General features: G+C 32.2%; 5 protein-coding genes across 7 annotated transcripts; 3 read left to right on the plus strand and 2 right to left on the minus strand.

Annotated features, from left to right (window-relative positions):
• Nucleotides 1-23,923: 23,923 nt before the first annotated feature.
• On the minus strand, nucleotides 23,924-26,826 carry LOC111705877 (octapeptide-repeat protein T2-like). The gene is given in 4 exon segments (XM_023478575.1): nucleotides 23,924-23,932; nucleotides 24,298-24,477; nucleotides 24,640-25,082; nucleotides 26,766-26,826. Coding segments are annotated over 4 exon segments (693 nt in total).
• A 12,431-nt stretch (nucleotides 26,827-39,257) lies between these two features.
• Nucleotides 39,258-82,590, plus strand: LOC111705878 (small conductance calcium-activated potassium channel protein). Of its 2 annotated transcripts, none has more exons than XM_023478576.1 (19): nucleotides 39,258-39,366; nucleotides 45,442-45,535; nucleotides 47,975-48,034; nucleotides 52,349-52,449; nucleotides 55,479-55,620; nucleotides 58,551-58,646; nucleotides 59,666-59,731; nucleotides 63,241-63,345; nucleotides 65,706-65,767; nucleotides 69,877-69,942; nucleotides 70,702-70,824; nucleotides 71,870-72,005; nucleotides 73,180-73,290; nucleotides 73,596-73,655; nucleotides 76,687-76,754; nucleotides 78,477-78,546; nucleotides 79,340-79,476; nucleotides 81,515-81,613; nucleotides 81,888-82,590. In XM_023478576.1, the coding sequence occupies exons 2-19, from the start codon at nucleotides 45,497-45,499 to the stop codon at nucleotides 82,273-82,275; spliced, it is 1,929 nt and encodes a 642-aa protein (XP_023334344.1). In that variant the 5' UTR covers nucleotides 39,258-39,366; nucleotides 45,442-45,496; the 3' UTR covers nucleotides 82,276-82,590. The 2 variants fall into 2 exon arrangements, with proteins under 2 accessions (XP_023334344.1, XP_023334345.1); XM_023478577.1 differs by having other exon boundaries at nucleotides 45,446-45,535.
• A 5,469-nt stretch (nucleotides 82,591-88,059) lies between these two features.
• Nucleotides 88,060-100,417, minus strand: LOC111705880 (uncharacterized). The gene is made up of 8 exons (XM_023478578.1): nucleotides 100,163-100,417; nucleotides 98,858-98,945; nucleotides 97,503-97,763; nucleotides 93,309-93,501; nucleotides 91,582-91,704; nucleotides 89,672-89,886; nucleotides 88,657-89,463; nucleotides 88,060-88,361 (listed from the first exon to the last, which is right to left on the minus strand). Exons 2-8 carry the CDS (start codon nucleotides 98,897-98,899, stop codon nucleotides 88,098-88,100), a joined length of 1,905 nt encoding a protein of 634 aa, XP_023334346.1. The 5' UTR covers nucleotides 98,900-98,945; nucleotides 100,163-100,417; the 3' UTR covers nucleotides 88,060-88,097.
• A 3,426-nt stretch (nucleotides 100,418-103,843) lies between these two features.
• On the plus strand, nucleotides 103,844-121,470 carry LOC111705883 (uncharacterized). Of its 2 annotated transcripts, none has more exons than XM_023478583.1 (16): nucleotides 103,844-104,555; nucleotides 108,349-108,423; nucleotides 109,173-109,241; nucleotides 110,826-110,895; nucleotides 113,384-113,429; nucleotides 113,981-114,071; nucleotides 114,930-115,004; nucleotides 115,074-115,143; nucleotides 115,208-115,305; nucleotides 116,652-116,760; nucleotides 117,085-117,131; nucleotides 118,332-118,414; nucleotides 119,040-119,178; nucleotides 119,646-119,932; nucleotides 120,112-120,145; nucleotides 120,574-120,643. In XM_023478583.1, the coding sequence occupies exons 1-16, from the start codon at nucleotides 104,439-104,441 to the stop codon at nucleotides 120,634-120,636; spliced, it is 1,473 nt and encodes a 490-aa protein (XP_023334351.1). In that variant the 5' UTR covers nucleotides 103,844-104,438; the 3' UTR covers nucleotides 120,637-120,643. The 2 variants fall into 2 exon arrangements, with proteins under 2 accessions (XP_023334351.1, XP_023334350.1); XM_023478582.1 differs by lacking the exon at nucleotides 120,574-120,643 and adding an exon at nucleotides 121,186-121,470 and having other exon boundaries at nucleotides 103,845-104,555.
• Nucleotides 121,471-131,916: 10,446 nt separating this feature from the next.
• On the plus strand, nucleotides 131,917-132,636 carry LOC111705881 (protein lin-32). The gene has a single exon (XM_023478579.1). It carries the CDS (start codon nucleotides 131,919-131,921, stop codon nucleotides 132,549-132,551), a length of 633 nt encoding a protein of 210 aa, XP_023334347.1. The 5' UTR covers nucleotides 131,917-131,918; the 3' UTR covers nucleotides 132,552-132,636.
• Nucleotides 132,637-133,544: the final 908 nt, after the last annotated feature.

The raw sequence follows: 133,544 nt of genomic DNA on the forward strand, positions 1-133,544 counted from the left end.
GTTCAATATTTAGAATAATATTTCTATGCTGTAGTTCATAGATATCGATATATTAATATCTGGTTCAATATTTAGAATAACAATTCTATTCTGTATTGTCATGATTTCAATATTTACTATAATATTTCTATCCTTACAGTTGTAAATATCAATTTTTAGAATAGTCTATGCTGTAGTTCATAGATATCAATATTTCGAATCAATATTCAGAATAGTATTTCTATCCTGTAGTTCATGATATCAATATTTAGAATAATATTTCTATCACTTAGTTCATGATTTCAATATTTAGAATAGTATTTCTATCCTGTAGTTCATTGATATCAATATTTAGAATAAAATTTCTATTCTGTAGTTCATGATATCAATATTTGGAATAGTATTTCTATCCTGTAGTTCATGATTTCAATATTTAGAATAGTATTTCTATCCTGTAGTTCTTTGATATCAATATTTAGAGTAAAATTTCAATTCTGTAGTTTGATATCAATATTTCGAATAATATTTCTATCTTCTAGTACATAGAAATCAATGTTTAGAATAATACTTCTCTTCTACAGCGCATGATTTTAATATTTAGAATAATATATATCTATTCTGTAGTTCAAGATTCCAATATTTAGAATAATATGTTCGAATTTATGGTCATCACAATTAGATCCTGTGAGGGTTAAATTAAAAAAATATCAGATGCTTTGCAACCATCTCTTTTATGTTTCGTAATAACAAATATGTGTATTTGATATTCCTAACGTTAAAAAATCACAAAAATTTTATTTCCCGACAATTGCGTAATTTTCTAGCAATGAATGAAATTAATTTGAATTTCTGGTTCCCTGTGAGACTCTTGCATTGTTACTGAATACTCTACGAAGTGAAAGGATTAAAGAACAATGGAGCCAGGTTCTCAAACAATTAAAACCATTTGTTTTCCCTAAGTCCTTGTTTTTCTCCCCAGGTGGCTCCACCGCTCCACTGGGTTTCAACATAGGAACTGCACTCTTATACTTTATTATAAACAATAAGGGAGTGCAAGTGTGATTTCTGTGTTGATATTGGGAAGGAAAGATCTATGGGAGGAGATATTGAGTTCAGGGGCGTATGAAGAGGGGTTTCTCTCCTTTAAAACTAAAAACTAATGTTTAATTATAAATCCTTGCCAATGAGTTTACACAAAACGTCATGAAACATATCATGACAAACATCCTAGTTACCTAGAACTGTGGATCAGCTGATAATTCGAGGAAATGAAACAAAAGTTTATTTTTGACATACTTTTGGTTTAGATAATCTTTTTATTTCTAATCCTTGCAGCAGCAGACTGTCTTCCGTTGATTAAAATATTCTGGGTCGAGTTGATTTTTTGTACGTAGCTATTTCGTATTTTAAGTTCAATCTGTTAAAAGAATCGATAATTTTCCACAAACTCTGATTTTCTAATATCAATATCTTTGCAACCCAATGTTATAAACATATTCATAGGTCAACATTTTATTTCTGTTTGATAAAATAATTAAAGTTTCAAATATCAAAGGTTCACATCATCAAGTTGTAAAGATATAGGGATCAGAAAATTTGAGTCTGTGGCAAACCTTTTAAATTCCTTTAAAATTAAAGAAATGACAAACTTATTTCAAATGTGACAATAAGGCAATTTATAGCAAGCATTGCTTATGGCAAAAGGAATATTGCCAGTGTAATTTACATGTTCAGTGCAATTATGGAAAATGTAATTATTGAACACGTATTATGGCAAATGTAATTATGATAAGTTAAATTATGGCAAATGTAATTATGATAAGTTAAATTATGGCAAATGTAATTATAGACAACGTATTTAAGCAAATGAAACCTGAGACAAGTAAAGAAGGTTAGGAAGTCAGATTACAATGAATCCATTTCTCCGCATATTTTTCCAGAAAACCTCACAATTTAGCTGGGGTGCGAAAATACCATAAAAATGAAAATGTATTTATTTAAGTTCATAAATCTTATATTTTTTTGAAAAATGTAAAATTCACATATTTCCTTAAAGTTTCAATAAAAAATCTATTCGAAAGATTATTAAATTTTTCAATCAGAAAATTTCATCTGAAAAAGTATTCGTATTTGTTTGTAACAATGCATACAATAAATTCTGAAGGAAATGGGAAAATTGTTTTTATTTAGTAGAAAATTCTTTACAATCGTTGTTAAACTATAAATTTTAATTTAATCTAGAATTTAAATGCCAGTTTAAAAATTTAAACAATTGGGATATTTTGACATTATCCCAAACTCGAGATCACAAATTTGTTTTGCGACCCTGAACTTTTAAACAAGTAGTTTCTACGAAACATTACAGAAATTACGCAGTTTGTGTCTTGTAGATTTAGGTAGAAATAAAAAATTTAATATTCTGACAATTCAAATTAATTTACTAATGGAAGGACGGATAAGACATTAAAATGAAAGATTATCTTGCTCTTACATTCATTTAATTAGTTACCACTGCCACTCACATTAAGAATGATAAATATAAAAGTAACTATGTAGAATGGGAGAGTAGTGGTAGAGCAATTTTAACTATAGGGGGGTTAATAGGGTTTCCATTTGCAAAAATTTTGCGCAATTTTTGCGAAAGAAAGTGAAAATTTTTGCTTTCGTTGCGTTAAATTTTTTCGCTAAAAATAGCACTTTGCGTAATCATTCGCACACTTCAATTCGCGCAAAATTGCTCTTTTCCGTCTTTATTCCGTTCTGCGCAATTTTGCGGAACATATTCTCATTAAAAGGTTATTTATTAGAATACACTTTTTGGCATATAATTGCAATGCTTATAAAGGGAACTGATTACTTGCCTAAAACTCTACTTTGCAACCTGATGCATGATGGCACACTGAAAATCAAGATGTGCACGCTCGCACACTAAAATCGAACAGTATTTTGCCAACTACTCCTTTTAAACGTACGCTAGAAACAGACGCGTAGTATTTTTAAATGTATATGTCCCTGCCTAGGAAAAAAGGATAAATGATTTGTGAGGTAAAACCAAATCTCAGTAGGCAATAACCCTTTGATATTTCAATCATTTGCATTCGACTAGAAGTATATATTCGACTAGAAGTATATATTCGACTAGAAGTATATATTCGAATTCGACTAGAAGTATATATTCGACTAGAAGTATATATTCGACTAGAAGTATATATTCGATTAGAAGTAGGCAACATTTGAAATATTATTAAATGTTGCCACCACACAAAGATTCAGACATCTAAAGAAAATATGCATAAATTTTCAATTTTCGATTTTCAATTTTCTAATTTCTATTTGATTAATTTATTTCCCTTATTTTGAAGTTGTTGTGACTAAAAGTAATCAATTCGGAGTAGCATAGTCATGAATTTTGCTCTTAAGTAAATTTTTGAATAAACCTGTAGTAGTTTTATTCTGTGCTGACACTAGACTGAAACTCTTAATTTTGGTCAAGTTGCTTAAAAATATTATTTTTTCCGTAAAAATTTACGTTTCGCGAAATACTTCCGGCTTTGTGGAAATTACGCCAAAAAATTGCGCAAAAACGCGCAAAACATCGCAAAAAATGTGCGCGAAATGTAGCAAATGTTGCACCAAAAATATGGTCATTCCGTGGAAACCCTAGTTTTAAAAAACCTTAGTCTTCATTATTTAAAATTTTTCTACCCCCTTGCAAATCATCAATGATTGCCAGTTTAAGAATATAGATATAAAAGTAGAAAAAATTTCCCATACGCACTAATATTTTACGCTTTGGAATCCCAATCATTAATTCTTTGTATCCTTTGATCTTTTTAGGAGCAGAACACATTTATATTTTATACCCCTTAAAGAGACATAATCAAGTTTAATTATTTTATTGGGCTTTACATCATTGTTATATTATTCCCCCAATAAACCCAAGATAAATAAAATAGATGGATAGATAGATAAATATATAACATAGATAAAAAGATATATATATATATATATATATATATATATATATATATATAACATAGACAAATAGATAGATAGAGAAATAGATTTCTAGAAACTTTATTCAACCCTAAAGTATTTTAGAAATTATATTTAAAAGTAATCAAGAAACTATATTAAGTCCTGAGGAATTCTATAAACGATATTGAACCCTGAAGAATTCTAGAAACTGTATTTAACCTTCTGGAAATCTAGAAACTATGTTAAAAATTGAACTCTTTAAGAAACTATATTTACCTCTTAAAAATTTTAGAACCTATGTTTTACCTTAAAGTTTTCTAGAGAGAATATTTATCCCTAAATTATTCTAGAGACTATATTAAGACTTGAAGTATTCTAGAAACCATGTGTAACCTTGAAGTATTCTAGAAACTATGTTTAACCTTGAAGTATTCTAAAAACTATATTTAACTCTGAAGTATTCTAGTAAGTTTGTTTAACCTTAAAGTATTCAAGAAAGAATATTTATCCCTGAAGTATTCTAGAAAGAATATTTATCCCTGAAGTATTCTAGAAAGTCTATTTAACCTTGAAGTATTCTAGAAAGAATATTTACCCTGAAGTATTCTAGAAGCTATGTTTAACCTTGAAGTATTCTAGAAAGAATATTTATCCCTGAAGTATTCTAGAAAGAATATTTAACCTTGAAGTATTCTAGAAAGAATATTTAACCCTGAAGAATTCTAGAAATGTTGACAAGTTGACCATGTTGAGTATAAGAATGGTTTCTAACAGGTTGTTTCAATGTCAGACTTATCCTGGAGAATTCGCTTGGGGTGGACACGTATTTGGGGCAAGGTAGGAGGAGTGAAGAGGTCAAGTATTTCTATAGAAGTAGATTTAGGTAACATGAAGAAACCAATTCATCTTGGAGAAATAAGGATGGAGGCAAAGTAAAGGATATTTTAAAGATAAATATGTAGAAACTGCTCTTAACCACAAACAAAAAGTTGCAAATATGTATATATTTCAAACCTACAAAATAAAGTTTTATTAATAATAAGTATTTATAATATAATTTATGTTGTTAATAGAATTGAGTAATTTACTAGTAGAGTGTGTCTTGGGTGATCAAGGAATGATCTGATCTCAGAGATAGATGATCGGGTCAGTTTAAAACATTTAGTTGTTACTTCTGAAATAAAAACCCTGGTTGTTTAAGTGGAATTGCTACGGATTGCAGAATTATTCACAGATTGTATGTTATGTATTCACCAGCTAAACATTTTACTATGCAATATGTGTGCTATGTTGATCTTTGTGTGAGACGGAGATGTGCCGAAAACATTCTCTGTTTTTAAATCTGACCCGAAACAAAGCTGAAGGGAAGGAGGTTGAGCATACCTTTGGAGACAATGGCATGCACCTGTATGTTCAACAACCGGGTGTTTTTTAATTCTGTAATTTATGATTCTGGTACAGCACAGGTTAAATCATTATGGATTACATTTATTAAATCTTTAAGGTTGTCTACACATATGGACGTTTGGACATAAAGCCAAAAAATTATTTAGATTTTTTCGTTAAATGATCAAAAATGCCTTTGTTCTTTTTGGCATACAAATTGGTTCAGGAGGGGAAGCTGTCTGATACTTTGACATTATCGAGATAGGGTGCGACAGGGTTTTTAACACTGCGGCCTCATTTTATGACTGATCGAGCTGTAAGCCTGGATCATATACAAATTTCAGAAATATCGGGGCATTATTTCTGGTCCGGCCCTCCAGAAAGCACAAGATTTTTGTGGGACAGAAAACATGAAATTGCAGATTTAAATGTTTTTATTTCCCGGATTTACTTTACGGATTATAAAACGTCCATTTATGAGCTAATCAGATTTTTTTAAATCAAAAAGATTTTTCAAAATGGCTGAGATATAAGCTTTTCAAAAATTACAGAATTAACACCCTGTAGTATAAAATGAAGTTAAATGAAAGTAATGTATTTCCATGGATTGAAAGGATCGCAACGTGTAAGAATTTAGTTCGATTGTTTTGTTAGTTCTATATGAAGAACAAACTGTTAGTGTTTTATTCTAACATTAGAAACATTGTTGATCCATGTATTTTTATTATCTATTCTGCAATGACCACAGAATAAAGATGAAAGTGAAGATATATTAAAAAAAAAGATTTATTCATTAAAAAACATAAAAGTGAAAATCAATCCTTTTAAATCTAAAACTGTTCTCATCATAATCTGAGATGGCTTATCCTTGCTTTACTTCTTCTTGGTCAAATGAGTACAAAATTAGATTTTAAACAATTAATTTAAGTAAGAAAATTAATAAACATCATTTAAGTTTTAAGCGTTTGATTTTAACTTATATTGATAGAAAGAGCTTTAAAAGCTGTACTAAATGTAGGTTTTAAATTGATTAATTTGAAAAACTTAATCTGATCTTTCTGAAGCTTCCAAAAAATTATTATTCCCTTAACATTTTCTACATTAGACATTTGGTATTTTAACATTTTTTTTATAGTTTTTCTCTGATGTTTTGCGCTTTGTATTTTGTATCATTTAATTAATCTTAAGGAATTAAAGATTATAAATATCATGGTTTTACGAACATTCGAACACAGATTATTTTTAAAAATGGCAAAAGAGCTCGCAGGGAAACACTGTGACATAAAAAAATTGCAAAACATACGAGATAGCGGAAAATATGCGAAATTAAGGCTTCGGGCAAACAAGTCCAAGTATGGACTCGCAGATTAAGCGCGCAGGGAGAGTTTGCCACGAGTTTGCGCACTGGGCACCCGGTTCAAGTTTCTCCGCTCAGCAGAGGCTAGCTTTACACGTTCTAACACAAGTTTTACTACTGCCACTCAATGCAAAAAATCTGCAATCAGGAACATTAAATCTTCTTCAAAATATATTTTCTAAACCTAAAAATAAATCACTGAAGTTTAAAAATCATGATATAATATTGTTAATTCAAGCGATACATGCAGAAAAATAACGAATTGTAATAGTGTTTTCATATTTTTGAGACAAGAGGGATAGATTATATTTTGAATTGGTCTCGGATTGGGCGAACTTTATGTAGGTACATCTGATTTGGTCTCGGATTTGGCGAACCTTATGTAAGTACATCTGATTTGGTCTCGGATTGGGCGAACCTTATGTTGGTACATCTGATTTGGTCTCGGATTGGGCGAACCTTATGTTGGTACATCTGATTTGGTCTTGGATTTGGCGAACCTTATGTTGGTACATCTGATTTGGTCTTGGATTTGGCGAACCTTTATGTAAGTACATCTGATTTGGTCTCAGGTTGGGCGAGCTTTATGTAGGTACATCTGATTTGGTCTCGGATTGGGCGAACTTTATGTTGGTACATCTGATTTGGTCTCGGAATGGGCGAACTTTATGTTGGTACATCTGATTTGGTCTCAGGTTGTGCGAGCTTTATGTAAGTACATCTGATTTGGTCTCGGAATGGGCGAACTTTATGTTGGTACATCTGATTTGCTCTCGGATTGGGCGAACTTTATGTAGGTACATCTGATTTGGTCTCGGAATGGGCGAACTTTATGTTGGTACATCTGATTTGGTCTCGGATTGGGCGAAATTTATGTAGGTTCATTTGATTGGTCTCAGATATAGCGAACTTTATGTAGGTACATCTGATTTGGTCTCGGAATTGGCGAACTTTATGTGGTACATCTGATTTGGAGCTTTATGTAAGTACATCTGTTTTGGTCCCAGATTAGGCGAACTTTATGTAGGTACATCTGATTTGGTCTCAGATTGGGCGAACTTTATGTAGGTACATCTGATTTGGTCTCAGATATAGCGAACTTTATGTAGGTACATCTGATTTTGTCTCAGATTGGGCGAACCTTATGTAGGTACATCTTAATTGGTCTCAGATTGGGCGAACCTTATGTAGGTACATCTGATTTGGTCTCGGAATTGGCGAACTTTATGTGGTACATCTGTTTTGGTCTCAGATTGGGCGAACTTTATGTAATTACATCTGAATTGGTCTAGGATTGGGCGAACTTTATGTAGGTACATCTAATTTGGTCTCGGATTGGACGAACTTTATGTAGGTACATCTGATTTGGTCTCGGATTGGGCGAACTTTATGTAGGTACATCTGAATTGGTCTCGGATTGGGCGAACCTTGTGTAGGTAGATCTGATTTGGTCTCAGATTGGGCGCACCTTATGTTGGCACATCTGATTTGGTCTCAGATTGGGCGCACCTTATGTTGGTACATCTGATTTGGTCTCAGATTGGGCGCACCTTATGTAGGTACATCTGATTTGGTCTCGGATTGGGCGAACTTTATGTAGGTACATCTGATTTGGTCTCAGATTGGGCGAACCTTATGTAGGTACATCTGATTTGGTCTCGGATTGGGCGAACTTTATGTAGGTGAATCTGATTTGGTCTCGGATTTAGCGAACCTTATGTAGGTACATCTGAATTGTAATTTATAAGGCTAATAGTTTCGCAAGGTTCTTTTCTCCTGTAAAAAGAAAGATATTTAAAATAATTTTGAAGTCTTTTAATTTCCTGCACGTGGCGTGCTAACGGTGTAAAGGATTGCTTTAAGCTTGAATGTATTATTATGTTTTGATGTACTGTTCAGTATTCAGTGTGTATACATTTATATATATAAATATGTTTTAAAATATGATATTTTCTATGTTTTTGGCTTGGGACAAATATATATATTTGATTTGATTTGATTTGATATACATTTTAAAATATGTGAGCTTTAAAATGAGTCTTTGTACAGTATATATGTACAGTATATATGTACAGTATATATGTACAGTATATATGTACAGTATATATGTACAGTATATATGTACATTGTGTAAGCATGTCATCTACAGGGCTATATATGAATCTAAGTAAAGTATTTATTAAGTGTGTACTTTTTTGTGCACAGTGCACATTGTACTGTGCAGTACGTCATGTGTGCACAATTTACAGTTTACACAATGTTTAATTTGTACAATGTTCAGTTTTCACAATTTACAGTTTGTACAATGTACAGTTTGCACAATGTACAGTTTGCACAATGTACAGTTTACACAATGTACAGTTTGCACAATGTAGAGTTTGCACAATGTACAGTTTGCATAATGTACAGTTTGCACAATCTACAGTTTGTACAATGTACAGTTTGCAAATGTACAGTTTGCACAATGTACAGTATGCACAATGTACAGTTTTCACAGTGTTAAGTTTACACAATGTAAAGTTTGCACGATGTACAGTTTGCACAATGTACAGTTTGCACAATGATCTGTTTGCACAATGATTTGTTTGCACAATGTACAGTTTGCACAATGTACAGTTTGCACACTGTAGAGTTTTCACAATGTACAGTGTGCACACTGTACAGTTTGCACAATGATCTGTTTGCACAATGTACAGTGTGCACAATGTACAGTTTGAACAATGTACAGTTTGCACAATGATCTGTTTGCACAATGATCTGTTTGCACAATGTACAGTTTGCACAATGTACAGTTTGCACAATGTACAGTTTGCACAATGATCTCTTTGCACAATGATCATTATTTAATAAGTTGTGCAAAATATTATTTAATATAGAAAGCTAGGCTAAACGTTTTCCAGACCGTTTCATTCTTGAAATGTCATTTTTTCATTATTTGCTTTGAAATAAATTTATGAAGTTGAATTGTTTTGAGGTGTGATAACGTATCTATCTAATGTATCTGCAATTATGAAGTGTGCATGGGTTCGATTCATCCGTGATGATTTACTAATACATACGATTTTACAGTGTTTTTACTCTTACTGATTCTGTGATTACTGGGACGTAGCTGATCAAACACTTGTTTAATATTTAAGTAAAAACCATGATTGTGTCCATTGTTTCCAATGATATATTGTTATTAAGTATTGTCTTTTAGATCCTTAATCTTTAAAATTTTAAATCTTCAAAAAACCTTTTGTTGGCATTAGAGATAATGACATTAAAATTTAAAGTTTCCAAAAACTTATATTAAATAATGTATAAAACATACAACAATATTCAATTCAAATTGTAAGAAAAACGAAAATAGGTTATCTTATCACCTTTATAGTGTTTTTGAACTGACCTTAAGAAAAAATAAAAAGTACGTAACGCTTAGTTCGAGAACTGATTCATGACAAAACAAAATTATTGCTGACATGGTTTAGATATGTTTAATAGTTAAGCTGTATTTGCTCAAACGTGTAAACAACTTGAAGTTTTCTATGCTTTGCACAATGTACAATGTACAAGTCTTGATCTACACAATTCCCTTTTATGAATTCTTTAGATATTAAAGATAACATCTTAAGATGTGTGATGACAAACTCTGAAAAATCTGGCTGAAAATATGAATTATCTATTCTCTTTTTTCCATTCTTTTGATGTAGAAACCCCATACAAATATAATATTTCAAGAGTTGGAAACTGTTAGATGAAACAGATTGAGTTAAACTTATTCTAAATTCACTTCTTCGAGGGATCGGGATTATCAGGCCTTTTATGGGCCAAATCTTACAAGTTATTGAGAGAGGTCGCCTTCAAAGGAATTGAATCTTTGCCAGAATCTCAAATTTGCTAAACCTTTTATCTTTTTAAACTAATGGTGTAAACCTTTGCTTTTTCAAACTTAGATGAAAATTCATAAAATTCATAGTTTGAAATATCTCAGGTCTACGACACTGAGTTACAAAGGATAAGGATTAGAAAATCAGAGTCTTGGGCCTAAATTCAATTTCTTTAAACAAAAGACAAACCAGAAAATAATTGTTAATATTGACATCAGCGAACCAAAGCTAGCCAGAAAAGAAAAGTTTAAATTCTTGTGAAATTGTGAAACATACTTGATCCCTACGGCTAATCTATATTAGCATGGTTACGAGTAAACTGTGTAGTAGGTCGGATCAGATTCATGTTTTTAGAAATTATATATACATGGTTTATGGGATAAGGGATTGAGGGGGGGGGGAGGATCAGCATATATAAATAATATATTGAAGGATTTCTTCTTCCAAGGTGCAGTGGTGAAAGGGTGGGCGGGTCTTACACAAAATGTGGAGGAGGAAGGATTTTAGAGGGTTATTTAGTTTAAGATTTTGATTTAATCGGGTTTTTTTTAGCTTTTTTAACCCACAACTTAAATTTAAATACTATCCATGCCATGCTCATGAATGCAAGAATACGTTTAACAAATGGTATGTCTTGAGCTGGGGACTCGATCTTTTTGTAATCTTCAGATCAACCTAATCTTTACTCGACTTAATCTTTTTTCAATGGCTCAAAAAATATCGAATTCGTTCGTTCGCGAAATTATCGCTGATTTCCCATATATTTCATTCGTTTTCTCATTGAACGATCGTTTGGTAAAATCGTTCGTTCAGTAAAATAGTTCGTTCAATGAAATCGTTCGTTCAGTAAAAAAACTATTGTTTTTAAAAAATTTGTTTAAAAAATAAGTCATTTAGGAAATAAACTGTCTTTTTAAAAATTTGTTCGTTCATGTAAAAAAGCAATTTTTTTCAAGATCGTCGAACGATTTAAAATCGTTCATTTTTGGGATTTTTTTCGATGGTTTTTCATATCTCTGAATGATTCAAGTCTTTCGTCCATCGTTTTTTTTTTCTGAACGGCACCAATTTTTTAACGAAATATTTCGTTCGTTCACAAAAACGATGCACATCTCTACGTTGGATTGTACCCTGAAGAGAATACTGAAATGGAGAGATTTAGCATTAATCCTCAAATTAAAAGTGCTCATTAATGTGGATATCGGGATAAAGCAATCCGTATTAAGAGTATCAAAGCTCTATAGATACTTCTCTTCTATCCAATGATTTGTATACAAGGATACGTTGTATAAAAAATGCTGGAAATCTGTTTTACATAGATACTGTAAATCCTATGCTGGTTACGTTACTGCAAATCTGATTATATTTACGATAATTAATACTGTACATTTTATGATATTTACGTTCATTCATACTTTAAATCCAATAGCTATTTAGCTTCATGAATACTGTAAATCTTGTGTTAAGTTCATGAATACATTAAATCTTGCCCATTTAAGTTTATGAATACTGTAAATCCTATGCTGGTTACGTTACTGTAAATCTTGTTATATATACGTTAATTAATACTGTACATTTTATAATATTTACGTTCATTCATACTTTAAATCCTATAGCTATTTAACTTAATGAGTACTGTAAATCTTATGCATGAATACAGTAAATCTTACCCATTTTAGTTCGTGAATACAGTAAATCCTATGCTGGTTACGTTACTGTAAATCTGATTATATTTACGTTAATTAATACTATACATTATATGATATTTACGTTAATTCATACTTTAAATCCTATAGCTATTTAACTTCATGAATACTGTAAATCTTATGCATTTAAGTTCATGAATACAGTAAATCTTACCCATTTTAGTTCGTGAATACTGTAAATCCTATGCTGGTTACGTTACTGTAAATCTTATTATATTTACGTTAATTAATACTGTAAATCTTATGATATTTACGCAAAAAGAGTACTGTAAATCTTATGATATTTATGTTCATTAACACTGTAAATCTTATGATATTTACGCAAAAATAATACTGTAAAACCTATTATGTTTACGTTCTTGGATCCTGTAAATCCTGTTAACCTTATGCTTCTTAAAAATTAGAAATATGTCTGTGCAATGCATTGAAACATAATTAGTTCACATTGTTTAGTTTTATACTATCCGTGTCTTTATCTATCATGTACATGAAAACTATAAATCAAATGATCTTGTTTATAAAATGTACATAAATATAAAGTAATCTGAATTTGAAAATGTATTTGAATATCATAAATTGTGTAGCATGTTAAGATTTAGTATAAATTCCATGCTATATACTGGAATACTTTACGGAGCGCGTGACAATCATTTTTCAAGGTAATTTCTTCTAAATATTTTACAATTCACAGAAACAGAGAAATTCAAGGATATCTTCAGTCCAGTCCCCCTTTCCTAGCCTCTCCCTGCCAATTTTCAAGCCATTCCTCCCCCAACCCTGCTCCTATCCCAACCCTACTCCGACCCTACCCCAAACCCTCCCCTCGATCCAATTCATGGTTCCCGCTCCTAGATCACGATCTACCTAAAACTACTTTAATTCTACATAATCCTCCTTCAACCATTCTTCCTTCTCTCCTACCACCTTCATTATTCATCTTTATCCTTGATCCTGATCCCAGGGCTTCTCATTTTGTTTCAAACCTCTCCCACACTTTATCGTCTTTCAATTCTTATCTTCTTAATTGTCTCATTTTTTCTCCCCATTTTGCATCTTTCTCTTATACTCTCAATGGTTCTATTTCTTTTTCCTCTTAAATTCAGTTCTTTAAAAAAAATTCTTTAAAGAAGCTAAGAAACTAAGAAGCTTAATATCTTAATCAAAGCACTCCAAAAATATTAATTTAAAGACACAGTGCACCATAGAATTTTAATAAATAATACGGAAGAAAGTCAAGTTCACTTTCCCCTCTCTGTTTTTATGTTTATACACTTCTGATCATCTTTACGTCCTCAAAAGAGCTGAGTCTTTGCCACAAACTCTGATTTAATTATCCCTATATCTTTGCAACCCAATGACGTAGACTTTAGATATTTCGAACTATGAATATTGTTAGATCAAATAATCAAAGTTTGATTTTTCAATGCTTTACACCTTCAAGTTGTATTCAAATAAAAGAATTAGAAAATTTGAATTTGGGGCAAAAACTCATTTCCTTCAGCCGGTTTACAAACATGTTTTAAACAATATTGTGATCGAGTCCCTCCAAAGAACTAACCATATCAAGATTGAATCCCTTCTGGGAAATAACCATATCCTTAATGAATTGTGGGGGACAAGGAACTAACCATATCAAGATTGAATCCATTCTATGGGATCTAACCATTATCCTTACTGAAAGGAACTAACCATATTCTGACTGAGTCCCCCCCAAGGAAACAACCATATCATGACTGAATCTTTTCCTTGCTGAATCTCTCCCAGAAACTAAACTTATTTTTACTGAATTCCTCTAATGGGTTGAAACATATCATTATCCTGACTGAATCCCTCCTTGGTCCCCTGTATCCCGGCATACCTGAGATTCCTCTGATTGCCTTGAGACAAGAGAAAGGATGACTATCTAACTTAGTACACTAGATACTTGTCAGATACATCTACCATGTAAAGGATCATAAACCAGCAAACCTGTAGGGTCATGCTCACTGTTTATCTGAGTAAACAGACCATGTCCCAGAACCCATTTTAGTAAACTTCGGTACACATCCCAGTACACATTTTAGTACACTTCGAGACATATCCAGAACACATTTTAGTATACTTCGGTACACATCTCAGGACACATTTTAGTACACTTCGGTACATATCCGGAGCACATCTTAGTACACTTCGGTACACATCTCAGGACACGTTTTAGTACACTTCGAGACATATCCAGAACACATCTTAGTACACTTCGGTACACATTTCAGGACACATTTTAGTACACTTCGAGACTTATCCAGAACACATCTTAGTACACTTCGGTACACATCTCAGGACACATTTTAGTACACTTCGGTACACATCTCAGGACACATTTTAGTACACTTCGACACATATCCGGAGTACATCTTAGTACACTTCAGTACACATCTCAGTACACATTTTAGTACACTTCGACACATATCCAGAACACGTCTTAGTACACTTCGGTACACATCTCAGGACACATTTTAGTACACTTCGAGACATATCCAGAGCACATCTTAGTACACTTCGGTACATATCTCAGGACACATTTTAGTACACTTCGGTACACTTCCAGAACAATTTTAGTACACTTCACATCCAGAGTACACAACTCTTAGTTAGGATTTCAGAAAAGTTGTAGACTATGTGTGGTACTCAAATTGTTTTATTTCTACGTTTTGCACCAGAGATATTTATTTATAACTCAATACACAATATTTAGTATTACCCAATCTTTATCAGTGTTCACATTTCAGTCTAGATATATCTTAGAACATAACATATCCAAAAACTTTAATCTAATCAATAATATTTTTAAACTGTTTTATAACATTTTAGTTACACATGATTTCTGAATCTTTATGTCTACTATTTCGTAAATTCTCAAAGTCAAAATAGTACTTGTTTTGAGGAATAATTCAAATTTTAGAATTCATATTCCAAAGGCATAAAATTGAGAGACCTTTAAAGATGAGTCTAGAATTGAAAGAAAATTTATTCTACTTTCAATCCTAGGAAAATTAGTGTTGACAGGAAAATGGCGCCGCTGGAACTCAGTATAAGTATTATGTATTAAGCAGTATATTAAAGTACGTAACTATAATACCAACATCCACCAATATCAACCCTGGGAACACATCGTGCTCGTTTCCTAAATTCCAACTACTTCTTTCAAAAAACTCTTCCCTACTTCTCCAAATTCCTCCTCTGCTCCTCCTCTGAACCCTTATCTTTTCCTCCACTAAACCCCTCTTCTGCTCCTCCTCTGAACCCCCCTTTACTAGTCCCCTGAACCCCACCTCTGCTCCTCCTCTGAACCCTAATCTTCTCCTCCACTAAACCCCTCTTCTGCTCCTCCTCTGAACCCTAATCTTCTCCTCCACTGAACCCCTCCTCTGCTCCTCCTCTGAACCTCCCTTTACTAATCCCCTGAACCCCGCCTCTGCTCCTCCTCTGAACCCTAATCTTCTCCTCCACTAAACCCCTCTTCTGCTCCTCCTCTGAACCTCCCTTTACTAATCCCCTGAATCCCGCCTCTGCTCCTCTTCTAAACCTTTATTTTTTCCTCCACTAAACCCTCTCCTCTGCTCCTCCACAAAACCCTCCTTTGCTCCTCCCCTGAACCCTCCTTTGCTCCTCCCCTGAACCCTCCTCTGCTCCTCCCCTGAACCCTTCTCTACTCCTCCCCTGAACCGTCCTATGCTCCTCCCCTGAATCCTCCTCTACCCTGAACCCTCCTATGCTCCTCCCCTGAATCCTCCTCTACCCTGAACCCTCCTATGCTCCTCCCCTGAATCCTCCTTATTCTTGTGGTTTAGAGGAAATGAACACTAGAATACCCGGACCTTGTGTAATATCAACATACACCGCCTTTGCATAATCATTATAATTCATCCATTCTCCCCTAGATTCAAATTCATTTCTTTAGTTTCTGGTTTCCCGTCCCGTTCTAGCCTCATATATTCCTCTTTCAATTAGGATTTCCTTTTGGTTATTTGAATTCATCCATTTCTGGTTATATCCTGATATCTTTTTGTTTCCCTGATTCTCCTGGTTCCTGACTCTATAAGAGATGATTCCGTTGGTTTTTCAGATTTATTATAAGTTCCCTAAAGTTCTACCGGTTCTAGTTCTCCGTGGTTTAAAATCTATTTTACAATTGAATTGATCCATTATCATTTAGGATTACATTACATCAGTTTACCAGGTTTTGCCAGACATTTCCAGTATTCTTAAAGTCTAATCTTTCTAAACATATTGCGCTATAAACTTGAATGATCAACCAGCCAACAAATAAGTTATCTCATTTATAACTTATTAAGAAATAAGACAATAAGATTAAAAGTGAAAACAAAAGAACCAGTGTCTGAATTTAATGAATTTAAGCCGCGTCTCAAATCCCCCCAAAACCGGTATCAATTGAGCGCCGGCTTAAATCTTGAAAAAATTATAAGTGGAACCAACCATATTTGAGCCGCAGCTTAAATTTAAATCGCGGCTCATAATTCTTCAAATTTGGCCTCTGGTCTATTTTTCAGAATTCAATGGACCAAAGTTTTCTATCAAGCGTGTTTTTGAACGAGTTATATCTCACTACTGACCGTTTAAAATTTCATCTGTCTCGTTTCCCAACAATAAATATTTATTAATATAATATATTTATTTAATAAGTATCGAGTATATTGTAATTGTTTCAAATCATTGCGGATTAATATCTGCATATCTATTTGCACCCCTGCACCTTGATCAATACATACATCAGTCGCATGCATATATACAGTGAGATTCATAAAACTCTGGAATATGAAGACGACATTTCAGCATTCGTATGTGTATTTAATGCTGTCATAAAGCAAATAGTTTTACTTGTATATCCATAAAATCAACTGATTAAGTCAAATGGGCCTGTATACACTACACAATTGCTATATTTCATGTTCATTGGCCAATTAGAATATAAGAACTTGGGTCTAAAAGTCGTCTTTCTATTTCACAGTTTTAAGGTCTCACCGTACATATATTTATACATGTAAAGTATATACATCCGAATCCTCGTCTTATAGTCGTCAATACATAGTTGCAGCAACAAACTGCGACAATTGTGTGTACTTAAATTATGTATGTCACACTTGTGTGCACCCTCAATAGTGCGTTCCCAACATACGTGCATCCTCAATTTGTCCGCACAATTAAGTATGTTCTCTTTTCGAACAGAGAATATTGATAAACGTTGCTAGCTAATATGAAGAGCAGGGACTTAAAGATATGTTTCTTTGAACTTTTCTGTCTGGACATTTATAAGCATCTGCACACCTAACCTTATCCATTATCCATCAGGGTGTATATACAATATAAAGACATATATGCATGAATATTATTCATGATAATATTACTAATTTTACAGTGGTCGGTGTTTATATCAATTTAATAAAGACGACTTTTGTATTAAAGGTTTGATTTTTAACAAGCTTTTTTCAAATAACAAGATTCCAAGTTAAAAAAGAGAAGCTATTAAATGAGAGCTTCTCTTTGATTCCATACTGTTATAAATCTCGATAGAAATAAAAAAATTAAATCGGAAAGCGTATTCATTGTATTGATATATACGACGACAATTGTACAATGTACAGGGTGAGAAAAGACCGGGAATGGCGTTGTTTGAATTTTTTTAAATCACTAAATTGTTCAGTTATTTTTACTCACCTTGCATATCTCATAAATATTTTGAATTGTCCTTCTTACGGAGATATTTTTGAACAAATATTCGCCAAGGGAAAAGAGAAAGCCGAGAAAGTCGCTGATATTTCAGTTTAAAACTTAATACAGATATTACGGCCAAATATAAGTATATGTATGTGTATAAGCTCAGAAAATATAAAACATCTGTGAAAATACTAGTTGTCTAGGAAGCCTAGTGTGAACAGGGTAAAAATGTCATGGAGAGCAGAAAGAACACTTAGCTTTAGGTAAATAGATCCTAGAAATAAAATCAGAGTACTAAAAAATACTAAGCTTGTTGATACAAAAAAATCCCGGGGGGGGGGGGGGAGATACAGAACTTCGTTTCTTTTTTAATTTTAATTTATTTAACAAACATACATAAAGTGATTAGAAACCACGTACTTTAACTTTCTTTTCCTTATATCTTTGCACCCTGATATCGTAGACCTTTGATTTTTCAAACCATGAATTATACTAGATCAAATATTTAAAGGTTGCAAAGAGTTTGAGACAGGAGTTCATTAAGAAGTGTAAATAACTGATAAACCTACCGAAATGATTCAATCAAAAATCATACTTTCATAAGACGAAGCGTTACTGAATATAATGTGACCACTTACCGGGGTCTCTAACAAAAAAAAATACCAAGTGGAAGTCGAGATTGCGCCTTCATTTTTGAACAGTGTATATTTGAGGTTTCAAACATCTTTGGGGTAATCGTGTTTTTCTATTTCCATTACTTTTTTAAAATATTCATTTTGTTTAACCCTAGCCCTACTGTGATAACCAAAAAACAATGGAATAGGAAGACGACATTATAGCAATACTTTAGCGTACATCATGTTGGTACAAAGCTAATAGTTTTACTAGACACTTATTCAATCACTTATTTAGTGAAATGGGTCTGTTTACCTTGCACAATTACGTTGTCTAATGCTCTTTGGACATTTTAAGTTGCAACTTAAGTCTAAAAGTCGTCTTCCTATTCCAGAGTTTTGTGGTTCTCACTGTATATTAGTTTGTTTATCAACAGCAAGGGATCTTTGGCACGAAGCAAATTAAATATTTTGTTGTGTAAGTATCTGAAGTCGGGAATGGTTTTGTGTACAGATGGTTTCAAAATATCAACCCTTAACTAATTATCACGTTCTATTATTGGCAGAATTTAGAATTTAAAATGATTACTTTATATTTTAACCAATTATATTTTGAAGGCTATGAACAGGATTTCGTCAGAAAAATCAAGTTCTGTGTATATAACACCGCGGGTATTTAAAGATATGAACAAACACCCCATAAAATGTCAGATTTAAACATCCTACCCCCCCCCCTCCTCCAAATCCCTCCTTACTCACAACTCTTCAATAAAATGATGCGTCCTTGGCATCCAAACCGTTTTGAATTGAGTCTAGGCACGATCTTTCAGTATATTTGCTGAAGATATCTACGTATACATTATACAGACATACATTGCTCAGCTCACATAGATTCACCCTGCTTATATACAGTCTCATTTTTAAGACAGGGTCGACTTTAAAGTGTCGCTACGCCTTAGGCATAGATTTAACTGCTATAACCTCTTATGCTTATTTTAGGACTATATATCGCACTTGTTAGTTTTTGATTTTTTAGAAGTAATTGGCAAAATCTCATCCAGTTTTCCAGTTTGCTTGTGAGCACCGTGAAACCACTGTACTGTACTGTACTGTACTGTACTGTACTGTACTTGTGAGCACCGTGAAACCACTGTACTATAAGGACAAAAGCCTCTTTCATCTACTCACAATTTAGTTATAAACTTTATTATTTTAGTTTTATAGTTATTTCTATACAAACATTCACGGCCAAAAATTGCAGGATTTAAAAATGTGGTCTAAGATACAGGGGTACCCACAAAAGATGAGACTACAGTACAGAATTTACACTGTCTGTTTCCTTAAATTAAAAATTCCCTGCAACGGTAAAATTAGTTTTTCTTTGCTAAAACATTTTAAAAGATATTAATAGACTTTATTCAAGAAAGAAAACTTGAAATTGTCATATTTAAGGGTTTTATGTCGTCTTTACAGTCTTATCCTTTGTGGATAACATTTTCATACTTTCGATTTTTTTGATAATCCAAATTGTCACTGTTCCTTTTGATGAAAGAAAACAAAATAAAAATCCAACATATAGATGATAACAAAGTTATTTATACTATTTGGATTTAGGCTTTGTACTTTTCAGTTCTTTGATAAGATTTAGGAAACATTGTTTCTGATACCGGATATTATTGTTTAATAATCACTTTATTTCCTGCAGGATGTTTTCATTACTTAGTAATTACAAGGTTTTAAGTCTATACAAATAATATGTTTTTCTAGCGTGATATATTTAGTTTTGATAAGATATTTGCTGTAATTTCCGATCTATTCATGTCACGTGATATTGTGACATAAAATGGTTAACATGATTAGATTTTCAGAATTTAAACTAAAAAGAAAATACAGCTTTGGAAAAAAATGTAGTCTTTGACATTAATTTTACATACTAGAACTAGTATAATTGCGTTGATATGAAAATATGGAATTTAATGTTTCAATAATCCTGAAACTTTAGAAACTGTAGAAAAAAATCTGTTCTAGATAGACAAAGGAGTTGAATTTTTGCCACAAACTCATATTTTTTCATTCTTATTTCTTTGAAACCTGTCCGTGTAAACCTTTGATAATTCAAAATTAGATTAGTTTATCGAAAAGAAATCATAGTTTAAATTGTAAAAGGTCTACGACATTGGGTTGCATAGATATAGGAATTAAAAAATCTTAGTTTGTAGCAAAAACTCAATTCCATAATATGATATTAGATAGTGAGTTAATTGCAACATAAATAAATTAAACAATACATCTTCTGAGTGTGACAAATTTGTCCTTCGTTCTGCATTTTGATCTAACTGTCGTGCCTTCCAGGGTATTCCAAATTCGTTTAAACAGAAGGCAATGCAGATGTATCAGGATAGTTTTATTGAGAATACAGCTATCCTGAATTCGATGGTTTTGTTGTTGACAGTGCAGTACGTATTCTTTGGTAAATAAATAATTTAAAAAGTAGGTATTTTTTGGTAAACAAATAATTAAAATATTTAAATTTGTTTGTACCTGGCCTCGATAAAACCTCGATAGATCACATGGTAATGTTTAATTGTAAACAGGGAATTTGAACCCCTCTACTGATTTCTATCCAAGGGGTCACTCATTACGGTAATTATTTACATGCAGTACGTAGGGTATGTTTATTTAAATTCCGAATTTAAAATATCTTGGAATATATTTCTGATAAAACGTACCTATTCCCTTGTCTTTAGTGCACATTTAAAAATTCACTTCACTTGAAATAAGGGGACAGTAGTACACATATTATCTGGCAGTACAGTACACATATTATCTGGCAGTACAGTACACATATTATCTGGCAGTACAGTACACATATTATCTGGCAGTACAGTACACATATTATCTGGCAGAAAATATTCTGTGGCGCACTATAATGATAAGGTACTATAGCATGGGATGAACATAAAAACTCTAAGAGAAAGTATTTTGAGGATAAACATTGCACATTGAGGACGCAAAATTGTATTATTAAATATGCAACTTGTGGGCGCACAAAAGTGTGGAAGACTTACATACAGAGTTACCCACAAAGGACAAGACGGTAAAGACAACCTGAAACTCAAATAATATGATAATTTCTCGATTAAATCAAGTCTTTTGCCTAACAAATTATCTTTTCATGGCTAATTTAATGATTTGGCGAAGAAAGAAACAAGTTTACAGTTGAATGAAATCGTGAATATGAGGAGACAGACGGTGATAATTCCGTACAGTCGTCTCTGAAGTGTCATCCATAATATATATATATATAATATATATATATACATAGCAGCTCTATAATATATATAAGAGGCGTGAGCTCACCACTATACCGACACTAAATAGGTCGGAGCTGTGTCTGCTAAGAAAATTCTAAATCGATTCATTGACATGCGTTAAATGTCTCGAGCTCCCCCCCTTCCCAGCCTTCTCACCTTCCCCCCGGGATAACTTTTCATTTTCACCACTCAAATATGCAATGCACACATTCCAAGATTTTAGTGGACTTGTACACTCAGAGGAAAGTACAGTTTTGGGTACATTATATGCCAGTACCTTACAGGGGTACCCACAAACAATGAGAATTTAAGGATATAACGGTTCTTTAAATCTTACGATCTAAAAGAACAAACATTGGCTTTTGCCTTAAATTAAATTATTTAAATCATTTGGCAAAGAAAGAAACCAGTTTACAGATGTAGGGAACTTAATTTTAGAAAACACATTGAACAAATTCTGCACAGTCGTCTTTAGAGTCTCATCTTTTGGGTATAAGTTATAACCCTGTATCTGGTTTAGAATGTTGAAGATAACATATAGGGTAATGGTGAAACAGTAAGGACAGAGAATTATAAGAATGTCAAATATTTATTATTGATATGGAATAGTTCAGATATGATACAGGGTGTCCCACATCATATTAGACCGTCAACAGGTCTAAATTGCGATTTTCGGGACTAATAAGAAAATTTAATTAGAATAAATCAATTTGAAAAATAACATAAGGCTTATATAATAATTTTCTTGCGGAAAATGATAAGTTTTTCGAGTATTAAGGGTTTATTTTGTCGTTAAAGATTAGAGATAATCTAATATGATATGGGACGCTCTGTATGTGTAAAGTATTAAGAATAGAACAAGGCAATTATAAGAGTCAACCTATTCAATTACACTTTAAACCAAGCTAAGAACATTCCGTAGTTCTACCGAGTTCCTAGATAACAAATTTGAGGCAAATCGGTTAAGCGTATTTCGAGTTATGATCGGACAAACAAACAGAAATTACAACTTTATACAAAGAATAAATATATTATTGATATGTAATAGTTCAGTTGCATATGATATGTGTAGTGTTAAGAAAAGTATACAAGGGAATTATATGCAAAAAGTAACAAAATACTGTAGAAAAAAGAACATGGTTTTAACAATAATACAGAGTAAAAATGTTAAAAATTAGTAAATTAAAAAGATTTATAGTAAATTACAGGGTGAGGATAGTATATAAAAAGAAAATAATACAGGTTAAATCTTCAAACTTTAAAATCTTCAAACTTTTAATGCTGGAACCTGTTTAAAAAACGTTGTAGCAATAGAAAAAGTCCAGGATGAAAACCCAACAGGACTTTAAACTCCATTCTGAAACTTGGAATCTCCACATTTCTGATTTGTTTTGATAACAAAAAAATAGGCAAGGAGTCCAGTGTAAGACATAGTACAGAGTAAGGACATGATATTGAGAGTAGAGTGGAATAAGTCAATACATTGATAAATTATCCTGCCCCCCCCCCCCCCCTCCTCCTTCTCCTCCTCCATACGCCCTGGTAATGTGTAAATCGTAAACTGTCCCCAGGATATTATATGTCTATGGTGTGAATATTGCTCCATGTATGCAGATATATAAACCTGAACCAGGTGGAAAGTCTGGATAAATATTGCAAAATATTTGTCCAGTATGTTTCCAATCAACACAATTATGAGAAATAACCTTGCTTCTACTCCCACAGTAGAAAATGTATTTATTATATATTTAATAAGTCTAAGATAAAATATTCACGCGATTTTAGATATCAGTGTTTTTCTTTCATTGAAATTAACTGACTTTAGTTCTTTTTTAACTACTACCTAGGTTTTCTTGTTAATTTTCTATGATTTCATATGGTTTTCTTGATCGTCGTTTTATTCATTTTCTTTTATTTCTTTCCGATTCTTGAACTTTAAATAGGGAGTTTATCCAGCCTTCAAGTATTGTGGTTTCTCAAGCAGAAGTTTTCCAACCAGAAACCATTACTTGTCCTTCAGGTGATATTATCAATTAGAATCCAAGACTCTCAGCTAAACCCTTCCTGTCTTTCTTCTTCCTGGCTTCCTGTCTTTCTTCTTACTACCTTCCTTTCTTTCTTCTTCCTACCTTCCTTTCTTTCTTCTTCCTACCTTCCTTTCTTTCTGCTCTATACCTTTCTGTCTTTCTTCTTCCTACCTTTATGTCTTTCTTCTTCCTACCTTCCTGTCCTTCTTCCTACCCTCATTTCTTTCTTATTCCTACCTTCCTGTCTTTCTTCTTCATAGCTTCCTGTCTTTCTTCTTCCTACCATCCTTTTATTCTTCTTCCTACCTTTATGTCTTTCTTCTTCCTACCTTCTTGTCTTTCTCCATCTTACCTTCCTGTCTTTCTTATTCCCACCTTCCTGCCTTTCTTCTTCCTAGCTTCCTGTCTTACTTCTTCTTACCATCCTGTTATTTTTCTTCCTACTCTTATGTCGTTCTTCTTCCTGCCTTCCTGTCTTTCTTCTTCCTACCTTCCTGTTTTTCTTCTTCCTACCTTCCTTTCTTTCTGCTCTCTACCTTTCTGTCTTTCTTCTTCCTACCTTCCTGTCTTTCTTCTTCCTACCTTCCTGTCCTTCTTCCTACCCTCATTTCTTTCTTATTCCTACCATCCTGTCTTTCTTCTTCCTAGCTTCCTGTCTTTCTTCTTCCTACCATCCTTTTATTCTTCTTCCTACCTTTATGTCTTTCTTCTGCCCACCTTTCTGTCTTTCTTCCATTTTAACCTTCCTGTCTTTCTTATTCCTACCTTCCTGCCTTTCTTCTTCCTAGCTTCCTGTCTTACTTCTTCTTACCATCCTGTTATTTTTCTTCCTACTCTTATGTCGTTCTTCTTCCTGCCCTGTCTTTCTTCTTCCTACCTGCCCATCTTTTTTCTTCCTACCTTCCTGTCTTTCTTCTTCCTAGCTTCCTGTCTTACTTCTTCTTACCATCCTGTTATTTTTCTTCCTACTCTTATGTCGTTCTTCTTCCTGCCTTCCTGTCTTTCTTCTTCCTACCTGCCCATCTTTTTTCTTCCTACCTTCCTGTCTTTCTCCATCTACTTTCCTGTTTTTCTTCTTCCTATCTTCCTGTCTTTCTCCATCTACTTTCCTGTTTTTCTTATTCCTACCATCATGTCCTTTTGCTTAGATTATCGTATTCGGAAACTCTTTGAATACAGGGTCACAAAAAATCATATATAATCCCTTTTACATAATATTTTTGTCATTTTATGTTTTGGTGTGGGTCTGTTTGTTTGATGTTAAAAGTAAAGTATCGAATGTAAAGAGAAGGATAAGAAGGATTGATGGCAGGAACTATACAGGAAACAGGAAACTACGTTTCCATCAAGGAAACAGTGGAAAAAAATATCTTTTTATTATTCAGGCTAATCCAAAAAATTTTATTACAAAGAGAGAAATGTATAAAGTAAACTAGAATTGAAAAATAAGTTAATAACAGGAAGTTCCTGAAATTTTGATATTTTTCATCTTTTTTGACGAATATACATTTCTTGGGACACCCTCTTAATATTCATGTAGAAATTTGGAGACTTTTGAAGGCTAAGCGAAAATGTTTTTGTCTTTAGTTTGTCATGATATGAAATATAATTATGTTTAATTTTACAAATATTTGTGTATGTAATAATTATAATATTGATAATTTTGTTAAAATTAATGCATTTCAATAAGAACAGAATTGATCGTTTCTTTGTTTATTTGTGTGATGAAAAATGAAGTTAACATTTGTTGAATAAACGAAATCAGAAAAGTAGGTAAAAAATGTTTAACTCCCATAGGATTGTAAGTAAAAGTTTGATGAAAAACTGGATTGTGTTTGTCCTTTTTTTTAACTTGTTCAATATCAACAATACCGCCATGCATAACATCTTTGAAAGCATTTATTTTTCTAGAAACGTTGGTCGAATTAGATGTTCAGATTGGTAGAGCCTTAGCATCCAAAACCAAGTTGATAAAGGAAATATTCAGAAGTGAAACAAAAGCATTCCAACACGACGAAAGTTTGCTCAAGACTGTTGAGTTTGCTCTTCTACTAGGTAACCTTAAACTAGAGTTTGCTCTTCTACTGGTTAACCAACCATAAACTAGAGTTTGCTCTTCCACTAGGTAACCATAAACTAAAGTTAGCTCTTCTACTGGTTAACCATAAACTATTGTTTGTTCTTCCACTAGGTAACCATAAACTAGAGTTTGCTCTTCTACTGATTAACCATAAACTATAGTTTGCTCTTCTAGTGGTTAACCATAAACTATAGTTTGCTCTTCTAGTGGTTAACCATAAACTATAGTTTGCTCTTCTAGTGGTTAATCATAAACTATAGTTTGCTCTTCTACTGGTTAACCAACCATTAACTGGAGTTTGCTCTTCCACTGGGTAACCATAAACTAGAGTTTGCTCTTCTTCTAGGTAATCATAAACTAGAGTTTGCTCTTCCACTAGGTAACCATAAACTAGAGTTTGCTCTTCTACTGGTTAACCAACCATAAACTAGAGTTTGCTCTTCCACTAGGTAACCATAAACTAAAGTTTGCTCTTCTACTGGTTAACCATAAACTAGAGTTTGCTCTTCCACTAGGTAACCATAAACTAGAGTTTGCGCTTCCACTAGGTAACCATAAACTAGAGTTTGCTCTTCTACTGGTTAACCATAAACTAAAGTTTGCTCGTCTTCTGCAGTACCATAAACTAGAGCTTTCTCTTCTACTGGAAGCCCTTCTTGTTGATATATTTTAAATAAATGAAAAAAATTTCATTTTTATAATTCTAAGGAGATGAGTTGAGAAGAGTAATAAGCAATTGCCTAACTGTATCAAGACCTTCTTTTCCTCCTGGTTCAAGTTCCAGTTCTGGTTCCAGCTCATTCAGACAACAATCAATGTTAGTAAATAAGTTTTATAACTTTTTTGGACCTAAGTTCTTTAAGTTGAATTCAAACATGTTTCACAGAATGAAAAAGAGACTGCAGTAATCTACGATTCTGAAAAAATGTGGATAAATAATTGGAACCAATTCCTTTTATTAAAAATTGTTTTAAATTTTCATCAGCTTTTGACAAAACAGTTTAAAACCGGCGAACATTTGTTATCTATTTATCAAAATTAATAATTAACTTTTCTTCATACGGATATGTCATGTGATTAGTATTAAAAAATAAATAAAACACAGACTCTCTAAAAAGTATGGAGTTTTTAAAAGATGTTTAATTAAGTTTTAAAAATAACATGAATGAATTTATTATAAGCGATACCAGACGAAATAAATTGATTGTAATTCGACACAGAAGAATTCTCATAAATATAGACATACAGAAACAGGAAAGATCTGCAGGTCTGAAGGACTCTTTTTCTTCAAGGTTCTAAGTTTCAAGTAAGGTTTACACGATATTTGTCGAATAAGTTGTGTATAAGTTTCCTGATGATTTATGGGGTGTCACAAAAATGTAGTAACTGTAACAAATCATGCAACAAATCAAAGGACAGGCCAAAATATGTATGTGTATCAAAAAATATGTTTGAACTGTTTTTTTCGGCGACACCCTGTCTAACCTTGTAAACGATAAGCTTGAAATATCTTTGACCCTAACAAATATCAACTTTAAATTCTCACAATTTTACATATGTACTATCACATCTTTTTATGACACACAGTTGTAAACACTGGAGCCTAGAGTAGATGTAGGGATGGGACTAAAAGCGTTTATGACGATATGACGATCTGAAGGTTAAAGGATTTGAGTCTTTACTACAAGCTCAAATTTTCTAATTTATAGTCGTGGACCTAGGATATTTCCAGCTATGATTTCTAGTAGTTCAAATAATCTAAACTTTAAAAATCAAAGGTTTACACCATCTGAGGCCAAATTTAAAGAATTTGAGCCGCGGTTTAATTCCAAGCCACGGCTCAAATTTGGTTGGTTTTCAAGATTTAAGCCGGCGCTCAATTGAAACCGGTTTTTGGGGGATTTGAGACGCAGCTTAAATTCATTAAATTCGAACACTGGTTGCACAGATATAGGGATTAGAAAATTTGAATTTATGGCAAAAACTCAATTCTCTTGGAATTCTATACCTTACAAAATCTTTTAAATGTAAGTTTAATAATTTAAAAAAAAATTAGTACAGATGACGGGAATAATAAAGATAGAATATACTTCATTAATTACCTTCAGTGCAGTGCAGTGCAGTGCAGTGCAGTGCAGTGTAGTGCAGTGAAGTGCAGTGCAGTGCAGTGCAGCGCAGTGCAGTGCAGTGAAGTGCAGTGCAGTACAGTGCAGTGCAGTGAAGTGCAGTGCAGTGCAGTGCAGTGGCCCCAAAACTTTATAAATCTCATATTTTGTGGGCAACCCTGTATACTTCAGAGAGTTGGATATGTGATAATAAAAAGAATGATGAAATATCTATGTAAATTCCACATAATTGATGAGTTTTTAATATTATGTTGAAAATATGTCGAAGAAAAATTAATGGTTTTGTAAATTGTACGGATCCAAATATACAGATCACAATTCAGAAATACACAATAAACCATCTTCAAAACAATGGTATTTTTTGTTTGTCTTAAACTCGTAAATATATATAAACAATGTAAAATTAAAGTACTGTGAAAAGAGCTTGAATTTTCTGTTTATTTCATCATGTAAAAATTAATAGTTGTAAAAGAAAGTGAAATTGTTGCAATCATGAATAGGATATTCAAACTTGTTTTTAAACTTAAAATATTCCATTTAAAAGCTAGGGTGTTTTTATAATTTCTCTTCTCTACTTAACATTTTCTATTAATTTCTGAAAATCAGGATTGAGACAAAAGATAGATAAATAATACTTCCATCCAGTGAATCCAGTACTCTGGATTCATAAATTCAGTCTGAATTCATTCTTAAAATAAATTAGCGATTATTAAAAAAATAAACATTCTGTTTATTTATAAAAGTTAAATCGATTTTTCTAAATTCCCAAAAACCTCGAATCTAGATATTTAAAATCCAAAAGGCAACACAGTTAAATAAAGTGAATAAGAAATGATTATCAGCATTATAAACTTGTATCAATTACTAGTCGCTAAAAATTGTAATTTGTAAAAAACATGAAAATTAAAAAATACGAATTTGTTAAAAACATAATCCAAAAGGCCTATATACCAATGTTTTGCCCCCCCCCCCCCCGCCTCGTTACTACGTATCACTCGGTGATCCTGGGCCCGTACTCTTTGCACCCCCTTGGGAAAATCCTGGTTACGGGCTTGTAAGTGTGTACAGCTACACTCTCTCATATATTTATCCTTTGTTAATAATTAACATTTTTAGAAATGAAGCGGAGAGGAGGAGTTTTTTAAAGCTCGTTCATCTAAACCAATTAGCTGTTAAACTTCTAGCTCAACTTAATCATATACTAGTAAGTGTAATTCTAGACCTGATACCTGTCTCCTGTGTTTCTTTCTAATAGTTAAAAGAAAGTTTGCAGCAAAAAAGAAAAAACGTTTCGCGTAAAAAAATTTTTTTTTCGTGAAATTTCGCTTTTATCTGTTACGCGGAAAAATGCGAAATTTTCGCGAAACAGAAAACGTCAAAATTTTGCGAAATAATTCGAAAATTTCGCGAAACAAATATGCAAAAATTTTGCGAAAAAATAATGCGAAAATTTCTTGTAATTGGCTGGCTCATAGTCATGTGTGAACGTATGTGGACGGATACTTAAAAAGATCATAATTCTCTTCATCAAACATTTATTAAAGTAAAGGAAGAGAAATTATTAATATGACATAATAAAACTTCAAATATTGAGTTATCAGAGCAGAGAATTCCACTTATAGTTGTTTTGCACAATTAATTGTTGCAGCTAAAACACGTACGGTTGTCGTGGAATTTTATTTCCACAAAAAATATTTTCAAGAAATTTTCACATTTAGCTTTTTTTCGCTTCATTAATTTTCGCGAAAATATATGAAAAATTTCGCGAAAAATTTTGCAAAATGCGAACAAAAATTTTAGCGAAACGCTTCGTTCGTTGCAAACCCTACTGTAGACGAAATTTTAGTAACCCTCTATTAATAATGTTGATTCGTAAAATGGTAAGCATTAAACCAAGGATCAAGGATGACTTAGAGATATCCTAAATTTTTATCTGAAAATAAATTATATTGAGCCAGTTTGAAACCAATGTACCTTTTATAGCGGTTTTCTGGCAACGGGAATACATACTTTTTAATGAAAAGAAATAACATTATTTTCATAAGTTATGCATTTGTTATTTTTCCGGATGGATGGTTTCAAACGTTGATATTTCTCCCCTCTCCCTCTCTTTAATATTATATACCTACATCATCCTGAATTTAATTTCTGCATGAATTGCGTTTAATTGATTCAATTTTCTACGTATTTTGTTGAATCGTGAATTCTTTTTATATTTTGAGGAAAATATACAATTTACAAAATGAATAGAGCCGGCCGAGAAAGAGGAGGGTTTATACAGATTAAAACTGCAAATATGAATATTTACATAAAAACGTAAAAGTGAAAAGTCTTTTAAAGATACACCATTCAGTCGGGTAGGGTACAATAAAATGGCACGAAACCATTAATTTTCAACCATTAGTTTTCTTAGATTTTCATATCCAAGGTTCCAAGGTGCACTTATACGATTTAAAAATTCGGAAAATTAATAAGTTCCTTGGTTAATGTTTCACTGGGTTACTAGATTACAGAATAACTTAGTTCCTGGATTAATGGGTTACTCAGTTACTGGGTTGCTTCATTGCATAAATGTTAGGTTATTACGTTTATTTGGTTATTTAGTTACAACTTACTTAGGTACTTGGTTACCTGGATACTGGGCTACTGGGTTACTGGGTTACTAACTGAGTTACTGGGATATTTGGTTACTTGGTTACGTTGTTACTTGTTTTCTTATTTGGTTACTTGGTCACTGGGTTGGTTTATTATTTGATTTTTCAATTACTTGGTTAATCAGCTATTTCATAAATATTATGGTAGTTTGTTAATTTGGTTATTTGGTCACAAATTTTGGGTAACAGGATTACTTGGTTCCTGAGTTACTTGGTTACTTGGTTACTTGGTTTCATAATTACTTCTTGTTGGTTTCTTGGTTGCTTGGTTACTTGGTTAATTGGTTACTAGGTTACTTTGTTACCTGGTTACTTGGTTGTTTAGTCACTTGATTACTTGGTTACATGGTTACTTGGTTACTTGGCTTCTTGGTTTCTAAGTTATTAGGTTACTGAGTTACTAGGTCACTGAGTTACTAGGTTACTGAGTTACTAGGTCACTGAGTTACTAGGTTACTGAGTTACTAGGTTACTAAGTTACTAGGTTACTGAATTACTAGGTTACTGAGTTAATAGGTTACTGAGTTACTAGGTTACTGAGTTACTAGGTTACTGAGTTAATAGGTTACTGAATTATCATGGGTTACTTTGTTACCGAGTTTCAGGTTACTGGGTTATTCGGTTACAGGGTTTACCGATTTATGGTTACTTTTTTAAAAAACTTTTTTACTTGGCTTTTAGTGACGTACTTAGATACTCTGTTAATTAATCACTTGGTTCAAGGGTTACTCGGTTACTTGGTTAACGAGTTACTAGGTTAACGAGTTACTAGGTTATTCTGTTACCAAGTTACTAGGTTACTGGGTTACTCGGTTACTTTGTTACTGGATTACTCGGTTACTGGGTTATTTTGTTACTTGGTATTTGAGTAACTGTGTTACTTGGTTATTGAGTTATTGGGCTATTGACTTACTTCGTTACTTGGTTACTGAATTACTTTGGTTACTTAGTTACTTGTTTTCTTGGTTACTTAGTTATTGGGCAACTGGGTTACTTAGTTATTGGGTAACTGGGTTACTGGGTTATTTGGTTACTTTAGTTTCTGAGTTAATTGATTTTTGATTGCTTAAATATTAGGTTGATCAGCTATTAGGTTTTTTTAGTTAGATTTCTTTGTTACTTGTTTTTAGACAATTTGCTACTTGGCTTTAAGTTATGCATGGTTACTTAGTTATTTAGCCACTTTGTTACATGCCAATGTAGTAACTTAGTTATTTGCCAGTTATTTTAGTTACGTTTAAGTTATGACTTAGTTACTTGCTACTTTGATTCTATATTGGTAACGGTGACAAAATAACAAAAGTTTTCGAAATCACTTGCATTGTATATTAGAAATTTAAATCTGTTTAATTTCAATTCAATCGCTCTTTTAGAAGAGAAATTATTATTTGATTAAAAAATGTAAAATTCCAATCTTATGTGAAACTTAATTAAAGTTTACGTGCAAAGTTAAATTTAATGTTTTATTGAATCGGGCTCTATATCATGTTAAAATGCTATTGAACATATTAATAATGTTTGGGAACCATTCATGGTGATATACTACATTTAAAATTGCCAAAAATAATATGAAAATTGAATTTGCAACTATATTGTTTTTCGGTAAAAAGGCCCTTCATGGGGATTAAAAAAAGTAAGCTTTTACTTTCGAACCTATTATTTAAAATATTTATTTTCAGATGTGTTTTCTATAGTATTATTAGATTCAGATATGATCATTTTTTCCTTTATCTTACATTACAGCTAGGATATTAGTCAAAGAATATTATGTTTCCTGAGTTAATAATATCATATCTTAATTTCCGAAAATATCAATATTGAATTTTCATTTGGTCTTTTTTCTAATAAAACTTTTCAGATGAATCAATAAGTAAAATTTATCCATTAAACGGGATCTATGTTTATAGTATTAAAATCTTGCCTTGCCAATTTTAAATAAAAGTATGCAGACGGGTTTATTTTTTACCTTTATTTGAAAAATATAAGCAGGCTGGGATATAGTTATTGCATTTCGACGCACTTATGAATAAATTAAAAAAAGTTGATTGAGGAAGGAAAAACGCAAAGGTCAAAATAAGTGGGTCATGACGAGTGCTTTCATCCAGAGGGGGTTATAAATGTAAAGATATCATAACTTTTTAACTTCAAGATTTCATTTTTTCGGGAAACATTTCGTCTTGATTCCAATAATAACCTTTCAAACTATGAATTCTGTTGACTCAAATAATCTAAGTTTAAATTAAATATCAAGGTTTACACCATCAAGTTGAAAAAATAAATATAAATATTGAATCTTTAAGTTTGTGGCAACGAATCAAATTATTTAGATTTTATTTGATTTATCGGAATCCTTGTCATAATAAAGCGTATTTTTATTTCAGGCAACACTGCAGAAGTAAATCTAGAAAATTAATAAAAACTGAGAAGAGTATGGAGAGAGAGATTGTGAATTGTAAAATTGTGATATTTTAGAGATAAATCAAACACAGAAAAATAGAGTTATATTAATTCAAAAATTAAACATTCGGAGCGCTTTGCATCCATTCTTTTAGTATTTAGCTTCACATTGTGTTACAGTGGTCGGCGTTTATATTAATACAATAAAGACGACTTTTCTATCAAATTTTTTATCTCTAACAAGCTTGCTTCAAATTACAAGTTTATAAGTAAACAAAAAGAAGCTGTTAATTGACAGCTTCCCTTTGTTTCCTTTTTTATGTGTATCAACTGCTGTTTGAAATATTGTTTAAAAATTAAAATAAAAATAAAAAGTCGTCTTCATTGTGTTTATGTACACGACGACGAGTGTGTTTAATTTCACTCATTCTTTTGTTTTGCGTTGCTGGGGATCAATTCAGACAAAAATCAATCAGGATGCTGCCTGTAATAAATCCTATAAAAATAGAGCTCGAGATACTAACGCGATTTAGTTCTGAAATGTCCTTGTTTAGGGTGGTGAAGCACACCAAGGGTTGAGACCCGGTCTTACAAATTGATGTTAAAAAATTAAGCCACTTAGGACATGAATTATTGATTTGTTCTTTAAAACTATATTTAAAATGATCCTTACTCTTTGGTTTGTTATATAACGAGTAGATAAATTTTCACTGCTCATGTAAAAATCAAAAAAGGTTTTGCATTTAAGAGATAATTGAAGATTACTTATGATCGTGAAATTAATATTTTTGCTTAAACATTATTAATAAGATTCCCATATTTTAGGGGTAGTCCCAGCGAAAATAGTGATCAAAGTACAAAAACTAATTGAAAAATGCAAGACCCCCCAATGACCATTGTTTGTTACCCAATTTCTATAAAATGTATTGCAAATGTCGTCGTTGTAATAATCATTCTTTCTCAGCGAAAATTTAAATTCCAGCCCTCACCGGGGTACGATATGCTAATTTTCTTTTCTTATTTCAATGAATAATACAACTTTTATATGTGCGTCTAACCCTGAATATATTGATAGCCCTGGGAGGGGAGAGGTCCTAGAAAAAAGCCTCACAAAGAGCAATGGTACAGGGGTGGATATACATTTTATTGATAGCAAGGGTGTAATGCAAGGAAAGTTAATTGCGGTCGTGTATACTCTGCGTACAAATTGAAACCAGTTCTCTTTGGGCGGAATTTGTAAACAAGAATAGATGCATCAGTGTTCGTTTAGTATCCGAGGAGGTTAAAAGCTTTAAATTTAGCTAATTTTGCTAATTTACATAATAGTTTCCTATGACCAGAATATTTCATTGATTTTTTTTATGTCTAAGATGGATCCCATGCCTGGCTTTAACATCCGTCTTGTGTTTACATTAGCTCCCAGAGACAGTACACTTCAGTACAAAAGATGTGTACACTTCTGAAATAACTTTCCTTGCATTACATCCTAGCTTGATTGATAGCACAATGCAACTGCTCAAGACTAGTTGAATAAAAATACTTTGATAGTGTTAGTGAATGGGGGTTAAACAAATAAAAAAGGTTCGAAAATTTTAGAAATATATTTTTTGTTTTTTGACAAATAATAGGATATGACAAATGTTTTTACAAATTTATTTTTATACAAAATTCTTTAAAAGTGCTCTTTATTAAAAATGCAGAAATTTCAAGGTAATACTGATAAAAATTAAAGTGCTAGAGCAAACAATTTGAGCCTGTGTAAGTTTTAAAAATGTTAAAATATTCCTTTAATGTGCGGTTATACTGTGAAAACGCTTAATTAGTTCTTTATGAACTTTTCGACGTAGAATGGCGACTTAGATATAATTGTGACTTAAAAAGTGTCTTAGACATAAGCATGTCTCCAAAGTAAGAATTTTTCATAGAATTGTGACTTAGATAGTGTCTTTGACATAATTTGGTCTTAAAAGTATGACGTTGATGTAACGTGACTTAGAACTGTGATTTGAAATATGTCTTAATGATATTTTCAAGATTTCCGCAGCTTGGGTTATGTTAACATGTCATATATAGATATACATTATTAGAAAACTAAATCTAACTTAAATGTCAATTGTTCCGAGATTCCAGGGTTCCGATATTCCGGGATACCAGTTTTCCTGTGCGTAGTGGTATGTTTCAGGGTTCCAGGGGGTTAGATAAAAACATCGAAATACAATTGATAATACAAGAATAACGATCGTCACAAGAAATCCGAAATCTATCTATCTATCTATCAATCTATTATTTAAGAAATATCAATTATCCACCCTTAAAAGATTTAACGCTTAATGTACTGCAGACTGTGTATATATTTAATCAATTAATCAGTTTATTGCAGTGTAAGTGCAATATTGCTATAAACAATAAATATTCCAATATACCTTTAGTTCCAGTGTTCCAGGGTTAGCAAATACAGGTTTGTATGCAATAGAAAATCTACAAAATGATTAATACAAAAAAAACGTTTGTTGTCTGGGCTGACTAAAAGGCTAAAATATTACCCAAATGTCATTAAGTTCTTTTTAGGGATTCAAGATGAGAGAAACTTTTAGCTTAAAAGTAGTGTTCGCGAAAAATAAAAGGTGGTATTTGCTAACGCCAATGGTGATTGCTACTAATCTTACTTCTATCTGTTGCGCCTATAAGGAAAAAATGGTTAAACACGACTTAGTCCGAAGAGCGTGGCTGTGGCATCCATACAAATTTAAGAAGTTGCAATATTTCAATCTGATCAAAAATTAATATATTATAACCTGTTATTATCGAATTTAATGCGATGCATTCATATATAGTTAATATTTCATAATATTTTGTATTTTTTTTACATACGCTGTACTTTAAACGATATTTTTTTGGGTCGCTAAGATATATGTCTCTCACATGTGGAACCCCTGAAGCATCGCGAGACATCTAGCGGTCATATAATCGTCGTTTAACGTTTATTGTGAAATAATAAAAATATTATCAAATAATAAGTATTAATTGTTTACAAATGCATCGAATTGAATTTAACTATTTTCTATTTAAAGGTGCACCAAATAGAAGTAAGATTAGGAGCGATCACCATCGAATTCGATTCGACGTTAGCCCCCTTTCATTTTTCGCGAACACTCCCTTATAGTTGAAACATAAAAGAAGAGATTTTATTTAGATCTATTGAAAGTATTTAATTATCCTGAATTAAATTTATTTACATGACTTTCCATTAAATCTGTAATTCATCATGTCATATGGAATATCATTTTTAAAATTAGTTTCCCAGTTGATTTAATCATTAATATTCTAGAATCACACGCACGTATTTACAGAGGTTCGAGTAGATTTACTACATACTTTTGATGGAAGCGGTGAGAAAGGGGGGAGAGGCAAAGCAAAGGTTTGTCGCTAGAATAATTGCAAATCTTTAAAAATATATTTTTTCATTCACAATTTATCCCAATTTTAACACTGTATACACTAAATGTTAAGCGTTCTGGAAGGCAAATAACACTGTGGAAATTTTGGGATTAGGGATATATGATTTTTAATGTTTATATCTGGTCTTATCAAATTCAAGAATAAATGCCACAGTAGATAGAAGACGATTAAAATGTCGTCAATCACTTCCTATGTATCTCGGAACGCCATGTTCGGCTAGATCTCATTGGGCGTCTATTCAGCTCTAATTTGATCCAATAAAATATTAATTGTACTCAATCTAGAACCAACGATAACTTGGAGAGAGGACGAATGATAGAGTGTTAAGAATAGAATGTAGATATACATAGTAAAATATATTAAGTATTAGGTGTCATGTGTAGACTATAGATTGTATTTGTAGAATTTTTTATGTAGTGTGTAGAGTGTATAGTTCACAGTGTAAAGTGCAGAGTGTAGAGCGGAGAGTGTAGAGTGCAGAGTGTAGAGTGTAGAGTGTAGAGTGTAGAGTGTAGAGTGTAGAGTGTAGAGTGTAGAGTGTAGAGTGCAGAGAGCAGAGTGTAGAGTGTAGAGTGTAGAGTGTAGAGTGTAGAGTGTAGAGTGTAGAGTGTAGAGTGTAGAGTGTAGAATGTAGAGTGTTATAGAGTGTAGAGTGTAGAGTGTAGAGTGTAGAGTGTAGAGTGTAGTGTGTAGTGTGTATAGTGTAGAGTGTGGAAAGACTAATATTTACAAAAGTCAGGTTCGGCTTAATATGTATTATGTGAAATTTCTTTTTTCAAGGGAGACAAAAGGTTAAATCAATACTGACATTATTAAGCTAGACTTAGAAGTCCCAGTGTTTTGATGTCGTCGTCTTTAACAGCTTTGTACATAGTGTCTCTAAAAAACACAAGAAAATAACAAGAAAAATGGCTGAGGCATCAATCACTCGCTACAAGGTTTTTGTCCCACAAGATTCTTTGACATTAAACTTTCTTTTTTTATCAATATTCAACATTTACTTAATAGCTAATTTGTACGCTTTGATTACGCACGGTCTCTTGATATCTTAATCTGAATATTTGAATACACATGTTTAATTAGTTAAATGCGTCGAGTTAAATATGCTTTATGTCCTGGGAACATAGAAAATTACTGTGGAATAAGGAGGGGTGGGGGGCGGGGGGGGGTAATGGTCGGGAATGTGAATATTTGCCTAATTGTGAGATAAAGTTATCCTTGAGATCCCCCTGCTCTGCTGGTAGGGGTAACAACCCCCCCCCCCCCCCTACATGTCCATAGGTTTCTTCATTTAAAGTCGGAGTATGGTTGAATACCTGAATTGTCCGGCCCTCCTCTTTTTACAACTTTTTCTATCTAATAACCCAAGGTCAGAAAAAGCACATATGCTCGAGGACTCAAGCCGACATGTAGCTTTAAATATTTGTATTTCTAGCCCTTCCTCTGGTACCCTCATATAAGATTTTCCATCCTTAATCGTAATATATTAAAAGGTCAAAAACATAATCCATGATGAATATAAACACTTACAATAGGATCGATAATAATAGGGTGTCGAAAACAATCATAGCAACAAATTGTCAAGGTGAAACAAAAGATTGAAGAATGGAAGGTTGGATGAATAGAGGAGAAGGATTGATAGATAAGAAGGATAAATAGAGTAGAAGGATGGGTAGAAGGATTGATAGAGGAGAGGTTGGATAGAGGACAGGAATTGATAGAAGGGAAAGATGGAAAGCGAAAAATAATGGAAAGAGAAGAAGTATGGAAAGACGAGAATGAGGAATAAAGAATCAGAAGGTGGGATAGAGAAGAAGGATAGATAGAGGAGAGGGATGGATAGAGGAGGGGGATGGATAGAGGAGAGGGATGGATAGAGGAGAGGGATGGATAGAGAAGTAGCATGGATAGAGAAGGATAGAGAAGCAGGATTAATAGATAAGAAATTTGATAATATATAATTTCTATTTCAAATCTGAGTGGCAAGCTTCAGTGAAACAAATCTAATAGAATTGAGAATTGATTTAAGGATTTTTTTGTTATAAATATAAAATCTTTTTGGAAAGAAGGATAATTGACAGCCGATAAATCTGAAAGAACATTGAATTTTGGAATAAGTTGACAAATTGTTATCATCAGGGATAAATAGGAGAAGTTTTAATTCGAGAAGTTTCGTTCGACTGTGGCGCAGAGATTGAAGAGATTGAAAGGGATCTGGCGCAGAGAGAGAGAGAGAGAGAGAGAGAGAGAGAGAGAGAGAGAGAGAGAGAGAGAGAGAGAGAGAGAAGCGGATATTTGATATGTCAAGTTTAATCGGAGAACCGAAAAGAGGAGAAAACCCTTTTCTAAAATTTTAACTACCATTGCTGCTGATTTTTTATTATTGATTATGAATGAATAACTTAAAAAATGTAAAACATTAAAAATACATTTATAAATGTGTAAGAATAATCTATTTGATTATTGTTTATCAGCTGATGGGTTGGAGGGCGGAGGAGAGAGTGGGAGGGGTATAGAGAGGGGTAGGGGGAGTAGGGTAGAAGAGGGAGGGGGGGAAGAGGAGGCCGCTGCTCTATCCTCCAGTACTCCACAGCATACAGAGGGAAAAGTCCTCCAGCCATAACATTAGTTTAAACATGTTCTTTAGCTCCTGTATTTCAAACTTTTAAGTTGAATTCTACCATGAAGCAAACATGATTTGACAGGTTGGTTTTTCATCTTAATTCAAGAAATAGAGAGAATATTAAAACCAATCATCAACTCGATGGTACAATAAGCTCATATTTGATCGATTGCTTTATTGGATTTGGTCAAACAAAAACAAATTTTGTTTTGGTACACGGTGATCCTGTAATATTTTCTATCATCCCTATTACAAGACATGTTTTCATGGTTCTTGTAGATCCTTGAAGATTCATATGTTTATAGAGTTTTAAGGAGTGTCTTTCAAATTTCAGGCAGTGTTTATGGAGATCAAGTTGCAAATAGTGTTTATGGAGATATAGTTTCAAGTAATGTTTTAAATAGAGTAATAAAGATCAAGTTTCAAATAGTGTTTTTGAAGATCAGGTTTCAAATATTGTTTATGGATATCAAGTTTCAAATAGTGTTTTTGAAGATCAGGTTTCAAATATTGTTTATGGATATCAAGTTTCAAATAGTGTTTTTGAAGATCAGGTTTCCAATATTGTTTATGGATATCAAATTTCAAATAGTGTTTTTGAAGATCAGGTTTCAAATATTGTTTATGGATATCAAGCTTCAAGTAGTGCTTATGAAGATAAGGTTTCAAATATTGTTTATGGATATCAAGCTTCAAGTAGTGCTTATGAAGATAAGGTTTCAAATATTGTTTATGGATATCAAGCTTCAAGTAGTGCTTATGAAGATAAGGTTTCAAATATTGTTTATGGATATCAAGCTTCAAGTAGTGCTTATGAAGATACAGTTTTAAGTGTGTTAATAGAGATCAAGTTTCAAATAGTTATGGAGTTTCTAGTTATGTTGATTGAGATCAAGTTTCATGTAGTTTTAATGGAGATATAGTTTCAAGTAATGTATATGGAGATCAGGTTTTAAGTAATGTTAACGGAGATTTAGTTTCCAGTAAATTTAATGGAGATTTAGTTTTAAGTAGCTTTTATGGAGATCAAGTTTTAATGTAGTATTTATTGAGGTCAAGCACAAGTAATGTTCATAAAGATCAAGTTTTAAGTAATGTTTATGGATATCAAGTTTTAATAAGTGTTAATGGAGATTAAGATTCAAGAAATGTTCACAAAGATCAAGTTTTAATTAGTGTTAATGGCGATTAAGATTAAAAAAATGTTCATAAAGATCAAGTTTCAAGTAGTGTTAATGAAAATCAAGTTTCTTGTAGTTCTCATAGTTTCAGTTTATATAGTTTCAAGTAATGTTTATGGAGATCAAGTTTTAATGTAGTGTTTGCGAAGATATAGTTTCTATTAATGTTAATGGAGATATAGTTTTTAGTAATGTTGATTAAGATATAGTTTCAAGGAATGTTTATGGTGATCGAGTTTTAATTCAGTGTTTATGGAGATAGTTTTAAGTAATATTAATGGAGATCAGGTTTTAAGTATAGTCTACAGTTTCAATTATGTCTATGAAGTTTTAAGCGTCTTTTAGAGAATTTCTAGTATTTAGTTTGTATAGAAGTACAGTACTTTATGGTTGCTGCTTATATCTAGATGTATATAAAGTCGTAATCTCTGTCTGTCTGTTTGTTCGGATGTTTTATCATAACTTATAAACCCTTGACCGATTTGTCTCAAATTTTGATAGGGGAACTCTGTAGAACCACGGTTTGCATAGTTGAGTAGTAATTCTAAGTTGAGTGCAGGGTTGACTTTTGTAGGGAAAACTCCGGGCTAAGCTGTTTTCCTAATATAGTCTATATAAAAAAGCTTATTGCTCATATTTATATATATATATATATATATATATATATATATATATATATATATATATTTGTTAGATATAGCTGACCAAACGGATGTGCCAAATTTACTTTTTTTGAAAGAAAGAGAACCCAGGGGTACCCTGGGGGTGAAAACGAAAAGTTGAGCAATGTTGCAATGTTCATATTCCAGAAAGGATTGCTGTGTCATAATCATAAAATCATAAATTAAAACCAAGCGTAGGAATAACTATGACTATGAATAATATCAAAAACTTGGGCAACACCACTCGCAAGGTATTCCAGCTAGTTAATAATAAAAACTCATAGCCTATTAAAGGTAACATCGTTTAATGTAGTATTAGTTTATCCATTGTAAGGTTTAGGAGTCTTCTATAGGTCTACTTTATAAACCTTTCAATATTTATTTATTTAAATGGAAAATTATAGATAAGATCTAAGTCGAACTAAATTAGTAATTATTTGATTGTACAATACATATTAACATTTACGTAAATTTAGAAATTTTAATTTTCGAAACATGTATGTAAGGGTGTATGTATAAGCGAGAGGTAAAATATACAATGAATATTTAATTTTACGATGATTATAAAATTAATATACAGCCAAAATTCTTAGCATTTAACCCATTTCTTAATCAGGGTAGATTCTCGAAGGGATTGTAAGCAATGGAAATCTTTTTTCCGATCAATAATGTGGAAGATATTATCGTTTATCTATGGGTTGGAAGGAGGATCACATAAAACTATGCTACAGTCCCTTTAAGAAAACATAGAATGAAATTAAGTTGTTTCTATATGTGTGTGTATAGGTTTATATATATTATACAAAATTTGCATAAGTATTATCAAGCCAAATGAAGTTATCTAGAACTAGCTCCTTGCCAATAGAATTCTCAATCAGGAATATAGGGATATATTAATCAAATAATAATTATTAATATGATTAATAATTATCAGGTTGAAAGCATAAATAATATTATTATTATTTATCAAGCCTAGTATAAAAAAGAAAGGGTTTACTGAGAAAAAAAAATATCAAATATGAACTTATCACGAGATTTTTTATGGAAACGCAAAAACTGACAAAATGTATAGATATTAGATATTCAGGAAATAAATAATTAAATAAATAATTCAATTTATGAAAATCTCAATTGTTTGTTTGTAAGTCTGTCTGTTCCTAAAAAACGTAAATGCTAAATGTTATTTCATATTTGTGTCTGTCAGGACTTGACATTTTTGACAATTCACCATGCATTTTAAGCGGAAAATTTGCAAAAATATTATTATGATTCAACTTAAAAGATTTTAAAACGGATCAAGGTAAACGGAGGCATCGTGAATTTAGAGTTTATCTGTAAATTGATTGTTTTAAATAATAATGTAAAATACACGGTCTAAAATTTACTTGGTTGTAGCTAGTTTTGAGAATATGTTAAATGACTTCCGAAATCTTGATCTAAGATAGTTGGTATTATTTATACGAAATGAGTTTCGTAACAAAATTACAAATTCAGTTGAATTGAAAATGTAAATAATAGTATCCAACAAATTGTAAAATTTAAGAGTCTATATTAAGTTCCGTTTAATCAAATCATATGGAATTCACAATTGTGAATTATGTCAGATTATTACACTTTCGATATTCATTGTTTGAAGTTGAAATTTCTTTAAACCAGAATTGCGACTTTGACATTAAAATTTTAAAAATTAACATTAAAACATTTTTTTATTTGTTCACATTTCACTAAATGACCCCCCCCCCCTTCTCCTGTACTTACTGACGCCTTTACCTCCCAGGTTTCTAGTATCTAACTCTGTGTGTAGAAAGTGGCCGGATTAAAGCCTAAGGACCTGAATATTACAGCTGCAAACCATACTTTCAATTTTACAACTGGGTGAAAAAAGGGAAAAACGAATCCAATTAGTTGGATTCAAAATTCGAAGGAATTTGAAGAAAAAATTGTAAATTATTGGGGTGAATTCAAATATTCTTGTATGGCTCTATACACGTTAAACTAAAGTAAATTACGTGTAAGATTGACATTTTATAATAAAGAGCTAGTTAGAGGGACAACATGTTTTGAATTTCAAATATGTGACTGGATAAGCTTGAACTTTTCTCCCACTCAAAACTTGAGGTCACAAAGACGTACACATTATGTAGATTTAATTTTACCTTCTCCAGCTTCTGTTTAGTTTGTAAGTGTCTAAGGTTGATAATTCTGATGTTGATGCAGAGATATTATGCGAAATATTCCTATATCATCTAACTATCTACCACACATAAAACAATGATCAAATTAACCAACCCCTAGAAACAAGATTATGTTGTATCCTGCATTCAGTGTGCAGTGTTATATATATATATATATGCTTAAATACATCCTCAACCTAAAAGTTAAGACAGGGTGTATCCGCCCTAAGACCCAGTATGATTAAAATCTTCAGAAATGTCTGGACTCCAAAAAAGATACTTTAATTTTATACTTTTTAAATTGTCGACTCAGTAAGTTACTGCAGGAAAGGTTTGAATTGTCCATACATATCAAACAGAGGCATATTCAGGGTGGGGGGGGGGGCTATGGGGGAACAGTCCCCCTGAATTAGCGATTTCCGGGATGGTTTTGGACCCCGGGTACTGAGCCCCCACCCCCTGGACAGAACAAATTTAAGCCCCCCCTGGACAAATTCCTGATAGCAAAGTATGTATAGTACTATACTAAAGGTAACGGTATAGGGTTTGTGTACATTTTACCGTCACATATTTGGACGCCTAAAGAAACTGGCTTACGCCCAAAGATACTATATTTTATTAAAGATTATATATATTATCTTTGCTTTCGCCCGACGGTGAACAAGACTGGTATTCCCGCCATTAACCTTAAAGTTTCGACCCTTGTTAACAATATTTGTTATTGTTTTGAAAAAACAATTAAATATGTACACAATCTCTATCCCATCTACCTTCAGTGTACACTGTATAATACGTACACAATCTCTATCCCATCTACCTATACGTGCACAATCTCTATCCCATCTACCTTCAGTGTACACTGTATAATACGTACACAATCTCTATCCCATCTACCTTCAGTGTACACTGTATAATACGTACATTGGTACATTAAAATTTTCCTGATTTTATTAACTCTTCGTATTTCATTGATTTATTCAAGGAGAATTGAATACAAGGAGGGGGCAATAGGGTTTCAGTACACTTTGCTGTGACGTTTTTTGACTGCTGGAGAACTAGTTTTTGCGTAACAACAATAATAAAGTCAGCCGATATAATGTAAACAAACATGAGTTAGTATACGGTGAATCTTCATCTAACGCCAGAGATGCGCTAAATGTCTGTTTATCATTTGTGTTATTGTTTACAATCTTTGTTATTGTTGTTACGCAAAAACTAGTTCTCCAGCAGTCCAAAAACGTCACAGCAAAGTGTACGGAAACCCTATTGCCCCCTCCTTGTATTCAATTCTCCTTGGATTTATTAATAAAGGGAAAGTGTTCATAATTAACGAACTGAGGTCAAAACTTTGGCAAGTAAAGCTCGTTTTCCAATGTGACAACTTATAATGTACTTGATCCTGGAGTTTTAGATGTCCTTGTTGTGGATTACGACCACAAGCTAGTTTAATCCTTTGAACAACACAAGATACGAATAATTCAATAGCGGATCCCGGGGAAAAAAAAAATCACAAAAGTTCTGATCTTTTGAACGAATATTTTTTTATTTTAGATGTTTTTTTTTAAATTTAGCATTTTTACCTCTTTTAGGACTGGATAATATTGTCTTTTAACTTAATCAAAATATTAATCTATTTTATATCAATGTTCGTTTTTATTCTTTAAAAGGAATTGAGTCTTTGACACAAACTCTGATTTTCTAATCACATTATCTTTGGAACCCAATGTCGTAAACCTTTGATATTTCCAACTTATATTGTTTGATCTAACAAAAGTCATAGTTTGAAATGTCAAAGGTTTACGACGTTGGAATCCAAAGATATAGGGATTAGAAAATCAGAGTTTGTGCCAAAGACTTAATTCCTTTGTAAATGTATCTAACCTTCTTTTATAGAAATAAGGATTATTTAATTCATCTATGTAGCAAACTTACATTTTACATACACATTCTGTTTTAATAAAACATAATTAATGTACAAATGGTAAAATCATATAAATTGCTTGTACACCTTTGCAGCCTTGTTACTCTTCCCAGTTTTCACTCTTTAACCAAAAGGAAGAAATAAAAAAATGAGTTATTTTCTATAACATGCAAGATCAAAAACCAAAATTGAATAACTTTAATATTATGGGCTTTTCAGGCAGGGTGGGAAGAGCGGGCGCTCTTTTAATGCTTGATGGGCTTGCGGAGCCTGCATGGTTTCCTGCCGTTTCATGTATTGGTTTAAAACTCAGGTAATACAATTTACTATGGTTTAAGGAACCGGACAATGTGATATGAAATAAATCATTATTTAAATTATTATCTTAATATATTCATTTATTTAAAGTTTTACTGTGACACATCTTCAGAAAGAAATTAATTTATTTTGTTGTTTTCCGTAATCCAAATAAATGTTGTATGTGCCTCAATAACTCGAATTTGTTTATCCTCTATTATGATAGTGTACGTACACTGTACACACATATACTACTTATAATTTCTTTTAACCTTTTGGAACAAATTCAGTGACATTTTGTATTATTATTTATTAAACTAATGTTAATTCAAGCAGAAGGGCTGGAACATACAAGAGTGTTTAAGAGAATTCAGAGCGATGAGAAAGTTTGGTTTATTCCTTCCCCCACTCTCTCTTTAATATATGTATCTATCGATCTAATACAGGTTGTGACGTCTATATCTCTGTCGATATTTCTATATTTTTTTATGTCTTTCATCTAGTGTCTGTTTTAAAGTATTTTTTATGTTTTACATTTCTTTCGTGGAACTCGTGAGTAAATTTAAGATATGTGAAAAGTAAGTTTTTTATTACATTTTAATGATTTTAATGTATAGTAAAAAATTAACTGATTATTAAACATTGAAATTATGTATTAAAAAAGCGCGAGATTATATTTTAAAGTTTTCACAGCTTTTTCGAACACATTAAATTTAAAAATTCAGAGTATAATATACAAGCTGTGGAAACCCTTCAGAATTGCATAAGTCATCTTAAGATCAGATTTCCAATCACCGATATCCAAAAGAGTTAAGATTCCAAAAAATGTGCCAATTTGAAAATTTTTGTTTTTTAATGTAAACAAAAAAACACGTTTCAAAAATGGGCAGGATTGCAGTATATTATAAGTCTGTCTGTAAAATGTGTACATCAAGTCAAATACTTTATCTACAGGGTGTCCCAATAAACATGGGAATTCAGTGACGAAGTCGATATCGTCTTTTTAAATAATTCTTAGATTTAGTATAGTGATACCTACTGAGAAAGCTGTGATCCGTAAGATTTTCGTCTGCTATGTTTAAAATTTGTTTGTTTATGTTTTGACTGCATACGGTTGTACTTAGTAAAACAAGAAAATTACAGTATAAAAGCTTGTCCGTATATTCACTGTTCATCTTGCGGAGACATAATAGACACATCTTTACAGGCATTTACCATTTTCATAAATAAACTCTAGAAGACATAATATTATTATGGCTTTTGAAATCAGGTATTACAATGCCAATTCATAACAAAGACGATATCGAATTCGTCACTGAGTTCCCATGTTTATTGGGACACCCTGTATCTATCTATCTATATAGAAGCGTTTTAAAAAATTTTAATTTGATTTGTTTGTTCCACAATTCTAAAAGCTTAAAACTAGAAATGTGTCAAGTTTTTTAAGTCGTCGCAGCCGTATTTTTCTGTAAAAATACTGCGTAAAAGCACTAAAACTAATTATATAATAAAAAGAAATTTATATATTTTCATACTTTTGAAACTCTCAAAATGTTTTCGTATTTGTAAAATTGATGAGAAGTGCATGTTGAATCATCTTACAAACTACACAGAAATGTATATGCCAGTTTCATGTTGCTTCAATTGTCGTCTTGGTTAAATATAAGATTATCATATTTAATGGTCCACATTGGAACCACATTGCAGTTTAAGCTCACTGCTTGTCTGGTAACAGATAAGAACGAATGTCGTCTCTGATTTTAATACTAAAACTTCAGAATAAAGAAGAGGAGGATAATTGAACTAACGGTTTCAAGCTCTCACGTATTAATGAGAATGTTACCAATTATTTCTTAAAAACTAAACCTATAAACAGCACTTTATAGATCTAAACTGTTCATGTTAAGGGATACCAAAATAAAATAGTATAATAAGAGAAAACAAATGCTGGATTCTAATTGATTTTTAGACTTTTTTATTTTGACCGACCGGCCCATAGATTAATTAAACTAACAGATAGGGAACTAGCAATGTCGTCTTTTCAAGATTTGTATGAAACTCGTTTACAATAACCCTGAGGCAGATAGTGCACCCTTTAATTCTCTTTGTTAACACATAATACTTATAAGCCGTTTATCCAGCTATTTATAATTTTAAAATGGTTTTGCCAGAATACTGAAAAATACAGACTGACAACATGGTGTTTATAGTAGAAACATTACAGGCCCATATTAATGTTTACGAAAAAGGCACTGCCCGTTCTGGAAGGAACAGCAATAAACTGAGAGGAGCTCAGGTTGGGGTTTGTTATATTCATTCCAGAAACAAGTGTGCAGTACATGTTTAGTAAACCAAGATATTATGAGTTTATCATGGTGTATCTTCCTTGTAAATATGGGTGGGGAAACTATTAGTAATATGTTCAATATAACTCATGATTATGTTTAATGTTCAGGTGAAAAAACCAATTACTGCTGCAGCTTTTACAGACCTGAAATCAAGTATGCCAAAAAAGGTAAATTTTCACATTGACAATTCAAGGTTTGCTTCACAGTTATATAATTCTTATTTAGACCCTATCCATTCCACAATGGAGAATTATAATTCTGAATTTTAAAAAAAAAACTTTTGATTTGATACATTGTTAAAAAAAGCAAGGGGGGTTCTACTGAAAAAAATGATATTTAAGAATTGTAAAATTCAAGCCAGGTTATCTCATCAGTTGTTACAATCCTGCAACCCAAATTAAATATTTATAGATGACACCCAGTAAATATTTAATTTGTTTTGCACAGTGAAAAGGGTCAATAACTATAATGAGACACCCCTGCATAATTCACAAGGATTGAAGATTGGATTCCTTCCCAATCTGTTGTATTGGAATCTCTTCCTAGTTTTGTAAGAGTTCTAAATCAAATTATCAAACTTCGAAACGTCCAAAAAAAGCAAACATTTTCTATTCTTCTATCCAGATACTCAAGGATTTAAAAAATCATGATTCTGCCAAAAAAAATAATTGCTTTTAGAAGAAAGAAAAGGGTAACATTAATTATTGATAAGAAAAACGTAGTAGGTTTCGTTAAACGGTTCAGTTTAAGATTTCTCTCAGGTTTTTTCCAATAATAAAGTTGTCCAATTAGACTATATCTAAATATATTTATAAACATACCACTTCAGTTTCAGTAGAAGTAAATATTTCCATTTACTGTTTAGCGCCGATTTATGGATTCATCTCTAATTGGATGATGAGATAGATAGAAAGATATATGTTACCGCTATACTATTTCTATTGGTTCAGAATAGACACCAAAAACACATGACTGAACCCTGATTGGATCAGGCGCTAGTGGAATCGGCATACAGATGTAATACGGTGTCTTTTTAACACTAATGGGCTGATTAGCTTGTCGGAAAGATATTTTCTTACAAAAAAAACTGTTTCTACTGACTTAAGTATTACAATAACGAGCGATCAAGAGATGAATAAATAGACAGTTTTTGAGCAAATCCATTGAAGTCAATAAATTCCTATCGATCTGTTTTTGTCTCGAGAAATTGATATAAAACTGTGTCATAGGAATTGAGTCTTTGCCACAAACTCTGATTTTCTAATCCCTATATCTTTGGATTCCAACGTCGTAAACCTTTGACATTTCAAACTATGACTTTTTTTAGATAAAATAATATAAGTTTGAAATATCAAAGGTTTACGACATTGGGTTCCAAAGATATTGGGATTAGAAAATCAGAGTTTGTGTCAAAGACTCAATTCCTTTATACGAAAATTCATATTTATGCAATTTTGTATAAAAGTTGTAGATCATATTCCACAAATACGAAACCTACCTTAAAACGACGATATCCCACAGAAACCTGAGAAACTCAGGTTTGCTCCTGTTACAATCTTTTTTTTTATTTTGCATTTTTAATAGATTTAATTAATAATATTATTACATAGTCCGTATAGTCCGTATATCGTCACCAGAACTTCAGCCAATGGCAGTGCAGTATACTGGTCACGTGATTTCCGTCTATATACTGCACTCTCAATTGGGAGCAAACCTGAGATTCTCAAGTTTCTGTGGGATATAATCGTTTTCAGATTGTTTGCGCATTTGCTGAATATGATCTGTTTAAACCTTCTACTTTTATACAAAACTTCGTATATATAGATTTTTGTATAAATTTGACACAGTTGTATATCAATTTCTTGAGACAGGAACATCAGATAGATGTCTTATAGGGATCGTTCAACTCCTGAGATCCTGAGGTTTTAGTCTATACCCCCTTTAATTTTTCCTTTACAGTCCCTTTAAGATCCACATAACAGTAAAGTAAAATTTGGTACGGTACAACATTTTCATTTGTGAGTCCAAAATGATACAATACTTATTTTTATAGTTGTAGGTATTATCATCAAGATCTCCCCCCCCCCGGCCCTCCTATTCTCCCATTTTTTACTTCCGGTAACCATCCTTATCATCACTTAGCCCAGCTTGTCACAATTGTCGCAGTGTTTATGTATATTGCTTATATACCTAGAGTGCATTGAGTGACTAAATGACGATAACATCTATAAAATATTTCATCATTCATCATTGGCTGAAAAGATGTGAAGTATTTACTTCAGATTTATCAATGCTTTTACAATAAACTTAAACATTAAATACAGAGGAGTGGAGGAAATCAGAAAATTGCATTTTTTTCTGAAAGAAGATAAAAATGAGCAAATTCCCCATACAACAATATGAATTCTGTACTTATTGAACAGTTCTACTCCGGCACCCTCCATAATTATAAATATTTTAAAACATAATTCAGGAAAACTCTTTATCGATGTAAAATGTTTATGTTTGGCATCAAAAATTATATTGAAAAGTTTCCCGAATAAACAAACCCGCGAAATGCACCCACCCCTCATAGCCAGGTGGGCCATCCTCCTCGCCCAATCTAGAAATTGGGCTGAAAGTCAAAATATTCAGATATGCTGAATGGTTAGAATGGTTAACGACCTGGGGAATGTAGAAACTAAATTAAAATTTTGCCTTTTTTCAAATATTTTTTGAAATATATTTATATCTTCATTTTTCAAGGGCTTTTTTAATATTTTAGGCTCGTATAGCTTAAGTGTTAAGACTGTTGGCGTCCTTTCTACATTTTTGTAACTTATTCATAGCTGTGCACTAAAATAACTAAAATAATTAAAATAACTAAAATAACTAAAATAACTAAAATAAAAAAAATAACTAAGATAACTAAAAGGACTAGAGATTGGGGGTTCCAATGACCGACCTCCCCCATCTGAAAAAAGTATCTAAAAAGGCCATGGTTAATGAACTGTGATTTCACATTTGGCAACATTGCTAAAACTGTATCGTATCAGATTTGACAACATTGCTAAAACTGTATCGTATCAGATTTGAACTGTATCGTATCAGATTTGACAACGTTACTAAAACTGTATCGTATCAGATTTGGCAACATTGCTAAAACTGTATCGTATCAGATTTGACAACATTGCTAAAACTGTATCGTATCAGATTTGACAACGTTGCTAAAACTGTATCGTATCAGATTTGACAACGTTACTAAAACTGTATCGTATCAGATTTGACAACATTGCTAAAACTGTATCGTATCAGATTTGGCAACGTTGCTAAAACTGTATCGTATCAGATTTGACAACGTTGCTAAAACTGTATCGTATCAGATTTGACAACATTGCTAAAACTGTATCGTATCGGATTTGGCAACATTGCTAAAACTGTATCGTATCAGACTTGACAACATTGCTAAAACTGTATCGTATCAGATTTGGCAACATTGCTAAAACTGTATCGTATCAGATTTGACAACATTGCTAAAACTGTATTGTATCAGATTTGGCAACATTGCTAAAACTGTATCGTATCAGATTTGGCAACATTGCTAAAACTGTAGTATCGTATTTTAATGAGACTCTAAGCGTAATTTCAAGTGACCCTGCATGTAAAGATTCACAACTGTAAGTTACACTTAAAAGCTTTGTCTGAATAAGAATAAATTAGATATGAATTTGTAAAAGTTATCTAGAACCAAAAACTTTCTTGGTTTGACTGTAGACTGTAATATCAAAGATACTGCCTGTTAACACTGCACTGGCCACGCCATACATTGGGATATTTTTTCGATAGATTTTTAAAATCCTAATTTTAACTTTAAAATCTTTGAATATTTTTCTCTTTCGCGAAAGTTTGATAAAGAATATGTACACGTGTTTGAGTCTTAAATCTGACAAAACTTGTTGACTACAGTTAGAAAAGGTTTATCAAAATTCAATTCTCTGTAAGTGCATTTTTATGATTTGAAATTGTAGTTTATTCATTATTTTGACAAATATATTGATCTTTTTTACTATTACTCTATACTCGCAAAATAATTTTTTTTACAGTGATATCCAGAAAACTGTAGAATAGTAAGACGAAATTTAAGCACTACTGAAGTGCATTTGATGTTGTTACAAAGCAAATAGTTTTACTAGACACGTATTAAATTACTAATTTAGCAAAATGTGTCTATTTACACTTTACAATTGCTGTGAATCATGCTAATTTTCTATTAAAAGTAAGAACTGGAGTTTCAAGTCGACTTCCTATTCCAGAGTTTTCAGGTTATCACTGCTACATTATTTTGAACTATTTAAAATGATTATAACTCCCATTTAGAAAAAAATGCTTCTTTATTATTTGCAACGATTAGATTTACCATGGGATTCATGACAAGTTCTTAGTAACTTTTCAAAATGATGGGTCGGTAATGTTTGAATAACAAATATGTATTCACTATTTAGGATGATGGGGAGGCTGGTATAGCACTTGTAGGTGTACACTCAGAGTACCCTAAATTCAACGACGAAATGAACAAAGATGAAAAAGCAGGAGAAAATAGCGGGCAAGTCTTTCCCTTTTTAATCAAAACAAATTCAAATAAACATTTCAGGATTTTATTATAATCGTATAAGTAAGAGTAATTACCAGAACTGACCTACAAGTTAGGGTCGGATATGTTTATGATTATTTTTTTTACCTAGTCTACCTACAGTATGTACAGGTGTCTCAATAAACATGAAATTGGAATATTTACTTCCAAAATAGGTTCTACAATTTTGGCGTCTTATAGTTAATTTTGGGGATATTTAATCAAATAAAATTGGAGCAAAAGTCTTTATATTTCTCTCAGCTTTTAAGGTACAGGCCATATTAAAGAAATCACAAAATTAGGGGAATAAAGTGCCTTGTCTTGAGTATATTTCTCGTATGACCAGATTTTCATGCTTATAGTTATGTTTTTATGACATACAATTTAAACTCGTGTATTTGACCAAAAAATGTTTAAACTGAGTCTCATATTTCATGATTAGAGTTAATCAAAACAGGCCAATTTAGCTAAATAAAGAGCAACCCGTATTCCCATTATACACTATGAATAATAAAATACTAGGTTATGGTACAGCGCAAAGATATAGATTTCATTATCCTCTGATCCTCACAACTTATTTGATTAAAATCCAACTTCACTATTTCTGTTTATCATTTAAAACTTTAACTGAGTTATCAGATATCAGAAAAAAGATAGGAAATCATTTAATTTAAATAATGGTTTACAGCGAAGAATTGTTTCAAAATAAATTACAATATAAGCGTCAGAGAAAAAAAAAATTTTCCTCTCCATTTAAAAAAAAATCTGAAGATTTTACCTGTGTAAAAAATTTATGTCCCAAAAATATGAGCTTATCACAATAAAAAATGTTTACTCTGATAAAAGAACTAAAAGACTATTTTTGAACGAACAATAATTGATTCGTTCAGGCATATGGATCTTCTGTTGGAGTAAATATTTCGTGGCTTACAACTTTGAAATAAGTAAACTTCTCCGATGATTACAATCCTAAACATCAGTTAATTAAAGCAGCAATGACCGATGTAAAATCACAAACAAACATCTATAAGGATGCCATTTTACAGTTTCCTTCTAAAAATAGAAGGTTCTCAAGTAATGCATAACACTTTTAGAATTCAGAAGTTGTGTGACTCAAAACTTGAAAGGAAGCGTTGTTCGCACATTATTTCAGGAAGAAATAAGAAAGTCTACTTCTTACAATTCCTGCACAGTCTTTTCCATTTCTTCCAATTCCTCTTCTTAAAAATCGTTCTTCCTAACATTTATTAAAAATATATTTAGTTCCTCTCCAAGCTTTACCCATAAACGCATTTAGCAAACCTTTTCCCCCTCCAATTCGTTAGACACTACCTCCTCTTTTTCTATGATAATATACCCTTAAACTCCTCCTCTAGCTTCCTTCACCCTTCTCCTTTATAGGTTCTCTCATCCTTCTCCTCTAAATACTCTCCCCCTTCTCCTTTAAATACTCTCCCCTACTCCTCTAGATGCATATTACCCTTCTCCTCTAGATACTATCCCCTTCTCCTCTAGATACTCTCCCCCTACTCCTCTAAATACTCTCCCCCTTCTCCTCTAAATACCCTCACCCTTCTCCTCTAGATACATATCACCCTTCTCCTCTAAATACTCTCCCCCTACTCCTTTAGATACCCTCACCCTTCGCCTCTAGATACATATCACCCTTCTCCTCTAGATACTCTCACCCTTCTCCTCTAAATACTCTCCCCCTACTCCTCTAGATACATATCACCCTTCTCCTCTAGATGCCCTCACCCTTCTCCTCTAGATATCCTCACCCTTCCTACTGGATATCCTCACACTTCTCCCCTAGATGCCTTCACCCTTCTCTTCTAGATATCATCATTCTTCTCCTCTAGATACCCTTATCATTCTCCTCCAAATATCCTCACCTTCTCCTCATCATTCTCCACTAGATAACCTCACCCTTCTCCTCTAGATATCCTCACCTTTCTCCTCTAGATATCCTCACTCTTCTTTCCTAGATATCCTTACCATTCTCCTCTAGATATCCTCATCCTTCTCCTCTAGATACCCTCATCCTTCTTCTCTAGATATCCTCATTCTTCTCCTCCAGATACCCTTATCCTTCTCCTCTAGGTATCCTCACCCTTCTCCTCTAAATATCCTCATTCTTCTCCTCTAGATACAATTATCCTTCTCCTTTAGGAAACCTTATCCTTCTCTTCTTGATATCCTCCCCCTTCTTCTCTGGATACCCACATTTTCCCATTTCATGCCTAAAGTGTCTTCTACTTATTCGTCTTCTTCTCCCTCCATTATTTCTTTTCCTCATCTTCCCTTCCCTCTTCCCTCCGAGCACGTTCTTCTCCTCCTTTACCATACACGGAAATCAATACAGAATAAAGATGGTTGAGTGTCGTCTACGCCGGATATAACCCCCTCAATTCCTCATTTTATCCTAAACCATTTCCTTGGTAATGGTATATTTATCTTGAAGAATTGATCCATTATGGGAAACAACTGCTCTAAGGAAACGTTTCTTATTATTCTAACGAAATAAGATTATCAAATTGATCCAGACGACTTAGAATATCGAAAATGATCTACGATGGTTTAAGACGATTTTCTGATCGTGAGAAATAAAAGGAACTGAGATTATCAAGCAAAGATAGAAACTGCTTGCAATTAAAATCTTGAAATTTTCCATAGAATCAGTTTTGTATGGTTTCCTTGGCCTTTATTTCAATTATAGTAAAATATGAATTCCTATTTTCTTGTTTTAGAGAAAAAATGCATGAAATTAACAAAATAGCATGGCACAAGATTTGACAAAAAAAATCGCCGGAGAAAATGTAAATTATCATGAAAAATATCTCCTAAGGCAGAGTAGCTATACTGAAAATAAGAGATTAATATTCTATATTTCCTCCTGAGTCAGAAAATACAAGCTTGTTCCTTGCACTCATTTTAATACTGTTTATTCATTTTTTTTGTTTATCATTTGTATCCGTATTTTTTATAATTTTTATTTTTAGATTGTCACATCGCCTTGGAAGACGGAAAACGTTATTTGAGAAACGTAAGCGAATCAGCGACTATGCTCTAGTGATGGGAATGTTTGGAATTGTAACTATGGTGATAGAAAACGAATTATCCTCAGCCGGTGTTTATGGGAAGGTAAATTGTTATACTTTAGTTCACAGTTATGAGCTCTGCCGTACATTGGTTTACCGCTCTGAACTCTGTTGTTCTATAGTCACTGTTCTGTGCTTTGTTATACTTTGGTTGGCTGCTTTGTGCTCTGTTCTACTTTGGTTGGCTGCTTTGAACTCTGTTGTACTTTGGTTGGCTGCTCTGAACTCTGTTGTACTTTGGTTGGCTGCTCTGAACTCTGTTGTACTATAGTTCACTGTTCTGGGCTCTGTTGTACTAAAGTTCACTGTTCTGGGCTCTGTTGTACTATAGTTCAATGCTCTAAACTCTGTTGTACTTTAATTTACTGTGCTGGGCTCTGTTGTACAATTGATTACTGTGCTATAGCTCTTTTGTACTATACAATACTGTACAGTAGTTTTGAAACCTGTTGTACTTTTGTACACTATTCTTAGCTTTGTTGTGCTTAAGATCACTGTTATGAGCTCTTTTATACTTTAGTTCCCTGTTTTGAACTCTGTTGCACTGTAATTCATTAGTAAGAGCTCTTTTGTACTAACGTTCCTTGTTCTAGACTATGATGTTTTATACAAGGCTACCAGGGCACTTCGCGCCCATCTTTTTCTTCATCTTTTGATTATTGTTCAATCTTGTAGCATTTTCTCATCGATAAATATTTTTGCTGATTTACAATATTTTTCGTGGATTTTTAAAATTCTACGAAAATCTAAAATTTTTTCACTTCTAAGGGTCCATAAACCTTCCTTGGGTTTATGTGAGGTCCCACAAAAATTAGGCCCGGATCGGCTTGGCCATTTCATTTTGACGTTTATTGCATACAAACAGACATACAAAAAAACAAAAACCCAGATAGACAAGCAGAGTACTAAAATTCCGGGCACAAATTGCAAGTCAAATGTCAAATTGCATGTCAAATATCAAATTAAATGAATCATAGCCATTATTTGCATCACGAAAATATAGCATAGATTTTCACTTTACAGTAAAAAGTTTCTCGTGCTATTTTTGTTCTGAACTCTGTTGTACTATAGTTCACTTTTCTGATCTCTGTTGTACTATAGTTCACCGTTTTGAGCTCTGTTTTACTATAGTTTACTGTTCTGGGCTCTGTTGTACTATAGTTCACTGTTTTGAGCTCTGTTTTACTATAGTTTACTGTTCTGGGCTCTGTTGTACTATAGTTCACTGTTTTGAGCTCTGTTTTACTATAGTGTACTGTTCTGGGCTCTGTTGTACTATAGTTTACCGTTTTGAGCTCTGTTTTACTATAGTTTACTGTTCTGGGCTCTGTTGTACTATAGTTCACTGTTCTGGGCTCTGTTGTACTATAGTTCACTAGTCTGAACTCTGCTGTACTAAAGTTCACTATTCTGGGCTATGTTGTACTATAGTTGACTATTCTGGGCTCTGAATTGTACTATAGTTCACTGTTCTTGTCTCTATTGTACTTATAGATTTTTGATTGTTCTGTGAAAGGTTTCAAGTATATAATGTGGGTTTCTGCAATAGAACTGTATTGACGAAGCAATGAAGAAAACTGTATAGCTTTCATTTCCTGCTATTTTCGCCAATTCCCCAGAGTAAATAAATGGAATGCTTCCATCCAGCCATGTTTCCCATCATCAGACCAAAGCTGAAGAAATTTATTTCTTGAAGGTCGACTAGAAAGCCATATATATATAAACATTCTTGATGGCACTATCTAACTTTTAGACATTTGATTGTAACAGATATTCAATTAATAATGAACAAAATTTACAGTGTGCACCGTGCAATAATGAACAAAATTTACATGTGCACCGTGCAATAATGAACAAAATTTACAGTGTGTACCATGCAATAATGATGTTTTTGTATGAAAAAGCACACACTTATTTTAGAGACTATTCAAATAATCTAGCTTCCAGCTTCTAGAATTCTATTCAAAGAGAAATCTAATCTTCATTTTGACAGAACTGACTGATTTTAAACATTAGAATAAAATGAAATAGCGAGGGAATTGTTTTGAAAAGCTGGGAATTACTGTAAAGTAAATGGCTGGGAAGTTTTGTTTATGACTGGGAAATGTTGTAACTGGCTTAAAATTGTTGTAGATGACAGGGGATTGTTTTAAATGGCTGATAATTGTTGAGCAAGGTTTGGAATACATGTGAACAGCTGGGAATTGCTGTGAAGGAAACAGCTATGAATTGTTGTGAAGGACTGAGAATCGTTCTTAATGGCTGGAAATTGTTGTGAATGGCTGGGAATTGTTGTGAAAGGATGGACATTTTTGTGAATGGCTGGAAATTGTTGTTAATGTCTGGAAATTGTTTGAATGGATTGGATTTGCTGTTAATAGCTGGGAATTGGTTAGAAATGATGTGCATTGTTTTGAATGGCTGGGAATTGGTAAGAAATGATGTGCATTGTTTTGAATAGCTGGGAATTGTTTTTAAAGGCTGGGAATCGTTGTGAATGGCTAGGTATTGGTTAAAAAGCATGGGAATTGTTGTGATTGTCTGGTAATTGGTTTGAAATAATGGGAATTGTTATGAATGAATGGGTATTGGTTAAAAAGGATGGGAATTGTTGTGAATGTCTGGCAATTGGTTTGAAATGATGGGAATTGTTGTGAATGTCTGGGAATTGGTTTAAAGGGATGCGAATTGTTGTGAATGTCTGGGAATTGGTTTGAAAGGATGGGAATTGTTGTGAATGTCTGGGAATTGGTTTGAAATAATGGAAATTGTTGTGAATGTCTGGGAATTGGTTTGAAATGATGGGAATTGTTGTGAATGGATGGGAAATGTTGTGAATGGATGGAAATTGTTGTGTAAAATTTAAAAAATACAAAATGCTATTAAAATTTTATAAATCTAAAGCTTGGTCAGTACTGTTACAAACCATACCAAGTTATCATGCTTGCTTATACATATATCATTATTTATTAGGAGGACTTCTACTCAACTGCCTTAAAAGTTCTAATATCTGCGTCCACAGCTGTCCTTCTTGGACTTATCCTAGCTTATCATTCTTTGGAAATACAGGTATTAATGATTCGTGAAATTGATCCTTGAAACCCTCTTTACAAGTAGCGCTAATCTGTAAACAATTATTTGAGAAAGATGGGCAGTTCACTTTATTTCTTCATCTTTAATAAGTAAAATTATCAATTTATGCGATGTCGGTGTTAAAAAAAATCCAAAATTGGTTTTGGTTAATTCTGATCATATTACAACCACAACCCTTTAGTATAGTATCACAGAATTTGAGAGAAACAATTTTTTTTTTTAAGAGAAATTGATTAAACAAAAATATCTGTTTTCTTTTGTGATACAGGTTTAAAAGGATTATTGTTAATATGCCAAATGAAGAAGAAACTAAAAAGTAAACATAGACAAAAAGACAATATTTAAATTTTTTGTATACATGCGGTACTATCCTGATGGATAATTACTTAGATATAAGATTGTGTTGCGTGGGGGGTTGGGGGTCTTTTCATCATTAATTTATGTACTCTTTCATTCTCCTCTTCCCTATTTTTATCTTCCAGGAAATATGAAAGGTTAATTTATAAATATTTAATTTTTATTGATGGAAAAATTTAAGTAAAAATTTAGAGGAAATAAAATTCTCAGAGCTTGAGTTGTTTAAATCCTAAACTATTAGGCTGACATTTAAAATTCAGGATATCATGACTCTAAAAGTTTTAAACTATTCATAACTATAGACACGAAAGGAAAGGTAGAAACGTCATTTTAGGTCGATGCGATTTTTTCCTATTAGGTGTATTATTATAAATCACCCCCTACATAATCAGAGATGGTTTCATGCTGAGCTAACATTTTCATATAAACAGAATTCCAATGATGTTCAAAATATTTCTTTTAAAATTAGGAACCTAATTCCAATGATGTTCAAAATATTTCTTTTAAAATTAGGAACCTTATTGGTTTTGGTTCTTTAATTAATTTTCAGTTCTTGAGCTTAATAAAAGGATCGCAAAGAGAAAAATTATTTTAAACATTAATATCTAGATATTTATGATTTTATATTTTTGATTTAGTTATTTATGATCGACAACTGTGCTGATGACTGGAGAATAGCTATGACATGGCAACGACTAATGCAGGTGAAGATATTTTTCAGATTTTCCAAGTAAAAAAAAAGTTTCGGGAAATAAGAAAATGTAAAAAAGATTTAAATGTTTTTTTTCTTAGTGCGTACTCAACATTAGTTATGTTTTTGTTTTTAACTAACGTGTTATTGTTAATCTAAGAGATGTTTTAATACGTCACAGTAAACTGCGTATGAACCTTGTTCCAGTTCCTCATTCATTCTTTAGTGAAAGGAGATGAGTCTTTGCCGCAATCTCTGATTTTCTAATTCCTTTTTTATTTTCAACATTAAGTCGTTATAGACCTTAGACATTTCAAACTATGAATTCTGGTAGATCAAATAATCAAACTTTGAAATTTCTAAGGTTTACGCCATCAGGTTTCAAAGTTATAGGGAGAAGAAAATATAAGTTTGTGGCAAAGACTCAACTCCTTTGTGGGAAAGTGTGTTGTAAAATGTTCAAATAAAAATTGAATTATTTGCTGAACCAGCGTGTCGTTATATAATGTAATGTATGCACTATTAATTGCGCTGTCAGAATATTGTATTTTTAGTATGAACAGAGCTGAAAACTTTAGAATAGTGGATATCGGGATTAAGGCTTAATCCACTCTTTTTCTTAATCTCGAGATTAAATATTGCTTGTTCTCCTCTCATTTTTAATCTCCAGATTAATTATCCGATCAGGATTAAGGATATCCCATTCTAAAGTTGTCAGCTCTGAGCTGGGAACTTTAGAATGGTGGATATCTGGATTAATGTTGATCCTCTCTTTTTGATAATCTCAAGATTAACATAATCTTGCAAGATTATCTTAAAATTGTATGAAAAACGATAAAATTCAAATTAATATTTAATCATTTGAGAAACTGTAACAACCAATCAGAGAAAAGTGGGCAACCAATGAGAGAAAAGAAATATTCTTGAAAAGACGCTTGCATAATTTTAATTAAAGTTTTCTCACCCATTTATTTATTAACATTGATTAAAATTAGTTAAAAAAGAATCAAAAACGTATTATTACATATTTTTCTTCACTGAAAGTCTGAAAAGTTTGCACAATGGCCGAAAAAAATTATTTATTTTTAAGAAATTCCGGAGTTCTCTCATTGGATAGAATTTATTTTCATGGCTGTCATTGGTCTTTATAGTTAACGAACTATTCCTGCCCTCTCATTGGGGAAAACAATTTACGGATATTATACGGAGAGAAAAAGAGTGGATTAAGGAATAAAATGAAAAGTTTCCACAGTCGATATTCAGATCAAGAAGTCAGGATTAAAGTTTATCCATTCTAAAGTTTTCAGCTCTGGAGATTAAATTCATGAGGAAAACAAGCAATATTTAATCTGGAGATTAAGAAAAAGAGTGGATCAAGCATTAATCCCGATATCCACCATTCTAAAGTTCCCAGCTCTGAGCTGAAAACTTTAGAATGTGATATCCTTAATCCCGATCTGTTGACTTTTCTGGAGATTAAATTCATGTGGAGAACAAGTCATATTTAATCCGGAGATTAAGAAAAAGTTTGGATTAAGCAATTATCCTGATATCCACCATTCTAAAGTTTTCAGCTCTGTGTACTGAGTTCCCTCAATTATAGTGTCAGAAAAGCATATATGTAATCCAATCCCATTTTACTTTCATGTACAAAGAATCACAATCAAATGTACAGTTTAAAAAGGAGCTTGTTTACTTAAGCTCGAATTTTACATACACAAAAGAAAACGGGATTTGTCAAGTAAACATTGCAAGGCCTTAGTGAAACACGCTGAATCAGGCAAGGAAGAAGGTCATATTTATGCGACATTATTGGTACGATTTTGTGACTTCGTTGCTCCTCTAGCTTTGATTTACAGCCCAAGTATGAGCAAATTTATCAGATTACATATTTACATTTTTATGATACAAAACCATATAATAGTTTAATCTTAAGTGTAATTAACTTTAGTTTGACATGGAAAACGCGACATTTTAAAGACATAACACAAAAGATGTCTACGCATGCCTATCGAATGTTTTAATGTAAAGTCCTAGTGTAGACGACTATACATCATTTCAGATAACCTGTAATTTTTAATTACACGCAATCAATATGACATAAACATAGACGACTTTTTAATATTACCTTTTTATCACCATTAACTTAAACATTAACAATATTTAGGATAAAAGACTTGTTGAGTGTTTATTAATTTTCTAATTATTAAGTGAGTGGAGGTAGAAAAGTAAAAATATATAGGGTTTTCTATAATCCCTATTAAAGTATATAAGAAAAAGGCGGCTTTATGGAATTTTACAAGAAAATTAATTTAAAAGTTGTCTGTCCTTCTATCTGTTTGTTTTTCCAATCATAACTAAGCAACCCCTGGACCGACTTGCCTCAATTTTGGATTGGGGAACTCAGGACACCCACGGGAATGTAGCTCGGTTTTGAGATTTTAAGTTGAGTGGGTCGACTTTAATAGCGAAAGTTTAGTTTCCCAGTAAAATCTTGAAAGTGCGGGTAAACGGCGGGAGTAACTTTTAGTAACCTGGGAAGCACTAGGTGCCTAAGCTAGTATAAATATAAAGTAGTATTCTCTGTTTGTCTGTTTGTTTGTTTGTATGGGTGATCACATGTCTTGAGCGCACGGACCGATTTGCCTCAAATTTTGATTGGGAAACTTGGTAGAACCACTGGAATGTCCTTGGCTTGGTTTTAATTTGAGTGGGGTGACTTATTGAGAAAGTTTAGTTTTCAGACCAAGCTGGGTTCTAAACCTAGCAGTTATAGAGAGAAGTATTCTCTTATATTTGTTTGATTGTATGTCCGATCATAACTCATGAACCCATAGACTGATTTGCCTCAACTTTTAGTTGCGGAACTCGGTAGAAACACGGGAATATTCTTAGATTAAATTAAAATATGAAATAAAGTGGGCTAACTTTTTTAAAGAAAGATGTATTTACAGGCAAAGCTGGATTCACTAGATATTTTTCTTCGACAATTAATTTACGAAGTCACAGTATTATCTCACAGAGATCCAAAAAACTTGCATCAAAGGAATTGAGTCTTTGCCACAAACTCTGATTTTCTAATCACTATATCTTTGGAACCAAATGTTGCAGACCTTAGATATTTCAAACTATGAATCCTGTTAGATCAAATAATCTGAGTTTGAAAAATCAAAGGTTTACAACTTTGAGTTCTAAAGATATTGAGGTTTAAATATTTGATTTTGTTCCAAAGACTCAATTCCTTTTAAGACCGTATTTTTGATATTGTATCCTAAACCATGTTTGAAAATTTTCTCTTCAAATTTAAGTGCTTAAGTATTCTTAAATTTTATGAAAATATTTTAAGCCACTGAAGTAAAAAAAAAATAGGAAGAATTTAACACTTTTTCTTTGGTGCTTCCTTTGATATAGTAAAATAATATAAAGCTTGAAATTAAATTAAAACTTTAAAGACAGATGTGATAAGAAGTTTCTGAGAATAAACTCTAAGATGATATGAAATGAAATTATATTAATCTTCAGGTTGGAATGGAACTGGTAGTATGTGCAGTACATCCAATACCTGGAAAATTCTTCTTTCTCTGGACTACCAAACTATCTAATCATGGGGGGAAAATAGGGTCTCAGGTATTTTTCACAATATAAAAAGCTTAACAGAATGATATTTATACTTCTGATATGAGCGGTTAATTCTCACGAGTAGAGGTTGAGCTTAACTCCTTCTGTCCATTTAAAAGTTTCCAACCTAAAATACTCACCGTACTTTATTTAAAACGTGTATAGTGTATACTGTAATATATATATATATTATATATGTCATAAATGTCTTTAAACTTGGAAATGATGGGGAAGCAAATATGTTTTCTCTATAAAAGTACTACTAATTTGGGTTCTTTGATTGCTAATTTTTGCTGTTAGCAATTCGAGGTAAATAAGTCAGAGTTCAGTGTATGAATTATCAAATACAAATTTTGATATTTCTAACTTTGTTTTTTGAAAAGTTATTTTATGAATATTCAACTGTATACTATTTTAAGTATGCCTAAAATCTTAGAAAAACATTTCCCTTAAGTTCATTCAGAAGTGGTAATAATCTAAACGTTAAGAGATGATGCATGTAGTAAAATGTTTTAAAGAACCTTTACTAAATCTTGGACCAACAAAGTCTGTTTTAAATCCTAACTTCTGATTGTAAAATGAAAAAAGAGAGTTTATAATAATCCAAAAACTTTTTTTTAAAGATTTAGAAAATTGAACTAAAAACAAAATTTTAAAGAAAAACTTATTATTTGTAAAACTTGTTAACTCTTCCATGAGTTAAAAGTTTAAAAATTGAATTTTAAATCAAACTATTCAATTCTAAATGAAAGTGGTATGTAGAATAAAAAATGAATAAAAAATCCGGGTTTTTTCATGTTGAGCATGTCGAAGCTATTCATTACGAAATTTAAGAGAAATTTCTAAGAATAATGTAATGATTTGATGAAATTTGAATACGAAACTAAATCAAAAAATAATAAATATATTTTAAAAATTGACTACTAAACGTATCTGCCAAAGTGCTTGTCTTTATTCTATATAAATATAATCCATAAGCACTTAGGAGTTTGGGGAGTTTGGTTTGTCTTCGTAAGTAGAAATCTTACAAACTTGTATCCCATTCAAATTATTTTGATTCCTAGTTTTTTCTCTTCGTTTACATTCATAAGTAGTCCAACAAGTTTTTTTCCAATTTACTGAAAAATGTTCTCTAGCTTTTATTGCATGCATAATGAAATATCAAACATTTAATTTTTGCGAAAAGGGTCGTAGAATCTTTAACTTTTGGCCGCCAAACCTTAACACTTTGTGAGCTGTATCTAAAATGTTTTGTTTCACCCCATGGTAAGTAACATATAACAGGTGGCTTATTCCTCAGATGGCTATAGGTCCCAATAAACATGGGAATTCAGCGATGATTTTATCGTCTTTGTAAATGATTTTTTGATTTAGTATAGTGATACCTACTATAAAAGCTATTAATTCTGCTAGAGTTCAGAAATTGTTTGTTTATGTTTTTATAGCATACTGGTGTACTTAAAAATAAAAGAAAATCGTGTATACAAACACAGCACAAGTTGTCTCTCTTCACTGTTTATCTTGCAGAAATGTTACAGAACATCATACAACGTTTTGAAGAATAATGAAACAGTCATTTTACCGTTTACATCTATATATAAATTTGGCTTGTCTGTTTGTTTGTTTGTTTGTCTGTTTGTTTGTTTGTATCCAATAAACGTCAAAACGGCTGAACCGATCGGGCCCAAATTTTTTGTGGGACATCTAGGGACCCCAGGGAAGGGTTAAGAAAAATCAAAATTTCAAATATTTGTCTCCATCAAAATTCAATCGTCATTAATTTTTTAAAAATTTTGAAAATCCGCGAAATTTTTTGTGAAAATCCGCGAATTATTTTTGTTTTGTTTTACGATGTACACAAAGAGAACATGTTCACAATTAATTTAGAAGATGGGCGCGAAGCGCCCTCTAAGGCTAGTAAAATATATTTTAGCAGACGTAACTTTATTTTGACCGTTGAAATTAGGTAACACAACACTAATTCTTTGCAAAGACGACTTCGCATTCGTCTCTTAATTCCCATGTTTATTGGGACACCCTGTACCATGCATGTTAAGTATTGCATACCTACTTCTATACACAGTACATATCCCCCTACTCAAACAGAATAGCATGATTCGAGATGGTACAGCAATGTACTATATATGTATTCAGTATAACAGCTAAGTCTAGATACCAAGTGAAGAATCGACCCAGCACGTTTGATGCTACAAATGTAGCTTGGCAAGATCACAGTATACATACTATTCTATTCCAATTTATAGGCTTGGGAGATACATTTTTTATTAATCATTATTACAAAAACGTGTCCGGTTATCCTGCATATTGAGCACATAATTACTCATTTTATTAATCCTTTTTTACTACAGTGGGTTCCAGTTGATGTTACTCTGTCTCTGCCGATGTTTTTGCGTCTCTACCTAATCTGCAGGTTAATATCTATAAGATAATTATTAAAGATAAATATATTTAGAATGTTATGATAAACAATATATAATGAATATCTTCAAGGGCGGCGTCAGGATTTAAGATAGGAGGGGGGGGGGGTTAAAAATATTTTACCCCCTGTAATCTTATAAAAAAAATTCCCCCCATTCCCCTCTATTTACCCACCTAACACTAAAATTACAGTTACAGTATATGTTAGGCAAATGTTGTAAAAATCCATTTATTTTTCGAATAACGATATGAAAAAATATTATTGATTGAACTTATACATAAACATTATACATATCATATCATATTATTCTAATGACGGGAGAATTATTTTTTATTTCCTGCTATTTTTATTGATCTTTTAGTATCTAAATAATGCTTCTGAAATCGTGCAGGAGACTGCAAGGACTGCAAGTTTATCTTTAAAGTTGAAAATAAAAGTATACCATAAAAATAAAAAAGGAATTTTTGTTCAAAATAAAAAAAATTGAAAATAAAAATATCCTCCCTTCTTCCGATCTACGATAATTTAATTTTCTTGGACCGCTTGAAATAAAGGCATTTAAAACACTATTGTCCGAAATTGAGGCAAGTCACTTTGGGTGCATCGCCATTCTTTCCAGCTTGACCAACCTGTCGGTGGTCATTGATGTTCTGTTCCAGGTCAAAAGCCTTCGGAATAATGACTTTGAAAAAATCCAGGGGTGGTACACCCCCCCCTAAATTCACTCGGGGGTGGGGGTGCCCCCCTGAAACCGCATAGAGTATCTTTTTTCATGCGTTTTAAATAAAACAATGCATTCTATTTTTTTTGCTTATTTTTCAGTTAATGTGAAAACAAGGTTTTCTTTTGAGTTTTAAAAAATCCGTGAAAATTTTTCTTTGAATAAATGTTCTCTCTCAAACTTTCCAAGACACTCGATTTAGAGGATACTTGAACTTTTCTTTAAATCGGTTTAGTCGTGTCGTTTCCAGGTTTCGAACTAGCAACGTTTCAGGCCAAGNTCTTGAAACTTGATTGCTATAAACATAGTTGCTAAAATCATGATTTATAGGAACACAAAACAACATTTTGGCAACCAAAAATCAATCGATAATTATCGATGTTCTCCTGTTGTTACATGTCTGTATTATTTTTCTTTTACTCCTTCTTTTTTTTCTTCAAATTTGTATTTCCATAATGATTTTAAACAGGGGCGTACGAGGCCGGACCCCCTCTACGCGTGCCCACCCCCCTGAGGGGGGGTAGGGGGGCGGCACCCATATAACTATCCTTTAAAATCTCACTTTTGCCGTTAACTAAAAAAGTTTCATTGAAAAAGCTTTAATCAATACTGCTTTCAGTGTAAATATATATATCTTTGATATCATTATTTATAATCATACAATATGAATCGTTTCTATGAAAATATAGATTTTCTTAAAGAAACGTTTCCATCTCTATTTTTCACCCATTGAAGCTTACACCACAGTATAAAAGGAAGTGTCTGATGAGTCCATTTAAGAAAATTAAATAAATAATTTATTAACACTTGACTATGGAAGTGTGTATGTGATCGAATAGTGCACATAGTTAAAAAGTTATCAATATTTTTTCAAAAAAGGTGTTTTTAAGAGGGGGGGAGGGGCTAACTGTTGCCCCCCTTACACAAATGCTCTCTTACGCCCCTGATTTTATATCTATATTTCCATTTCCCCCTTATTTATGTAGCTTTCATGCCATTGCTCCTTCTAATTGCCTGACACGCTAACCATCTTATTGTCTACACTTCTACTAAGTTTCCCGACCCCCCCACTTTTTATAACAAAACTTTTTTCCTGTTGAAGGATAATAATAACTTTTATTAAAAGTTTTCCATCAAAAATAAGTACTTATCTAACTGTATAAACATTTGATAATAAGTTCATTCAACTAATTACAGAAAAAATGTTATATTTTACCAAAAACATATTTCTTATAAAAGAGTTCTTTACAAAGGATGAGACTAAGGAATAGATTGAATATATAGCGAGACACAACGGTAGGCCATAGGAGAATTTATTTACTGTACACACATTTATTCTGGAACTCGGTTTCGGTGGCTAAAAACTGGTTTGCCAGTCTGTTTACAAACAATCTAATTAGGCCACTGTCAAAACAAAATCTGCAGTGGTGGTTGGGGGAACAGGCCGGGCAAAGAGAGCAGTTAATGGGTGGTGGAGCTCTATTCTGTTTAGAGAAGATCTATTAACTTTATTTCCATTTATTGTCTATTTGTTTGTCCGTTTATTCCTTATCATAAAATACTGGGTTCAATTTTATGTTTCGTTTCAAGTCCAGTTTCGGTTGCGTTTATTTGCAGACAACCAATATACAGCCACCGAAAATGAATTCATTGTAAATTACGGAATTTGGTGTATTCTGGGTAAACAAATTTTCTTATGGCGTGACCTACCTTGGCGAGAAGTAGTTGAACTACCTAAGCTTAGTTTAACTAAGTTCAGCTACTTCCCACTAATCATTAAATGATGTGAAAAATAGATTAAAAAACTTAGTTTACAGGCTTCTCTTGTAAATACAGAAATACATATCTTTTATTTAAAAAACATTGAGTGAAGTCTGTAAAGTCGTCTGTTAGAATTCAGCTAGTCAGGTCTTCTTGGAATTAGAGCGATTTGTTATAGCCAAAAAATAATCTGGAAACAACCGAAAAGAATATTTATCTTCCACTAACGTCATTGAATAAAAGTATAAAATATCGACTATTGAATAACAATAGTTATATTTATCGGTTGGCAGTAGATAAATAATTCAATAAATAAACCTATATTGAACAAGGACTGTAAATGTGATGTAAAGTGACCCTATATTTAAAGAGGTCCATGCCTGATTCAAAACGACACCATTTGATCCTTTGATCAATAATGTGGGAGATATCAAATTAATTATTGATAAGACAAAGCTTGTATGGGTACCGTTGTATGGGTACCGTTGGACAATGGACATGCCACTCTGTAAATAAAGAGTAGCATAAAATTCCTTCAAATTGCGTTTGTCTACAGTTTCCCAATCTTTAAAATTTGTTCTTACTGTTACATTGTATTTTCATATCTAGGTGAATTACCTCTTTAATAATATGAGTTCTTCAAAATGTACTGTCCAATGTCCATGTATTATCAGAATTAGTAAAATATTTTCCTTGGATTTTAATTTCTTTATAAAATAGTAATACTTGATATGTAGTGTACAGTCATTCTTACCTATTGCTGCTTCTACAAAATGGTAAATGAATGGTCTAATTTGTAACAGTTATATATCTGAAAAATGTTAGTGGGAAACTATTTATAACTAAAAGTAAAAGGGAAGATGACAATCATCACGTTTCTTTTTACTAAAACTTGGGATTTACTAAAACTTGGGATTTAATAAAACTTGGGATTTTATAAAACTTGGTATTTAATAAAACTTGGGATTGTCAAAATATTGTCTGCTTTATTTTTCGTCATTAAAATACTGGCGGAGATTTAAAAAAAACTTTTCCTGAATGTAATCTTAAAATTGTTTTTTAATAGAGCTTAAATTGTCAACAGTTGCAAAATCTCTGTTAGTTATTTTATTTGATGATGACATGACTGCAGTTTTTAACCTCTTCAGTTGTGGAATATTTGTTGGCGGTGTACAACTTTGCCATTTAATGTTTTCCATCTATTTTTTCAGCTATTTGATTACATAAAAAAACACAAGCTTTGATTTCTTACAATATGGATACAGTTAGAACCAGAAAACTGTCCAGGAATAGAAATACGTCATTTAAGCAATATTTAAATGTATCCCAAAGGGGGAAAAATTAGACTGATGTAATGATATTAAAATAATGTTGTACAATTTTGTAATCGTCTTTTTAAAAAAATTTTAAAAAAATTGTTAAAAAAGTTGAAAAATAATGTATTTGTTTTTTATGGACCAAATTGTTGAACAAGTCATTTATTAAGTGAAATGGGTCTGATTGTACTGTAAAGTTGCTGTTTCTCATATTCATCGAACTATTTTAAATCAAAACTTGTGTCTAAAAGTCGTCTTTCTATTCCAGAGTTTTCTAGTTTAACTGTAAATATATTTTCTAGGGTGATGTTGCTCCACAGTAAGCTGTTCACTGATGCTAGTTCTAGAAGTATCGGAGCCCTAAACAGGAAAATATTTTTCAGTCTGAAAATAAATCTGAATCGATTTATATTGCTCTTTCTCGCGGGACTTCTCTCGAAAATACTCTTTTTCAAGCTTTATTTTTCAGAGGAAATGTTCAATATTTAGAAAATATATATCCATATTTCATTAAGATTTTGTTAAAATTTTAAATCTCCAGCTAACCTTGCAAAAATTAGAATAGTTCGCTAGTATATCTATCTATCTTAAGTACTAAGTATTACTTAGTACTTCTTTAGTGTAAATCTAAATATCAAGAATTTAACATTACTTTCACCAGAATTCCAAGATATTCAACATTTCTGGAACAAATTCTTTTCCATAAGAACTACTTGATGTTTTGTAAAATTTAATACATGTACTATTTATCGGAGTTTAATGGTTTGAATAATTAAAAAAATATATTGATTCCGTATTTCCCCCCCCCCCCCCCATCTAAATGATGTAGTGTATGGCAGGGGGTTATTAATTGAAGCCTTGTATTCCAAGCATGAATGTAAGATGCCATTTTTCCATTCTCTGGTTAAAGTTGACATTTTATGTCACATAAACTGCATAAATATTTTATATGAACCCCACTACTTCTTTCCCTATTCCTTTTAATACTTCTTTCTAAAATATTATCCATTTTTTTAAACCCTTCTCCCCACCACCCCCTCCACTTCGATTAATCAAGTTGACTCCATTGACATGCACATCAATTAATCGAGATTAATTAAGACGAGAAATATTTTGTTTTTTTCCAGGATCAATTTCAACACAAGGTTTGTTCTGAAGACTCTGATGACCATTTGCCCGGGCACAGTTCTCCTCGTCTTCATGGTCACACTCTGGATCATTGCCAGCTGGACACTCCGCCAGTGTGAAAGGTAATTTAATTTGCTATTTGGGATTTTAAGTTCACGTTATAATTCCCGTACAAGGACGGATACCAGGACTGAGTCTTGGCTGGAAAATGGAGAGAAAATTCTGAGTTCGCTTACCCCCAGAAAAACTCCTATATCCACTCATGTTTCCGTAAAATTTCATGTTTTTCTAAGAATCCTCTTATTTAGATCTAACTCTATTTTTCTTCTTCTTTTCTGACTTTTTAAAACATGGTTACGATGAGAGGGAAAAATTATATTCATGCAAGAAAATAATTAAATTTAATAAAGATATGATGAATAAGAAAAATACTGATTTAATTAATCCAATTTTTTTCAACTTATTTATTTTTTATCTTAACTTTCTTTAAGAAGCTTAGAGCATGTTGGAAAAATGTATTTAACAATGTTTGCAGAACTTAACCCAAAAATGACTTTATCTGATCCTGTATATAAAATAAGTGATAAAAATTGAAAAATTTTAATTTCAAATCTTTAAAGAGGAGTTTATTTGAACATTTAATTGTTTGCGTGATTTCAATTAAATTAAATAAAGGCAGTGTCTATAACATCAAGTAATTAGTTCTATTCACTTACCCCTCTTTATCTGCAAAGGGTCGTATTTATCCTTCCAGATATGAACCACTTTTTTAAAATCCCCAGACACAGTGATTTACTGTGTATATCCTGAGACTGAGATATTATATAAAACCTTTTCGATTTAAAATAACAGGGCTACTCTAACACTATATAATAGGAAATAAAAACTTGAAAAGGCTTTAATGATTTCCATCTTATCTTTTCTATCGTCACAACGGTGCCCTTATAAAAGCTTTGTCTGATCAAGTATGAATTATGATGTCAATGTTTATAATTTTGAAAACTGATTATTCTCATTTGTGGTTTCTCTAAAAAAGTTCCCCAATCAAAATTTGAGGTAAATCATTCAAGGGGTTTATGAATCATGAGTTATGTTCGGACTTACAAACAAACAAACAGAGATTACTACTTTATATATATATATATATATATATATATACCTGTACAGGTATCATGATGAGGAGCATGCGAACCTGCTGAACACGATGTGGTTAATCGCCATCACGTTCCTAAGTGTTGGATACGGAGATATAGTTCCTAATACCTACTGTGGACGGGGTATAGCTGTTACAACGGGAATGATGGTAAGGGTTAAAGGAAGACGCTGAAGGATAAAGAACTTATAAAGATACAAAAATATTTATTCAAATACAAACTCCATATCTATATTTTCTATACCGGGGCAGGTATAATGCCTTTTAGTGTATAAAGAAAGGAAGGTAGGACTTTCATAATTTCTTGATTAATTTATTATTAACAAATTGTAATATTTTTCACAAACAATTTAGTTTTTAATCAACACCAAATTCCGATTTCGCAAAGGAATTGAGTCTTTGCCATAAACTCTGAATTTAAAATCCCTATATCTTGGGAACCCAATGTCGCAAATCTTTGATATTTCAAACTTACATTATTTGATCTAACAGAATTCATAGTTTGAAATATCTAAGGTCTACGACATTGAAATCCAAAGATAGTGTTTTAAAAAGCAGAGTTTGTGGCAAAGACTCAATTCCTTTTTCTGTTCTCATCGGTGGATTTTCCATAATTTTGTAAAGAAAGCTTTTGAATTTCTGATTCTCTTCAGAAAAACATTCGTGTGATGGAGCTTCACACAACAAGTTTGGATATTTTTTCCCCCCAAAATTACTTAATGCTGGTTGCCTGCGTGGAAAATATATTTTTAAACTTTCTGGTTTATCTCTTTTTATCTAAAAAGTTGAAGTTTAACAAAAGATTTGAGCTAAACCTTATTCTATATTAGAAACTTTAAAACCTTTCATATGCAAATAGAAAATGTGCAAAATAACATATTCTAATATTCTCCTTACTCTTACAGTGTACAGTGTATACTGAAGGTGATTTTTTATGAATAGCGCTTGGTTTTGGCACGCGACTGAATTCGATTTTCACATTTTACACTTTTATTTTAAAGAATTTAAGTGTATAAAGTTAAACCGACAAGAACCGTCTAAGCTACAGCTTTAAGAGAAAAATATGTCGCCGTACATATCCATCAGTTCATTTTTATATTTATACATATTGTGCACAGTCTAACAGTCTATACTTAAGTATCACAAAGGCCTTTAAGAGGATAAATTACATATGTTAGACAAAAACCATAATTTCATGTCCAATTTTAAAATTGGATTATCTTCAAGATTCCATCAAGGATTAGCGATAACTTTGTACCGGTCATAGTTGATTTAATTTTTAAGTATTTGCATAGTACTATTTGTGAATTTTTATTATTATTAGGGTGCTGGGTGTACTGCTCTACTGGTAGCTGTTGTATCCCGAAAGCTTGAGCTGACCAGAGCAGAGAAACATGTTCATAACTTCATGATGGATACACAACTCACAAAACGAGTAAATTTTAAATAAAACTTGTTAAATACAATTTCGAGGGATAAGAAATCCAATCGTATACTATTGTATTTTTATTGGAAAATCTGAAGTTTATTGTTTTACTGCAACTTACTGTCAAAGTTATAAGATTTGTGACTGAAAATTGGCGTGAAATTTCCGTCTGGCCGTTGGGAAGTTTTCTTTTTGTCGGGGGGGNCAGAAAAACAAACAAACAAACAAACATAACTGCACAATTTTTGCGTTTATCAAATAAAGAATATAGAGAAATTGTTGAAATTATCTAAAATATTGGAATTTTTTTTTAGTTGAAAAATGCTGCTGCTAACGTACTGCGTGAGACCTGGTTGATCTATAAACATACCAAGGAACATATTTAAAACCGGTTTTTCTTATATTATACTCGCAATCCTACTGCACCCTAAACCCTTGTTCATTTCAAGTTCGTACCTACCTTTAAAAAGCTAGAGCAAGCTATACAGTACACATAAAAACTATTTAAGGCAAAACGGGACATCTCAAGAAATAAATCAGCCCCTTCTTGAGAGATTCTAACAAATGTTTAAATGATTTCAGGGATGGTTCACGTTCATATTTTTAGATTAAGTTTAAACTAATTTTTGTGTTTTTATTTATTAAACATATTTGTTGAATACCCTAAATCCGTTAACATTTTGTGCAGAGAAAGAGACCGATTTTTCAATTCATTCTTACTCTGATTTTCTAATCCTGATATGTTTCCAACCTGAGCTTGTAGATCTTTGATAATTGATATTTCAAGCTGTAACATTTTGTTGTGGATCAAATAGCTAAAAGTTTGAAATATTAAAGGTTTACTCAAAACTGTAATGTTTTTAATCCAGGCCTAAAGCAAGCAGCTATCCTTATCTTATGTCATTTAAAGAATTAAGCAATTTTTTTATCCCAACAGAGATAACTGAAATTGTGGGATCAATCACATTTTAAAGTTGCTACTACATGGGAAACCGAGTTTGAGCGTTTTAGCGTTGTGCGCTAACTCACTCAAAAGATCGACCTCAGGATGCAAAGATACAAGGGTTAGAAAATTAGAGTATGAGGCGAGTGTACAGTTCTATTGTTTACAGAAAATATCCTTTAAAAAAAGGATACAATAAATATAAATTTTCTGCAAAAAAAATTTCTATTAGCCTTATTCAATTTTTCAAAATGATTCATTCTTCTGTTTTGTCCCCCAAATCGTAATTTAGACCCATTGACGCATTCTAATTTGATGTAAGGACACCCTGTATGCATAATGTACACTATTTTGTACAGGGTTATCCACAAAGAATAAGACTTCAGAAACGAAGCTGCACGAATTTTATACTGTCTGTTTCCTTATATACAAGATTCCATGCAACTGTAAATTTCTAAGCTTTCTTTGTCAAATCATTAACTAAACCATTAAAAGACCACATTCAAGGTAGCTAAGACTTAATCTATACTTAGGATTGTCATATTTTAAGAGTTTCAAGTCATCTTTACAGTCTCATTTTTTGTGTTTAACCCTGTATGTACATGTGTTATTTATCATCCTTTACGATTTTGTATCTGTGATAAAAGCCGTGATATGAAAACTTTTTGATTAAAACATTTACTTTGTTGAATCTTTTCTATTGATGAAACTTCTACAGAGAGGAAATAACATTCTCAAGTTGTCCAACCTTGAACTGTCTAAATTATCATTCTCTGTCTTTCATGTATCGATTTTAAATTCTAAAATTTTTTGTATTCCTCAATCGATACAATTTTGGATCTTGCATTCGTAACTCGGCATTTTTTCTCAGTTTCAGGTTTAAATATTAATTTTTTCTATTTATCATGTTGTAAGTTGTTTCAAGAATTCTACGCAAACTAAACAAATAAATCTGAAGAAATAACATAAACATAAACCTGACACTTTCTAGCGTTGTACAGATAAATGTATACACTGGAAATATATTCTAGATACTTTCTAGTTTGCAGAAATACGATCAAAGAACATTTCATCTAGAATATTGAATAGAATATTTATGTATATCATCACCTATATTTTCATCTTCAATTTCATCTAGAGAATATATAGATTGTTATTTAGAATATTATCTAGAATAATACATATTTGATATATCTTCTTCAGTAATGTCAAGAAGATTATTTAGGATTTCGTCTAGAATGTGATCTAAGAACATATTCAGGATATTATCATAATATTTAGGAATAGTATCTAGGAATAATATCTTGGATCTAGGAATAATATCTTGGATCTAGGAATACTATCTTGGATCTAGGAATAATATCTTGGATCTAGAAATAATATCTTGTATCTAGGAATATTATCTTGGATCTAGGGATAATATCTTGAATCTTGGGTTAATATCTTGGATCTAGGAATACTATATTGGATCTAGGAATAATTTCTTGGATCTAGGAATAATATCTTGAATCTAGGGTTAATATCTTGGATCTAGGAATAATATATTGGATCTAGGAATAATATATTGGATCTAGGAATAATATCTTGGATCTAGGGATAATATCTTGGATCTAGGAATAATATCTTGAATCTAGGGAAAATATCTTGGAATCTAGGAATAATATCTTGAATCTAGGAATAATATCTTGGATCTAGGAATAATATCTTGAATCTAGGAATGATATATGAGATTATTATTAACGATCTAGGATTTTTAAATATTTTTTTTAGGATCTAGAAATGATATTTTATGGTATGCTATCCAGGTATAACTATCTAGGAACTATGCACATTATCTATAAATATTAACTAGGATCTAGAAATACTTATATATAACATTAGGAATAATATCCATGAAAACCATTTAGGAACTAGGAAAAAATATCTACGAATATTACCCAGGATCTAGGAATATTATCTAGGATATATGAATATTATCTTGGATCTCAAAATATATAATTTAGGAGCTATGAATATTACCTGGGATTTAGGAATATTATCTAGGATCTAGTAATATTATCTAGGATCTAGGAATCTAATTAGGATCTAGGATTGAATATTTTCTTTAATTTTGAAATCTTATCTAGGATCTAGGAGTATTGTCTGGGATTAAGAGTTAAACTTTAGAACTTTATTTTTTATCTTACTCTAAGGGGATGATTAATTTGGTCACTTTTCTGTTTTGCCTTTTATAGTCTGCGTAAATACTGTATACAACTTGCTTTGGCTGCCTAGAAGTCTGTCCGGTACTTAAAATGAACCTGAGTTCACAGTGAGGAGTATGTTTACGATAACTTTTAAGTAACAATTCGAAATAATTTAACCATACATTACATAATTTGGAATAATATTTGGTATTCTTCCATGAAACTAACATGATATTCCTTTCTGTCCCCGGTTATAAATCTGACCTGCATGGTTAGCTAGTGAAACGTGTTGTCTCCAGTAGGGTCAGAACACATCAGAGAAAGTTCCTACTCGCCATATACGCGTAAGTTAACCTGCAGTCTTAAAGTAAAGGGCCTCATGCACAAATTGTATAGATTATAGATTTTAAAATGCTGACAATTTAAATCTAGTTCAGCAATTGTTTGCAGTTGGCTACATTTTGCAGTATTTCATATTTCTTCAAGCGACCACTCCATGTTAAGAAATAAAAATGTAAAAAAATTTACATTTTTTTACAATATTTGCTTTTCAATGATAGCTTTTAGACGTTTTAGAATGTAAAAATGTGCATTTTTTAAATCAATAATCTGTAAACTTTCCTTTTAAAATTAATTCTTTCGCAGGGAATTATATATTCATTTGAAATAAAATTTGAACTTATTCCCTCCCCTGAACCGATGAACCATTTATCCTTTATTCCTTACTTCCCTTAGGACGAAACTCGCGCTTAGCTTCTGCGACTAAACTTCTGCATAATCATATCCACTGAGTAAACTTGTAAGCTGAGGGGTTATAAACGGACTGTAAGAGTAATTTCAAGTGACCCTTCATATAAAGATGGCATATAAAGATGTTTTCCTTATACCTTATAAAAATTCGAAAAGGCCACTCTACAAATGAGATGAACTTGAAATTAAGCCTTCTCAACTGGGAACTTTAGAATGGTAGATATCGAGATCAACGCTTGATCTTCTCTTTTTTCTTAGCCTCGAGACTAACCTAATCTTGTACTTGTATCCTGAAAAGTGTATAAAATTCAACTAATCAGAGTCGCGTATCAGAAGTCGAGAAATTTTAAATTTTGCGCGCCATTTAAGATTGACATACAGAATTTTGAAAACCCGTTTTTTGATTTTTCTGAACTATATCCAAAAAAAGAGTGGATTAAGCAAGAAATATAAAGTGTTTACATAGAATATTCGGATTAAGCAGTCGGGATTAAAGGTATCACATTCTAAAGTTACCAGCTTTGTCCCTTTAACGCCTTAAATTATAAAAAATTGTCCCTCTATTGCAACAATGATGAATATTTACCTCTGAAAGAAATGAAGAGGTATTTAAAGTCTAAGATTGAACCGGCTGAAGTCACAAGTTTTAATTTCGTTCTCTGAACTAGAGAAGATAATTTCCCGTTGGATCTAGAGAATATGGAATCTGAGATCTCCTTAGTGAGCCAACCCTGAAGGTTTCAGATTTCTATTCTTCCTCTTTTTCTCTTGATTGCGTGTTAAAACTAAGGAAATTAAAGTCTTGTGTTTATTTCCTAAATCTAAGAGCTAATCAAATCTGATTCCGATATTTGCTAGACATTGATCCAAGATTTTCTAATTTTAAAAACCTTTTTCTTCTGAGTCTAATACATACCATGAGAGATGAAAATTCAAAAGTTTAAAAACTGAGAAAACTTATTTCCAATCTTAAGACGCCATTTGTCTAACAAGATGATAAAATATAGTTTTAATGACATATTCATTTATATATCATGATAGTAAAATACCTGAAATATATATTTATATATATAATACTAGCTGAAGGGCCCGGCGTTGCCCATGAAATTTAATGTAAAAAAAAATTGATTTTTTTTCGAATTCCATATAGTCGTTACTCCCATTCGTGTCCACATAAATTTCAGCCAAATCGGTCCAGGTATTTGGCCGGCTATAGGCAACATATATTATATATATACGAATGTCTTGTTTTATCATATAGATATAAATCTATAACTATATTGTACGTTTCTTCATATTATAAACAAATACTCCAGGCTCCGGAAAGTGAAGATGGACCAAAGAAAGCTGATGGACAATGCAAACACAATCACGGATATGGCAAAGGTTATAAATATTTTACTCTAGGCTTCTTTTTAAAGGGATACTTTACGAAATTATTACATTGACAGGAAATAATAAGATTTTAAGAGAACCATCTGAATATCATTAATTTGAAACCACTCTTATCCTAGAAATAATTAAATTATTTTATTATATATTTTGACAATATTTTTGTTTACATTCCGATAATCCAACTCTATATGTATGCAATGGTTTTTGAACAATGTGTATCTAGTAAATGTTCAGTTTATTTAATCAATATTGAACTTATTCTTGTATTTGACATGACTTAGCAATGTGAACTAAGCAGTAGGAGATAGTTAAATGTATGCGAGATTATTGGTAGGACTCTAGAACCTCGAAGCTGCTCTAGTTTTAATTTTTATGTCCAAGTATGAGAAAATCAAATCAATCTGAGCTGAAAACTTTAGAATGAGATATCCTTAATCCCGATTACTTAATCTGAAAATCCATTGGACTCACTTTTGTTTTTCTTTTTTACCCGTTCTTATTTGGATATAGTAGAGAGAAATAAAAACCCTTTTTTTTAAATTAGAAAGTCCCTCCCGTTTCTGTGTTTTAATCTTAAATGGCGCTAGAAATTTTAAATTTATCGGCTTCATATATATGCGACTCTGATTGGTTGAATTTTCTACACTTTTCAGGATACAAGTAAAAGATTAGGTTAGTCTCGATATTAAGAAAAGAGGAGATCAAGAATTAATCTCGATATCCAAGTGTTCAGCTCTGGTCACATATTAAAAATCCAAAACACTCCAACTTTTTTATATTTTAGACCCAGAACTCAGTCTACGAGATAGTGAGTGATGTGAGTTCTCGGCAGGATATTATGGATGAACGTTTAGCTACACTGGAGGATAAGATTGCTAATATTCAAGTTACACTTGATCTCCTACCAGATACACTTACCAGGTATACACTATATACAGGCATACACTTGATCTTCTACCAGATACACTTACCAGATATACACTATATACAGGCATACACTTGACCTTCTACCAGATACACTTACCAGATATACACTATATACAGGCATACACTTGACCTTCTACCAGATACACTTACCAGATATACACTATATACAGGCATACAAGAATTACATCAAGGCATACCATAGCTATGCACAATAACACTAGAGTTGGCAACTTTTGTGCTGGATACTCATAGCCCAGAATTCTTGATATTGATATCCATATTGGGCACTTTTAGTGTGAAGATCAATGCGTGATCTCTGTATTTCAGTTATATCTGTAGGTTACGACGGGATATCGAATAAACATTGAATAAATCGAGCTCCAAACATATCCACAACGCTTCATGTCGTTTAATTTTTCATATTTTTGAGATTATTCAAATATATCTTCGCAACCTTTAATTTTATCTTGCAAAATTTTATAGTTTAAAATATTAAAAGTCAACGGCTTAATGTTGTAAAGATCAGAGGATAATAGATTTTCGTTTAAGGGATGAATCGGTTTCTTTAATCAATTTTTCCCTGGTAAAATTATATTTTAGTTGTTGTATTCGAATATGCAAATATATTTTATCAAGAATGAATCAGCTTAATATATTTATATTACGGTATCGCTTTGCTTAATAGAATAATAGTCTGATTGCGGTGAATTAAGTGTGTATAACAATACATTTTAATAGATTTATTTTTCAATTTATTTTGTTTTATTGCCAAGTTATTTGAACTTCTGATGAAAATTTAATTTTTAATGAACTTTCCTTAAATTGACAGTAAACAAAATCATAAAAATTCCGACCCATTGAACACCACTCTATAAGATGAATGATCGGTTCGTATTGTATATGCATTCAGTCGTCCTGTCCAGTCTGGTCAGTTGCTACTCAGTGTAAAGTCGACTCCCGTTTTATGCAACAATTGAACCTGGAAAAATCACAGTGATTATTATTATGTTAAATATAAGAGCAATAAATTTTAATTAATTATACTCAGATACATTATATAAAACATGCACTTTTTAAGGCCAAATAAATTCTTGATAGATGGCAACGTATACTTTTTACACTCTCAGTACATCTTTATTCTTACGTCATTAGTAACAACTCAGTTTTTGTGTACGATAAAAACTATTAATAACAGTTATAATTTTAGACTAAAGCACATCTTAACAGTAAAATAAGTGCAAGTTTATGTGTTCTTTTTTCTGTTTTTATACTTTTTCATTTAATCTTGGAAAAAATGAAAATTTCGCTTTTCCTTGTTATGTTTGACATTTGTGACGTCGTGTATAATTGGTCCATTTCTCTCTTGAAACCTTTTGTACTTGATTATTTATTTGGTTTAGTCTATGTACAATACAGTGGTAACCAGAAAATATTTGGTTTAGTATATGTACAATACAGTGGTAACCAGAAAATATTTGGTTTAGTCTATGTACAATACAGTGGTAACCAGAAAATATTTGGTTTAGTCTATGTACAATACAGTGGTAACCAGAAAATATTTGGTTTAGTCTATGTACAATACAGTGGTAACCAGAAAATATTTGAATGATTGCCTTCTTTGTTCTTTGTTTATCCAAAAATGTTGCAGAGGATTATGTAATTGGTATGTGTTTAAACTGCTAAAAATGTTCAGAGGTCACATGTTTTTAATTAATCAGTTACAAATAATAAAATCTTATTTACATTTTTGACCAAAAGGATGAAATAAGATGCCAAATCAAAGTTTAAGTTTTTGGAAATTGAATCTGCAGGTTTAAATTTCAAATACAGTATAATTATTCATATATAACAAAATATTAATACATGATACATAATATGATATAATACTTTTTATTTTCTATTTATCTAATTTACTAATTAATGATGTATTAGTGAAAATATCTATCTTTTTTTCATAATTATACTTTTATACTTGTTTGCAGAAGTATCTACTGAGATGAAGACGGTATGGATAATATATTTTATTGTTTAGAGTGCTCTATCACCACCAGGTTAGACAGAGTATGTGTAAAGAGAAGTTTGATCAGGAGCCGGAGAATGTACCAGTCCTAGGGCATATTTCATCCAGCAGGAATCAATATTTTCAAACTCAATCTTAAATTTGAAAATTTTCAAGAGAAGCATTAAATGCTTCCTCTTTTTTATTGTGTGTTATACCGGCAACTTTTCTACATTTTTTCTGATAGATATTTTTCTCCTTGAGTCCTAAAAACTTTTAAGATCAAAACTTAAATGGGGGAAGTTAAGTTTCAATTAAAGATAAAGGTTATTTGGATATAGAATGAAAAATGTAAAGTTTTGTGAACATTTTTATTTTATTTTTATTTGAAAAGCTTGATCTCCAGATCTTGTCCTCAAAATCCCTGGGGGCATCATTCAGCCCAGCAGCAGCAGCAAGCCCAATACCAACTAAACACACCCAACAACATAAACACTTTCCCCTCTCCGGGGAACCATCTTCAGAGTAAAAAGGTGCTGTCTCAGAACTCAGTTGATTGTCAGCAGAAGGGTGGGTTGGGTGTTCCCTCCGTTCTTCTCTCTCAGTCCCGTACTCCTCCACCCTACACGGAGCAGCATAGAACAAATCTAAACTACTCAGACTCTCATAAAAGTGATTCCTATCATGATGACGAGGAACGTATAGCTCCGCCCTATACGGAGCTGGGACGAACCCCTCACTACCCGCCCCTAGGTTCCACTCCTTCCTTCCATCAGAAGAATAGTTTAAGCTGAAATTTACTCGAACCCGTCCAAGTTACAACTCCAAGTACACTTCCTAAAAAGACACATTACAAGTGCACGGAAGTGTGAGAAGTCTTTTTACCGAAACTTTAGTGATTTTATATCTTTAAAATGAGTGTAAAAAGACTGATTAATTTCTATTTTATAGTTGTTGTTGATGCGTCCAAATATTACAAGTGTGTGCTATATTTCTCTTCAAACTGTATGTTTATAACGAAGCTGTTATTCATGTTCACATCAACATTTACACATATTTTTATATTCTATATCTAGCCAGTAAATCATTCATAAAACAAGTTATCTCGAGAATATTTTTTTAATTGCGAAGTTTAATCATAAATGAAAGATTTATGGTTGAATTGTATATAAACATATGCGAAAATATTTATCCCCCCCTGAATTTGCATAAAGTGCTAAAGAAAAAGTTGATACTGATAAGGGTAAACGAAAACTTTCAGAATTTATTTCGACTTTAAAAAAACGAGATTTTTTTTTGTCGAACAGGGTTTGTTAAATCACGTGATTTTTCTTTCGTCAGTAAATAAATGCCCCGCATTGTCAAACTTTTCGCAAACATATTTGGATTTTATGAGGATCGTTAAACCTCTCTTTTTCAGTCTAAGAATTATTTGACGACCAATTTGGCCTATGAAACCCTTGGTTAATAAAATTGTCTTTGCTTCCCTTTAAACAGACGCAAATCACTCTTGAAAATTTTAAATCCTTATCTAGGAGTGAATATGTTTGTGTTTTAGCTTTGATATTCAAAGTCGTCTTCATTATTCTGAAATTGCTTCGTCCCCCGGCTCACAGTATACATATATTTAACCCACAGATAATAGAGCAGTTTCGCAGGAATGTAGAAACAATTTTCTAGCTGATAATTGCCTTAAGTTTTTCCCCAAAAGATATATTATAGGTATATAATTATGCTAGCGTGTACCATGTACATAAAAACACAATGTTGCCAGCCCTGCTATCAGTATCATGTCAACTGTTACTAATGTTACTCATGTTTTGTTGTTATTCCTATTATAACTTATGTGCTATTATCCGCTTCAATATTTCTATTGACATTTATAAAATTCAACTCTTTAAAGCTTTTTGCTTTTCCTTTAGTGGATCTGTATAGTGTACATTGTACATAATGTACATGAATAGTAAATTAAATCTTAATTCTGTTCAAATCTAAGAATTGACGCGTTCCTTCTGATAATACTTGACAAGATTAAAATCTAACTATATAACTGATATAAAAAAGGGGAAATGGTTAACGCCCCCCCCCCCATCCCTTACAGTCTTATATCCCCTCCTTAAATCTGTGAAATCTCTCAAAAATGGATAATGCATACATTTTTAATTTTACTAAACATTAATAAATATCAGCATATCACCCCTCCCCCCGCCCATCATCTTTCGTCTTTTATTCATCACATTTATTTAGGGATTACATCTATATATGAAATTTTGGAAAGTTCATCTTAAATTTGAATTTAAAACTTTATTCATCAAAGGTCAAATTTAAATTAGAAGTGTGTTAATTGTAAATGCAGATATCTTTTTACAAAAAAGATCAAGAAGTGAGTCTTTGACACAAACTCTGATTTTCTGATGAATATATCTTTGCACCCAATATCGTAGACCTTCAAGCTATGAATTATATGAGATCAAATATTCTAAGTATGAAATATCAATCGTTTACATCATTTGGTTCCAAAGATATAAGGATTCAAAAATTTGAGTATTTGACAAAGACTCAATTTCTTTATCTAAATTTTAAGAGCTAAAGAACTTAAAAAATGGTTACGACTTTTCAACTATATTCTATAATATATATATATATATATATAGATATATATATATTTACTGTAGATTTGATATGTCTCAAGATTAAAGAAGGAACACGACCTATCTAGGTTGCTCTTGTTACTGATACTAAATTAATCATAAACATGTTATCAAATTCCCCATTCAAGTTTCCCAGTCAACTATAAAAGATGTGTTATTTTATATTAATTATTCAATTTTGAAATTTAAAAAGATTTTATTTTAATATTTACTGTCGGGGGGTTGGAATATGTTCAATCTTTTAAATGTGAAATGCCTTATACTCATTAATCATATGTCACATTTTGTGAACATTTCCCGTTTTGCTAAAACCTCATGGAGTTATGAAATGCATTTCCTTTTCTGCTAAATATAGAGTATGGACAAGTTCTAAAAATATAAGATTCACAATCACTGTGTTTATTCAAAATTCTGCGATAATAGACGAAATATTGTTATCCTATAAGTATACATATATGTACATGTTCTCAAATTACAATAAAATGATTTTATTTATTTCTAAGAGTTGTAAAGCTCCTTGAACACCTCTGTTCAGCTAACATGAGAAATCAAAAAAGTAGTTTTGAATCCACTTAAACAGAAATGGTTTGGTCTAGCATGAATATTTATTAATAAAGCTCCGGGATAAAGTTTTTGATTTTGGTTCTGAATGGGGGTTATAAAAGTCTGTAAAGAAATGCGAAATTGAAATAAAATAGTACCGAATGCTAAAAAACCGAAACCCACATTTTTAAATGCGTGAACACTCCTCTTAGTAAAACAAGGAAGAACGGAAAACAAGATTCAATATTTGTTTTTATTATTGTTATAGCTGGAATCAATCTCAGTTCTTGGATGCTAGAATATAAAATTTCCCTTTCAAAAACATATTTGTATGACTAGAGTATATATATAGATTTCTGAATACTTGATTGGAGGGTCAATTGAAATTACGATCACAGCCCATTTAAGTCAGAAAGTTTTTTGAGAGGACTGGAAGCATGCTTGAAAGACATATTATAGTCTATTATTAATAATAAGCTTCCAATGTGATGTCCCGGTACCGATGACATGTTCTTCAACATTGTATATATAAAATAAACCTATAAACTATATTTAAGCTAGAAATGGAGGCAACTAAGAATCATTATTACCGGCCCTTTATCAAATCATAAGACTACACAGTGATAATAGTAATATTTCTTGATTTGCTCACCAAATAAAGCTAAAAAATTTACTTTTGGTAAAATAGTTTCCGGAGGAAGTGGAAAATCAATAAAAGGCAGAGAAGAACAGAAGGAAGAGAATTTCAATTTTTCTATTTCTTGAATCCTGCGGCAGCCATTTCCCTGGTTCCTGACTAGAATAGAGCAACATTAGTTCAACTCTTCAACTAATACCACGTCTTACACAAAAAAATGAAAATAGAAACAAATTTTTCAAACCTTCGGTCATATTTTAGAAATTCAAAAAATAATTTGTTTACAAAGAATATTCAATAAAGCCCCTACTTTTTTATTGCAACCTATAATGTAATCAGAGCTGGGAACTTTAGAATGGTGGATATCGGGAGTAATGCTTGATCCACTCTTTTTCTGAATCTCCAGATTAAATATTTCTTGTTCTCCTCATCAATTTAATCTCCAGATAAATTACCAGATCGGGATTAAGGATATCACATTCTAAAGTTTGTACGAAACCTGAGATTATTTTAATGAGCATTCGATACCCCAAAAAAGAAGTATAAAAATCAACCAATCAGCGTTTCATGCTAAGATGTTTGGATGAATGTTTGTCAAGACTAACGTTTAAAATGATGATAGTCCTAAAATGTGATAAAATATATTTTTTAATAAGTTCATATTAACATGATTAAATTTATATTTGCTTAAATGTGACCAGCTGACTTTAATTCAATCCAAAAAAAAATTGCTAATGTTCACTGTATAATGCACAGGGTTACCCGCAAAATATGAGACTTCAGAGACGATTGTACGGAATTTCTTTAGTCCATTTTCTTGCATTCAGGGTTCTTTAAAGGCCAAAACTGGCATATTTCTGTGCTTGACCATTTAGTATAAGATCAAATTACTAAATTGAATGCAGAAACCAAAAATAAAGCTTCAAATCGTCATATTTTTATAGTTTTGGGTCGTCTATACAGTCTCATCCTTTGTGGGTAACCCTGTACCATAGCATACTTTGAAATATCAAAGGTTTACGGCATCAGATATCAAAGATAAAGGATTAGAAAACTTTTTAATGTTTCTCTCTCTAAACGTTTGTTTATTCTCCTATCACTTCCATTAACAAAAAGGAAATGATTACTCTCCTCATACTTAATTTGTCAAGTAGGGGTAGAGTGTTCAGTTCGTTTGCGCAAATATTTCGTAACAGATCGGAAACTAAACTTATCAATGTGATTATCGGTTTTAACTTCTTAGATTCAACATTTTTGGTCAAATGTTATTTTTACTAAATAAGATTAACTATAGAGCTAAACCATTCATTTATTATGCTTCTATTTTATAAAAAAAATGATTTAAAAAAAATATTTTCGTATGTCACTTAAAGTATGTATTGGGATGATACATTTTATCTGGAAAGGAATTGATTCACAAACTCTGATTTTCTAATCCTTATAACTTTGCAACCAAATGTCGTAGACCTTAGATTATTTGATCCAACATATCTAATAGTTTATATTAGATATGTTGGATCAAATAATCTAAGTATAACATTTTAAAGGTTTACACCATCAGCAAAAGATGTATGGATTAGACAAATTAAGTTTGTCGCAAAGATTCAATTCCTTTCTCTGTAAATGACCCAAAATGCAGTAACAAATGTCTATAGAAAGTGAAATTCTTTACTTATCAAAACTATAACATTAATAACAATATCTATTCAACAAAATCACACAGTGGAAGACAATAAACCCTATGAAAAAATCGAACAAAACAAATGTAAAAGGTAAATAACGTAAAAAATGTGAGAAAAATAATTCTTTACTTTTGCTGTGTTTCAGCTTTTTCTGCGTTTAAGAATCCAAACATGGATAAATACGCAGAAAAGAATATCAGATCTGAGGTACAATTACCCCGCCAAATATTGAATTATTAATCCAAAAAATTAATTTTTAAACCAGAAAGCTTTAAATCGATGTATATGAAAATATATAAAATTAACAAGAGGAACAATAATTTAGATCGTTTACACAGTAAAATTGATCAACTACTCGGAAAAATAGTTTCAGGAAATGTCAGGAAATGAGTCCGGGGTCCATTAAACGTTATCCATTGAACCAAATAATACAGAATCATTATTAAAATATACAACGTTTACAATAATACTAATTTAAGTTTCTTGTAAATTGAAAAAGATGATGCAAAACTAAAACTTGTGTTTAATGTTGTAGTATTCCAGCATGTTAGAGCTGAGACCAGCTTTCCTCCAGATGGTTTTGAAAGTTTGAACGACTACCATCTGGAGCTATTATATGTATATGTTACAAGGGGAGTCCAGATTTTACACAAAGTACTTAAATTTTATACGTACTCGATGCAGAGAAACCTGTTCATCTAGTTAATGAGTGGTTGACTACAAACCTAACTCTGTATTTGATTTACATTTTTTAACTATGAGGTGCGTTTTCTATGAAATATTATTTTGTTTAAAGCTTGGCTAGTATTGAGAGATTACATGGTTTTGCTGAGTCATAGCAATAGCAAATATAAAATAAAAGTAGAATAATGGGACAAAAGCTCAGATCATGTTTACAAGTTTACTGTTGTATAAAACAACAAGGTAAAGGGGTTGAAACTTTTATTAAAGGTTTATTGAGATTGCTTAGATGACGGGAGGGATAGACGGGGGGGGGGGGGCACAAGAGAGAAATTTAAGCCTCTGACATAAAATTAAATATTGGTCGGTTTAGAGTGTATTGCGTTCAGTTTGGATTATTTGTTTTATTTTAAGCTAAAGTTCTAAACTTTGTTCATCCGGAATAAAGATGATATTGAACCCCAATCCGTCACTTCGGTTGAGGTTGAGGAGGATGAGCGAGGTTTGGATGATTGAGCAGTAGGAGCCCCCTCTTCAACATGTTTTTGTATCTGTCTGTGATAGCAGACGAACCCGGAGATCAGGACGGATATAACCGTGAGAAGAGATATCAGGACGAACATAGCAGAAAATCCAGTAGCCGGTAAACATACGCCATAGATAACTTCCTCCGGGAGCATTTTACCCTAAAAATATTATAAAATTTGTCATTCGATAAAAAAAGAACACCATTTTGCAAGAAGTGGCATTAAGTAAAGAAATATGATAAAATGTTAAACAATTAATATGAAATCAATCAAAACAAGATATTTTGTGATGTTGGACTTAAAGTATTTGATTTAACAGAAATCACAGTTTGACATATCTAAGGTGTACGACATGGGATTGCAAAGATAAAGAGATTAGAAAATCAGAGTTTGTGGAAAAGACTCAATTCCTTAATTCCTTTGTTGCATAGAAAAGTTTTGCATTTTTTAATACCTGGAAAACGGCAACTCCCATTCCGTTCTCAAAGCTCGGTTTAAATGCCAAGTCTACCTCAGAGATAACTTGATATCCCGATGTAACTCCCAAATCCTCGGAAGACCTAATCTGACGTGCCGCACGCTTCTCCAGGTTTAGTCCTCTGGGACCATGTGGGAACTTTATATCTGCCGGAGCAGCTTCTACTACTGGAGAATTGGCAGAGTTGAAGGAGGACGGATACACTTGAGGAAATTCGTTGACATCAGTTCTCTGAACTGGTACGGATTCTGGTCTTCGCTGAAAGAAAGGTTCTTTGTCTTGTCGTTTGTCTCCAAAAATGTTTGGAAGACTGGGAAGAGATGGAAGCTTGAGGCCTAGAAAGCTCTGTCTATTGGATTGTTTATTAGTTTCAGGTATGTTTGGTTGGTCAGCTCTCGGCATATATCTGGGATTAGGATCCGGACTAGTCCTAACAGGAGGAACAATATCGTCCAATCTTCTTGGAGAGTCTTCCGGTCTTTTGGGAGAATCATTTAATCGTCTTGGGGCATCTTCGGGACGACTTGGTGTACTTTTCAGTAGTTTGAGAGGTTCATTGGAGCGTCTAGGAGCATCATTCTGTCGGTTCACTGTAGACTCATCAAATACGTCATTTAGCTGGTTTTCTTGTTTATCTGATCTTTTATCAGCTTTGTGTGCTTCAAACCTTGGTCCTGGTTTATAGGACGGACTGGATACGGAAGCAGATACGTCCTGTTCCTGTGATCTGTAGCTGCTCGGTTTCTGACAATGATCCGGACAACCAAACCTACAAATCTCCACCTAAAATAATATGCGTGAGCCTACTGATATAAAGCTACGTACCACAGAAAATCGCTGAAGTATTAAGTAATGATAAAAGTTAAATTGAATATATCAATCCTACTTAAAAAGTTTGTACTAATGGTTAATAACAGGCATTATTTGAATTCGTTCTTATCCAAAATATATCGTATTTAATGACCATGAATGAAATAATAAAAGTGTTTACCTTGCACTTAACGTGAACTGACATGGAGTCGGGGAACTTAAATGCGTGGAAGAATGCGTATGTGATGACGGATGCCCGTGTGTCAGCTCCTGCGATCTTCATGAACTTGGAGATCATCTTGGGTCTGAGCACGCAACCATGCTCGTCAGAGAGCTGAATTGCGCGAGAATTCTCAGATTCTGCAGAGCAGGATTTTACACGCATGTCAAATTCTCCTGTAAAATAAATATTTCATAGAATATAATACTTACGTTGTTTTTTTTTTAAAAACGGGGGAGCTAATATTCATATAACAAAGCTCTTCGCAAACGGCTGGACCAAATTGGCAGACATTTTTTTAATGGATAATTGAACATTTTTGGAATTACATTAGCAGCACCAGGCACTTCAGCTAAAATCATTATTTACCAAGCGCGGGTAAACTATGACTATGAAAAAATAAACCTGGGCACCGCTGGGAAATCAAGCTAGTAAAGGAATAAATTAAATATGTATCTTATCCTGTATCAGAGTTCTAGATTAGGATTTATTTAGAAAAGAGCCTATACTATTCAGAAGTTTCTGGAGGGGGAACTTAATCAACCATATAAATATCAAATTTTAAACATATTGCGCTAATTACAGCGCAACCAGTATGGAATTTCGTAACACTGAAGATATTTTATATAATGAACCGGTCGTATCATTTTAATTATTGGTCTGGATTCTCTAATGATAGAGATTAAAAATGTGAAAGAAAACATTTTATCAGAAATAGCTGGCAGAAAGTACGCTATTAATGTCGTTTGATAAAAAAAAACTATTCTTTAATTGTAGTGCAAAGGTTTTTAATTTTTTAAAATAAATAAAAAAATATTAGAAATTGATCATTTTAAAGGTTAATCCTCTGTGAAAGTTTTTGACTTCATAAAATCACAATTGTTATTTATTTACTGTAAAATTAAAGAAATAAAGCTTTTAAAACTTTTTTTAATCAAAGATATTTGAGAATAAAAATTGTTTAGTTCAAAGATTTAAATCATCACACAAACTTAAAAAATGTAGAAGTTTTATATTGAGCTTGGATTAGAAGTCAAAATTGAAGTTGGATTTGGATTATCTCGTGGCTCCCAGGTTTACAGGGTTCAGTGGTTTAAAAGATTGAAGGAGTGCAGACAGATTTAGAAATCTTGTTGCAGAGAAGTTAGAAACCATCCTATTCTCTCATACTTTCTCTCAGCACACATTTATATGGGAAATAACACAAAGTATTTTTCAACCATAACATTAAATATTTTAACAAATATTAATTTCATGCCAGATTTCCGTTTCGTCATTTTTTCGGCAAATATATCTGTTGTTTTGCATAACTTATGTAACTTTGTAAGTTAAGAAGAAAAAAATAGAAAATCAAGTGAATAGGTTCGAGTTCTTTAAAATTACCGTTATAGTGTTATAGTATATCTTTTAAAAGAATCAGTACCAAAGGGATGGTATAGTAGTCAGAAATAGTTTAATACATCATTATAGTAACGATTTCAATTGTTTATCGTACCAGTAAATCATAAAGCTGAGTTTAAGGTTGTTTTCCTATTATTTCAGTATAGATAATTTTATATTAAGAGCTGGGAATGAAAGATGGGAAGGGATTGAGAACAAGCTATCCAGTATCAAAATTTAAAATGGCAAGAATGGTTAGCATGAAACATTTAAAGCATTGTTGACTTTTAAACCTCTAATTGTGCATCTAAGTTAACGACTCAATCCTAGAGAAGGATTATTGGATACGATCTGTGCATAGGTAAACTCATTAGATGTAAAATAACGACTGATAAATTAATCTCTATACTAGGTTTAAACTAAAAGCCAAAGAATAACAACGCATTCTCAAGAATTAAGCTTTTTTTTAAATCCAAGGAAAATGTTTTTACCTTGTTTATCATTGATACCAACTACCATAGTTAGGGTTGTACCCAAGGGTACTATACCACTAACAGCACTAGCCCAGGGTCCCTTACCATGTTGGATCTCCATCCAACAGTCTACATTGTCTCCTTAAACATTTTAAATATATTTTAAACAATTAGATCAAAGAGAAGGATACAAATGTTAAGGATAATATGAACAAGGAACCCTAAAGGGATGGTACTGTGATGGAATAAATCTTGATGATCTGCCAGTTCTAAAATGGCCAGAGGGGGGGGGGGGGAATATTCTCCTAACTCTATGCTTTGGGTTCTTTTGTTCAGATTTCTCCAAAATTCTTCGAAATTATGAAATTCGTATTCTTGTTTAGAGGTTCTATCCACCAATTAGACTGATTCAACTGTTTCTCGAATAATGAGGTTTTTTGTCCTAATTTTTTATGACAAGATTTTTTTAGTTTGGACTTTCTTATAACCCTATTTATCTATTAATTTTCTGCAGGTTTATAATATATGTTTAAAAAGTGAAAGCTATATAGGAATATTCACCTTAAACAGTAATTTTACATTGTTTTATTCTTTTTTAAAAAGTTAAAGGAATTGAGTCTTTGCCACAAATTCAGTTTTTGTAAAACCTATATCTTTGCAACCTGATGATGTAAACCTTTGATATTTCAAACTTACGTTATTTGATCTAATAGCATTCATAGTTTGAAATATTAAAGGTCTACGACATTGGATTGCAACGATATTGAAATTTGAAAATCAAAGATTGTGGCAAAAACTCAATTCTCTAGTCATGATAAATCAATAAATGCACTGTAAGGCTTAAAATCTTGACTCATAAACGTATTATAACTTTAAAATTTTCTGACGAACCTAAAGTTTGCAAGTAATTTTTTAAGACTATTGTACTTGTACTCCAGCTGTCCAGTAATATACGTTTAAAAGTAAATATTCTATTGTTAGTGACTCCCTAATCTTGGATTAAGAAGATTAAGACTGATAAAAGAATTGAAAAACAAAGGATTTACATATAATACACAGTTCCGACTTAACTTATAGTTTTATATGTGAATCAAGATTTTTTTTCCGCTTTAACTATTCCACATTTCTTAAAACTTAAAGGAATTGAGTATTTGCCGCGAACTAAAATTTTCTAATCCCTATATCTTTGCAACCTGATGTTGCAGACCTTTGATATGTCAAACTAAGATAATTCGACCTAAAAGAATCGAACGTTTAAAATATCTAAGGTCTACGACATTTGGGTTACAAAAATATAAAAATTTGAAATTCACAGTTTGTAGCAAATGCACAATACCATTAATAAACTGTAATTTTGAACATTCGTATCCAATGTTTTCTGCTAAATTTCTTCTAAAAATATTTAAATTCATTTTTAAAGTTTTAAGAGCAAATTCTATCATCATAGATTCGTATTCAATCTGGTATAAAGTGATTATAATAAATTGTTTGCAGAAAATTAGAGAAGTAATTGGACATAGGGATAAAATGATAATTTCTTATTTATGGACTATATCATTTTTTGGTTTTCAACTTTTAAAAGAAACAAAAAATAATTTATCTTTTCGGAAGTGCGCAGAAGTTGATATATCTAAATGATTTATAGAGATTTAAAATTATAAAATAATTGAAATCATTTGAATTTTTTATAAGAAAATTCTGAAAAGTCTAAAATCATTTATTTTTCTATAAAAGTTCATTCTAACCTCTGAAGTTTAGTTCAACAACCTCCAGATCAGAAACTCGAATTGGAGCTTTTGTAATCCCCTTCTCATAATCATTATACCACTCACACCTCAACCTCTTAGCCTCGTCCCAGACCTCGATGAGGTCCTTGTCGTATTGGATCACGATGTTGTTCTCATAAAACTTCCCGTTCATGTCTGGTTTAGTACCGCACTGAAAGTATAAAAATGAAAATAACAAATATTACTTGTACTTATGGAGGATGTTACTCGAGGATGTTGTTTGAAAACACTTTGTTTTGGCTTCGTATATTTATACTTCAAATATAATCGAGTTGAAGTTTGATAAATAAAGGAAAGTATCAATGGGCACCAGTTTACCTCCAATGGCGTATACAGGGGGGGGGCAACTAAGAGCTATCACTCATATAAATAAACGAATAGCTTTATTATATAGACTGCAATTGTACTTCTCTTTTTTTGCACAAAAGAAACTTTTACAAGTCATAATTATTTTCTGGACCTTTGCCCTTTTTTCATCTCATAGAATTTAAGTTTAAGTTGAGTTTTTTACATGTTTAAAAATGTGTTTTCCTATCTCTATAGTTTAAATACTAACATGAATATATAATAAAATGTCGATATTTTAGAAACATGTTTTTCTGTTAGTTTTGATTGTTTTGATTAAAGGAGAGATAAAGTAGTACTTGCAAGGTAAATTAGACTGTATGTGTACCTTTAAAGTATTTTATACTTATGCCTGATTTCCAAGAAGCCAAATGTTTTGAATTAATAGTTCATATTTTTTTGCCGCTTCGTGCAAATTTGCCCCCCCCCCTTGATTTATGTCTAAATACGCCCTTGTTTACCTCATAAAAATATGTAACGCGATATAAGATAAAATGTTTTGGAACACACTGTATAAATTCTTCGCTGCAGTACAAAATCCTCTTAGAAGAGTTCCAATCTTATCAACTAAGTTAAGCTTGTGTGCTTTAACATTTTGAACAATATCATGCCACGATTGAAAACTAGGATAAAGTCTTACTTTTATCCTTGATTTATCCTGGCTACATTGTGAAAATTCTAGAAAATGAGGAAATAGTGAAATGACCCGAATCCGTGATAATAGCTCAGCACATTCGTGCATATCTACTGCAGGAAGGTTTTTATTCGCTACAGTAATACTATTTATCATTTCTACCAACACAATTCCTCTCTCTTATACGTTCACTCTTCCACCATTCCTCTCTCTTATCGGTCCACTCTTCCACTCATTCCTCTCTCTTATACGTTCACTCTTCCACTCATTCCTCTCTCTTATCTGTCCACTCTTCCACTCATTCCTTTCTCTTGTCTGTCCACTCTGCCACTCATTCCTCTCTCTTGTCTGTCCACTCTTCCACTCATTCCTCTCTCTTATCTGTCCACTCTTCCACTCATTCCTCTCTCTTATCTGTCCACTATTCCACTCATTCCTTTCTCTTATCTGTCCACTCTTCCACTCATTCCTTTCTCTTATCTGTCCACTCTGCCACTCATTCCTCTCTCTTATCTGTCCACTCTGCCACTCATTCCTCTCTCTTATCTGTCAACTCTGCCACTCATTCCTCTCTCTTATCTGTCCACTCTGCCACTCATTCCTCTCTCTCGTCTGTCCACTCTGCCACTTATTCCTCTCTCTTATCTGTCCACTCTGCCACTCTGTTCACTCCTACAATTACTCTTTCTTATCTCCCCACTCCTACAATTCCTCTCTCTTATCTGCCCACTTCTACAATTCCACTCTCTTATCTGTCCACTCCTACAATTCCTCTCTCTTATCCGTCCACTTCTACAATTCCCCTCTCTTATCTGCCCACTTCTACAATTCCTCTCTCTTATCTGTCCACTTCTACAATTCCTCTCTCTTATCTGTCCACTTCTACAATTCCTCTCTCTTATCTTTCCACTCCTACAATTCCACTCTCTTATCTGTCCACTCCTACAATTCCTCTCTCTTATCTGCCCACTTCTACAATTCCTCTCTCTTATCTGTCCACTTCTCCAATTCCTCTCTCTTATCTTTCCACTCCTACAATTCCTCTCTCTTATCTGTCCACTTCTACAATTCCTCTCTCTTATCTGTCCACTTCTCCAATTCCTCTCTCTTATCTTTCCACTCCTACAATTCCTCTCTCTTATCTGTCCACTCCTACAATTCCTCTCTCTTAACTGTCCACTCCTACAATTCTCTCTCTTATCTGCCCACTCCTACAATTCCTCTCTCTTAACTGTCCACTTCTACAATTTCTCTATCTTATCTGTCCACTGTAGAATTTGTTCCCCAATATATCATTGCTTGAATTCTCTTTTTAAATATTAATTTCTCTTCTTTTCTTATTCTTTAATAATTTTCAAAACTTTATATCATATTCTTAGTAGTTTGGAAATATTTGAGAGTAAAATGCAAGCGAGAGGATAAATGTTTGAACTCATTAAACCAAAACATTTTTTTGTTGTTGAGATTTGGATTACTTTATCTTTGAAAAGCAATCTTTTGCCGCATTTTTTGCAGATCTGATAATATTTGCCTCTTTTCTTTATTAATTTCCATAATATTTTAACTTAATTTGTAAACAGGCTTAAAAATTATTTTTATAATAAATTTGTTCGCCCTGTAAAGTTTAATACAAATACAGATGCATGACGTCTACTCATTAAAATTCAATTATGCTTAAAACTTGTCAATATGTCTTCTCTCTTTTCTACCCCCTCCCCTCTTCCCCTCCTCTCCCTCTCTCTCTTTCTACTCGTCTTTTCTAACTAGCCTCTTTAATCAATAAACGTCTTTCATCCAATCCCCACCCCCTGCCCCCTCCACCGACTCAACTTTTCTCCGTAATCCAATCAAATCATCAGATTTTTCAAAGAACAATTAAAAAATGATTTGAGATTGTGGGAGGAGAGGGTTGGGAGGGAGGGGGGGAGGTTCAAATTGCCACATCTATTGTAAACCAAGTTGTTTGATTAGGTCTATACGTTTCCACGATGTGATCAGAGGATTTCCTAATGAAGTTCTACTTGGAAGAATTCATTTCACTTTCTACACTCTACAGTCTAGCCGATGTTTTCTACTTTTATTTTACTAGTTTTATTATCAGAATTATCCATAGATAAATAAATAAACATAGATAGCTTTTGTACGCAAAGTCACCAAGAATTGTACAGTACGCGAACTCATGCTACTAGGGGTCAAAGTGTACTTCAATGATAAGCGGGATGGTTTGGTGTTTTAATGGATTTCATAATAGAGTGTAAAATAACTCCGGGAATGGAACTATTTGAACAACAATATTTCACTGAGCAATATATCATATTGACGAGAACTTAAGAAGGACATGAGAAGGACTAAACTAACTTAAATTTCTCTCCACAGAACTCATGTACACCACAAGTACCCAATGACATAAGAACAGCCAATGTTCACAACCGACCTAGTTAATCTATATAATAAGAATATCTTTAAAACATCTCTGTACATTTAAATCTTTCAAGATGAAAAATGTCGTCTTATGCGCAATCTATCTTTATCTATGGAATTATCCGATCCTTTGCTTTGATTTAGATTTGATTGGGTTTACAAAAGAGTTTATCTTGTTTATCTTAATTTGATTAAATCAATTAAACTTGACTGATTGGCAATTGATTTTTCAACTTATGACTTCATCATACTTTTTATAATGAAACCGTTAAGAAATAATTCGGTATCTGGGTTATGGGCCTTCTACTCTATCTGTTGACCTTGTCTTGTTTTAACCTCTTTTTAAGAAAAAGACAGTTTCTAAAATTTAACATACAATCCCTTAATTAGAATAAAGACCCCACCAAGTGTACACTCTCAACTTAATGATGTACACCTTTGGTATTTCATACTTTGACTATTTGGTCCATCCGAACTCATAGTTTGAAATATCACGACAATATACAACATCATTTTGCAAAGCTGTAAGGATTAGACCATTAGAGTATGAGAAATGTAATCAGAGCTGGGAACTTTAGAATGGTGGATATCGGGATTAATGCTTGATCCACTCTTTTTCTTAATCTCCAGATTAAATATTGCTTGTTTTCCTCATGAATGTAATCTTCAGATTAATTAACAGATCGGGATTAAGGATATCACATTCTAAAGTTTTCAGCTCAGTTTCTTTGATAATGTAAATAAAAACCTACCTGATCATACATGATGTTGAATGAGTATGAGGCTGAACCGGTTTGTGGTTTCACATAAATACAATTATATTGATCTACAGCTCCCTTGCTGAATATTATACCGTTGAAGGGCCGGTCAAAGCTAACTTGAACCTCCATATAGGTTTTCCCACACATAACCTCGAGACTGGCCAGGTTTGACATGTCCTTTGGCCTTTCAACATTCCAGAAATCAAGATCATTTTGTCCGCGTATACTTCCAATAAAACTCAGAACCAAAATCTGAAAAATTAGAAATCAATATTTTGGTTTGATATGTGCAAATCTAGTTTAAAGAAGGAAAATTTATAATTCAATTTGACAATTTTACAGAACATGACCCTTTATATATAACTAATATACATATTATGAAAAACAAAAATAGTTATTTTAGGTGGCCAAAAAGTAAGCGACTTAAGACGAATAGTAATTACAACCGAGTAGATGATAAGAAGATAACCGACGATGCCCTTATTTCTGAATCCCCACCCCTCGGAAAGAGTGGTAGCTTCAAGCGTTTTAGATCTAGGGGCGCCTGTAAGCTTCAGGGAAAATAAATTATAGAAACGCTTCCGCTGATTGGCAAATAATGGCCGGATTTCTAAAAAATAATAAAATACATCCCAGGCCATTATTAAATTATTAGCTTAAGGATGAAAATCCCTGACCACGACTGTCCTTGGCTTGCGTAGTTTTTACTTTCATACTTTTAGAAAACGTTGGTATGTGGAGGGAGGGAGAAAGTTGTTACGACTTCATACCCACATACCTTCACTGTAAGGGTGCAATAGAGGGTGGGGTAGACTCAAGTATATATAAGAGGGTTGGTTGTGAAGGAAATTCATAAAAGGAGTTTGTATTCACGTGTTTAAGGGCCGTCGGGTTTAGTAAATTACACATATATAATAATAGAGTTTATACAGAAAATCCATTTCAGAATTGTATTGAATACAAAATTCTAGGGTGATCTGGTATACAAGAAGAGTAGAGTAGGTTCCAAGGAAAGAGAAAATGAAAATGAAAGTAAACAAATATAAAAAGACGTAAATTAAAAAAGAAAATTAAATGTAGTTGAATTTAAAATATTAGCTAATGCCGAAAAAAAAATCGTTTCAAAAACTTTTAAATTTACAAGGGATAATACGAATAAGCCAAAAAATCACGGTTTTAAACAAAACTCTTACTTTCCGTTTACGCACTTTTAATGTTCGCACTCCGTAACGCAGAACTAATGTCAAAGGAGGGCGAAATTAAACACGACATTGAAGGAATAAATTATACAATCGTATTTAAATTTCACAAGAGGATCTATGAATGGTTGATAAGGTTATGTTTACCTGTTTAACTAACACTAGCACAGGGCTGCCTTGGTTCCCCATATTAAAAGCCCTGGTTTAGCCCTCCTGGGCTTCTCCACTGTAAATCCTGAAATAAACAGCAACCGTTAGAATTATAAAATATATAACATCTATTTTTTTAACTTTAGTAATTAAAATCAATTTGAATATAAATTATTTTATCAAATTTAATCTTTATTCAAAGAAAAAACAAATTGTTGAAGTGAATAAATTTGATCGCTTAAGTTTTCTATTTTCAATTTCGTTGCTTTAGTTTCTTTAAAAAAGGATGAATTTGGGTTTCTTTGTGAAATTTAAAAGTCAGTTTTCGGGTTGTACTTAGTTCTCATGATTTAGATCTAATCAACGACATAGTTGTTGTTCGGGGTGGTTTGGTTTTAGTCGGACAGGTTTGTTTAGTCCCCGGACAGGTTTGATAACATGACAATTTCTCCGACTATATGCTCCGGGCAGACCAAGGATATAAGGATACTACTGGACCAACTTCTCCAACAGATGGTTGAATGCAACCTCTCCCAGAACCAATAAAGATTTCCCTGGTTTCCCCCACTTTCATCAATATAAAGATGGATAGATAGATAGAATGGACAGGGAAGAAATTAACAATACTAATTAACAATAAATCTAAGGGAAAAAATTAAAATATTCAAAGTATATCTTTAATCTTCCGACTAAAAGAAATCATATTTCTCACACTCACTAAATGCGTGATTAAGTTGGATCGATTGTCAGAATTAAAAGGAGAAATTAAACATGGATTATCAAACATCATTAAATGATTTATTATTAAACGTATTTCCACAATCTATATTAAATCATCATTAATTAAATTAAATTCAAATTATATTATTGTTAAGAGACCTTCAGGTTTATATCCATTAAATATTTTCCGGCTTTAAATATCCCCCCCTTCCAACTTCCTGCGTAATTTCACCCTTTCCCGACCACTATTCAAGATTTATACATTGCGTTTAAAGGGGTTGAAAATTAAATAGCGTCCCCGGAAACCCTGAATACGATTACAGCTTTCACTTTCGTTTAGGTTAGCCTTTCCCTTCATATAGATTTTGTACATCCATTTCTTTGGGCTTTCTTTAGTAAAAAAAGTTTTTTTTTATTACACACCCTTAGTTCTTTAATTTCCCAATACGGATTTTTCCTTTCTAAAAGTCTATTTTAAAATGAATTGGAATACCAAAAGGTTTGTTTCGAAGTACTCGGAAAGGAAAAATTTAGGTTTGAATTTCACAATTTTTGAGATGTAATAGAGTTAAAGGTGCTTACCAAAAATATCACTAAATAATTCAACGCGTGATCACTTCCATGGGTTGCCCTCTGCACATAGAATATAGTTTCACATGGATAAAAGTTGAAACAGATCCATTTAATTTGATTCAAGGTGTACACGGCTACTGGATACCAGGGACTGGGGACTGATTACAGAATCAGGGATGGAACTAGGAGAGCTGGAGCTGGGACGGTTTCACTTTCAGGACTACTAACATATACTCAGATTCCCATGTATACTGGGACCAGTAAACCATACTCAGCAGACGCGCACTCTCTCTCTACTCTCCCTCACTAGCTCACTAATTATCTATCAATAGCTCTTCCATTCATTCATTCGCCTTGATTAACATCTTCAGATTCATTTGATATTTTTATAGTCTTTAATATTTAAATAACATTTAATCTGCAATAATAAAGACATGTTACAACGTCTGTAGGCACTTGATATTTCTTCTGGCCAACTTCAACCCCTAATACGTTAACCCTCCAGCATTCTTGTTCTTATATACCTGCCTTATACAATATACACATATACAAAAATACACCCCTTTTCTCTATACACAAATTTAACCTAAATGGAATAACATAATCATCTGATTCACAATTATTGCCTACGTTTCATAGTTAAACAACTTTAATTTCCATTAAAATTCTTTAAGATTTAAGCAAGTTTGAAGGATATCGAAAGTTAAAGGGGTGCTCACGAGAAATAGAAAGAAGCAAATTGGAAAAAAGATGTTAAACTTGTGCGATTTTATGAAAGAATTCCAGAAATTTAGCAATTTTAACGTGCGCAATGGAAATCTATTGTGGGATGTTTACTTTTGGTACATCGTTACTTTAACTGTGATGATACAGAATGTACTTTCCTATCTTCCTAAACATTATATTAGATAATCTTCTCAGTATAGTTTACAGCTCCTATCTTCCTAAACATTAGTTTCAATATTTTCCCCACGTAATACCCCTCTCTGTAAACAGATGTATCCTATGTTTGCTTTGTTGAACAAATAGACCTGAAGATGTGCGAAGTGCTGGTTCTCATAATAAAAACTAATACCTAAATAAAGAGAGGAATTTTCCAATCTTTACACTAAAATCAGCCAAACAAATACAATTTCTAGTGACCTGGTCTTTTATTCTTTTAAGGGACTGTATGTGCAGGTTGGAACAGTACATATTTCATATCTTTTCTACTATACATTCCTCGTATACTGTTTTACAATTCATTCCTCTTATACTGTCCTACTATTCATTCCTCTTTATACTGTCCCTACAATTCATTCCTCTTATACTGTTTTACTATTAATTCCTCTTGTACTAGCTGTCTTACTATTCATTCCTCTTTATACTGTCCTACTATTCATTCCTCTTATACTGTTTTACTATTAATTCCTCTTGTACTAGCTGTCTTGCTATTTATTCCTCTTCATACTGTTCTACTATTTATTCCTCTTATACTGTTTTACTATTAATTCCTCTTGTACTAGCTGTCTTGCTATTTATTCCTCTTCATACTGTTCTACTATTTATTTCTCTTATACTGTCCTACTATTCATTCCTCTTGTACTGTCCTACTATTCATTCCTCTTGTACTGTCCTACTATTCATTCCTCTTGGACTGTCCTACTATTCATTCCTCTTGGACTGTCCTACTATTCATTCCTCTTATACTGTTCTACTATTCATTAAGAAAAACATTAAACTAAATTTATCTTTAGGCTGAATGGAATCAAATTACACAAACACTGATCTGATTTATTTTACTGAAGATCCATCAGGGTTTGTTATCTCATTTTAGAGGAATCAAACTCACCATAAATCTAGGCGAAGAAATTCTAGATTTGCACAAAAAAGGTGAAATTGTATGGAATTTAACATGTTTTCTTCTTCAAATATTTTAAAGTTTATCTCTTTTTATTCAATGTTTTTTACTGTTCGCTTATTGGATACAAATACGCCTAAAATGTATATACAAATGCAAATATTTTAAAGATTTAGAATACAACCTACTACAAACACATGAACAGTTTACGCTGCAGACAAATATTCTAAACTTTATTTTTTTTACATTTATATGTTTACTAGAAGAGAACAGTTTACGCTAAAGAATTATTGAATATCATATGTAGAATGTAAATAATATGTCAAATAGCACATTAAAATACCACGTTGCAAAGATAAAAAAAAAATTGAGTTTGTAACAAAGACTTAATTCCATTTAGTGTTATAAAAGAAACGATCAAGGCGCGGTGAATTAATTTGATTTCCCTTGTGGTTCCCTAGGTAATTCTAGGATAAGCTAATTTAGGCATCTAATTGTACTCTACTATGCAGTGTTCGCTTATGGTCCGATGTAAAAAGTTAAATCTTACTCGGGGACACTAATCCTTCCATCCAGGTCTTTTAATGCTCATCAGTTCTTCAACTCCCCGCTTTGATAAGATTATCTAATTTTGGCTGAAAATCTTCCACGTTTAGATTAATATGTATCTCCAATCTCCAGTCCTTGATCCGGAAACTTAAGTTTATAGAATCTTACTTTTAACCTAATTTGTTTTCATAAGGTATGCAAGATTGGTTTTGGTATCCCTTAATAAAGAAGTTGTAAATAGTTAATTCTAATTTAATATTAAGATGTGTTATTGGAACTTTAATTTCCCCTTAGGTATACTTTATCGTTCCCATTTGGTCCTTTAACATTTAACCCTTGTTCCTTTACCTTATACTTTGTTCCTTTAACCTCAACCTTTGGTACTTTTACCTTTCCTCATTGGTCTGTAATATCCCAATTGTCTTTTCATCTTGGCCCATGGTCTTTTAACCTCCACGCTTGTTCTTATAACCTCTAACCTAGGTTCTTAACCTCCACTCTTTGTCAGTTAAATTCTACCCTTGCTTTCTTATCCTCATCCTTTGGTCCTTTAACACAAGATCATTAACTCCCCACCAATGGTTCATAATACCTTAATCTGTGGTTCTTTATTTTCTCCCTTAACCCATGTTGACCCCTGTAGTCCCATAAATGCCCCTTAGCCCCTTCGAACTGCCTTACTACTACCTGAGACTAATTAAGAGAGTTGTCAGGTTTGAATGAGGGAAATCCATCTGAGTCACCAAGGTTGAAATATAATCTGGTTTTAATCTTGCATTATTCAAACTAGAAGAACCGTGTTCTAGGGAACTATAAAAAAAGCATTAATGTCTGAGGGAACATAAATTCTCAATAGAATCAAAGTAATCTGGATACAGATAAGGAGCATATTATAAGAAAATGATTGGTGGATAATTGATTTATTTTTCAGATTGAATTTGCCAAAATAAGTTTTACTTCGTCTTTTTTTGGGATTAAAACAATAACAAAATATTTGACTCTGTTGTGAATCGGTTAAAAATTCTATTCATATGTTTTTTTGTTTAAATCACGTCAGCTCATATTAATTTAACCATTCTTTTTATGTGAATTAACAACATGTATACAAAATTCGTTATGTTCATAATAAATTATCAATTTTAGCAATCACAAAGTAATAAAAAAACCAAAGTGATGATTATCAAATCGATCCATGTAATGTATTACGTTAATAAATGAAGAAAAAACACTATAAGAATTATTGAAGTAAAGTATAAAATTTTATTAAAAGACTTTCCTTCCTGTATAGAATATATAGGTCTTAAATAATGTTTTGCAAATCTTCATTCACCATTTTTAGTTTTCATGATTAAGTGCCATGTTGTATCAAAATTTCTGAATTTGTTCAACGCCATAATTAATTGGTTTTGGCTAAAGAGCCATGACCCACACATTTTATGTTAAATCTCATTAATATGACACTATGTATAAATTAAGGGATCTAATGTGAAAAAGAGAAAATTAAAGACGCTTCACGGGTTCAAAGCATTTGATAATAACAATATTAGTAAATCTAATTTTTAAAAAGTGCGCCTAGCTTGAAAGTCGACTGAAAGTATGACTTACGCCATTACATAATTCTAAGCTTACCCTTTGTTTATATCGAGGAATGTAAGAGTAAGCACACAGTCCCTTTAAGAGTAAACGGCTTATTGATTGTGATATAAGTCGGTACGGGCCGGGTGTCTGAGCGTAAAACCAAGAAACACTTACAAAAGTTCAAACATTTAAAACCTCGAAATAATCGGGTATGCATACAGTTCCACACAAGGCAGCAGTCCTAATTAAAGCATACATAACAACACACCCAAACCTCGTAACTTCTAAACTGTATGTTCAACTGTACATGTCTAAAAGATGGAGTGGGTAAGGATAATCGTACTGTTGCTAGCAATGTTAGTAAACATAACTGAATCCAAACTTGAGTGTAGGATAGAGAAGGATGGTGATCCTGCAGCCTATAGAATCAACCAGGTAAATAACAGAATTTAAAAAAGAAACTATTTTTGGGGAGTCAAAAAGTTGAATGTAATGCAAAAGAACAAAAGAAAATGGGTTTTGACACAAAATCAAATTTTTGCAGCTGATGGTGTATTTGATTTGATATTTTAGCCCTGCATTATTATTTTGTATAACAGAATTCATAGTTTGACATATTTAAGGTCTATGACATTGGGGTGCAAAGGTATAGGAATTTGAAAATCAAAGTTTGTGCTAGAGACTCAATTCCTTTGTAATGAATAATGAAAAATGGTTCATTTGTATTAGTTAAATAAATGTTTCTGTGTTGAGTGTGTCTGTAATCTAAGATTTATAGAATACATGTTGGATAAAGATCCTTGCGTTCTAAAAGAAATAACACAGAACATTTAATTTCGTTAATTTAAGCCCCCCCCCCCCCTTCACATATTTCTGTATAAACCCCTGATATATGCTGGAACCTGGACAGTAAGGTAAACATGTATACTAGATACAATCTCATCTTTTTTACATTATTAAATCTTTATTTGATATACGGGGCAAACGGTAGTATAATTTTTAACTCTAAAAAAGACTCAAGGTCTAAATTTGTTCTATCGAGAGCAAACCATAAACGTTTTAAACGTTATCTATTTAGAATCAAAACTTGAGTCTGAATGAGGTACAGTGGGAACATTTATCTTGCGTTTTATTTTGAACAATTGTTTATTGATTCAATTCCTTTTCTGGGAGCCTTTTTATTTAAAATATTTAATTTGAGAAATATTAAACAAAGCAATTAACCTAGTGACCTAATTATTATCAAGATTGTTAAAACAGAGAAGTTCTCTTCACAACCTTTCATGAAAAAAAAAAAATTCTCAAAATTGAAAACCTTCAATCTTCATATTGGTTCCCTTGAAAAAAGAAAGGAACAGAGCCCATGCCTAAAATTATAATATTCTAAATCTTAGCAACCTGATGTTGTAGACCTTACCGCTTACGTATATCAAAATATGAATTCTGTTAGATCAAAAAGTCTAAGTTTAAAATATCAAAGATTTGCGAAATATCATCAGGTTGCGAAGATATAGGGATTATCAAATTAGAGTTTGTGTCGAGTTTTCAAGTTCTTTAACAATAAAAACTACCTTTACTATATGTTTATTGTAGTAAATAAGGAAGAATGTATAAACGTCCTGTTTGACTAATGGATGATTTTCGGTTGCTAAATGTTTTTTCATTATGTATTTTAAACTAATAATTTTCAATTCTTTCAATCTTTTTAATTATTTAATTTCTACAGTTTAATAAATAGATTTTGTATTATTTCTTTTTCTCTTGTTAAACACCCAGATAAAATAAATCTGTAACCTACAAATAACAATCTAAATCCGATCAACACTAGAATATCTGTCAGAGATTGGTGCATGTTATAAAATATCTAAGAGAGATGATCGTGTTGTTTTTTATTTTCTAAAAAGCAACTTGTCGATCAATGTCAATAGATATCAATAGTTTTTTTGCACAATTTACTGGCCATGAATTCCCTGTCGGGAAAGTAAAGATTTAAAATATTGATATTTAGCTAACGTGTCACATCAAGCACTGAAAATCATGTTTTTGCTACGCAACCATTATTTTCATGCGTAAACATAGATAATAAATGTATTAAAAAAATGGCTCAAAAGCTTTCAAGGGACAGTTAACGAAAATTCTAGTGACATTAATTTTGAAAACTGTTGTGAATATAGCTAATTAAGAATTTTCGATAAATGTAAAGTCAGCTGATAATATTTTTTGCGGGATTCATGTTTTGGGCCAAATATATTAAAATGAAAATACAAATAAAAAACATTTTGTTGGTACAAAGAATAATAAATGCTAAACGTATTTTGTTGTAAAAAATATTTTTCTTCAGAAATTAAGGGAAAAATTTGCATGTTTTTTTGTTCACAAATTTTTCAAAAATCTATGGACAAATTAAAAAGATAAACAAAAAATTCAAGAAATATTGGCAGTGCAAATTTCCACCAATTCTTAGAAAGGAAATGGGTTTTTGCAACAAAATCTTATTTTTTAATTTTTATATCTTTTCAACCAAATGTCGTAGACCTTAGATATTTTAAACTATGCATTCTGTTAGATCAAATATGAAATGATATAGAGGTTTAAAAATTCGAGTTTGTGGAAAAGACTCAATTCCTTTGTGATATTTTGCCCTCCGTAAGATTTGGAGTAGGTTTGTAATGATATTTTTCGCAGATTTTTTTTAATACCTCTATTTTTTATGAAACTTTGGAATATAAAATAATAACAAAGGAACTGAGTTTTTGTCACAAACTCTACCTTTCTAACCTCTATATCTTTGCTACCCAATGTCGAAGACCTTTCATATTTCAAACTATGAGTTCTGTTAGACCAAATGAGCTAAGTTTTTAATATCAAAGGTTTATCATCGTCATCAGATTGTAAAGATATAGGGATTAGACAATTTGAGTTTGTGAGAAAAACTCAGTTCCTTTTCTAATCCATTTCTGAAGAAAGAAAACATTTTCACAAAAAAGTTTCCCCAATTTGTTTCTGTGTACCAACTATTTTGGCATTTGGTTTTCTTGATTATAATATTTGTCCACCTAAAATTAACCCTGCAAACATACTTCTTTTTGGCTCACTCTGTATTCACTCCATATATGTTTAACGTGTACGTTTCTATCCCAACTTCATTTAAAATACATTCTGAAATAAAACATATGTTCGTCAGACACTTTCCCTTTCAGGTTTAAATAAGGAACAACAGTGCATTTTACGTTCAATTATTCTGTCTTAGGTTTAATTGAAGGAGTCGTGTATTAACATTCAGACTGCCCTTTTATATTGTTTAAAAGTGCCATCATTGAATTTTGCTCCCGTCATTTTTTTGCTCATTTTTGCTGCAGTTTCCATCAAAAAAAATAAATCGGCACCCGCACGCTGCTATTCTTTCTAAACAAAAATAGCGTTTCAAATCTGTTAATTCTAATTGTATATTCGATATTTATAAAGTGGTGTTCGGTTTAGCTAATTTGATTCCTGCTAAATAAGATATATTAGAGTAACACCATAGCACCATCTGTTAGTATAGTTGTGTAATATATTAATTAAAAGTTTAGGTACCAAATGTAATAATTGTAAAAGCGTTTTTATTTGTCGTTTATACATACATACAAGAAATATTCCCCCGGAATCCCGTATCTTTGATCGCAAAAAAGTGTACTGCATTTTTTGGGCGAAATGTAAACTCCGCAAGTCCGCACTACTAAGACCGAGCTATATATTTCTCCCAAAAAAACTGCAGCACACTTTTTTATGATGTTGGGAAATATTGCATTTATCTACAATCTACATTTTGCGTGCAATTATTGCAATTTAAAACCTTTCAAAGTGTAATATTATTTAGATTGATTAATAAATAGTTAATTTTTGTATTGCCACTGACAGTATACAAGTAACAAGCAAAGGTTTTACTTTTGGAGCTTCTAACGATTTTCCTAAATAAAAGAAAACAAAATAGGTTCGATCAGAATCCTCTTTTTGTTTTCATCTCATCCTATACTAAGCCTTTGATGAGTACTTTATTGATCTGCAGTGCATAAACCAAAGACACAGTGGAGTTTATAGGAGAGTGATCTCAATATTTACAAAATAATCTAAAGATTTTACTAAAATTAAAAAACGCTTTTGAATCAAAACTTTTCCTTTACATTTTCCTTTGTAATTTTTCAATAAACGATATTGAAAAGGAATTAATGAAGAAATGCTTATTTAGGAAACTGTAAGTGAAACAAGAAAATCAGCCGACGCTAAATATCAGATATTTATTTGTAAATGTCCTGATTCGCAGGTTAGATAAATAACACAATAAAAATATGTTATAGTGCGATTGTAGATATTTACAAAATTTAAAGTCTTTATATTCATTCTTCCAGTTTTTTACTTTAACTGTTAAACCAACCCTAAACATATATATGAAAAATTATATATATATTTTTTATGCAGGCTTGTTTCCATTTTTATATTAAAAGATCAAACAAAAATCACAAATAATTTCTGATCCAATATCGAATTTTAAAGAGCAGATTTTTGTTGTACATTGCAATTTTTAAAACTATAATTTTTTTCCAAGATTAAGTAAAGAAGTAAGAATGCACAAAGTGCAACAAAGAAATCATAAAAAAATATGATTTGACATTTTCTAAAGTGCAGAAAATAAATCTATAGTAACTATTAGAAATTGTTAAAGGAATTAAGTCTTTTCACAAACTCGAATTTTCTAATCCTGATATCTTTGCAAACTGATGGTTTAAACATTTGAGTTTTTCAAACTTAGATTATTTGATCAAACAGAATTCATAGCTTGACATATCTAAGGTCTACAACAAATTGTGTTGAAAATATGAAATTAAAAAATCCGAGTTTGTGGCAAAAAATCAATTCCTTTGCGTTACAAATTACAAAATATTATCTGCCTTTACAACATTTTTTTTATAAAAAGCTATCAGATGCTTATCATTCTAATGGGATTGTTTTGTAATTAAAATATCTTTACAAATCAGGCATTTTTAAAATAAAATAAAAATATAATAACGTCAGAGACTTGACAGTCCTGAGGTGTATGGAGACACATCAAAATCCTTCTTTGACAGCTATCATTATAAACAGGTGAAGAATATTAATACAACTTTATTCAACCCTCTGAATATATGTTCGCTTTTGCTTTTTTAGAAAACCCATGAGTACCCTGGGGGTAACTAAAATAGGCCAAAAAAATTTAAAATATTTTATTTTAAACTTATCTTTATTTTCCTTTCAAAATTAGATTTTTTTAATTCCACGGGCAACGCCGGGCACTATAGCTAGTAACTCATATTACTTTCAGAAAAAAATAGATAATTTTCGCGTTTTTTCCTGAAAAGGGCAAATATTATCATAATATATAGTATAGAACTTTAACAATCTTGATAAAATTTTATCATAAAAACAGTTATTACTCTAGGTAGGAAATATCCTCGTTTATGCCAAAACAGAAAGTTTAATATTTGTGTAAATTCTAATTCTTGTAAAGGAACCTTAAGAAAAAAAATTTGTTTACACAAATATGGATGTATACAAAAATTGCATGCATGTAACCTTGTTTCCCACTCCGGGGTTTATAACGATACTTTGTCTTAAAGGGAGTGTTCGCGAAAAATGAAAGGGGGTATACGCATATACAGCGAAAAATAAGCGCGATCGATCGCTACTAATCTTACTTCTATCTGTTGCGTCTATAAGGAGAAAATTGTTAAACACGACTCATACCGAATAACGTAGCATCCACCCAAATTGAGAAAATTGCAATCCATGAGTATGATCGTAAAAAAAAAATCGATTTATTATCCAACAAATCTTTTAGCTATTACAACTTTTAGTCATCGATTATTTTTCGATGCATTGGCAAATAGTTGATATTTCATAATATTTTGTATTTGTTTTATATACAATGCACTTAAAACGCCGATTAGTTTGTCCGCCAGGTGTCTCTGCTCTCGATGCTCTTAATGATTCCACGTGGAAGAGACACCTAGCGGAAAAAATCGTTGTTTTAAGTGCATTGTTTTTGTAAAAGAAGTAAAATATATTATGAAAAAATAACTATATACAAATGTGACGAAAAATAATTTGTGACTATAGGTTGTAATATCTGTTTGATTTGTTTGAAATTAAATTGATTTTTTTACGATCCGAATCGAATATAACAACGTTCTCAATTTTGGTGGATGCTATGTTATTCAGCATAAGTCGTTTTTAGCAATTTTCTCCTTATAGACGCAACAGATAGAAGTAAGATTCGTAGTGATCAAAAGCGCTTTTTTATCGCATTAAACCTATACCCCCTTTCATTTTTCGCAAACACTCCCTTTAATTTTTGGGGCACTGTGAGTTGGAATATACCTTTATTTAACCTTTCCAATCTAATTTGTATCCAACCTTCTGACTTCTCATCTGTATGCAACCTTCTCATCTGTATCTAATCTTCTCGTCTGAATCCAGCCTTCTCATCTGTATCCAACCTTCTCATTTGTTTTAAATCTTCTCATCTGAATCCAGCCTTCTCATCTGTATCCAACCTTCTCATCTGTATCTACCTTACCAACCTTACTTCCATTCAGTTGTATTGTCCAGTCTGAACTACCCTGTGTAAAGTCGACCCAAAACAAATGTAGCCTGGCAAGATCAAAGTGATAATTATACAATATGTTTTAGAATGAGTTAGATTGGTCAGTATCAAACCTTCTCATCATAATGAACTGTAAATCACTGAAGCTTTGCTTAGGTAAATATTTAAAATAAGAAATAAAATTTTATCCTTATCTAACATGAAGTGTAACCAAAATAAATATGATATTGTACATATATGTATATAAGATGGATTTATGATATAGATACATTTATTCGATACATAACATAGTTGCATTGAAGAAATTTAAGGAACATAATATCAGCAATAATGATTAAAATATGTAAAAAAGTGTTTTATCAAGTTATAAACTGTACATATATAGCGTGTATGAAGTATTTAATACATGTATGTTTATTTTATTTTACTTTTGAAAGTGTTTGATTAAAACTACGGCGTTGTGTGACATGAAAATAGCAGTATATATCGTGTTTAAAACACCATTTTGCATACAACCATACAACCCAATATTAGCTCTCTATTGATCCGTAGGATTTCTCAAATATTATAGTCTGTAACCGTGTCAACCAATCATACAATTCGTTAACCAACCAAACACTCAACCAATAATCCAACCAACAATCCAACCAACGATCCAACAAATAATTTAACCATCTATCCAATCAACGATCCAACCAACAATCCAACAAATAATATAACCATCTATCCAATCAACGATCTAACCAACGATCCAACAAATAATTTTACCATCTATCCAACCAACGATCCAACCAACGATCCAACAAATAATTTAACCATTTATCCAATCAACGATCCAACCAACAATCCAACAAATAATTTAACCATCTATCCAATCAACGATCCAACCAACGATCCAACAAATAATATAACCATCTATCCAACCAACGATCCAACCAACGATCCAACAAATAATTTAACCATTTATCCAATCAACGATCCAACCAACAATCCAACAAATAATTTAACCATCTATCCAATCAACGATCCAACCAACGATCCAACAAATAATATAACCATCTATCCAATCAACGATCTAACCAACGATCCAACAAATAATTTTACCATCTATCCAACCAACGATCCAACAAATTATTTAACCATCTATCCAATCAACGATCCAACCAACAATCCAACAAATAATTTAACCATCTATCCAATCAACGATCCAACCAACGATCCAACAAATAATTTAACCATCTATCCAATCAACGATCCAACCAACGATCCAACAAATAATTTAACCATCTATCCAATCAACGATCCAACCAACAATCCAACAAATAATTTAACCATCTATCCAATCAACGATCCAACCAACGATCCAACAAATAATTTAATCATCTATCCAATCATCGATCCAACCAACGATCCAACAAATAATTCAACCATCTATCCAATCAACGATCCAACCAACGATTCAACAAATAATTTAACCATCTATCCAATCAACGATCTAACCAACGATCCAACAAATATTATAACCATATATCCAATCAACGATCTAACCAACGATCCAACAAATAATTTAACCATCTATCCAACCAACAATTTAACCAACAATCTTACCAGCAATCCAACCAGCAATTTAATTGAACATTCCATCCAACCAACCAATTAAACACTCAACCAAAAATCATATAAACAACCAAAATATCAACAATCCAACCATAAATCCAAACAACGATCCATTCAACAATCAGACCGACGATCAAAACAATAATCAGACCAACGATCAAAACAACAATTAGACCAACTATCAAACCAACAATCAGACCAACGATTAAACCAACGATCCAACCACCCAACCAACCACCCCATCAACACCCAAAATACAAACACCCAACCAATCACCTAACCACTCAACAGTTAAATAAACCAAATAACTGCAAAAGGACTTTACATCAAAATATTCACCAAACAAAATATTATCCCATTTAATACACCAACTCAGAAACAACAAATCAAACATCGAACCAATCAACTTTCCAACCCAGCAACAAACCATACAGCTAACTTAAGTGATAAAAATCGACCAACCAACTAGCTGAAGAAAACCAACATTTTCATAGACCAACAAAATAAAAACAAAATTTTTAATAAGAATAAATAATCTAAGCAAGAAACCAACAAATCAACTAAATAACACACCAGCCAACCTTACCAAATTACAAACTTACGGATCAACCAACAAATCAATTCATTTACAAACCAAACAAGCAAACCGTGGCCAACTTTTCCTCAAAAACAAAAAAATAACCCAGCTATGGGTCCTCAAAGGATGAGAATGTAAAAACGACCCAAAACTCTAAAAATATGACGATTTAAAGCTTTATTTTTGGTTTCTGCATTTAGTTTTGGATTTTGATGGTTTGTTATGATTAAGCATAGATGTAAAACCAGTAACTAAATAATAAAAAAAAATTTAACCAGCACATAAAGTCACAAACCATCAAACAAACTCAAAAAACAAAAAGAAAAACCTTAAAAAAAATTTCAAGAAACCAACAAAATAAATCTCCAATTCCTTTAACCTCATGGTTGAATTCTAGACATGAATAAATGTCGTCTTCCCGTGAATGAAATTTTTTCTTCTTTTATTCAGGCTCTCCTATACCTGAGGCAATTCATAACTTTCTCCAAGTTCAAAGGTACAGAAAACTTATTTTTAAACATTGAGATTTTCAGTTTTTTTTTCAAACAAATATAAACTCTATTCAATAATAAATGATAGATAATCTTTGAAATACAATAATCTAAAAATGTAGTATGAACCACAGATAGTATGATTTTCGGGCTATCAAAATATTGGTGCATCGTCATTAAGTTTTATAACGATTAAAACAAATTATAAACTTAGACAATTTTTTTAAATTTTTTTTATTAATTAATTAATTTCTTGCTATCTCAGTCAGTGAAATGCATAAAAATAAAACATTTCGATGAAGATATTCTTGAAATTTAATACTAAATGATAATATAAGTGGAAAAACAAGTTTTCAATGGCAAGGAATTTTTTTTAAAATTAATGTTGATAATTTTCTAGCGATCGTACTAACCCGACATCGCTAGATTTACGGCCAAAATTAGAAGACTATTTAAAAGTCATAATTTAGTTGGCACAGGTTGACAACTTGACACGCCCTTGACCCTACAATAATTTTAAAACTGTCATTAACGATTTTTTCTTCTCTATTTTTAGAGCTGGAATCTTGGTACAAAATATAACTGCTCTGACGATAGATTGTCTAGATATAGGACAACCTACTACTGGAGCTAGCAGGACTGACAAGGTTTGTCTTGTTATGTTTAGATTGTCAATTTTATCTAATATGCTAGTGTGTTCAAATTCATAGATAGTCCTGAATATCAAGAAAGTCTAGGATGTTAAGGATGTCTTAGATACTAGTCCTATAGAGGGTTAAGGATGGCTCAGATATTAAGTAATGACTTAGATTTCTATTGTCTTAAGTTGATGATGTTATTATTAATGGTTATTACTACGCTTGCAAATTATTATTATTTTGATTAAACTTAATTAATGGAGAGCTCTGCGAAAAGCAACTCGTTGCAACAATAGGTATGAAAATAGAATGAGACGGTTTTTTCGTCGTTTTTTCTCTATGATTCCATAAATGAAAATACCATTGTTGATTTGTTTTGTATTGAATAAAGTTGTTAAGAAGAAGAATTAATGGTTATTAAGATTAGGAGGTCTTAATCTCTAACTCTTGTGGTTTGTCTTAGTTTCTTCAGAATCTTTGCGTAATTTCGAATGAGGTTAAAGACATAATTTTTAGTGACCTTCCATTTGAAAAGTGACATGCCCGAAAACGGTGCCAGAGTAACAATAGGGAAGAAGTCGTGGTTTTTCTATTGATAAAGTTTTTGTTGAATTCTATTAATTTCATTCATTGTCTTTAAAGCATTAATGCGTAAGACACTTTTACAGAGAAACTTAAATAATCTAAACAAATACTCCTGGCTCAGACAAAGTTTACTACTGTGAATTTAAAGTTTCATCTAAAAATTGCGGATCATTTGAAATTTGACTACAGTTTCTTTAAGTGTCAAAACTTGCTCTTCTGATTTTTGAAAACTTGAAATCGATAAATTTAGATTATTTTATTTTTATATTATATATTTACTAGATCACCAGTTTATACATTCGAGATTCTACCATAGTTGAGAGCAAATACGATATTGTTATGGAGGACAAAACTGAGGTTTGTTCTAATATTTCTTAGAAAAATTTGTAATTAAAATAAAATAAAAAACTTATTGTATTTGATCAGGTCGTATTTGAAAATGTGGTTTTTAAGAAACCAGTTTTCTTTGATGTTTATAACTCAAACAAAAGCACAGGTTAGATATTAAACATAATTGCTTCTTCAGTATAGTCAAAATAAAATATATTTTTTTTATTCAGCTAATCCGGTCTTCAGACTTCTTAGATCAAAACTCTTCTTTGATGAAACAGCAAGCTCGGGGACAATCAACAAACTTATTGTTGAGAATGATCATAAGGTTAAAGAGATCATTTTTTTTATAGTTCTGTGGAGTCTAGGGCTGGACGCTTTCCGACTTTTTTGAAATCGTTCCGTTCCGTTCTAGAACGAGGGCCTTCAGCTAAATCGTTCCGTTCTCGTTTCTTTTTTTTGTATCGTTCCGTTACTTTCCGTTCTGTCCCGTTCCGTTCCGTTCTGAGTAGAAGAACGGTCTTCCCGTTCCGCTCCGTTCTTGGCGTTCTTATTCAAAGAACGGTTCCATCCCTCTCATTCCGTTCTTAGTCAAGGAACGTTTCCTTCCCCCCGTTCCGTTATTAGTATTGAACGATTACTAAAACCGGGTTACCTTAAAAAAGGGGGTGTACAATTTGTAGATTTTTGAAAAATATTTAATTTTCATAATCAATATTTCAATAATATCAAAAAGAAATAGAAATAAATTATAGAAAACAATTTCTTTCAACCTAAATTCTCCCCCCCCCCTTCTCTTTTTCCCCTTTCAGCTCCCATTCCCCAAGAATGTAATGCATTAAATCCTTGCCATTCCTTTTCTCCCCCCCCCTGCCGGCTAAACCCATGTATCCCCTTAGTTACGCTTGTACACATACGCATATAATTATATTCTTACCCTTTTAGAACCGTATTTTTTCCCTTTTACCCCCCCCCCTTCCTTACTTTTCTATATTATTGTGTCTAATGTCATTTACAATTTAATTCTATCTTTAATTTCGGTTCATACATACAGAGAAAATCTGAACTGGAAACACATTCCAGATTTAAACTGCGTTCCCAACTTAGAACGCGTTCTTGAAAATAAAAACGCGTTAACGATTTTATCCGTTCTTTTCAAGCAATTCCCGTTCCGTTCCGTTCTTTTACTAATCGTTCCAAAATTTTTAAGAACGCGTTCTAAGCGTTCGTTTTTTTTCGGAACGATGGGATCGTTCTTGATCGTTCCGTTCGTTCTTGGGAAAGAACGATCGTTCCACCAGGAACGCGCCCATCCCTACTGTGGACTGATCAATAGATGATCAAGTTTAAAACGGATCAATGAATCATTTAATTGTAAAAAAACAGAAATCATCAATAAGCCAGCTGCTCAATTATAACTTCTTTTATTGTAGAGCAATTAAAATGAACAAAAATATTTAAAATTTTTAATATGTAGCCATATAATTTTGTTTTCATACTAATGCGCAAAAACAAAACTAGATGAGCTACGAGGTCACAAATTCGTTCCAGAGTGTCGCATAAATTTAACCTTCTTCTTCTATCTAGTTGAGTGTGTGCTGTTGTTGATTAGCTAGATAAAAACTGTAAAAATAACAACATTGTTCAGACTAAACCATAATTGTTTTTTAACAGAAGGATAAAGGATGTAGTGCAGAGTACTCTGGCATGATTGAGATACTTGGAAATGATCTTGGATACATTAATACAGAAGATATTCAGTTCAAGGGAGGACAGAAACTAGGAAACTTATTCTTTACACTGTGAATAGAAATTCCGATATAGATAGATACAATAACAATAATCACAAAATATTTTAAAAAGAAAAGAAAAAAGAAGGAAATAAAAAGAGGCGAATTTTAATCCAAACATAGTAGGGTGAATATCATTTTACTGTATAGAATACTTTGCTTGTAACCAATACTTTTATAAAAATAGATTAAAAACGTTCTTCCCAATAGTTAAAATTTTTTTTTAATACTGAGGTATTTGTAACTTAATACAAACAATTTGAATAAACAATCTTACCTGTAATTTGTATAGTTTTGTGAAGAATATGTTCCTGTAGTGTTTGAGAATAATATTATCCCATTGATACTGAACCATGGAATTAAGGTAATAAATACTGAAAAACAGTACAGTCCAAATCAAACTAATTCATTACAAAACAGTCTATACTTTTGCCAAAATTACAGACAGAGACAGGGCCTGTTCTAACCGCAGCGGTCGGTCCCCTAGCCTGTCCTAACCGCAGCATTCGGCACACTTGCCCGGTCCAGAAAGTGTCTTAACCTAACCTAACTCTTAATTATATACTAATCTCTCTCGTCTTGTAATTTAACGCGGCAAGCGGGTAACTCTTTTAGGCAACTGCTCGGTTTACGGCAAGTATTCCACTAATGCTTAGGCTGTAAAGTACAAATACGTTAAGTATTATGTAATTGAAAGTGTATCATGTATGAATATTACATCGTAATTACTTTTTCCTGGCTGCTTCAGAAATATGCATTATAGTTTGAAACCTTCCGAAGAAATTGTATCTCCATTCTACTTCTACTTAAATATGTTTTCCATTCTATTCTTAATTCTAATCTGTTTTCTTCTAATCTTAAGTTCGTATTGTTATAAATTCTACTCTGCCTTATAATTTTTTTTTATTATAATCTTAATTCCCCTCTGTTGTTCATTCTTTTCCTAACTCCATTCTTCTTTACTCTAATCTGTTGTTTATTCTATTATTAACACCGATCTGTTGTCCATTCTATTCTTTATTCCACTCTGTTGTCCATTTTTTCTTTACTCTTATTTGTTGCAAATTATATGTGTGACTCTAATTTGTTGTCCAATCAATTTTTAATTCCATTCTGTTGTCCATTTTGCTTTACTTTTATGTGTTGCCTATTCTATGCTGAACTCTAATTTGTTGTCCAATCAATTCTAAATTCCACTCTGTTGTCCAATATTCTTTACTTTAATCTGTTGTCCATTCTATTCTTAATTATAATCTGTGAAAGTCCCACCAGGAATGTGAGTATGACTGTTTAGTATTCTGTGCTGAGAATACTAGGTGAGATAAAACACAAGTTTTCTACCGGATCCTCCCAGCTTGTATGAATGTACTAAATATGCTTAGCATATGTAAAAGTCCCAGCAGGGGGGTCGCTTATTCGTCAAACTTTAATTGGATGGAACGATTCATACAGGGGCGCGCGCAGTTTTATTAGATAATATGAAGTTTAGAGACAAAATTATCTTTTGTTTGGAAATTCTCAATAAATTCTTTATGCAATAATATTAATCATTTTTTAATACTAGGTTATAAATCAACGCGAAGTTTCCATGAGAAAAAATCATTTTGGAATAACTCTCGCCGCAGTACCAGTTCATTTATACTACAGGTCAATTTTATGATTCTTGTTAAAAACATAATACAGTGCAGAAAACATATATCAATATTGAATATCTAACTGTTTAAAGGGACTGAAAGCGTAATTTTAAGTGGGCTATACCATTTTAAGAGGGACATCTCGGTTCACAACGGACCCATTAAACTTTTGACTGACTATCAAGGACAGAGAACTCAGTGCTTATACCTCTTTTAATTTTGTGTCAGAAGTCGTAAAACTTACATTTAAAACAGCTAGCGAGCAAAGTGTGTAGCAATTTCTGTAAATAAATATGGAAATGTCTGTCATCCGTGACCAGTCAACGGTTTAAAGGGTACCACTGTGAATCGGGGAATACCCCTCGTTAAATGGAAGGTTGCACTTTAAATAACGCGTACATTCCCTTTAAACTATTATTAGTTCATATGATATACATTATATATATATATAAGTAGCTTGTGTAGCGTTTTTTGTCTAAAAGAATAGAAATGTAAACATAAAAATAAGCAGTATATTTTACTCAAGAACAAAAATCGACCAAAACTGTCTTTCCTACTCGTTGATATCTCAGTGTGTTCTAAATACATGTGTAAGTGACATTTCTATTCACTGTTTCCTTGATAAATATTGTGTTAAGACAACAAAACTCAAGATGTGGAGTAAAAGATCTTCTATACGAGGAGATTAAGATGATCAACATGGGAGAGAACATGGTTAGCAGGAGGGTTAACCTTTTCCTACTTGAAGAGGAGTATACACAGAATATTCAAGAAAAGGTGATCTTGGAATCAGTTTAAAAGAAGATTAAAACTATTTCTAAATTTAAAAACGTTTTCGAGTCATTCATGAAAGAATTTTTTGGGTCATCCTGTAGCTTATCAAAAAGGGACTGGAGAATATTTACTTGATATGTTTTAAAAAGCCCTTTTACAATAAATATGTTGTAAATTAGAATATTTCCCGGGAGGGAGTAAAATAAGCTGTAACAAAATCTCGAAACCTCTTACACAAGTTTTAAAACAATTTTTAAAATGGAACAAATTAGCAAACATAAATCCGCGAAGAAAAGATATATATTATATGAGAGTGATCATTTTCATATTTTGTTACACAAAAAATGTATCGATGAATAGGTCTTTAATCATATTTCTGTCAAACAAATATGCATAAACTTTATAGATACAATAATTCATAATATTATTACTTTTTTATCTTATTGAGACGACGACTGTACATATTTCAGATGGAGGTATCCAGTACATATTATTTTACCATGTGTGAGTGTGGAGATGTTGGTAAGTTTGACAATACTAGCTCTGGAATCATCAATCAAAAGCTTTACTACCAGTCCTACTGTTTAAACGGAACCCAGCTGAGACGAAGAGATGATGCTTGTGATCCTGATTGTATTTCCTGTATGTTTACAAGGAAAGCTGGAGACCTGACAGGATCAGCAGTGATCGCTGCTGCTGTGATATCAGCAGTAGTTACAGGTGTACTCACTGCTGTTCTTGTTGGAATATGCTGCAGGAAAAAGAACAAAAATACTAGATCTTAACAAGGGGCTCTGTTTTTTTTTGTTTATTAAAAATAATTAAAAATATAACAAAAATTTTATTCTGGAGAAGAGTTTCTAGGTCGTTTAGTAAAATGTTGGAATTTCTTAAGTTCTACTAATTAAATAAAAAATAGTTTTGTTCTTGTTCTAGATTTTGCACGTTTTGTGCTCCTTCAGGAGATGAGGTAAAGGTTTGGTAAAAAACAAAGAAAGTAAATGTACACTTTATTAAGTTTAGACATTTCTTGAGTTTAAAGGGGCAGTCGATGTAATTTTAAGTTACCCTTCATTTAAAGAGTTACACGACAGATGTACAACATTCTGAAAATATTTCCTTTCTTATCTCTGTTGCACAAAACCGCAAGTCACTTTTGGTTTTTAGAGAAACCTTTATTCAAAACTATTAACTTTCAAAAAATAAACTGGAATGTCTCAATAACTTTTTCTCTACCCCACGATTTTAAGGGTATCGTTGTACCCAACGAGGTTATAGTATATAGAGTGATGACGTACGCTAATCCTTTACTTATTGTATAGGCCATGTACTCCACTTCCAAAGGTCGATCTGTATATTTCAGTACTTTGGGGGATTTCTAAAAATAATTTTTTAAAGGTTCAGTGTGATGTATTTGCTAGTGGTCCTTTACATATTTATAAGAGTGGAATGTCAGATTAATAACGGTACCCTTTAGTTTTTAACTTTATTTCTAATATAAATAGACTTTGGGAGGACTTGAGGCCCCCCCCCTCTTTTTTTTGCCCTGCACTCTTATTTTCGACACTGTCACCTTGAAAGGCATAAGGTAGGGTACATAACGGTAAAAAGTTAAAATAACCTTTTTGTTTTATAGTAGCAGATAAAAATGGATGTAAAAACATATATCACACTATGATATTCGTTAAAAAAGTGTTACATTTATTTTCTCCGACCTTTTTTCGCCATTTTTTCAAGAATCCCCAGGACCAAAACTAGTAAAAGTACTGGTCTGATTATTAATTTCAATGAGCTGGCCTTGAAATATTGAAATATAAACGTAAAAGCGGCGGAATCCAGGGAAGGTTTATGGATGGTCGGGGTTGAAAAATGTTCTTTATTATCTTTGAAAATGCACCAATTTAAAAAAAAAACGCGAAAATTTAAATCTGAATAAAAATTACGACTTCCAGAGTTGACAGATGAAATTGTGAAAAGAAAACCTAGTACTTTATGCTTGTTATTGATCAGGTTGATGATGAGGCTGAAGGTTGGAGAGAACAACAACAACAAGATAGTGTAGAACAAAATGGATTCAAAACAAGAGAAAACAGTATCACTCTTGTAGAATAATTATTAAAAATAAGAGATTAGGGCGCTGCCCAGTACACGACCTTCTCCAAGATTTTGATGTGTCCAGTGTCATGTTCTAAAATTATAGTTATTTTTTTTCAATTTTCTGAGAAGGAATCGTACAATGTCTTAATTGTATAACTGTGTCACTAATTTGTACATAAAGAGATTATTAACACTGTACACTTTACATTGTTCATTGTACAGGGTAAGTACATCTAAGTACATATATTCAAAGTTGTAATGCAAGGAAAGTTAATTGCAGTTTTGTATATTCTGCGTACATATTGGAACCAGTTCTCTCTGGGTGGAGTTTGTAAACAAGAATAGATGCATCATGTAGTGTTCGTTTAGTATCCGAGGAGGATAAAAGCATTGAAATTTGAAAATTTTGATAATTCAAACAATAGTTTCCTATAGACCAGAATATTTCATTGATTTTTTTTATGTGAAAGATAGATCCCATGTCTGACTGTGACATCCGTCTTGTGTTTACATTACCGCCCAGAGACAGTACATTGCAGTACAAAAGATGCGTACACCTCTCTGAAATAACTTTCCTTGCTAATATTATAGCCTTGCATATATTTAGATATTGTAATAATGATAATATAAACGTTTACTTATGTGTCTATTACATTTGTTTCCATAGCCCAGAGCTGCATTCAAGAAAAATCAATTATAAAAATATTTTTATTTTTAATTTGAAAATTAAACAATAAACAATGGCAGTTTGGGTGGTCTTGGCATGCGCTGGAAGATGAAAATGAAAAGGGTGTGGACGGGGGGGGGGGGTGTTAGAGGTGGGGTGATGAAGACACTATAGCCTACGAATTCAACACTCTCAGTGACTCCCGGGGGACCGAGGGATATAAAGTACCGATCATAAACAAACAAATATTTATCAACCCGCCCTTTTTATCCCACTTCTCCTCCTCCTTGAGCCGTCCACTCCCACCCCTTTTCGCATCTGCGTATCCCCCCCCCCTCTCCTCATCCCCTCTAGTAAAGCAATATACGTGGACGGGTGCTCCTCCTATATTTGAGTTAATAATTAGAGAGGAGGAGCACAGATCACTGTCCAGTGTCAAACTACAAATCAGTTTCATGGGATATCTAACCTACGATATTTCATAAAACTACCTACACAGAACGACTAAACCTGGATCTATTCTATATATGTATAAAGACTAAAACTTGAGTTTCTAATTGGGCCTTTACACATATAGAGACTAGAACTAGAGTTTCCCACCTGGATCTATTTATATATAAATTTGGCTTGTCTGTCTGTTTGTTTGTTTGTCTGTCTGTTTGTATCCAATAAACGTCAAAACGGCTGAACCGATCGGGCCCAAATTTTTTGTGGGACATCTAGGGACCCCAGGGAAGGTTTATGAATGATTGAAATTTTAAATATTTGTCTCCATCAAAATTCGATCTTCATTAAGTTTTTTAAAATTTTGAAAATCCACGAATTTTTTTGTGAAAATCCGCGAATTATTTTTGTTTTGTTTTACGATGTACACAAAGAGAACATGTTCAAAATAAATTTAGAAGATGGGCGCGGAGCGCCCTCTAAGGCTAGTATATATATAAACTTAACCTAGAGTTTCCCACCTGGACCTATACATAGAAACTAAACCTAGAGTTTCCCACCTGGATCTATTTATATAGAAACTAAACCTAGAGTTTCTCATCTGGATCTATATATAAAGAAACTAAACCTAGAGTTTCCCACCTGGATCTATATATACAGAAACTAAACCTAGAGTTTCCCATGTGGATCTATACATAGAAACTAAACCTAGAGTTTCCCACCTGGATCTATATATATAGAAACTAAACCTAGAGTCATAAAAAGAAAAATGCATTAAAAATAAGGATTTTTTTCCTTTTAAGAATTGATTTTGTTTTCCTCTGTCCATTCTTTATCCTTTCCTTTTTTGTGTTATCTGGGTTTACTGGCTCCGTTAAAAATTCTCTCTCATATGGAGAACATGAGAGAGAATTTTTCCTTACTTGCTAGTGCTGTCCTTTCTGCACTTTAGTCGGATCAGCGTGTGTAAATGTCATGTCCATCAGTTCTCATCTTGTCTATTGGTTGACAAAAATACAACACTCCGGCTAGAATACACTCCCCCCCCCCCTTTCTTGTAAATAAGTTTTTGATTGTGTAAATGAAATTAACTGTTAGAAATTAGTTTTCATCATTATTAAACTTACCGACATACGTTTTAAGTGTATACACCTGGATCTATATAAATAGAAACTAAACCTAGAGTTTCCCACCTGTATCTATATATATAAGGACAAACCTAGAGTTTCCCACCTGGATCTATATATATAGAAACTAAACCTAGAGTTTCCCACCTGGACCTATATATATAAGGACTAAACCTAGAGTTTCCCACCTGGACCTATATAAGGACTAAACCTAGAGTTTCCCACCTGGATCTATATATAAGGACTAAACCTAGAGTTTCAAACCTGTATCTAAATATAGAGCCTAAACCTAGAGCTCAAACCTGCTCCTATAAACAGAGACTAACCCTAGAGTTAAATTTGAACTATACATAGAGATTATTCCTAGAGTTTTAACATAGATGTATGTAGATTCAAAACCTTAACCTAGAGTTTCAACCTGGAGGTTTGTAGATCCTTAACCTAGATTTCAAATCTTGACCTTAACATATAGAGACTAAAGCTAGAGTTTAAACCTGAACCTAAACATAGAGATTATTCCTAGAGTAGATCCAGAACCTTAACCTAGAGGTTCAAACCTTGAACTAGAACCAAAACCTTCATCTGAAGGTTAAATTTGTAGGTAAAAAGCTTAACATTGAGCCTTTCTTTACACTTAATCTCGGAGACTAAACTGAAAGCTTAAACCTAAATTGGATAATTAAATTTTTGAACTTCTGAGTTGTAAACCAATCAAAAATCAATGCTTTTATGCCCTTTTTTGGTATGTCATGGTTTTCATCATCCATCAATTTTGTTCAAATAAAACGAAAATGATATGGATTTTTCTTTTTAAATTGATAAAATGAATAAAATTGTCATTTTATCAAAACAACCTTTTAAAATATGAAAATAACTAAAGTAAATACTTGAATATATTTTTGTTGTTGAACTTCTAGTTTAAGCTGGCGCCCAGTGTCTACTCTTAGGTGTAATCTTTACACCAAACCCCGACTATTAATACGCCAGCTCAGTGTTAAGGGAACCTTTCAAATATATTTCTATAATATTTTTAATATTACTGAGCAAGTGTTTCTACAAAAAGTGACAAATTTTGAAGAAATTAATTTTCATAAACATGTTTTACTAAACTATATAGGGCGCATTCCTCCCCCCACCCTCATCCACAGTTATAGTTATATTCTAATAATCCCCCCCTCCCCCTCCTGGACCAAATATTATTATTATTACATAAATCCACAGGTTTATCGGCAAAGGATTGAAGAGAGATAAACAATGATAAAAGAATTAGATCTAAAGATACCCGTGTTATATCTAGTTCTTCTCTTTTATTAAACAGTTTGCAGATTTAGATATATACAGTTTAATACCGTCAACTTATATCAAATATTAAAAGCTAACAAAAAAATGTTCGTTACACAGCCCAACCCTGCCCCTTATTTTACTCAACCAAAAAATGAATGATTAAAAAAGCATGTAAACCCAGCTTTGCCTGAAAATCTTAGCTTTCCCTATTAAAGTCTATTTTAAAACCAAACTAAGAACATTTCTGTGGTTCTAACAAGTTCTCAAATAATAGGTTTATAATTTACATAATTTATATATAGAGAGAGATAGATGATATTGCTATCTAAACATATTTACAAAATTAAAGTTTTCTTACTATCATGTATGTGTCGTAAAAAGTTGTTAGTAAAGAACAAAGGGGGAGGGGTGGCTGCTCTCAGGGTTTTGGAATTGCTTCCTGGGTTTTGGAGTTCTCCCAGGATTTTGGAGTAAAATGTAAAATATCTTTATAAGTTATCTTATTTCCAAGTTTTTTTTCAGAAAAAAAAACAGATTTTAAGAAAAAAAACAGATATCTCAATAATTTGATAATTTTTGGTATAGTGCGGGCCAAATAGAGGGCTCTAAATTCTTATTTCGTGACTGTTGGGTAAAAACGCATTTTTTAATTACAAAAATTTTAGGCAAAAATTTGGTTCTTTTTTTGAAGAAATACTTGGAAATGAGATAACTTAAAAGGATATTTAGATGTATTAGACCAGCTTAAATGAACCCTTTATATATCTAGTTGAAAAAAGATTTTTTATTAAAATTTACCAATAATGTTTAATGTATCAGCTGAAACAAATGTGATCAGTTTGGCTAATTAAAACTATATGATCACCATGGGAGCAAACCAAAATCCTAGAAGCACTTCAAAACCGTCAGAGCAGCCACCCCTCCCTCGAACAAACGTGAAACATGACTTATGTCAAGATTCAACTGTCAACTTTGAAATTTCTCCTTGTCATGGGCCGGATATCTCACATCAAATACAAATAAGCCTGGTAAAATTTTAAATAGTTTAAGAATGAATTTTTTAATATTATTATTATAATGATTTCCCTATTCGTGTTACTGGACTTTTGATACAAAGAATTTAATCTAAATTGTCAAAATTTTCAAATTTCGGATTTTTGGATGTAATCTGAAGATTGATGTAAGCACATGCACTGAACTAAAGAGAAGGGGAAGGTACAATTTGTAAGACATTGCTCTAATTTTACGCACGGTTTGAGTCTTTGCCACAAACTCAAATTGTATAATTCCTATATCTTTGCAAACTGATAGTGTTAAACATTGTTATTTCAAGCATAGATTATTTGATTTAACAGAATTTATAGTTTAAATTATCCAAGATCGATGACATTGGGTTGCAAAAATGTAGGGGATAGAAAATCTTTGTATGTTGCGAAAATTCATTTCCTTTGTCCGATTACCTATTCGAAATTCAATGCATTTTGTTCTTATGCATAGCTCTTCAATAAGAGCAATTAATTATGATTAGTTTAGTTTGAAGTGGAAAAAAGGCCCCAAACTAAAATAAATCATTGCAAATAACTAGAGAAAGAACTTTTCAAATACAGTTCTTGAAGATTCAGACTTTTGTAACTTTTATTATTATTAAATTACGAGACAGTAAAGACGACCCAAAACTACTAAAAATAACGATTTAAAGCTTGATTTTTGGTTTCTGCATTCAAATGATTTTTTAATTGTTTTATCAAATGATTAAGAACAGAAATGAGTCAACCGTACAACCGTCTCCTAAATATAATTTTTGGTAGGAAGAAACGTTTAGATAAAATTATATAGACTAAATAGTGGTTCCTATCATTAGCCTCATTTAAAACTTAAAGGAGTAGACGACAGACAAGCAGGGGTGAATAAACTTAAGAGCAAGGGGCCCCTCGGTAGAGGGAGGATAAGGGTTTAATAATGTCTGTGTTAAGTATAACAAAATAGTATTTTTGTTAAAATTAAGCGTCTTTGTCATAAACTCTGCTGAAAATCCCCCCTCCGTGGTTAATTAGTTTGCCCCTGTCACAGACAGTAGAAATCCAGCAGGGAGGGGTGAGATTGGATAATTGATAGTGAGTTCACCCTTAAATTTGTCAGTAAATTAGCCGCGTTATGTCGCGAATATTGAATAATTTGGGAGTGAGTCCGTCTACGACCACCCAGCTACCGCCCTTCCGGTAAATTGGAACTGAGTTATGATTCTTCTTCAAAGATTCAGATTTTTTTTATCGCATTTAGAGTTTTATTTTATGAATTCAGTTTTTCTCCTGAATAAAACATGTTTCTACAGAAATTCATACTCTTCTTCGGAAACTTCTTTTAAGATTCATATGTAGAGTATGAATCTTTAAAGAGGTTTCAGAGGAAGATTTAAATTCTTTTTCTACGAGTCAAATTATTTTTGCAATTTAAATTTGTTTCTAGAATTCATACAATTATTCTAAAATTAAGAGTCTGATATTCTTCAAAGATTCAGATTTTCTATAAAGATTTAGATCTTCTTCAAAGATTCAGATCTTCTTCAAAGAGTAAGGTCTTTATCCAAGATTCAGGTCTTCAAAGGTTCAAATTTTCTACAAAGATTTAGATCTTCTTCAAAGATTCGGATTTTCTTCAAAGAGTCAGGTCTTCTTTAAAGGTTCAGATCTTCTTCAAAGGTTCAGATCTTCTTCAAAGGTTCAGATTTTCTTAATTTTTCTAGGATTTTTTTTTAGGATGAATATCATTCTTATAAATTTTATAGTTTTCAAGAATTTTTTATTCTAGAACAAAGATAGGATTCAGAATTCAATTCTAGGATTTAAATATTTGGACAAACTATATGATATTTTTTCTCTTCAAGATTTTAATTTGGTGCATTATTTTCAGATTTTTATTTTGAAATCCGAAAAAGTATTAATCTTGGGTCTATGCTTTTCTATTTTTCTCCGGTCGTTTATGGTTTAGATAAGACTCTGATATTAAGGGACCGATGTCCGAGCTCGCCATCTAGGGAGGATTTGATGAATCTCCGACAATAGGATCTTGATAATTGAGTTCACTGATAGAACGAGTCCAAATGATCTGTTGACAGGTTGACCCTTGGATTCAACTAATCATCCAGGGACTAGGATACATAAACAAGGAGATACTAATCATCCAGGGACTAGGATACATAAACAATGAGATAATTCAACTAATCATCCAGGGACTAGGATACATAAACAAGGAGATTATTCAACTAATCATCCAGGGACTAGGATACATAAACAAGGAGATAATTCAACTAATCATCCAGGGACTAGGATACATAAACAAGGTGATAATTCAAAACTACTAATTATCTAACATAGAGGTCATTTATCCAGATAACATCATACATGCTTTCAGGGGCGGATACAGGATTTAAGTGAGGGGGGGGGGCAAGATTTTTTAGGAACCCAAAAATTCATAATTAGGAATAAAAAATCGTGCCGCAGGCGAAAACTATTTTTGACTTAAAAGACTCAAAAAGACTGAAAATTAATGACTAAAGACTAAAAAACTAGATTTTTAACTTTTCACACATTATAGTTTATAAAGACAGATATTTTTTTCTGTTTTGCACCAGGGTTTCTTTCTGAATTAAGCATGCTATTGAGAAGCTATTCTGAAAATAGGAACAAAAAATTCCAAATTCAGGGGGGGGGGCGAATGTCCCCCGCCCCCCCCTGTATCCGCCCCTGCATGCTTTTATAAAAACCTATCACAAACTCGAGAAAATTCGATTAACTTTTCAAAATCATGCAACTTTCCAGGTCATAAGTATTTCATTGCCATTTTCTTTCGTATTGCGTTAAAGGAGTGATCGGGTAACCCTTCCTGTGAACCCAAGAACCCCTTTTTCTCGAAAAGATATCATGATATTTCTTCGTTGAAATAGAATTTGTTTATGAAGATTTCAAAAATCCAAAGGTTTTTACAGTCTAATATAGATATTTTCCTCCCCCCGCTCCTTATTTCGGTCTAGTTTCCATGAAAATCTATGAGAATTAAATGTTTAGTCCCGTTAATTATTTTCTAAGTCTTGTATCCTATTATACTCCTCTGGAATGTTGAATTATAAAGTTATGCATGCTATCTATTATCTAACTAAACCCCAGAACCGTTGGTACTGCACCCACTTCACTATATTGTTTGGACCACCCTCTCAGCAGCTTAACCCTATATAGTCTATCCATTCAATCCATTATGTCTGAGTTAGAATACCAGTTGACCGACACAATGGTTATTAGTGGTTCCTGTGTATACAGCTATCTATCCATCTAGATTCTAGTTGATAAACTTGTCTATATAGATCCGTACTGATTCTGTGGTATACAAACCTTTCAATCTTTGTACTGATACAAAGCATTGTATTAAACGCACCTGTGCAGTGTGCAGATATAAGTTTCTTACAAATAAACCTTTGTACTAACACTAGTAAAAAGTATGGTTCTTAACAACCCCATGCATCAATATTAAACCGAAAACTCGATCCGGTTAACTTGAAGTATCGGACGTTTAGGTAGATAGGGCAAGTTTTACAGTATTTCATACATACTGTAGATGGTAACACGTTAATACTAAATAAATCTTCATATTCTAGTATAGTTTATGAGATTATTTTTATTTCGTTATTTCATCTTCCTTTCCCAGTAAAATATGATTTTCAAAAAAGAAAAACAAAGGAATTGAGTTTTTGCCGCAAGCTCTGATTAAATAGTCTATGTTTGAAATATCAAACATTTAAACCATCAGATTTGAAAGATTTTGGGATTGGAAATTTTAGTTTGTGTCAAAAACTCATTTCCTTTTCTAATCTTTCCTGTCCTGCAACTTAATGTTTCATAGACCTTTGATATTTTGAACTGTAAATTCTGCAAGATCTAAGAGCCAAATTTAAACACATTACTAGTTCACACTATCAGGTTGCAAAAATATTGGAATTATGTATTTACATTTCGAGGATGTATTTAAACTTAAAAGTTAATTGTCTAATGATTTCAGTACACCTTTTATAAAGCCTATATATATAAATACACATCTTAAACACTTTTTAACATTTAAAACATTTGAAAAAGCTTTTTAAAAATATGAGCCCCCTCCCCATCTGCCAAAGCTGAAAGAAGGCACGCGTCCTCCCCGCCCCCCCCCCCGCCTACCCTTTCATGGTTTTCGTACCACTAGTTAGAGCACCTGATGAATGAACATACAGGAACACATAGCAGGTGAAGAGCAGGGAGGGGGAGGGATGGATGGGAGAGGGGTCTAAAGGTCGGAGCAGGGAAAGAAGGGAAGGGGGGGGGGGGGGAAGACCGGTTTTCCTGCTTCTGGTTCTCTTTGGGTCAGCCTAGTTATTAGGATGAGTGCGATATGTAATTACAGTTCAGCACGGGGGGTTATTAAATCTACTGTGCCGAGGGAAGAAAACAACTAAAATAGACGAGACGTTAGAATTATATTTGATATATCTAAATATATAAATAAATATGAATATATTCAAGTTTTTATCAGATCTGAGGTTTATTGTAGCGACACGAACTTTGACCTAAAAAGGTTAATTCAAAACTAATGAACTTAAGTCGAGCATTTGTTTTATTTTCTTTATTTCAGTAAAACGTTTGTAAGTCGAAATAGCTTTCCGGCGTTTTCAAATTTTTTTTTTTTTTTTTAACGTTTTATGATGAAAAATTTTACAGATTTTAGTAATTTATTTTTAAGCCAAAATGTTGAATCAGCATTGATTTTTTTGAGCTAGTGCAATCCAAAAAGAAAATTAGCATTAAAAAAAAGAGCCTTCGTATGCTGTACAAACCTTGCCCGGTCGACAAAAAATATGAAGCCTAGAAAGATAGAGAATATAATTTTAAATAACTGAGATATAGACCCTTCCAATGCCAAATTAATTTTAAAGACTCGAAGCTAAATTGCTCCCTCAATACCCACTATCCCTATAGAAAAGTTTTTTGGGATATACATTTGTTTCGGAGGAGAATCGTTTCTAAAATTTAAAATATCGCTAAAAATGATCAAAATTTCATCATTTATTTGACCATGTTCTTAAAGTTTTTAAATCTCAAATCAAAGTTATTTATAACAGTAAAAGATGAGAACAGAGTGCCCGGAACAGAGTGCTTGGAACTCCGTAACAAGTCTTGAGAATTGTTATTTCTTTATTTTACGTTTTTGTTTTGTAAATTGGTATATGAGGAAAACACGGTAGAATAAAATAATTTCGTTCACCTTTGATTGGTAAAATGAGAGTTGAGGCTTGTGTTCAGTTCAGATTTATTTTTAAGAAAGGAATTGAGCCTTTGCCACTGACTCAGATTTCTAATTTCAACTTCTTTACAACACAGTGTAAACTATTGTTATTTATAACAATAGTTATCTTGATCTTAAACAATTGATAATTGAAGGTCTTATGTTGCAAAAGTAGAGGGATTAGAAATCAGAGTTTTGGCAAAGACTCAATTCTTTCGTCGATTAAGATTATCTGGATTAATTGAGATGGATGATTGGTTAAAAGTAACTAATGCATACTTGTATACATATATCTAAGAAAAACAAGCTGGTAAAATTTGAGTGGATCAGTATTTTTTCGGATTTTAGAGTTAACTTGATCTTAAACTGAAAAGTTAAACAAGTATGTTTAATTGGATGCAAAAAAGAATGAGGGCTTACAATACTATCAAACTGGGACATTCAAATCATTGTGGAGCCAGGAAAGGAAAGAACGAAGCAAGAAATAATCCCGAGAAAATGGAAATTAAACTCGAAGATAAAGAGATACATTATATTCATCCGAGAAACTTGATTTCTCCAACAATGCAAAACTCGTCTGTTTAAATTACAAGACATATATTTACGCAACTCCAGAATATGAAATCCTTATTAGTGCTCTTTGTAAAGTCTAGATATTTTAAACTTTTAGATTGAATCAGTGGATTAATGGTTTGAATGGGATGGTTGGAGGGGGGTCAGGTTTAGAGGAGGCGGGGTGGGGGTAGGGGGAGGGGGAGGTATAAAAGCTTGTTGAGCACAGGTTGACCGATCAGTTTCTCTCAACCCTCTGCTAAAGAATGGACCTGACTAGTTATTATAACTCTGTGTTCTACCAGAGCTGCCCCTACCCTGATTATCAGGTTAACCCTACCACACACAACCTATACCCGGAGAATAATTTTTCCCAGGACTCTTCGAGACTATCTCCTTGCTCAGATTATTCAAGTTCTCCGTCTTCTCCTCCTGCGGACAGAGGAAACAGTCCTGTGTTCTCCACATTCTTTGATGAATCTTCCTTTCCACAATATTCTACAAATAACTTCCAACCTAGCGTAAAATCATTCATAACTCCGGAACTAAAACATTCATCCTTAGAAGGAGAAATGTCATTCAGTCCGTCCCAAACAACTGAAAATTCTTCCTATAGTCTAACTCCGAGGAATAATCAATCTGAACTTGAATCTAGATCTAGAAGAACTAGAGAAGGTCGATTACCAAGAATTCCGCCCCTGGCAGTTCTACAGAAGAGAAGACTTGCCGCGAATGCCCGGGAGAGGAAGAGAATGAACAAGATCAACTCTGCCTTCGAAAGATTGAAGAAGGTTCTACCAGGATTAGAGAACAAGGAACTTTCTAAGTTTGAGTCCTTGCAGCTTGCTCAAGATTATATCTTACATCTTGCTACAGTTCTACAATACAAAATAGACTAAACTTATTTAATATTAATTGTATAATATCTAGTCAATTTATATGTTATTTAATCTTGAATTTATATAAAAAAGTAATAAAACTTGAAATCAGCTTAGTTTTGTTAATATGACATTTACATTTCCGTCCAATCCCCATGGATATCCAATTCCCACCCTTCTTTTCTTAATAACAGTTTAATACATCCATCAAAATCAAATCCAATTCTTATATGATTATCCGTATCCTATAATTCCATATTCCCTTTCCCCTACCTCCTGTACCCAACTCTAATACCTGCTTCCCATTTCTACTCTGAGATATTTATATTCTCGCAATATTTTCCTAGTTTCACTCCGATATATTCCTATGTTCATTCTTCCCGTATCAGAAAATTCTCAGAGATATCGCTATTTTAAAAGGATTAGTATTATAACTCAAAAAAGGGAGAAATTGAGGAATTATAGAAGGAATAAGGGAAAAGTTGAAGGTTTGAATTTGAAACAATTTCTCAATTCTTAGCAAAAGAGAAATCAGAACTAAAAAGACATGGAGATTTTGCAACAAACTCTGACCTTTGATATTTCAAACTGTGAATTATTTTTGTTTCAAAAATCTTTGTTGGAACATCGAACTATCGGGATTAGAAAATTTGAGTTTGTGGCAAAAACTCAATATCTTTTAGGCTATTCATGTATGCTATTTGACGTATAATAAAAAAATAAAAAATGGAACAAAATATGCATCTTGTCTAAGGAATAAAGTTAACGTATTGAATTGGTCTGACTACACATTTTTATAATAATTCTAAGAATGATTTAGATTTTATTGAAAGAGAAATTATTGAATAACATTGCAAAGTTTAATCCTTACTGCGGTTTATCCGTTCATTCAAGAACAAGTATGAAATATAGATTAAAATCTTCTCATAATTTCAAATTCTTTTTCATTGGATATATATTTTATCCAGTGGCAGAAATAAGGGGATTATTGGGGTTATTTCCAAGAATCCCCCC

The sequence above is a fragment of the Eurytemora carolleeae genome, unplaced genomic scaffold (assembly GCF_000591075.1).
Source record: "Eurytemora carolleeae unplaced genomic scaffold, Eaff_2.0 scaffold694, whole genome shotgun sequence".
Classification (NCBI taxonomy): Eukaryota; Metazoa; Arthropoda; class Copepoda; order Calanoida; family Temoridae; genus Eurytemora; species Eurytemora carolleeae.

What these genes read in the sequence shown, in the direction of transcription:
- LOC111705878 (XM_023478576.1), top strand. Translation starts at nt 45,497, where the DNA reads ATGGTTTCCTGCCGTTTCATGTATTGGTTTAAAACTCAG. An exon ending in CATGGCAACGACTAATGCAG is followed by an intron (nt 59,732 to 63,240) that starts GTGAAGATATTT and finishes ATTAATCTTCAG; the next exon opens with GTTGGAATGGAACTGGTAGT. An exon ending in CGTCTCTACCTAATCTGCAG is followed by an intron (nt 65,768 to 69,876) that starts GTTAATATCTAT and finishes TATATTTTCTAG; the next exon opens with GGTGATGTTGCTCCACAGTA.
- LOC111705880 (XM_023478578.1), bottom strand. Translation starts at nt 98,899, where the DNA reads ATGGGGAACCAAGGCAGCCCTGTGCTAGTGTTAGTTAAACAG. An exon ending in TGTTGAACTAAACTTCAGAG is followed by an intron (nt 91,705 to 93,308) that starts GTTAGAATGAAC and finishes AAAATGTTTAAG; the next exon opens with GAGACAATGTAGACTGTTGG. An exon ending in CAGTTCACGTTAAGTGCAAG is followed by an intron (nt 89,464 to 89,671) that starts GTAAACACTTTT and finishes ATATTATTTTAG; the next exon opens with GTGGAGATTTGTAGGTTTGG.
- LOC111705883 (XM_023478582.1), top strand. Translation starts at nt 104,439, where the DNA reads ATGGAGTGGGTAAGGATAATCGTACTGTTGCTAGCAATGTTAGTAAAC. An exon ending in TTATGGAGGACAAAACTGAG is followed by an intron (nt 115,005 to 115,073) that starts GTTTGTTCTAAT and finishes GTATTTGATCAG; the next exon opens with GTCGTATTTGAAAATGTGGT. An exon ending in CCAGTTCATTTATACTACAG is followed by an intron (nt 118,415 to 119,039) that starts GTCAATTTTATG and finishes TATTGTGTTAAG; the next exon opens with ACAACAAAACTCAAGATGTG.
- LOC111705881 (XM_023478579.1), top strand. Translation starts at nt 131,919, where the DNA reads ATGGACCTGACTAGTTATTATAACTCTGTGTTCTACCAGAGCTGCCCC.